The 139,316-nt window shown below is 55.9% G+C and overlaps 3 protein-coding genes, 1 long non-coding RNA gene and 1 other non-coding gene across 6 annotated transcripts; 3 read left to right on the forward strand and 2 right to left on the reverse strand.

The window, feature by feature from the left end:
* Positions 1-4,667: 4,667 nt before the first annotated feature.
* LOC118722464 lies at positions 4,668-11,854 on the reverse strand. Its single transcript, XR_004989009.2, has 4 exons — positions 11,485-11,854; positions 6,919-7,033; positions 5,802-5,916; positions 4,668-4,821 (listed from the first exon to the last, which is right to left on the reverse strand). It is a non-coding gene; the product is annotated as an uncharacterized LOC118722464 (long non-coding RNA).
* A 74-nt stretch (positions 11,855-11,928) lies between these two features.
* Positions 11,929-54,782, forward strand: IFFO2 (intermediate filament family orphan 2). Of its 2 annotated transcripts, XM_036443930.2 has the most exons (9): positions 11,932-12,861; positions 39,957-40,017; positions 41,707-41,802; positions 42,914-43,054; positions 44,185-44,324; positions 48,008-48,128; positions 48,276-48,368; positions 49,269-49,399; positions 50,551-54,782. In XM_036443930.2, the coding sequence occupies exons 1-9, from the start codon at positions 12,215-12,217 to the stop codon at positions 50,654-50,656; spliced, it is 1,536 nt and encodes a 511-aa protein (XP_036299823.1). In that variant the 5' UTR covers positions 11,932-12,214; the 3' UTR covers positions 50,657-54,782. The 2 variants fall into 2 exon arrangements, with proteins under 2 accessions (XP_045441065.1, XP_036299823.1); XM_045585109.1 differs by lacking the exon at positions 42,914-43,054 and having other exon boundaries at positions 11,929-12,861.
* A 2,346-nt stretch (positions 54,783-57,128) lies between these two features.
* Positions 57,129-78,840, forward strand: ALDH4A1 (aldehyde dehydrogenase 4 family member A1). The gene is made up of 15 exons (XM_036443929.2): positions 57,129-57,268; positions 64,994-65,087; positions 65,787-65,879; positions 66,011-66,058; positions 66,889-67,044; positions 68,455-68,604; positions 68,684-68,758; positions 70,178-70,365; positions 71,731-71,804; positions 72,486-72,682; positions 72,829-72,876; positions 73,817-73,969; positions 74,683-74,804; positions 75,768-75,886; positions 76,518-78,840. Exons 1-15 carry the CDS (start codon positions 57,213-57,215, stop codon positions 76,628-76,630), a joined length of 1,686 nt encoding a protein of 561 aa, XP_036299822.1. The 5' UTR covers positions 57,129-57,212; the 3' UTR covers positions 76,631-78,840.
* A 4,139-nt stretch (positions 78,841-82,979) lies between these two features.
* On the forward strand, positions 82,980-94,179 carry TAS1R2 (taste 1 receptor member 2). The gene is made up of 6 exons (XM_036443927.2): positions 82,980-83,383; positions 84,119-84,419; positions 86,015-86,809; positions 89,492-89,701; positions 90,602-90,725; positions 92,812-94,179. The coding sequence occupies exons 1-6, from the start codon at positions 83,202-83,204 to the stop codon at positions 93,738-93,740; spliced, it is 2,541 nt and encodes an 846-aa protein (XP_036299820.1). The 5' UTR covers positions 82,980-83,201; the 3' UTR covers positions 93,741-94,179.
* A 43,381-nt stretch (positions 94,180-137,560) lies between these two features.
* LOC118725208 lies at positions 137,561-137,718 on the reverse strand. The gene has a single exon (XR_004989932.1). It is a non-coding gene; the product is annotated as a U1 spliceosomal RNA (small nuclear RNA).
* Positions 137,719-139,316: the final 1,598 nt, after the last annotated feature.

A 139,316-nucleotide genomic window follows, 5' to 3' on the forward strand; every position in this document is an offset into this window, starting at 1 on the left:
TTAAAAATCCCAGCGGCAAGGAGCAGGCTCTGAGAACTTGAGAAGTCTCTGCAGTACAACGCAAGATTAGTGACAATAATGACCTTTTGTTCAATGCCTATTATGTGCTGGCCTTGCTCTGACTCCTCTAATGTATTCCCTTATTGGCCTTCTACAAAAGGAGAAGGTTGCCGAAGCTGGTTTGGCTCAGTGGTAGAGCTTCGGTATGCGGACTGAAAGGTCCCAGGTTCGATTCCGGTCACGGGCATGTACATTGGTTGCGGGCACATCCCCAGTGGGGGGTGTGCAAGAGGCAGCTGGTCGAAGTTTCTCTCTCATTGACGTTTCTAGCTCTCTATCTCTATCCCTTCCTCTCTGTAAAAAAAATTAATAAAAAAAAAAAACCACACCAAAAAAACAAAAACAAAACAAAAGGAGAAGGTTGGGACTTTTTCTATAACTCCCATTTTACAGGTGAAGAAAGTGAGGCATAGAGAAGTTAAGTAGCTTGCCCAGTGTCACACAGGAAGTGGCAGAGAAGAGACACACACCCAGGCAGCCTGACACCAGAATCCCCAACAGCTTCTGTGTAGCGAAGTGCTCACCATGGGCCAGGAGTGTTTTCAAGGTGCTGTACACACATGAAAATTATCTCTATTGTCTCTGCCGGAAATAGGTTGGATTTCCCTGTCAGTCCTCACACCGACCCTAGAAGGCTGATATTACCTCCAATTCCACGGTGAGGAAACTGAGGCCTGGACAGGGAATTGCCTTTGTGTGCCTCTCCTGCTATTGAAATGTTACCTACGAGGCAGAGGCACGTTGGAACAGAAGGCTGCTCGGTCCTGACCACTAGGCTGGGGCTGGTGGGAGGGCTGGGAGTGGGAGAGAGAGCATTCATTGGCTTTGGAGATGGAAGTCCAAATTCTGTCTTTGCTAGTCCTAGCTTCGTGGCTCTGGGACAATCTGGGGGCCTTGGTGAGCTGGATCCCCTTAGGGTACAATGATGGGAGTCATGTCCACCCCAAGTGCTGCTGTGAGCCCGAATGAGCTAAGGCGCTCAGAGCAGAGGTACGTAGTTGGTCAATACATATTTGTTTTGTGGCTCCTCAGGCCAGTCTGCTGTTCTGTCTTCTCATAACTCTGCGGAGTGCTTCCCTCAGTCCACCTACCAGAGGCAAACTAGATTCTAGTTCTTTTTTAAAAATATATATTTTATTAATTTTTTTACAGAGAGGAAGGGAGAGGTATAGAGAGGAAGGGAGAGGTACACAACCAATGTACATGCCCTTGACCGGAATCGAACCTGGGACCCTTCAGTCCGCAGAACGATGCTCTATCCACTGAGCCAAACCGGTTTCGGCAGATTCTAGTTTTTTAGGGACCTGGGCCTGGGACCTTCTTGAAGTCAAGGACTGCATCCTGGGTGTCTCAGATCTCCCTCTTGGTCCAGTGTCCTGTATGCAGCCAAATGCGATAAATGATGTGGGTGTTTTGTTTTGTTTTTGAAATTTCCAAAGTGAAAAAGCTTTCCTATTTTTCACTTTATAAAAGTAATAAGTGCAATGAGAAAAGAAGTTACTGACTGTGCCTTGATGGGAGGATTAAGTGAGATGTTGCTGGTAAGGGGCTCACCTGATACCTGGCACAGAGCTCTGTAACAATCACAGTTACTCAGAAAACACATGAAGGTATTTAACGAAAGGAAAGACCCCCTGCTGACCTCATGGATGTCCTTCCAGATATCTTTCCAGGCGTGCACACAGACGATCCTACAGACATACGACGGGCACTTTTTAAATGGACATTAATGCACATGCTTCTCGCGTCCATGGTAACAGGTGGGTGGCTCCCCGTGCCATAAACATGGGCGTGTGTCAGCCTCTGGATCACTGAGTGTCACTGCTCGCAGATGCACCGTGACCGATGAGGTCAGTGCCCTGCTGCTGGGCACCGCAGGGACTCCTTTGTCACTTTGGAGTTGGGCTGGAAGGCTCAGGGGGCTGGGGACCCAGGAAACTCCTCGCTGGCCAGGCCCTAGCGTTACGAAACCGCCGTCCGGGAAGTCGCCGGGGCTGACACAGTGGCTTCTGTGACGTGTCGTCTTAAGTTGCATTCAGGACAATTAGGGAGACGGCCCTGTCGTCCGGCCTGGGATGAGCTCAGTGCATTCCTGCCTTTCATGGCGCTGGAAGGAGCGGTCCTTGGACTCACCCTTTTCCGAGCAGTCGCCTCCCAGGCAATGTCCTTGTTGCTGGGACACCTGTTTCAGCAGAAATGGGACCACAGGGAACGGGGAACCTGCCCTCCTCTCCTCCAAGGGCTTTCTCTATCACGTGAGAAAGCCGTTTACAAACCAGACATTGGAGGGAGGGGAGGGGAGGGGAGAGGAGGGGAGTGGGGATTCACCAGGCTCACAAAGCCAGCCCTTGGGGAAGACATGGGGTACCCCACAGGGTCAGGACTCCCCTGCCCTGCCCACCCTGCTAGCCTGTGGTTTCTGGAACTCCCAGGGCCTTCCTGACAACAGTCCACACCTCCTGGTCTCCCCCTGCAGTGGCCAGCCCTCCCCGCCCTAAGGCTGGTGGGGACACAGCAGTGTCCACACAGGACCCGGCTCCAGGTTTCAGACTTAGGATCTCCAGGCCTGGGATGGGGTACAGAGCCTCCCCTCGCCACTCAGCTGCTCCTTCGAACCTCAGTTTCTCCATCTGGAAAAGGGAAATGAGGCCTCCCCTCAAATGGACAAGGTTGGGACGGAATGAGACGATGCAGGGACACGCTTAGGGCAATGCCTGCTGGAGCAGGGGTGGCCAGGCAGGAGCGGGATGCCGCGTGGGGAGCAGCGAGGAGGCTCCCAGTGCTTGCTGGGTGTTGAGGTCAGGAGCCCATCACTTGGGGCGGAGAGGGACGTGTCGCTTCACACGGCCAAAGCTTTCTGATGATGAGAAGGTTGAGGCAGGAGAGGTCTTCTCTTCTGAGACAGGGCTGCAGGCGGTGGAGTGATCTCAGGCACCACGCCCCTCTGCCCAGCACCCTTCCAAGGACTCATGGATTGCATTTCACCTGGCTCTCCACAGCCCTGTGGGGCAGAAGTAGCATTCTTATTCTGTGCATGGGAAACTGAGGCTCATGCGCCCAGGAAGGAGCATGGGGTTTGACAGTGATTAGGGCACTTTAAAGAGAGAGCCCGCCTCCTCGGGGCTGGACTTCAGGCTGCCCTGCAAGAGGCTGGGTGGCCTGGGAGCAGGCGGCAGGGTCTGGCTTCTCCTTGCCAAGGGCGCTGTAGTCAAAGAGAGCATCCTTCCCTCCCTTCGGGAGCCCCGCGCCGCGGCCCCCCCCCCCCCCCCGGCCCCCTGAGAGGAGGGAGACAGTGAACTGGTAGAAATGCCTCAGAGAACCAATCCATAGTGGGCAGGGCCAGGAGGCCCCTACTCTGGTCTGGGGTGCAGAGTGGCTTCTAGGGGGAAGTGCTACTCTTCACACACACACACACACACACACACCCCGAAAGCTTGGAATAGAAAGGACCAGCTGTACCCAGTATTAGCTAGGACATGGACAATCAGAACTCCAGACACTGGTGAAGGGGGTGCAGATGTGATGGCCAGCTAATTCTAAACATGTACATCCCCTAGGATAGGGGTGTCGAACTCAATCAGAGAAGGGGCCAAAATCTAAAATCCAGCCTAAATCGCGGGCCGAATGGTTTACTGAACAGTCATAAACTGTCATTGTGATGGAAACGCAGCGGAGTGCAGTGATGACAGCGTGGTGCGGGCCACATTGCAAGGCCTGGCGGGACAGATTTGGCCCGCGGGCCTTGTGTTTGACACATGTGCCCTAGGACATGGTCGGCAAACTGCGGCTCACGAGCCACATGCAGCTCTTTGGCCCCTTGAGTGTGGCTCTTCCACAAAATACCACAGCCTGGGCAATTCTGTTTTGAAGAAGTGGCGTTAGAAGAAGTTTAAGTTTAAAAAAATGTGGCTCTCCAAAGAAATTTCAATCGTTGTCCTGTTGATATTGGGCTCTGTTGACTAATGAGTTTGTCCACCACTGGTCTAGGACATGGCAGCTGTATCCCTGGATTTGTGCTCAAGGGGAGCAAGCACTTATCGTCACCAGAAGATATACAAGAAAAAGGTTCATAGAATCTTAAGCCCCAAACCAGAGACGGCTCCCGCGTCCATCCGCAGGAGATTGAGTAAATAAACTGTGATAACTTCCTACCGTGTGGTACCACACAGCCAAGCAGAAGAGCAAAATGCTGCTGCACGGCGGCTCCCCTGCAGGTCAGACTGAGCCAATGAAGCCAAAAGCACCCCGTATGAGCCCACCGACAGGAGGCTGGCCAGGAACCCGTGGTGAGAAGCGCCAGAACCTGCTTGCCCGCGGGAGGCACCATGAAGGGAGCAGGGGGAGCCTTCCAGTGTGTGGGCAGTGCCCGGGGGTGAGTACACCGGGGTGTGCGTATGTGGAAAATGGTTGAGCCGTACATGTAACACTGATGCTCTTTACTGAACATAACTCATTACAAAGTCAAAACAAGACAACAGATGAAAAAGGAGAGGGGGACTGAAGCTCAGATCTGAAGGATAAGTACAAACAGGCCAGCGAGGAGGGGAGCAGTGCTTCTGGAGGTGAAACCAGCATGTGCAAAGGCCCTGAGGCAGGTGTGAATGGCGCCGGCCCCTTAGAGATGCTCCTGCCCCTCACCTCTCTATGCCTCTTTCCGCTCATGGAGGGTTTCTGCAGGGGGAGGGGTGGGCAGAAAGGATGCCAACAGCTCACTCCTCAGGTCTGTGTCTGAATGTCCCCCTCTGAGTTATTGAGAAGGAGCTGCAGTCAGTGCGGGAGGGACGGGGCTTGGAGTTCAGAGTTGGGTTCGGAGCTCCAATGGGCTATGGGTAGGTTACCTTACCCCCAGAAATCCCTTTTCCCCACCTGTAGAAGGGCCTTTATCATGTGGAGTTTTAGGGGCAGGGTCCGGGTGAAAGAGATGTTCAACAGACGCTTGTCACACAGGAATTGGGGAATAAGGCCTGAAAGCAAGCCCCGCAAACTCGTGGCTTCCCCTAGGGTAATTCAGCCCTGGTTAGGCCTCTGAAACTCCTGGCCTTGACTCCCTCTCACGTGGAGCTCAAACCACCACCTAGCACGGCGCTGGCACATCCTGGAGGTTCGGGAAATGTTGGCTCATGATAGCCAGCTCCGAATACATGCCAGGCACTGCTCTCAGCTTTTCAGACACGTGGGCTTGTTTAATCCTCCCAGTGAATACTACCTTCCATTTTACAGAGGGGGAAACTGAGGCACGGGGCAGTGAAGGCACCTGCCCACAGTCACACAGGTAATTGAATGGAGCCCGGCCCTGGATGCCCTCCTCATACCCACGTGGCCAGGTGGCCAGATTATACAGTGCTGCCCAATTGGCCTTCCCAAGACAGGTCCACAGAAGCCCGGAGAAGGTTCTGGAAAGGCTCTCCCAAGGCTGTTGTTGACCAAGAGCAACGCTGTCGGGTAGCCAGTGGGACACTTTGGCGCCCTGATGCCGGTGAGACCTACGCCCTTTTCAAGGAAGGCAAACCCGCCCAGCATAATTGTCGAGCCAGCAGGCAGCTTAAGTCGCTCATACGCCCGGAGGTGCCCAGGAGGGATGAGGCCCAGCAACGTGTCACCGCCGCCGAGGCAAGCCAGAGTTGCCCTTTTGGCCAGCTTTGGTGTTGTTCTTGGCCGCCGCCGTCATCGAGATTGTTTTGAGGGAGGACAGATGGGACACCTCAAGAGTCTGCTGTGTTGCTTAAAGGATTAATTTCCACCTGTGGCATCATGTGGGATTTGCAGCCGCTCCCTTTCCTCTGTGCCATCATGTTTTACTGCTCTCTTTCATTTCTCCATGAAGAGACCTGGTGGGAATGTTCTAGAAACTGCAGCCTGCGGGTGAGGATGGGGGACACAGTGGAGAGAGCAGTTTGTTCTCCCCGACTGAACTTAGATGCCAGAGAGGACCACTGGGTGTGAGACCATTGGAGGTGCCTTATTTTCCCCTGCCTCTTTATATATTTATGGACTGCCCATATTTGCATAAGCAAAAAGGTTTTAAAAAATGGTATGAGTAGCTACTATTTATTGAGCATTTACTACATGCTGATTTTACATGTATTAACTCATTTAACCCTTACAACCATGCTATGAAGTGGATATTCTTATTAGTTTTACTTCCAAGTTAGATATATTCTTATAAGTTTTATTTCCAAGTTGGGAACTGGAGTGTAGAAAAGTAAACCAGGTGAGGAAGAGTTCAAACTATCAAAATTTAAAAAGAGATTGTCCATCAAAAGGAAGGACCTGCTGATGCTATGACATGGGTGAACCTCAAAAACATTATGCTCAGTGAAAGAATCAAGACACAAGAGAGCACCTATTGCATGATTCTGTTTATATTAAATGTCCAGAAAAGGAAAATCTATAGAGAATAGATGAGTGGGTGCCTGGGGCGGGGGTGGAAACAGGGAATAACGGTAAAGGGGCATGAGAGATCTTATTGGGAGAGATGAAATATTCTAAAACGGATTTATAGTGATAGTTGCATAACTTGGTAAACTTACTAACAACCATTGAAATGGGTGAATTGTATGATATATAACATATTCCGCAAAAAGTTGTGAGACAAAGAGGTGTAATTAAAATATGAAAGTCTAACATTTATTTAGCACTTTACAGGATTTTTTCCAGCCCTCATTCATTTATTTACCTGAATTCATCTTTGTCGAGAAGCTATTATGTGCCAGAACACAGGAGTGCAGCAATGAACTAGACTTGGTTCTGGTTCAAGGTCCCTGCCTGATGGAGATCATGGTGTAGGGAGCACTGGGGGTTGAGGTTGGAGTGGGGTGGGGTGGAGATGAAAACACCAATGATGACAAGAGAATGTACCTGGTCTGCTATGCTGTGTGTAGGCATAATGCTGGCATAGTCCAAGGGATGCATCCCAATCCAGACCTGGAGGGTGCTGGGAGGGCAGAGAATGTTTTATGCATGATGCTGAGACCTGAAGGAGGAGGGTAGTTACCAGGTGAAATGGTGAGAGAGTAAGGTGGGAAGAATAAAAGTTGATTGACCACTCATTCATTCATCCATCCATCCATCTATCCATCCATCCATCCATCTATTCATCCTTCCTTCCTTCATTCACTCAGTAACTGTTTATTGAGAGCCTGATGCATACCCAGCAATTTGATGAGGCTGGCAAGGTGGCTCTCACAGGGACAGAGGGTATAAAAGGGCCTAGCAGATGAAGTTATGCCCATTTCACTGATGGGGAAATTGAGGCTCAGAGATGAGAAGTAACTTGCCCGGTCACACAGCTGGGACAACTTTGGGCCAACTTTGTCTCAAAAGCCCATCTCTGAAAATAGTCTCTCTTCTTGCTTCCAGGAAGGGTGTCTGATACACCCCGTGGTTTTGAGGGCCAAGAGGAGCTGCCCCCCTAAGGGAGTGGAGGCTGGCATTCCTCCTGTCTGCTGGATACCCCCAGCCCTGGTGAGGACCCACCTATCGTCTCTTTGGACGACGGATGGGGGCCATGAAGGTGTCCAGGGCTGCGGGGAACGGACCACTGACTTTAGTGCCCTGAGCATTGGATGGGGAATGGAACCAGAATTGTAGACCAAGTTTTGCCACTAATTATTTGGGCAACCTGGGGCTAACCCCTAGCCCTCTCTGGGCCTCAATTCTCCTGTCTATAATGAGAACATTGGGTTTGCTGCACTCTGACTCTGTGTGGGCTGACATTAATGACCAGACTTTTGGCCTCAGAGGTCCCCAGAGCTATGTGGTGGGAGTAGGATGACTAGCTGGTCCTGGTTTGTCCGGGATTTTCTGGGTTTGAGCAATAAAGGTCCAAGGTCAAGGAAACCCCTGGGTCTTGGGAAGATGGAGACAGTTGGTCACTGTAGCTGGAGGCATAAAGTTAACCTCCCCACTCATGTTACCAACAAAGTTCAAGAATCACAGCCTCTCACTTTTGCACCTGTGAGGCCACAGAACGATTTTCTAGCCATTTGGTTTGTACATATCCTGTTCCTACAATTCAGGTAGAAGTCCCTTCTAGCCTGGGTTCGACGTCCTGCATTTCCTTCAGACCTCCTGCTTCTGCTCAGCCATCTCTTCCAGGTCGGGTGTCCCTCCCTGAACCCCCTCCCATATCTCAGGTGCTCCAATCTGGCCCCAGAGCTCCTTAAATTCTTGCTTTGCTCACAATTGATTCCCAGCATTGGGGCAGGGCCTGTGCTCAATAAAGGATTATGGAATTTCTGAGTCTCTTCAGTGCCCAGGACAGAGCTGGGTATTCACTGTCCTCCCTCCCCACCCCCCACCCCAGGGTTTCACACCCCAACCCCAGGACCCTTCTGATGGCAGATCAGACTTTTCGTGGAAAAGGCTGCAGGGAACCATCCCCAGGTATGGCTTCCTTTTTTTTTTTTTTTTTTAATATATTTTATTGATTTTGTACAGACAGGAAGGGAGAGAGATAGTTAGAAACATTGATGAGAGAGAGTCATTGATCAGCTGCCTCTTGCACACCCCCTACTGGGGATATGCCCGCAACCAAGGTACATGCCCTTGACCAGAATCGAACTCAGGACCTTTCAGTCCCCAAGCCGACGCTCTATCCATTGAGCCAAACTGGTTTCGGCAGGTATGGCTTCTTAACCCCTCTGCCCTGCAGGCCCCTTGGGCATCCTGTGTAGACTCTGGACACCTTCTCAGGATAACTTTTTTTATTTTTATTTATTTTGTTTTCTGTTTTGATACCAGTTTGGTGGGTTGTCCTATGTGGGGGGAAATGTGATGCATTTTAGGCAAACAAAATAAATATCTCACCCTCGCTTCTTATTTCCAGTGTGATCTTGGGCAATGGACTCAAGCTCTTATTTTTTTTCAAACTTGAACTGGAAACAATGACATCCATCTCACAATGCTATTATGAAATAATATGGGAAAATGTATAAAAAATACTCGTCACATTATGAGACATTCATTGAATGTTAGGTCATATCAGAAAGAAGAGATTCATGAATATTTTTGTACCTCGGCTCATTTTAAAGACTCTTCTAGTTGAAGTTAAATTATAGATTTTTAAAACTTTTATTTTATTACTTAAGGTATTATAAATAGTAGTACATATGTCTCCCTCTTTTCCCCCTTGACCTGCCCCAGGCCTCCCCTATCCCCTGGCACATGCGCTCCTCCCCTCCCCAGTGTCTTGTGTCCATTGGTTATGCTTATATGCATGCAACAAAAGTCCTAGAATAACTTTTAAAAATAAATATTTTTAAAATTGATTTCAGAGAGGAAGGGAGAGGAAGAGATAGAAGCATCAATAATGAGAGAGAATCTCTCATCTTGCTCCCTACTGGGGATTGAGCACACAACCCAGGCATGTGCCCTTGATGGGAATCAAACCTGGGTCCCTTCAGTTTGCAGGCCAAAGTTCTATCCACTGAGCCAAACTGGCTAGAGCCTCCAAATAATTTTTAAAAATTGCATTCAGATCACAATAAAAACAATTTTTACTAAAATACAATTATAAAGTATTTAAAAACTTTTGGGATATAATAACATGTGCTTCTTTATTAATCCATTAAGAAAGATTTAGCCGAAACTGGTTTGGCTCAGTGGTAGAGCGTCGGTCTGCAGACTGAAAGGTCCCAGGTTCGATTCTGGTCAGGGGCATGTACGTTGGTTGCGGGCACATCCCCAATAGGGGATGTGCAGGAGGCAGCTGGTCGATGTTTCTCTCTCATTGACGTTTCTAGCTCTCTATCTCTCTCCCTTCCTCTCTGTAAAAAATCAATAAAATATATTTTTTTTAAAAAGAAAGATTTAGTGGTGAGTCTGATATGACCTTCATTGCCAAGTTGTGGTAGCTTAAACTATCTTTTGAGATGTCTACAGTAACTGAAGTGTGATGTGAAAATATGTGTGATTTTTATTAGTGGCAAAATCACAGGGACTTTTACCTGTTGGCTGCATTCATGACCAAAGCAAATGCTAAGTGTCATTTAGAGATTGGTGAAAAGTGGAGATACAAACTCTTGTCCATCCCAAGATCACGAACCCTTCAGAATTTGATCCTCAGCTCCCTCGGGGATGTCCATGAACTCCTGCTTTCAGGCAAAGGGGTTTTGACTCTCTAGGTTAAGTAAACAAGAAAAGCACCCAGAGCTGAGGGAACAAAGGGTAGAGAGCAGTGCCCACACTGGGCTGGGGTAAACAGAACGGTTTCCCGGCAGGGCAGTTTCAAATCAAGAGGCTAGAGGGGAGGAACGAAACATGTGGAGGGTTTGTTCTTAGGAGTGAATCCAAAACAGCAAACATCACAGCCTCGACCTCACCCTAGAGCAAGCCTTTGTGTCACCTTTGTGTCTCTTTTGTGGCTGGGAACACCAAGCCATTGTCCCTGTAAAACAGGGTACCCGCCCTCAAGCTTATATACAATGAGACAAAACAAACACAACATTTAATAACAAGACAAATATTAAATTTCAATTAAAAAATGTGTCCAGAAGAATCTGGAACATATCTTGCTAAGCGCACGCAGCACAACCACAGGCATTCAAAGGTGGGAGTCACCGCCTCGCCGAGGTTTGTGGTGAGGATCAGATGGGGAAGTGGACACGAGGCCAGTGGAGTGGGAAGGACGGAGTAATCGCTTTGGGACTGCTTGCTGCTGCTTCTCTAGTCTCAATGATCTCCGTAAAATGAAGACAATAGCTAAGTATAGCGCCTGACATATACTAAACAAACAATAATGAGAGCTATTATTACCATTAAAAAATGATAGATATTTGCCAATTGATTCCAGCGAACACCAGATTGGAGAACTTGGTCTTTAGGGTGGTAGGTATGAAAACAGATTGAATGAATGAAGGAATGAATGAACGCGTCCTTAGGTTGGCTCCGCCCTCCAGATGGGTTCCTCCGCTTCCTTGCCCCCTAAGTGGCTCAATGAAATGGACCTCCTGCTCTGGGGTCAGCTACATGTCAGCCTGTGAGTGGGCAGTGGTGTGGAGGTGGTCAATCCGGGCGGAGCAACAGCAGCCTAGGCGGAGCAAGAGTGTCATATTCCCGAATGGTCTTCACTGGGACTGCCTTCCCCCCTCCTCCGTATCCCCTTAATGGGCGTGGCCCTCTAGGGGGACTAGAGGGCTCTGCAGTGCCCAGGAGGAACCTGGGGGCAAGGGGTGGAGGGAGGAGCCCGCCTGGGTCCACCGCGTGGGGAACGTGCAGGCACAAGAGAGACCATATCCTGGGAAGGTCGATCTAGGATGCCCAGGCTGGAGTGGAGGTGGGGTGCAGATGCACCTAAGGACGCTATGGTTCCCCAGCCCTCCCAGGCCGAGGTTTTCCGTTCCCCGTGAGAATTTGGGTCCTGGGAATTGGGGTGCGAGAGAAGCGGAGTCTCCTTGGCAGAGGACGTGGGGGAGAGAGGGCTACCTAAAGCGGGAAACGAGCACTGCCGAAGCTGCTTGTCCCTTTAAGGGGCCGGGCCAGCTCTGCGGCGGCTTCAGCTCACCGCAAGCCTGATGCAGCTCGGCGGGCCGTGTCTCCTCGCAAAGCATCCGAGCCGCGGGTGGCGGCAGGACCCGGCCGGGGAGGCGTGGTCCAGGGGACATGGGCGGAGCCAGAGCTGCAGACAGCCGGTCATTGGCGCTGAGGGAGGGGCGGAGCCCGGGACTGGGCGGGGCCGATATGGTGGGCGTGGCCCAGCGTTGCCGGTCTCCAGGCCCCGCCTCAGACAGGAGCAGCGCCGCAGGAGGCTAGTGGGCGGGGCAATTGAGGGGCGGGGCCTGTGTCTGCAGTGGGCGGGGCCCGCCGCAGAGCGAGGGGCAGTGCCGGCTAAGAGTCCTCTGCGCGCTGCCGCCCGGCGACTCACTTCGTCCGTGACAGCTCCCGCGCCGGTATCCGCAGCCCTCGCTCCATCGCGCAGCCGCCGCGGCCTCCGTCGCAGCCCGAGTCCCGTTCCTCGCCTCCGCGCCCACATCCGGGGGCGGCCCGGCTCTCTGTCGCTGCGGAGGCCGCATCTGGAGCTCATCTGGAACTGCCCGCCCGGCCGGCCGCGCTGGAGCCCGCGCCCAATCTGGCCCGGCCGCGCCGGGAGCCTTGCCCGGAGCTGGAGCCTCCTCTGGACCCGCGGGCCCGGGGCCCCGAGCTGCGCAGCCGGCGCATGGTGAACTCGCTGCTGTTCGGGGAGATGGCTTTGGCCTTCGGCTGTCCGCCGGGCGGCGGCGGCGGGAGCTGCCCCGGCGGGGGCGGCGGCGGGCCCGGGCCGGGGCCATCGCCGGTGACGGCGGCGCTGCGGGACGACCTGGGCTCGAACATCCACCTCTTGAAGGGGCTCAACGTGCGCTTCCGCTGCTTTCTGGCCAAGGTGCACGAGTTGGAGAGGCGCAACCGGCTGCTGGAGAAGCAGCTGGAGCAGCAGCAGAGCGAGCGCGAGCGGCGGCTGCGCTACAAGACGTTCACCCGCGAGCAGGCCGTGCAGACCGGGCCGGACCTGCTGCGGCCCCCCGCGCCCGGCAGCGGCGGCAGCGTGGCGGCCGGCACCAATGCCAACGCCGTGGCCCTGGGCGGCCTGCCCCCCGGCGGCGGCTCGCACCCGCAGCTCTACGGCCGCTTGCCGGGCACCATCTGGAGCTACACGCAGGTGCGGCGCACGGGTGGCGGCGGCGTGGAGACGGTGCAGGGCCCCGGCGTGTCGTGGGTGCACCCCGACGGCGTGGGCGTGCAGATCGACACCATCACGCCCGAGATCCGCGCGCTCTACAACGTGCTGGCCAAGGTGAAGCGCGAGCGCGACGAGTACAAGCGGAGGTGAGTGCGCCCTCCCTCGTCGCTCCCGGGGGCCGCGGAATGTGTGCGGGTTCGGGAGGGGCCGGGCAGCCAGCTGGTCCTGGCAGGTGGGCTGCACACTGTTTGCAGAGGCCCCTACGTGCTCTAGGCAAACTCAGTTATCTCTAGTTCCAGGAATGGGGGGCGGCGCTGACCACAGCAGGGGGCACCTCGGAACCTTTGTTGGACCAGGCGCGTGGTTCTCTGTAGGTGACAAAATAGCCATTGGGTGTTTTAAGTAATCTCATTTAATTCTCATAGCCACACGGAGTGTAGAGCATTATCACCATTGTATAGATGAGGAAATTAAGGCACCGAAATGTAAGTGGCTTGCCTAAGGGGCCTTGTCTAATCAGTGGTGACCCCAGGATTTGAACTAGTGATTTTAAGGACTCCTGTCCAGTCTGTCTATCGGCCTCCGTACTTTCCCAAGCATATGGAGAGGGGCTGCCCACCTTCCCCGGCTGAAAAGAAAAAACTCTGAAGTAACCCATTGACCTTTTGTTCCTTGAATTCAATGAGATCGTGTGTTTGAAAACGCATGCATCTCTTGTCTACTCACTGGGGCTAGGGTCTTCCTTCTTGCTCCAGCTCCGTAGGATCCAGCTGGCCGGGCTGGGTCACCAGACCTACATTAGATAGGCCACACGCTTTTAAAAACACCTCCCTCCACTCCTCTCCCCTGCCATCCTATTGTCATGGTTTATTGGGCCTCAACACACTCAGCCCTGATGGCCCACAGAAGGAGGTAACCTTGGGCTGGAAGACTGGACGTTGAATGGGCCAAGACCACCCTCTCTGAGTAGGGTGTCAGGGAGACTACCTACAGGACTGGCCAGCACACTTCTACCCAAGCCCAGATCCCCCGGGTGGGAAACGAACATTGTTTCCTGCCTACAGCCTGGCTGAGAGAGCTGTGGGCTTCACTTTCAGAGGAGAGGAGGGGAGAGGGGTCTGTCTGTAGATCTCAGGCCTGGGTGGGGGCGTCCCAATCCGGGCAAGTCTGAATTGAGAACTTGGCCCTAAACTCCTGGATTTGGAGGATGTGCTGAGAGGATCTTGCTTTCCACTCCCTGAGTCCTTGAGTCACATGAGCACAGAGGTCTGTCCAGGGAGCTGGGCCTGGGTCTCCTCCTTTTCCTCTACTGGGGAGGCTTCAAATATCAGCGCCATCACCTGAGATTATTGAACCACTTGGAAGCCTGCTTGCTCGTCAGAGAAATGCAACCATGAAATTCACTCACAGTTGCATGAGGGGAGAGTAGGGTGGCGATGCTTTTTGGAAGGTAAAGAATAATCAAGTTGATGTCATTAAAGATGGTGGTCTCTCTGTCAAGCTGGCGGGACACAGGTGCCTGGAGTCTCAGGGCTCTCTCAGGCAGGGCCTGGCTTTCTGGGGTAAGTCTTAACCCCACTGTGCACTAGCTACTCTGCTGGGCTGGTTGTCTCTCGTGAGAGCTTGAGAATGGCCGAGGGGGGGGGGGGCACCTCTCCACTCCCTGTGGGCAGCTTCGTGGGGGAGGGTGGGGCAGTCAAACAGGCACTTGGTCTTGATGGTGAAATGCGGAGGGATGGGCCCTTCTGTCTGCCACTGTGGAGTGTGTCGTCATGCCCCAGGCTTGTGTTACCTGTGTGTGTGTGTGTGTGTGTGCGCGCGCGCGCGCTTCTTGGAGTTGGCTACTAAGGAGATGAGAAAACCATGCTCAATGTTAAGGGGAGGTAGGTTGGCATTGAGCAATGCTCTGTTTAAGTTGTACTCGGGGTGTGGGCTGTGATGTCAGCCTGTGGTGCTGGCCTGGAATGAGATGGGTGCTGTGGAGACAGGTGGAGTGAGGTGTCTCTCCTCCAGCCCTCTGGGATGTGTGTGCACCTTCTCTTCCTCTTCCTCCTCCTCCTCCTCCTCCTCCTTCATTTTTCTTTTTTCTGAAGTTGATTCAGGGCTCACTTTGGATTTTTCCAAAGCAAGTATACGTCCTTGCTTGGGCCTCAGTTTCCCTAACTGTAAGCCCCAGGCTTCCTCAGAGATGCCTTAGGGATTTCCTTGAAAATTAAATAAAAATCAATATCTAAAGAATATTAAGATGTTACAATGGTTGTAACAATGTGCTCACTCCCTTTTAAGTTCTTAATGTTAACTCATTGAAGCTCACTTCCGTGCTAACTTGTTAGTAGTCGGACTCAAGTGAAACTTTCCCTTCTGCCATCTCTGTCCGGAGAGTATTTTGAGATTACAAAGCAAAGGGCTAAAAACTATTTCCATTTGTAGCCACTAATCTGTGTGTCAGGATCTTCTTGACGCTCTGCAGCCAAAACTGGAGATAAAATTAGATGGAATGTGGAACTGTCATCCACGATCCCAATTCTAAATATTAACAGATCAAAACTGCCCCAGCAATCTCGGGGATTGAATTCAGAATCGGGAGCTGTTATATGTTGGGTCCTGCGCTACAAATGTACACAAGTCCCATTCTGCTTTTATCTGTTTCTATAGTCAGGTTGCTCAGAAGAATTTTCTTTTGCGAGGATGTGATCAACTTTTCAAAAACCGCTGGGTTAGAAGATCTCAAAGGGTCTCCCCAGCCTTGACAATATGTAATTCTGAGTTGGCGCTCCCAGCCCGCTCCTGATTTCCTGTCTGTAAGAGGAGTCAGAGTCTGAGTGTGAGACCAAGGTGTTTGCCGGGGCCGCTGGGGTGTCTAGCGTGGAGCCCCACACTGCGCGCAGGGGCAGGAGGCGGTGCCAGGAGAGGTTCCAGGCTCCTCTGATCCCGCTGGAGGGACTCACAGCTTGGGGGCCCCACTTGAGTTCAGGGCTCTCCAATGTGGAAATGTTTCGGGTTCCATCTCCATGACTCGTGGCCAGATCCAGGCGCTATTTTTTATGTAAGATATGTTAAACAGCTTTATGGAGGCATAATGTTCAAGTCATACAGTGCTCCCATATCAAGCATGAAATTCAATGGTTTTTAATAAATCCACGGAGTTGTGCAACCATCACCACAATCCAGTTTCAGAACGCTTGCATCACCCCGATTAGATCCTTCCTGCCCATTTGCAGTTAACCTCCAGCCCCAGCCCGGGCTACCTCCGACCTGCTTTCTGTTTCTCTAGATTTGCCTTCTCTGGACATTTCATGTGAATGGAATCATGCGAGGTGCCGTCCTTTGCGCCTGGTTTCTTTCACTCGGGTAATGTTTTTGAGGTCCGGCCATGTAGCATATATCAGTGATATGTTCCTTTATGTTGCTGAATAATGTTCCCCTGTGTGGATAGATCACATTGGGTTTATCCATTCACCTGGGTAGTCAAGAACATGTGAACATGTAAAAGGAGAAAGTCACCTGTTGACCACCTCACCTCAGTCAGCACAGGTGCCATCAGTGGAAACACCCACCTGAACCAGAGCCCTTGGCCTGGGGCCCCCCGGCCCCGGCTCTGCTCACGATGGCCTTGGCTCTGCCTTGGCCCAGTCAGCTCTGAGCTCCTCACTGGGTGGGTGGGTGGGTGGGTGGGTGGGGAATGTGGTTGCAGAAACTATAGTACCGACAGACCAGGTTGTCAAGCATCGATGTGGAAACCAAAACAAACATCTCTTCTCTGTCACCACCCAGTGCCACCAAGATATCCTGTTCTGAGTCTGCAAGCCGGGGGCTTTTCCCTGGGAGATCCCTCCGGGATCCCTCTTTAAAGGGTGGCGAGTTCTCAGGCCCAGACTCCGGGTCCGGCTCTGCCACCAGGCGCTGTGGGACGGGCTAGTTGCTGCTCTCTCTGAGCCTCAGGTCCTGCACCTTTACACTGGGGGTTCATGGAGGGGACCCCTCCCAGCTCTCTCTACACTTCGGGTCTGTGACTTGAAGGGGCCTGGGTGGGGGCTGCCCTCTCTGCCTGCCAGGATGATAGGTGGGGCCCGGAGGGGGTGGATCCCTGTGGTTTTGTTCCCTCCCTCCCCCTGTGGGTGCCCCTGACTCGAGTCAGCACGAACTGCTCAGTTTGTTTTTCCCGGGTACCTGGGTGGGTTGGAGCTTCGTTTGAGAGCCAGGGAGGACCATTTAGCCTGGTGGTTTTCAAGGAGGCCCTTTGGAGCCTGGGGTCCAGAGCAGGGGTGCCTTGAGGTGATTCTGGGACAGTGGGAGGCTGAGCATCTGGGGTTCAGCCATGGCAGCCACAGCAGCTCCATTTCCATGACTCTCAGATCAATATGCTGAGGATTCAATTGGAAAACAGGGTTTTGCTGTTAAGGAAATAAAAAAAAAAGAAAGGAAGGAAGGAATCACCGATTCAGCTGAGATGGGGAAACTGAGGCACAGAGGGGCTGACCCACCGCTCCGAGGTGATGCCATCATCCACCAGAGGTCGGGGCTTGGCAGAGTTTTCATCTCCTTTTTGCGTGTCTGCCTTTAAGCATTTTTTAAAAAGCCGCTTTCGGGGAGGGGAGGGACTTTTGTCACAGCTATTTCTGATCCTGAGCCGGAAGGGGCTGGGCTGTCGGCCTGAACGGAGGGCTCCCCAAAGGGGTGTGCGTGTGGCGGGGGGAGCCAGCTGGAGCGTCACCTGCCTTTCCCCTCCACACCCTGCGAGGCCCTTGAGCAGGGGGCGCTGGCCCCTGAATGTCCCAAAGCCCGAGACGGCCCCAAGGGCTTTGTGTGCTGTCCTTCCCAGGGACACGTTGGTCACTTCTGCAGCTGCCACGGATAGGGATTCTTTGTTTCTGGTTTTCCTGGGGGGCAGCCTGGGCCGGTGGGAAGAGTGTCTGAGCCTGGGGCCCCGTGTCCCCTGCACCAGCCCACCCCCTTCCCTGCGCAGTGCCTGCCCTCTTCATTTATAGGGGTTTCCCAGTATGTGCTGGACTCCCGGCACATCCATTTCAGGACATGTTGCCTCTCTGTCCTACTGAAGGCGCCGCGATGGTGTTGGGCGGGGGGGGGGGGGGGGGGGGGGGGGGGGGGGGGGGGGGAAGGGGGGCTCCTTCTTTGTCCAGCATCTAAGGAGGGTGTTCTTCCTCCTCTTAGCAGCTGATTTGTGCCTCCGGAAATCTACCCCCCCACCCCCCCCTTTCCCAACCTCCTTTAAAAGAAGTACACAGCCCCCTCCAACTAGCTCCTCAGTATTCCACAGTCCTCTGGCCGAGTTGGCATTCGCTCCGGGGACACATTTGGGAGGGATTTTCAGAGCCTGATGAGAGGGAAGGGAATGAGGTCCCAGAAAAGAAAAGGAAGCAGAAGCTGGGAGACAGCTGGAGCCGAAGATTCCTCCTCCCAGGAATGCGAGGCGGGGCCTTGCCACCGGATGCGATGTGAGGTCCCCCAGCACCCGCACTTGCTCTCTCTCTCTCTCTCTCTCTCTCTCTCTCTCTCTCTCCCTCCCTCCCTCCAGGCCTGTGGTCTGCATCTCCACACGTGTCTGTGTTTGAAGGACACAGAGGGTGGACGCAGAATCTGAACACGCCCTCTGCTGCAAGGCGACGGGTTGGCTGGCAGGGGAATTGATTGACACCACGCCACGTGTCAGTGATGCTGGAGGCTGTGGGCTTTGCATCTGGAGTCCCGGCTTTTGATCCCGTTGCCGAGATGTAGCCAGCCCGGCTGGTGTTCTGCTTATTCCCATGTCACGGCTGGCGGAAGGCCTGGGACAGGAAGGAGGCAGCCAGCCCTTTTGTCCGCTGTGTTGGGATTAGGATGGGTTGCTCTTCCCTGACTTTCTTCTATCGGAAATTTCTGCGCACCCACTGCCTCCCCCAGCACAGCACTCTGCGCCCTGAATGGTAATTGCCCAGGATGTGTCTGCAAGCTCTGAGGGGCCGGGCCGGCTCTGGGTCTGTCTTCACCTTGTGGTCGCAGAGCCCCGCCGGGGCCTGAGTGAGCATTTGTGCGGCGAGGGAGGCTTTGGGCCTGGCTGCTGGGTGCTGGTGGCCTCGTGGGGCGGGGGACGGAAGGCACAGATGCAGGGATGACCAGCGCGGACTCTACATTCAGGGACTTGCAGCTGGTGGAGGGAAGGGTTTGGACTTGGAGTCAGAAGACCCCACGCCTCTGTCCCAACACATCGCTTCAACAAGTTTGAATGAGCATCCGTTGCCTGGTGCCAGACGCGGGGTATTGAGCACAGGAGCTAAAAGCTGAGCTTGCTTGGGCGAGTCCCTTTGCCTCTCTGAGCCTCAGTTCCTTCTCTGGACAAGAGGATGCTGAGCTCTGTGTCCCAAGGCTGAGGGAGAAGTGAACGGGTCCGTATGGCTACAGCCCTTTGTGAATGGTGACGGTGAAGAGAGTTCCATGGCAAGGTTCACAGGTGGAAGGGCGGGTGCCCTAAGGGGCGAGTGGTGCCAACTCTGTGAGATGGGCAGAAGCCGGGAGGAGGGTGGTGCATGCCCATGCTGGCAGCATCCGAGGGCTCTGCAGCCTCTGGGGGTTGTGTGGTCTCTGTGCATTGCTGGCTGTGAGATACTTAGGTGGAAGGCTGGGGAAGATTTCTGATGGCGCTGCTTGCCTGCCAGGGCAGTGCCCTCCCACCCTTAGTGGGCTCTCGGTGCTTGGTTTCCTGGGCAGGATGTGGTTTCTCACTCTAGTTCCTGGTACAAGAGAGGGTACTTGTCACCCATTGGTAACCATGATAATTGACCCAGGTTCCCTTGAGGGGCTGTGGCCTGGCTGAGCCCCCTGGCTGGTGGCATGGGGCACCGAGAGCCCTGTGGAGTCCAGGCCGTGTCCTGTTGCCCCCCTGGGAACGGAGAAGGTGGGAAGGTAGGCATAGCCAGTCTCCTGGGGAGGCTCCTCTCCCTGTAGCTTTATTCTGTACATGCCGTTTAATCTCTTGCATCTCAGTTTGTCGCTCTGTGAAATGGGGATAAGGTTTCTTATGAATTCCACTTCCTGGGGTGGATGAAAAAAATTAATTGAAATAATCGAGTGTGAAAGCATTTAAAAAAAGGTTTAAAAACAAATCATCGTAACTTAATAGCCACCATCAACTGAGCACCTACTATGCGCTAAGCTCTGCGGTGGCTCCTTTAAATAAGTGAGATTTAGTGATCGCAGCAAACGCCAGAGGTGGCAATGGTGCCCATCTCACGGATGATATGTTTGGAGAGGTGAAGAAATCTGGCCCAGATCTTGCATCAAGTTTAGTCTGGGTCTGCAGACCCCACGTTCAGTGCTCTCTGGAGGAGTCCAGGCTGGTCTAGTCACATGCCAACTGAGGCAGGACTCCCCGGTGCCTGCCACAATATTGCCACGGCTGGCAGAACAGGAGGTGGCTGCTCCGCTGGGAGGACTTCCTGCTGTCACTTTACAGTAGCTCTTTCTTGAGAAGCCCAAGAGTCACAGGCAGTGGCGTGCAATGAGCCTCCGGGGCCACCATCCTGGGCCGTCCGGACCCCCTCCCTCTCTGGGTAAGGGAACTCCTGGTCTCAGCCAAAGAGGTTAGCACCCCTGGGCTGGCAGGCCTGGCAGGGGAAGGGATGGGGAGCAGGGAACACGTACATATTATTACCTGTCTGACACTTGCCATGTGATCTGATTTAAACCGGTGGCAATTCTGCGGGATAGAAACCAAGGCTCAGAGCAAAAGTAGCTTGCCCCGAGCCATGTAGCAGAGCCAGGCCTGGATGTGGGTCCTACTGTACATTCAGAGTCCGTGCTCCCTTGATCATGCCCAGCACCCAAGTGCTCCCAGGGCTACACGCTAACTGCTAGCAGGCGGGAGGGAGCCTCGGGCATTCTGGTGGCAGGAGAGACGCTGGCTTCCTCCTGGGCTCAGGACTCCCTAACTTTTGCTTTCGGTTGGTGCCATGAACTCTGCCAGGGTGGAGGGAACTTGTTACAGTCATTCCTTGACTCTTTTGGGGAAGATGAGACTGCGGGGTGTGGCTATCTGAGAAGCCGAGGCCCCGTTGTCTTGACAATGGCTGGCACCCACCATACCAGACACTGCCCCCTCCCTCAGCAGCTCAGAGTCTGGGGACACAGGCCATGGGACAAGAACCTGCTCAAATAGTGCCTGTGCAGACTAGGGACACAATAAATAATTATTAGCCCATTAACTTATTAAACAATTATTTATACGGCCTTAATTCTTTGCCCGGCTCCACTTAAAGCAGTTTACATTTAATTCACGTAACCTCATATTAACCTTATGAGTTGGGCTCTATCATTATTCCATTTCAGAGATGCTGAAACTGAGTCACAGAGACAAGAAGGGAATTGGGCCAAGACACAGCCTGCAGGCAGCAAGCCAAGATTTGAACCCAGGAAATCAGGTTCCAGATCCCACTCAGGAAGAGGCCTCAGTTTTCACATCTGTGAAACGGGAGTAATAAACCGGACCTCATGGGGCTGTTTGGAAGATGAAATGAAGTGATGCCTGAGGGAGCACTTTATAAACTGCTGGTTGCTGTGCCTGGGGGACTAAGTGATTGGAAGCCCGGGGCCCTCCCCACACTGCTGTTCCTTTTCCAACTTCCTGTGCACCCAATTTCCTGCCCCATTCTCCCCTTGCATTGACACTCACCCTTTCCCTGGGACAAGCTGTGATGGGGTGTCGGACAGAAACCTGCAGAACCAGACAGCTGGGAGCAGAGCACCGGAGCGGAGCTGGGAAGCTGGGAAGAGAGGAAGCTGAGGAGCACGTTTCCGCCGCTTATCAGCCCTGTGACCTTGAGACGGTCGGTTGCTTCTCTGAGCCACGTTTTCTGATCTGCCAAATGGGGACACACATACTGCACGGACGGCATGAGAGAGAGAGAACGGGGTGATGAGACTCAGACCTGGCAGCGGCCGTGGCGATTGCTAAGTGAGGCTGGGTGTTCTGGGGAGCGAAGCCAGGCGGGGGGATTGAATGGCATTAGCACCCTGGCCTGGGCAGAAGCCCCTCCAGGGGGCTGCGCTGGGTGGGGGCTGCGCTGGGTGGGGGCTGCCTCCACGCCGTCTCTCGGATGCTTGCTCAGCGCTCCCCGGGCTGCGTGCTCTGACTGGGGATGTGCAGGTTCACACGGCCGCCTGCCCCTCAGCTGCTCCATGGAGAGGCCCCCACAGCGGAGACACTGCCTTCCGCCGTCTTTACTGCCTCGGTTATTTAAGACGGCTCTTGGCTCGCCGCCGCCTGTGTGCCGCCCGGGGGGAGGGGCCGGCCAGCTGGGCTGAGTGGACCTTGTGAGTCCCCGGCAGACCGGCTCCTCTGGGGCAGGATGGGCATGTCTTCCCAGGGCCTCCTTCGGCCCTGGCCGGCTGTGGTCATGGCACACGGCCATCTGGGGGTGCGGTGGGAAGACCGGGACGGGAGCAGCCTTGGGGAGAGCTTGTGGCAAAGTCAGACACAGGACCCGACGGCTTTGGGCTCCGGGTGGGAGCCTGGTGGGACACGGCGGTGCCTGAAACCCAGGGATTCGGGGAGGCACTTAAACCCAACTGGGGTCAGTTAAGGAGGGCTTCCTGGAGGAGGCACCGCCTGCGTTGGGTTCTGAGGGCCCAGTAAGAGTTCGGGGAAAAGGGGAGGGTGCTCCAGGGGGCGAGGACGGCGTGTGCAGAGGCCTGGAGGTGAGATGCCGGCCGGCGCCTTGTTCAGAGCCCCTTCCTCCTGCCCAGGCCTGAGCCAGGACGTGGCCTGCCTGCTCCTCCTCCCTCCCCTTGGTGTTCTCCCGCCCTCCTCGTGGCCTTCTCGGCCCTCTTTGTTCTGTTTGCTATCTCACATCCTCCCTCTCTCTCTTTCTCTCTTGTTTTGGGCTCTGCTCCCCATGGCCGGCTCTCACCCCTGCCCTGTCCTTCATCGGAGGCAGGGGAGGGCTGGGAGGGGGCCCTGTCCCCGCCCCCCCTGCCTGATGCCAGGCCTCGGCCAGGGCCTCTTTGTAGGCCGCTAAGGCTTTGTGAGCCCGTGTGCGTGCGTGCATATGAGCATGTCTGGGGCCTCCGCCTGCACCCCGTGGTCCCGAGGCCAGGCCCTGCCTCTGGCCACCCCAGATCCTTTGTACTGCCCCTGGTACGTCATGGGGGAGGGCAGGGGCTGCCTGTGAGAGCATAGCTGCCGGGTCTGGGAGGTCAGTGCTGCTCAGGGGACCTCAGCCCCCCAGCCCCCGCCAAGGTCTGGGCCCAGGATTTGACACAGGTTGGGGAGTGGGGCGGGAGGCTAGGCTGCTCATCTTAGCTCCCCCTGGCCTGACCACCCTGCCTGTCTCTTCTCCCTCACACCTCTGATTTCCTCTTACACCACCCCCGCACACCCCTCACTCCCCACAGAGGGTCCGAGGCGCTCTCAGAGTCCCCTAACCCATCCACTGCTTCCAGGCAAAGTCATGACCTGTCATCCCAGATGGCTTAATGCGCCCTTTGTGTTTTTAGAAAGACCCGAGTGTTTATGCTTTAATATTTTATATTTCCCTCCCCACCTGCCCTCACATGCCCATGCCCGGTTTATGGATGAGGCCCAGCGAAGGAGAGCAGCTACCCTGAGGCCACACAGCCAAGTAGGGGCCGGAGCCCAGGCCCCCTGTGCTAAAGGATCCTTCCGGGGCTGCCAGTCCTTTAAAGAGAGTTTGTAAAACGCCCAGAGGCCAGGTCGCCTGGAGTGGAGGCTTGCCTGTTGGCGGGAGGGAGGGGTCCTCCGCGTGTAGCTGGCCCTCTCCTCTCCTCTCCAGAAGAGAAGTGAAGTCGCCATGGGTTTGTCTCCTTCTAACGAAAGGCACTTCCTGGCTTTGGCCCAGCTTTGGGGTCTTGGGGTGGTGACTGACTGATCTACTATCCCCATTGCCAGCCACGTGCTTGGCCGCGTCATTGCTCTGTGCCTCGGTTTCCTCCTCTGTAAAATGGGATGGCGAGCCCCATGGGCTGTTGAGAAGCCTGGGCCAGTGAGGGCTGTCCCCACCCCCTCTCCCGGGAGACCCCTGGGGTTGGACGGTCTGAGGACTCTGTCTGAGTGTGGAGTTGGGTGACCTGTGGAGCCTGACCCCCTAACTCCCACAAACACTGTTTCCCTGGGTCCCCCGTCAGGGGCTGGGGCCTGACTTGTGGCTCTCTCGACAGTTCCGTGTGGAAAAGCCTAATGCATACAGCTTGCTTTTACACTTGCCTTCAAAGAACATGCTAGGACTTGTCCACGCTGGGGAAACTGAGGCCCGAGCTCAGCCAGCTGCTGGCAGAGCCGGGATTACCCTGAGGCCAGGCTCACAGAGCCCCAGTCCCCAGGTTGTTCCTCTCTGTGCCTCGAGGCCCGATGCATCCACAGAGAATTAAAGGGACATTGCTTCGTCCGCTCTTCCTCGGTGCACGCCGTTGGCCGAGACCTGGGCCTTCCCGCGGGTGTGAGCTTCCCTCTGGAGTGAGCATGTCTGGGCTCTTAGCACCATCCTACGCCTCAGTCCTCTCATCTGCAAAACGGGGGTGACCGCCTCAGCTCCCGAGGCAGACATGAGGATTCGGTGAAACAGTGGGCGCTTGTCCTCCTGCCCAGGCGGGGCCCCCCCAGCCCCCAGGCCCGGGCAGTGGGAACTGCCTGCTCCCTCCCCCTTCCGGCTGCAGGCTGGCCTTTTGTGTTTGGGCCACTTCCTTTCTCCAGCAGAGCCGGCTGCCTGGCCAGCGTGGAGGAGGTCACATCCCCTCTCCTCCCCAGCAGACTGTCGGCGCAGGGTCACTGGGAGGACAAGGCCTCGCCTGGAGCCTGTGGCGGAGAGTGGACTCTCCTTAAAGTCCCTGTCCCAGCTTCCCTGGGGCATCTGTCCCTGTCCCTGCCTCCTGGCCTCCTTGTGCTGATGCGGAAGCCGCCGAGGAAGTCTCGTCCCATGGGTCTGAGGTCTCACCATGGGGCAGGGGCAGAGCTGGGATTAGAACCTGGGACTGGCAGACCCCTGTAGAGAGAGTACCTCCCGTCCCTCGGACGGGCTCAGTCTCCCAGGCTGAGAAATGGGCCGTGTGCTCCTGGCCCTGGCCTTTGAGCTGAGAGACGGGAGTTGCAAGTTCAAGTCCTGCTTGCCCCTCGGAATTCTGGGACTCCGGGAAGATGGCGTCCATGCCTGTCCAGCCCACAGACCGCCTCTGGGAGGCCTTCTGGGTGAATGCTTGCTCCCAGATCTTGGCAGAGAGGTGACGCGGAAGGCTGCCTTGGCATTGTTTTTCCAGGGTTGACGTCAGGGCGGCTGGTTTAGGGTTTCACCTGAGACAAAGGCTGCTTTGTGGCTTCTGCTCACCCCCAGGTGGGAACAAGGTGGATGGGATTGTGGGGCCCAGGCACAGCAGCCCCGGAGGCCTGGCCCTCCCTCTGCTCCTCCAAGAGGAAAGCCGGGATCTCATCACCCACGGTCCTCATCTCACCTTTCCCAAGCGTTGCTCAGGTGCCCGGCGCAGGCCAGCCCTCGTGGCTGCGTTCTCTGGACATCAGGCCCTCCCTGAGGTTGGCTGTGGTCATGCCGCTGTCCCGAGGAGGACACAGCCCCGGCAGCTGAAGTGACCTAATGGCTTAAGAGAGTCCCACTGGGTTCCACCGCTGTTGAGTCTCCTGACCACCCCTGTGTGGGGGGTGTACTTCAGGGAGCCCAGTGCTCAGGGGAAAGGCGTCGGGGACCCATAGCTTCAGTTTCTGTTCTCAGGGCTCAGAGCTGGGTTACTCTGCTTGGAGTGTGTTGTGTATGCAACCATGCGTCTGTCGGCATATGCATGTGTGTGTACACGTTACGTGAAGGAGGCTGGACACTGAAGGGCAGCCGTGAGGCCTCTGGGCAGGTAAGGAATCATCCCAGGGAGTGCCGGGGACCTCCAGCTCTTCTCCTTCAGGAGTTACCCCAGTTTATCATCCATCCATCCATCCATCCTTCCATCCATCCATCCATCCATCCATCCCTTCATCCATCCTTTCATCCATCCATCCATCCATCCATCCTTTCATCCGTCCATCCATCCATTCTTTCATCCGTCCATCCATCCATCCATCCCTCCTTTCATCCATCCAACCATCCTTTCATCCGTCCATCCATCCATCCATCCATCCTTTTATTCATCCATCCATTATTTTTGGGACCCCTATGCTCAGGCCCTATGCTTGGGCTCTGGAGAGGCAGACTCTTATCAGTGGGGAGCTTGCCAAATGACTCTTCAATCAGAGCTGGGAGAATCCTTAGAGATGGTTTCGTTTCTCCCCCAACACACAGTCTTTTCAGAGAGGGGCAGTGACTTGGCCAAGGTTGCACAGCGCGTTGGTGGCAGAGCCAGGACTCACAGCTGGGACACACCCCATGTTCTTGCCCCTCTGCACCAACAGCTCCTCTCCTGGCTGCCGGCCCTCTCGCCCGGCCCTCCCTCCATGGCTGTGTTGACGTGTTCTTGGCTTTTCTGGATCCTCTGCAGCCTCTGACCTGAGAGGCCTCCAGAGATGCCGGCGGGACCAGAATGCCAGTCCCAGCCTGGAGCCAAGCTTGGCCGTGCTCTGCCCTCGGATGACATACTCATCTGCTGGGAATGTCAGGTTGGCTGGACACATGAGCGCAGAGACCCTGGGGCCCACTTCCCTGATCCTTGTGGACACCGGCTTGCTGTCCCCAGGGCGTCTCCAGAGGTCACGTGTTCCTTCCTCACCTTGAGGCGAGGACCACTGCAGAGCAACTTACACACCTTAGCGTCCTTGTCGCCTCTTCCTTTGGGAATGCTTCCTGGTCTCTAGCCCTGACCCCACAGGCAGCCTGCCCCCCTGTTTACCTCCCTTAGAGGAGCGTGGGCGGATTTCCACTGCCTGGTGATGACCCTTCCCAAGTCCTCAAGGCAGCCCCCTCCCCCCGCATCCCGAGGTTTCCTCTCTTCCTGCCGGAATCCCTCCTGATTCATGCTCACTGGTTGGGGCATGCTCTGTGCAGAAAGGCTCTGGTCGGTCCCTGTAGGATCCCACAGGTTCCTAGCAGGGAGGCACATTCCATCTCGTGGACTCACGGAACCCTCTGAGCCAGAGCGGCGCCACCTTTCCCGATAGAGAAACTGAGGCCCAGAGAGGCTGGGCCACATGCCAGCCTGGGCAGTGCGGTTTCTAGGGTTTGGCCTGGGAGTGGGTTTCCCAGTCCCATAAAGGTGACTGCTGGCCTTCTGTCCTGGCGGGTCCTGCCCCACGGGGGTGTCTTAGAGGCAAAGCAGCTGGTTCCATCTGGCCCCACAGTGTTCCCCGCCCAGAGTCAGTGCCCTCCCCTGCTCGCTCGCCTCTGGGCTGGCAGATTCCTGGCGGTCCAGGCCTGCCCTCACAGCTGGCAGCGGCCTCCTCCACTCCCACCTGTCCCCTGGCTCCCTCTCATCCCCTAGCCTCCCTGCCTCCCTTTTGGCCCCGGGGAGGCCCTTCGCTCGCAAGGTGAAGTGTATGGCAGTGGCTCAGTTGCCAAGCAGACACTACCTCCTGCGGCTGGGGCAGGAAGGGGTTAAGCAGCTCTGCCTGCCGGGGCCGGACCTGCAGCTGGTGTCCTGGCCCTTCAGGCCAACAAGGCCATCTGGCTTGACAGATGCCACACGGTGTTCCATCTGTCCCAAGGCAAAGTCACCAGGAGGAGGCCTTTGTGGGCCTGTGGGGTGGGTGTGGACCGGCTGTCTGTCCCATTGGGGAAGGGCCCATCCTGGGCAGCTGCCCTGAGTCCCCAGGGTCTGGGAGAGCTTCCCTGTGCAGAGGGGTCCAGGAGATGCAGGCACTGGCCCAGGGTCGGTGCAGGTGGAATGGGGTCGGACTGGACTCTGCTCGCTGCTCTTCCCCCGGCTCCAGCTCACAAGCCCATTCATCCAGTAAATTGGCACCAGTTGAGGGCCTACTATGTGCTGGTCCCTTTGCAGGACTGGGTGACCCTCTTCCCACCCTGGGCTGGCACTTGGCAGGGTCCGGGCAGCTTGGGGACTTGCTCAGGAAGGGGGCCTCTGGTGTCTGAAGGATCCCCCGGCCATCTGAGGGCCTGTGTCGGGCCGGACCAGACTGGATGGGCACTTCATTCAGGGGCCACAGTCAGGGCCAAGAGGGGATGGCGTGCTTGCATCCTGCATCCGCCATCCCACAGGGAAGCAGAGGCAGGCGCATCGGGTGGCTCTGAGCTTGGGCCCCGGAGCCGGACTGTCAAGCTCTGAGACCTTGCATACCTTGCTTCACTTCCCTGGGCCTGTTTCCCCGTCTGTAAAATGGGCAAAATAATAGTGCCCACCTCCTAAGGTTGCTGTGAGGATTGGATGAACTAACAGTGCCTGTCAGTGCCAGCACTTCATGACGTTAACTATTGTGATGATGTCACCTGGGCAAGTCGCCTGACCTCTGTGAGCCTCAGTTTCCCCATCAGCAGACTGGGGGTGAGGAAAAGAGGGGCTCCAATACAGTACCCTGCCAGGGGCTGTACGGTCACAGAAAGTCCTCTGGGCGACTGGAGGGAACTGACTTGTCTCCATCAGAGAGGCAAGGTCAGGTGATAGGAATACTGTGTGTGTGTGTGTGTGTGTGTGTGTGTGTGTGTGTGTGTGTCGGGCCGGACCAGACTGGATGGGCACTTACTGGATGGGCGGTTACTCAGGAGTGGCCTCCTTTCCGGTGGCGTGGCAGGAAGTACGCGGGCCTGGGCTCCTGACCCCGCTCGGCCGCTGCCCTACGGTGTGACCTTGGGCAGGTCACTTTCCTCCCTGAGCTTCAGGCGTCTCCCTTACAAATGGCCTGGACTTCTGGGCGTCCCTCCCTGACATCCCGGGACCCCGGGTCCGTGTGCTGTGATGTTTCCTCCCACACAGGGAGCCTCCCTGTGCCTGCCTGTCCTCATTTCACTCCGGCGGGTCCTTCTCCCCACGTCACAGATGAGGAGACCGAGGCCTGCAGAGCTGACTTGCCCAAGGCTGCAGGGTCTTGGCTTAAACGCAGGATGGGGTGTGCCAACTCCTGGCTGCAGATGATTCGAGAAACTTGGCATCGGAGGCATCAGCCCCAAGGCTGCTGGGTGAGCAGTGAGAGCGAGGATCTGACTTTGATAAGGAGATTGCATCCAGCGTCAGACCCACAGTGCCCTGCCTTTACCTGCGGGGCACAGGCACTTGGAATAAACAAGGGAGAGACCCAAACTGCAAATTAGTTTCCAAAATAGCCCTGGGAGTTGCTGTTTTACTCAAAGCTGTAAACATATCCTGGGGTGGGGCCCCCAGCCTCCTGGACACAGATACAGAGCCTCCCGGCTCCTGGCCTGGGTGCTCAGACCCCCTGCCAGCTTCTGGAGTTGAGCAAGAGCAGCAGCGAGGGGGGGGGGGGGCAGAGAGCCTGCGGCCACTGGGAACGCAGTTGGGTGGAGGGTGTCTGGGGGCTTGTCCAGGCCAGGCAGAAAGGGGAAGTGCCAGGATGGAGAGCTGGGAGCACCGTCCTTCCTGTCACCTGCCCCCTGCGAGGTAGGCCCGGGCAGGGCGGCGAGACAGGAGGATCATGGGAGGAAAGTCACAGAGTTGGCAGGGACTGTGGAGGTTGTCTGGGGAAACTGAGGCTCCTGGGGAGGAGCAGGGAGGTCATGTCCAAGGTCATATACTGTGTAGTGGAATCCATGTTTTACTGACTCCAGATTGGATCTCCTCAGAAGGCCCTGGAGGTGACTCTCAATGGGCCTTCTGTCCAGCGAACATTTGTTTGGTGCCTGTGTGCAGGCTTTGTGCTGGGCTCTGGGGTTGCAGCTGGGGAGCTAGATAGACATGGAGTTGCAGGAGCTGAGTTAAGTAGGGGAGAGCCAACAGGGGAACAGATAACCTCGGTAGCCAGTGACTGGAGCCTTTAGAGTCAGAAGAGGAGCATTTGACTTTGAGCAAAGAGTCGAGGAAGGCTTCCTGGAGGAGGGGGTAGATAAGCTGTGTTTGAAGTCGGCATGAGGAGGAAGAGAGGTGACAAAGGAGGCCAACAGAACAGAGCCTTCCAGGCAGATACACAGCACATGCCAAGGCCCCGGAAGTGTGAGGCAGCCTGGCATGCCCAGGGCTGGAGCTGCTCTGGGGGATGGTGTTTTGTGTGGCCCCGTCCTGGTATATGGCACGTGCTCCAGGGCTCATCACACACCAGGTGGGAACCTCTGCCCCTTCCGAGAAGAGGTTTGTCCGCTCCCAGCCCTTCTCCTTGGGGATGTCAGAGTGCCACCCCAGCTAGGGCATGGAAGGGAAGTACTTATGATGAGTCTTCCTGTACCTGAGCCCTTTGATGAATAGGGAAACTGAGGCACAGATCAGTGTTGTGGCAGGAGCTGAGGTGAGGACCAGGGACCCTGCTTTTTCTTGGCAGCTGTAGAGCCCCGAGACTGCAGCCCCATCACACACACACGCTTTAAAAAAAAAAAAAAAAAAAAAAAAATATATATATATATATATATATATATATATATATATATATTTTATTGATTTTTTACAGAGAGGGAGAGGAATAGAGAGCTAGAAACATTGATGAGAGTCATCAATCAGCTGCCTCCTGCACGCCCCCTACTGGGGATGTACCCACAACCAATGTACATGCCCTTGACCAGAATCGAACCCGGAACCCTTTAGTCCGCAGGCTGACGCTCTATCCACTGAGCCAAAACGGATTCGGCGCGCACACACACACACACACACACACACATACACACGCTTTAGAGGGCACGGAAGCCCTTTCTAAGTTTGCTCCCTTGACCCAAGCCACACCCCGTAGACACCCGGACAGATATGCAAATACGAGTGCACTGAGATGCACTTCACGGCTCAGATGGCTGGGATTTGGGGGGTGACAGTGCAGGACCCCTTAGATCAGTGATGCCCCAGCCACCTGCCGGGTCACCTGCGCAGAAGGAGGCTTGCCGAACGCTGTTCAGTGGAAAAGGATCCCAAAGACCAAATGTGGACTGACCCCATTTTCATTTTGTAAAGATCGCACAAGGAAAACAGTCTGATAGAGAGGATGTGCAGCCAATGCAACATCGATCGTATCAGGAGGGGGGATCAGATGGGTTTCGATTTTTTTGTTTTTCTGTTTGGCTTACCTGATTTAAAAAAAAAAATGATTTCTTGTGTAACCATTGTGAAATTCTCATGCTATTTAAAACGGGGGGAAACGAGCAGGTCTTTTTGCCTTTCTAAAATGTAAATGGTTTTGGTTTTTCTTATTAGGCAACACATTACATCACTGAAAAGTTTTAAAAAGATATGGAGGGAGTGGGGATTGTGGAGGATGCTCAGGCTTGGCAGTCAGATGGACCTGGGCTTGACCCAGAGCAATCGTTTCACTGGCGCCTCAGTTTTCTCATCTGTAAGGTGGGAACAATAACACCTGGCTCACAGAGCTGTGGTGGGGGTAAAGTGACGTCATGAACATAATGCAGGTAATGCAAGTCTTCCTCTGCTCCCGGGAGACCAGAGTCTGGTGAGAGAGGCAGAGAAGTAAAAACGCACAGCACCCTGGATGCCATGAGGAAGGCATGTGCCAGGACTGGAGACGCCGGGATGGGCGTACTGATTCGTTCTGGGGAAATCATGGAGAGCGCCCTGGAGGAGGTGGTGAAGATGTAGCAAGCCTGGAAGAAGTTGGAAATAGTGCCCCGAAACCTCACGATGGCCTGCAATTCGGGCCGCAGATTCCTCCTTGCCATGAGATGCCCGCTGAGTCACTTTCCTTCATGGAGTGGCCTGGTTTGTTGGGGGGGGGGGGGCAGTGCCCGCTTGGGGTGTGGTTCCTAGACAGAGGCCTGGAAGGAGGGTGCTGTCCAGCCTACAGCTCTGGGTCGCAGGCATCCTCAGAGCAGCTGGGTCTCCAAAGGAATGTCCAATAAATGGCACCAACGTCGAAATGACGCTGGGAACCAGGGCAAATATGGCCACTGAGTAATTGGACCATTGACTCATAAACAGCCGGAACCTCAGGTTGGCATTGGGGCAGGTGACCAGGGGTTCTTCTGGGCCTGGGAGAGGGCCCTTAACTGCCTTGTGCCTCGCAGACTGGCTCCACGAGACCAGCCGGGCTCCGGCTGGCGGGACCTCTCCTGCCTTGGTCTCACCTGCTGCTATGGTGGCTCTGGGTACAGACCTCAGAGGGCTGGACATGTGCCCCTTCATTCTTGGGGCACATTGGGGGGCATAGAGGGCAGACACTGGTAGGGGGATTGGTGCCAGCTCTGGTTTCTTTCCCTCTGCCATTCCCACCCTTATGTACCCCTGATCATCCATCCAGGTGAGTGTGGGATCTACCTCATTATTATTATTATCATCATCAACATGATTATTATGGCAGCACAGTGGCCTGGGGTCAGCTGGTCCTTGGCCCTGTCACCTGCAGTGTGGCTCGGGACCACTGTCCGGGTCTCTCCCGACTTCTCCGGCCATCTGTCATTGGGAGGTCATGCGGAAGAGGATGACCCGCATGCTCGTGGTATGTCAGGCTCTGTTCCGGGCACCTGCCATACACGAGTCCACTGGACACTGGCAAAAACCCTGTGAGGTGGGTGGTCTCCCCGAGGCTCAGAGAGGGTCAGTAGCTTGCTGCAGGTCACAGAGCTGCCAGATGGATAGCTGGGTTTGATCCCTAGCCCCTCGGGCTCCAGAGCCCTTTGCCCTTCTCCCCGCTGCACACAGAGACTGATGCCAGCTGCCTTCGAGATGTTGTGGTTTGTTAGAGAGCTTTGTGGTCAGCCTGGCGGGCCTCTCCAGGGGCCACGGACGTTGTTTCCTGGCCTGGCTGGGTGGGCCCTTAGAATGGATCTAGTTTGACACCATGGCATTGAGAACGGGAAAGTCATACCAGAGGAGGAGAAAGGGACGTGCTCAAGGTCACAGAGCAAGTCAGGGCAGAGACAGGACCAGATACTGGGCTTCCTGCAGCACAGGGTTCTCGCCGCCCGAGGGTGTGTGGGCCTGGGGGATGGGGTCCCGTCTTTCCTCCCACCTCTCTCCGGGCCTGGTGGCTCCTTACAGAGGGGAGGCCCGCCAGCAGGGTGCAGAGGGCCCCTTTGGTCACTGAGGAACAAGCAGCTCTCCCCACAGACCCCCGGAGGGCTTGCTTTCACCCCTTTGCTGGGAAAAGGCTTTAAAGTGGAATTTCAGAGCCACGCCTCGGTGGGGCAGGATGGAGCGGTGTCCCCGCCGAGGTGTCCCCACCGAGGTGCTCGGAGCCTTACCTGCTCACCCGTCCCTCCCTCCCTCCCCTGAGCAAGTGCAGTCTGGGTAATTCCAGTGGTAAAAGTGACTGTCTACCAGGAGCACCTGTGTACCTTCCTGTGCGCTCTCTAAACCTGTCTGAATCCCACAAGTCGGATTGCTAGCCCATTTTACAGAGGAGGAAACGGAGGTTCCTGCCTCATGGTAAGTGGGGGCCCCCAGGATCGCAGCTTCCTCAGTTTGCCTGTCCTCAATGGGGCGGTCGAGAGTCCTATAACCGCTGATTCTATGAGGCCCGGGTGCACATAGCAAGCCCCCAGGGACAATTATGGAATGGATGAATGAATGAATGAATGAATGGGCAGATGAACGAACCAATGTGTGCTGCACCCGAGCCCCTGCTGTTGGTTGTTGGCACAGAGAGCCAGAGCCAGAGTCCTGGGCCCTGACCAGGAAAACTCTGGATGGAGTTGGCATCCCTGAGGCTGTCGCCTCCTCTGGGCTCCAAGAAGGGCCACCTGCAGGGTCTGCAAACGGTGCTGCAATGTCATATTCAGAGGGACCCTTCGAGATCCTATGACCGAGGGATTGGGAGACTGAGGCCCAGGCGGGGAAAGGACTTGCTGAGATCATGCCGTGAATTAGTGACAGAGCCGGGACTCGAACCGGGACCTCCTGTGTCCCAGCCCAGAGCCCTCTCCTCCACAGGTGCTTCCTGCTCACCTCCGGATAGCCTGGCACAGGCCTCGCCCACTGGGGGCCCGGAGGAGACTGCTGAGAGCAGGTCCATGTACATGTCTGCGTGGCGGTAGCATGCGGGGCGGGGCGGAGGGTGGCTGCTCAAACCCGGCCCGTCACCGGCTCACAGCCTGCCCTCCCGGGCCATTACCACCGCCTGTAATGGAGCCGGCCGCCCCGGCTAAGTGTTCGCATTAAATGAATCCCTCCTCCGCCGAGACAATCAGTTGGCATTTAATTTGTCTTTCCTTCGGAGCAGCGGAGTACAGCGGGGCGGCCAGGCCTCTGGTGGGCACGTCTGCCAGGCATCCCTTCCCTGCGCTCTGGGGCTGGTGTGGATGAGAGCAACGGGGAGGAGGAAGAGGAGGAGGGTGTGTGGGTGCTGGCAGGCACCTGGGAGAGGGGGGTCAGGGACGCGGGGGGGCCTCCCCACTTGCAGGCTGGGGGGGCCAGCACCTCTTTTACTGGAGAGAAAAGAGCCAGTACAAGCAGGTGGGAGAGGACGAGGCCAGGAGATGGAGGCTCCCCGTGTCTCAGTGCTCAGCCGTCAGCGGGGCGGGTTCTCACGGATCCCCCGCCCCACCCACTCCCACTGCCTTTGTGCCCCTTTTGCTCCTCGCTGTGACTTTTCTGCCCCAGATGTGAATTGCTTGTGATAACAGACAAGGGCTGGTGGTGGTGTGGAATGAGGAAGTTGACTCAGTTGGGAGTATTACGCTCTCTAGGTGGGCTCAGCAGAAGCTACAGGAGTCGGGGCTGGATCTTCGGAGCATTGAGCTCCCATCTCGCCATAGTGCCCACTCCGATCTGTTAAGCCATTGGCTTCTGGGAAACTGCACCGAAGACAGGGCCCCTAGTCTGCCTCTGTGCCCGCAGCTGCCTCCTCCGGTCAGGGCACGGGGGCTCCGCCTCAGCGTGGCATCGCGGGGTGCGGAAGGCCCAGAAAATTGGGGATCAGCCCAGAGCCCAGGGGTGCCGGCAGCAGAATGGCTCCAGCACGCCCCCAGCCGCCCCCTGCAGCCCACACCTGGCCGAGCTGCCATGGGGTGGGCTCCCCGGCGCCCAGGTAGAAATTGCTCTCCGCCCACCTGCCCGCCCCCCGGGGGCCAGGCCCACGCTTGGCCCAGAATGAAATTTTCCACTGAAGCCTCACCTGAGCTTGCTTCCCGGCACCCGAGTGACTGGCCTGGGTGTGCCGCCCCCGCCTTTCCTGGAAGGTGTGGACCATTCCTGGGGTGCCCTCCCCGAGAAGTGAGCCGCTGAGCGCTTTGTCTGTCACGTGCCAGGGCTGGGCTGGTGTTTGCACCCGCACGGCCCACCTCATGGGCTTCTCACATCACCCTCAGGAGTGGTGGTGTGCTCCCCTCTCCCAGATGGGGAGACTGAGGCTCAGAGCCGGGGCGGGGGGGAGGTCTTACTGGCCTGAGCTCACACAGCCGGGAGTGGTTAGGAGGGGCAGGAGATGAACCCAGGGCCTTGCTGGCCAGGAGTCCCCAGGACTTTCTCCCCAGAAGCCCCGAGGCCTCCTTTTGCTGGGGCTGCCCCCACTTTCCTTCGCGCTGGAGCCCCGGAGCCTCTTTCTGATCACAGAGGAAGTGAAAAGTCTGTGAGTCAGTCCCTGCAGTGACTTAGCTGGGCTCCCCTCCCCTCAGTAAGCCGGGCTTTGTCAGCCCCTTTCCTGTGGGCTGTGTCATCGGGATGGAGGGGGAGGCGGCACAGCACGCTGGTCCCAGTGTTGGCTGGGGGTGGGGACTGGCTTTGAAGCTGCCCATCCCCTCCCCCCAGGGGCTGGCTGAGACTTCTGGTCCGTCACGTGGGCACAGCGGAGGCTCCGCAGGAATGTCTGGAGACCACATCTGGCTGGGCGGGCACTGCCCCTCCCCCTCCAGGCCACCGGCCTCACACGTGTGCTCCTTCTGCGGAGATGGTGGCCCGGGCCCCGGACTCAGCGCAGTATGGAGTCATTTCCTCTCCCGGCCTCATTGTCCGATGGCCCTGCGCCCCCTCCCCGGCCGGAGGGCCGTGGGAAGTGGGAGAGGGAGGCTTTCTTCCCTCGCCTGCTTCCTGCCCTGGCTCTCTCCCCCGGCTGGCCTGGTCTCTCCCTGGAGAGGCTCCGGAGCCAGCCGAGCGGACAGAGCTGGGGGAAGGGCTGGTGCTGGGAACGCAGCTCCGGGAACCCCCCCCCCCCAGGCTAGCAGGGGGCAGAGAGGAGTCATCCTTCCAGGCAGAAGGGACCCTCACTGGGAAAGGGCGGAGCTGGAGGGTTGCTGTTAGGATTCATTTGTTCATTCATTCATTCATTCATTCACAAACTTATACAGCAATTCCTTGACCCTTACCCAGTGCAGATGAGCTGTAGACGCAGGGACTAGAGCAGCGAGCATAGGAGTAGTAACGACAAGCAGTTCTCTAGGCTGGTGGAGGGGCTGGACCCTCAGCTTTGGACCCAGCTCATCTAGTGACCGGGGACATGTTGCATTTTATGAGTCTATGACTGTCTAACATGGTGAACACAACCCAGGGGCTGCCCAGTAAGTGTCCCTCCTCTCCTTTCTCTAGTCCTGTGGTCGGCAAACTGCGGCTCGAAAGCCACATGCGGCTCTTTGGCCCCTTGAGTGTGGCTCTTCCACAAAATACCACGGCCTGGGCGAGTCTGTGTTGAAGACGTGGCGTTAGAAGACGTTTAAGTTTAAAAAATTTGGCTCTCCAAAGAAATTTCCATCGTTGTCCTGTTGATATTTGGCTCTATTGATTAATGAGTTTGCCCACCACTGCTTTAGTTTAACACTTGAAGAGAGAAGAATTTGGAAATTTTAGGAGCTGGGGGGTGGGGTGGGCAGGGTGGCTCTCAGTGACTCAGGCCATCTTGGCCCTGGCGTGAGTTGTCACCTGGGCTGTGGGCCTTCATTTTCCCATCTGTAAAATGGGTTTTCTTTTTCCTCTGTGTGTGTTTTTTTCCTGTGACCACCTTTGCTGAGCAGAGGGTCAGGCAAGAGAATTGGACAGTGAAGGTTAAAGGACATGTCATCCGCCAGTCGGTGACCCATAGTTCCCCTCTCAGTGGCCACCGGCTACTCCCTGCCTTCCTGCTGCCCCTCTTTGCTGATGCTGGTCCCTCTGCCTGAAACACGGTCCTACCGGAACCTGACTCCTCTGGGCTGATGCAGGATGGGGAGGAGGCCAGACTGTGCCTGGCAAGCAGGTGTTGAAGTTCCATAGCCCACAGCTTGGCAGACCGGTTCTCGGGGAAGCGGGTGCTCCCTCCTCCCGGGCTGCACGCAGTGAGTGAGGGTGGGGTGTCTGGGGCATCTTAAGAAGCACATCACCTGTCGTCATCCTTTCGCCCCGTCAGCCGGAGCAGCTGAAGGGCAAAGCTTTTCTGCACCGTCAACACGGGGGCCGGCCGCACAGCCAGGTTTCCCCGCCGCAGCCGGAGGCCCGTCAGCGTGGGCAGAGGATCCGGGCTGCCAGGCCAGCTGCTATCTACACGCTGGGGTCCGTGCTCGGTCTTCTGGGACCAGGAGTGCCGGCTGCCCACGCAGCCTGGCTTTGGAAACAAAAGGCTCATGCAAGAGCATCTGCTGGGGTGCAGCTCAGAATGGCTGGCGAGGAGTGGGGCCACTCCACGTGCCGTCTGCAGGGGAGCTCACTGGAAACGCAGCGTGTCCGCCCCACCCCGGCCCTGCTGAACCCGGCCTGCACCTGAGCCCGTGTGTGGTGCCCATGCTTGTCACCGTGTGAGCATGGCCTCGGCCTCAGTCCCAGCCCTGCTGAAAGCTGTGTGACCTTAGACAAGGGACCTCACCTCTCTGAACCTCAGCTCTCTCATCTGCAAAATGGGTTTGGCGGGACATCCTTTGCCCTAGAGTAGGGGTGTCGAACTCAATCAGAGAAGGGGCCAAAATCTAAAATCCAGCCTAAATCACGGGCCGAATGGTTTACTGAACAGTCATAAACTGTCATTGTGATGAAAACGCAGCAGAGTGCAGTGATGACAGCGTGGTGCGGGCCACATTGCAAGGCCTGGCGGGACCGATTTGGCCCGTGGGCCTTGTGTTTGACACATGTGCCCTAGAGGGTGAATAGTTCGCATGAAAGGTGATGAGATTATGTGTAGGAGGCACTGAGCCCAGGGCATGCGTGGTACCCAGATGTGCTCACCAATCTGTGGCTGCTAACGTGGCTTGGGTTCTTGGGTCTGGGTGGACTTGGGGCCAGTGGTTCTCCTTCTCTGGGCCTCATTTTTCCCATCTGTACAATGGGTCTGCTGACTCCTGCCCCACCTTCCTCAGGAGAAGGTTGCTGAAAGGAAAGGTGGGAGGGGGCTGGCGCCCTGCCCAGGAGCTTGGGGAATGGGGGTGTGTGTAGGGCGGAAGATGTCTCTGGCGCCTGCATCTCCACCCTTCGCTGCCCCCTTCTCTGCTGCCCCAGCTGTCGCTGTAAGATGCAGCTGTGAGGCCGGGCGCTGGCACCTGCTCTGGGCAGTGGCTTCGGAGTCAGGCTCTCTGCCCCCGCTCAGAGCTGCATGGCCAGGAGGGATGATTCAGCAGGGGACCTGCCCTCTGGGCCTTGGCTTCTCCTGTGGGAAGCCCTGGATGCCCCATGCTGCTGCGCGGGGCGAGGGCGGAGTGTGGGCTTCTCCCCACCGGGGGCTTCTGTCCCCCACATCGGGCCTAGGGGTGAACTCCTGGCCTGGCCCTTGGCACACTGGATGACCTTGCAAATTCCTGGCACATGGTGGGCCTCGGTTTCCCTGCTTGTACAACGAGGGTGTTCAGTGAGAATGTCCCGCCTGGGTCAGACCCTTAGGTTGCCTCTCTGCCCCTTGGCTTCCTCTGGGTCCTCCATCCCTGGGAGAAGCCCCGCCCCAGCCCCGCTGCCCTCCAGGTTCTGGAGCCGGTGGCCCTTGGCAGATCGAGGCCTCGCTGCCAATGTCAGGGGCTGATAAGGATCCAAGAGAACATGGGAGAGGGTGTGTGTGTGCGTATTTGTGTGTGTGTCTGTCCCTCCGGGAGCCCTAGCCAGGCCCGCCTCGTCTCGTGTGGGAGAAAGGAGGAATTTTCCTCTGTGTGTGCAAACAGTATCCGTTTTCTCTTATTTCCAAAAGCTGGTGATGTAACCCTCCGTCCATCCCTCCCCCTGGCCTATTTTTAGCCGCCCCAGCAGCATCCGAAAGGCTTCCAGGTCTGCCTGCTCAGAGGCCATGTAGGGAGGCGGCAGTGGGGCCGGGAAAGAGAGGAGCTGTCTGTCTGTCCCAGGATGGAGAGGGCAGGGAATCCTGGCCCCGGCCTCCTCTGGGGAGGGAGGCGGTCTGGGTGGGGAGCCGGGGCAGGCTTTTGATTGTTTCTGGGTCCTGGAGAAGCCTGGCAGGGTTACAAGCACTCCATCTGGGGCCTCGAGCCCAGGGTTTGAGTCCTGGCTCCACCTGTCTGCACCTTGACCTTGGGCACCTGCCTGGGTGCCTGCCTCTCTGCACCAGTAACGTGGGGATAATGGAGGCTGTTATGACGATTGAATTATGTCATGGAGACGGGAGCCTCATACATAGTAAGCCCTGAGTGAAGGCGAGCTGGTGTTGTCACAGCGATTGTATTGGTATCGTCTCATCCGGCCTCCAGGGATTGCTGGGGTGCGCCGTTAGCCCACTGTGCCTGCTCCTGTCATTTCCTGTCCAGCTTCGACCCGCGTGGTACATGTAAAGCCAGGAACAGGGCCTGGCGTGAAATAAGCGCTAGAGAAGTGAGCAGCGTGTTGGTTATCTTTTGTTTTCTGTAATAAAACAGACTTGGGTTTGAAGTCCAGCCCTAGCTGTGTGTCGTTGGGCAGGACATTTGACTTCCCTGAGCCTCCCGTCCTCCTCTGGCCGGTACAGAGATGTCTTTGTTGGTGAGGGTAGGCTACGGGACCACAGACTATAAGATGGAGATAGTTAGCACAATGAAAGTGCAGAGAGCAGCCTGGCTCCTGCGTGCCAGCCTCGATACTGCGTCTTGCAGCCACAGCAGGAATAACAGTGTTTGCACAGCACTTTACAGTTTGCCTTCCTCTCCTGTGGTGCTGTGCTCATGCCTGAAGCATGACATTCGTCAGCACCACCGGGTAACATGGCCTGTGTCAACCTGGCTGTCTCTGCCCCACCCCCATCCCCTAGCCGGGAGCTCCCGGAGGGCAGGCGGGGGTGGAGTCACTGCTGTGCCAGGGACAGGCCCAGGGCGGCTGCCTGCACGGTGTGAGGCCGGACGGGCATGGGAGGCTCCCTCTGACCGCCTGTCCTTCTTGGCTCTTACAGATGGGAGGAGGAGCTGGCCAAGAGCATGAACCTGCAGACCGTGGTGGACACGCTGAAGGAGGTAAGAGCCCCCAGCGGTCCTGATCAGAAGAGGTGCAGTCCTCAGTCCTCAGGGGGCATTGTCATCAGGGGGGAAAGCCGGGGGCAGTTCCCTGCACAGCCCCTATTCGGTCATTTCCTGCTGCCTCAGTCTCTCCTTGATGGGGCCAAGGGGCCTCTTCTGTCCCCTGCTTTGGAGCGAGGCGGGGATGGCAGTGTGGCAGCGAAGTTCAGGTACAGGCGTGGGGAAGCCTGGGCCCGAGTCCTGGTGCCGCCCCAGCTGGTGGGGTGACCTTGGGCGAGTGACTCCCCTCTCCTGCCTCTTCTCCCCACCCGGATGGTGCTTAAGCCCCTCCACCCCCCAGCTTGCGGGAACTGACTTGGGGCCCAATGCCTTGGGGAGGACAGTGGGCAGGTCACCAGGTGGGCACCCAGCCCAAGTGGGCTCTCCGGGGCGGTGTGAGGGCCTTCCTCGCCATTTTGGCTCAGTAGCTCTGTGTTCTGGGCCCTGCACTCAGCCGCCTGCCGGGTACCCTATGCACCTTCACCTTCCTGCCTCTCTTTTCCCCTCAGCCAAATGGGTACAAGCATAGTGACCCCATGAGAAGGCGTGGAAAGCTCTTTCAGATATTTTTATTTTAAAAAAAAATATATTTCATTGATTTTTTTACAGAGAGGAAGGGAGAGGGATATAGTTAGAAACATCGATGAGAGAGAAACATAGGCCAGCTGCCTCCTACACACACCCCCTGAGGATGTGCCCACAACCAATGCACATGCCCTTGACTGGAATTGAACCGGGACCCCTCAGTCCGCAGACTGACGCTCTATCCACTGAGCCAAACCGGTTTGGGCTCAAATATTTTTAAAAATTGCTTTCTGATACTTAAAAAATGTATCTTCTAAGCAAGTTAGAGACAGGTTAAAATTATATCAGTCCTTCGACGTGAGAGGATGGACGTCCCCCACTTTGATAACAAAAGTGCTTTTTGCTTCCCAAACATAACATGCTCACGCTCAAGTATTTGGAAGGCTGGGAAAAGCTTAGCGAAGAGAATAAAGCCGCCTCCAGCCCTGCCCCTCCCCGTGGCACGTTGGTGTGCCACCTTCTGGTCGTTCCCATGCACTCACGCACTCCAGGTGTGAATGTTCCATTAGGCTGGCACTTGCCATTTTGGAGACCCGAGTGGTCAAATATGGGCGATGCCCCATGAATGGACCTGATAGCTTTACCTGTGGGACCACTTACTGCATTACTTCCTCTGACTGTCTGCCACGGGTCTCCATGCAGTAATATCCCTTTGAGAAGTGTTTTAGTCGAAACTGGTTTGGCTCAGTGGATAGAGTTTTGTTGGCCTTCGGACTCAAGGGTCCCAGGTTTGATTCCGGTCAAGGGCATGTACCTTGGTTGCGGGCACATCCCCAGTGGGGGGAGGGGTAGGGGTGCAGGAGGCAGCTGATGGATGTTTCTATCTCTCTATCCCTCTCCCTTCCTCTCTGTAAAAAATCAAATATATATATGTATATATGTATATGTATATTTTTTAAGAGAAGTGTTTTAAGCTGAGTGCTGGAAGTCAGGCTGGGCCGAGGTCCTTGGTGCCCCCTCCCCAGCCATCAGGCACCCTGGCCTGGCTGGGCCCCAGTGTCCAGTCCCTCCTGCCCTCAGGGTGCCCGGCCCCCCTAAACCTTCCCATCTCTGCCTCCGCAGGCGGCGCAGGAGGCCGAAGCCATCCAGGAGGAGATGAACGAGACGATCGAGCGGCTGAAGGCCGAGCTGGTGGTGTTCAAGGGGCTCATGAGCGACGTAAGTGCCCTGGCCGCCGCCCAGGTGCCGTCACCTCCCCTCCCCCGTCATGCAGAACGCTTCATCCACTCCGAGGCTCCGAGCTCGGCTTCTAGTTAGCGTCCTGGCTGCGCGATGGACTGCGAGGATGACCGATGCATCCGAGACCAGGCGCCCCTCCCGCCCGCCCTCCTCCGCTTCCCTCGGTCTGATAGAGATGCATTAATCTGCCGCTTAACCCATCCCGCCTCTCGGGCTCCTGGGACGGTCTGTGTGTGTTTTGGCTCCGACTCTGCCCCAGCTCGCCAGGACGTGGCGGGCGGAGGCCGTGGGCCTCGGTGTCCGGGCACAGGTCGAGGGAGGCCCTGGCCGTGCCGTCCCGAGAGGCTCCCAGGCCGGCAGCCTTCCGCAGGGCTGCTCTGTACGGTCGGGGAAGGCGAGTGTGTGCTTCCTTTTGCCAGTCAGAGCCCTCTGAGCGGCCGCCTCCCTGCCGGGACCCGGGGCTCCTGCCACCTGCGCCAGCGGGCGGGGTGCAGGGAGAGCCGCCAGCAGAAGGTGCCCGTTTCTGGGTGACTCGTCCAGGGGCGGCCTCTGGTCCCGAGGGGCGTGAAGCCGGGTGTGGCTGGGAGAAGCCTCCCGGAGCTCCAGGTGGGGGCCACGTGGCTCCCCTCTCCGGGGTCCTGGGGGACCCCTGTCCTGGGCAAACCCCGCTGTCAGACTGGGAGAAATCCTGAAGAGAGAGCCGCCTTGGCAGGCACCCCCATGGAGACAGGGGGGGCAGGCTGGGTGGGGAGAAAGGAGTCTTTCAGCGTGGATTGCCTTTGTGTCGTCTTTGCTCACACAGAACACACAGTGACACTGTCTGCAGAGAGGTGTCGTCCAGCCCTCAGGGAGCCGCCAATGCGGCCTCACATTGTCCCCTCGGCGCCAGAGCCGTTAGCTCCCACGGCCCCAGCCCAAGCAGCGCTGACCCAGCCCTTCAGGCCCCTCAAGGCCAGCCTCGGACTCCGGGGCCTCCCACCAACACCTAGGGCCCTCCACCCCTCTCTGTCCAGCAGGGGCCTGGGAGCGGCGCCCCACGCCATGCCTGCTCCATCCCTCGCTCACGTAACCCCTGCTGTCCTCCCTGCAGCCCATGACAGACCTGGACACAAAGATCCAAGAAAAGGCCATGAAGGTGGACATGGACATCTGCCGCCGAATCGATATCACGGCCAAGCTGTGCGATGTCGCACAGCAGCGGAACTCGGAAGACGTGTCCAAGATCTTCCAGGTGACTAGGGCCGCCCCGCTCACCACCGCCATCTCCACCCGCCACCGCCACCCTCCCGAGGAGCCCCAGCCTCAACCCCTGCTCCCCTCACATCCACCCCACCCCCACCCCCGAGGCGTCGTGGCCTCCCCAGGAGAGCGTAGACTCAGGGACTCTAGGCTCAGGCTGGCAGCTTCACCCTGTGGCTGAGGAGACCTCTCCCCCGGGAGTGACAGGATGGGGCTCAAGGACGGAAATGGCAGAGCTGGGACTGGAACTCGGGTCCCCTGACCCTGCAGGGCTTCGTCCACCCACCCACACTGTATGGTTGTCATTCCCACTGAAAAGGCGCTCGTTCTCCCCCCTCCCCATTCCCCCCTCTGTGAGCAAGTGTGTGTCCCGAGAAGAGACGATGGGGTCACGGCCGCTGGCCGGGGCTGGCCGGTCCCGCTGCCTGAAGGGCGCGTCCTTCCCCGAAGGTGCTTCTGGAATCTGGGTCGTGGCTGGGCTTCTGCTAGCCCAGGGCAGGGTCTTGTTGCTTTCAGTGTGTGACTTGGGATGTAGCTGGGTGAGACCTGGGCGTCCCTGGGCCCCCTTTCCCACTCCGGGCCTCCTCGCTGCCCCTCTGCAGGGAAACAGGGGGCACCATGTCGGCCGTGGTGTGGTCAGCTCACGTCTTGTCTGCTGGGAGTGGAGGGAGCTTGGTGGCCTGGGGCCGCCGCCCGCTGCCGCCGCCCGCTGCCTTTGCATGTGAGCAGGAGGGCTCTGGGCAGCCGGGAGCCATCTGGGCCTCCTCCGTCGGGGCTCCTCCGGCCCCCTGGCCGCCTCTGAGACATCCCAGGGGGATTCTGTACCCCAGTCTAGCTCGCTCCCCTCCCCGGATCTGGCGGTGACGTTTCTGGTGAAGGGGTGCGCTGAGCCGGCCGGGGTCCAGGCTCTCTGTGTCCTCCCTCCCGCATGCATGTCTCCCCGCCTCATGCTTCCTGCTAACTCGCCTGCTTCTTAGAGGACCCTGCATCTCTGCTGGCAGCAGCTGGCCCCAGCCACGCTCCATCCATCCCGTGAGATGCTGGCTCCCTCCCCGGCCCTACCCTGGCCCTCCCTCCCTGCCGAGCCTCCCAGTCACCTCCGTCTCTTCCTTCCCGGGTCAGGTGGTCCCCAAAAAGAAAGAGCGTAAGGTGGCTTCGGACGAGGACATCTCGGAGCAGGACGGGGAGGTGAACCGGTTCTCCGATGAGGAGGTCAGCTCCGTGAACATCACAGACGAGATGAAGCGCATGTTTAACCAGCTGTGAGTACCGGGGCTCCTCTCTGCTCCCCCAGGTCACGGGGGCCGGGGTGGCAAACTGGCGGCCTGGGTTGAAGGCAGCCCCCAGGTGTGTTCTGTTGGGCCTGCATCCTGAGCACATTTGCATTCATGTTTAACCTTTGTACTTTGGGAAGATCCCCATCCTCAGAAAGGACCAGTGTTTGCGTGGGAGTCTTGGCCAAGCCTCAGACTCACTCCGACTGGTCTTCCTTATGGTGGGATGGCTGAGCCGAGCCACACGCCGGCCACCACGCTGTAGGATGCTTTACAAACGTGACTTCATCGACTCCACACTGTCCGCCCAGGAAGTGGGGTTACCACTCCCCTTTTGTAGACGAGGAGACTGAGGCTCAGGGAAGTGCCCTGGTGGAGACTACTCCGCCGATACATGGCCGAGCTGGGATGGGACCCAGGCCCGTCTGCCTGTGTCCTCTCCCTCTGAGACGCTGCCTGGGTTAGTGGCAGACTGCAGGTTGGATATGGCCAGTGGTGGGATGGAACCGGCTTGTACCAGCTCATGAAAGCTGATTGTTCACGTCTGCCTGCTCCAGGTTCAGTGATGGCACAATAGTAGCTTAACATTTGCCAGCGTGGAAAATCGGCAAATGCTACCAAGCAAGGCTGACTTCTGCCCTCCACCCTCCAATCCCCCGCCAGCAAAACTGTTTTATCCAAAGCTCACTGTGTAGAGTGATCTGGGGCAGGGATGCTTTGTGGCTGTGGCCTGTCCATATAGCACCCTAAGGTAGGGTAGGGAAGGGAAGGGGAGGGGAGAGGCATCCCTTTGGGCATTGCCTGACTTGTTTAAGGGCCTGGCGTCAAAGGGCAGGGCTGGGGCTGGTCTCTGGGGTCACCTTTCCCCTGTCCCAGTGACCTGCTCCTGCCTCTCTGCCGTCCCCTGCATTTGGGCTCCTGAGCCCTGAGAACTCAACTTTCCCCCAGAACCCCACCCCTCCCCCTCTCCCTCACACCTCCCTGCATCAGTCTCAGCGCTGAGCAAGCTTTCTGACCACTGCCTCTCCCATGAGGTCTCCTGTCTCCAACAGCAGGCCTAGGTTTGCCATCACAAACCCCCCAGAACCCCTCCTGAGAGGGCGCGGGACTCTCCTAATGCTTCCTGTAAAGATCACTCTGCCCAGCCCCTTCCTGTTCAAAGGGGGAAACTGAGGCCCAGAGAGGGATGGGGGAGATGGGGTGGAGCCGGGCCAGCTGTCCTCAGCTGTCCCCAGCCAGCTGTCCTCATGCCTGGAAGAGCTGTCCCTCTGCTCTCCGGGCACCATCCCTGCCCTGGTGCCTTTGCAGCCGAGCCCAGCTACTTGGCAAGGAAGACTGTGGGGACAGCAGGGTGGGTTTGCTTCCCAAGACGGGCTGCGTTTTGGGGATCGCTGTTGGAAGGTGACAAGGAGACTCCCAGGCGCTTGCTTCCTCTTTGACATCCCCGCTCTCAGATCTCCTGTTCTCATCTTTTGCTGACAAGAGGGGATTGGGGGTAACCCTTGGTTGGGTCTAGGTTTTCCAAACATTGCTCTGGGCATTCCTGCGCCTCAGGCAGAATTGTATGGCCCGCACAGACCCAGACTGTGTCCATTTGTTGAATTAAATGGCTTCTCTGAAGAAGTCATTGCCTTCATTTTCATAAAGTCATCAGGGAAGCAGTAAGCTGCTTAGGAATGGGTGAGCTGAGAGGGACAGTCCCAAGAGCTGGTCAGGAGCGCCCTTGGCCCGGCTCCTGTGTGCACAAAATTAGACTGATAGGGTGGTGAAGTCCCTAAGTTTTAAACAAAGCCTCCAACCACCCAAGGCCCTGCTGACTCCACCCTAAGTGGAGCCCTAGCCCCCGCCCCTCCATCTCCGCTTGCTGAGATTCAAGCCAGAGACTGCCCTGGGCCAGTTCCACTCAAGTCTTTGAATAATGCACCCGTGTCCCTGCTGTTTTGTTTTGATCAAAATCTGTTGCTTGGGCTTCAGACCAATGAGAAGGGGAGGAATTGGCTACTTTTTCTGGGTGGTGGCCAGCCCTCCTCCTCAGCCCCGCCTTTCAGGTCTGCAGGGAGGGGGGTCGCCTCTTCCCAGCCCTGTCTCTGGTCCGGTCTTCCGGTCTTTGATGGCTTCCTTATTCCTCGGCTGGGGTTTCCTTCAGCTCCCAGACCCTGGAAGGAAATGAAGTCAGCAGTTGAGTATGTGATGCGCTGATAGTGGACCCCAGAGGCTTGTCTGAAGCTAGTCCAGCCCGTGGCTCCTCCCCCTGCAGCCAGGTCCTCAGCTCTGCTCCCTGGACTCACAGAGCCCCCTATAGGCTCCGACAGGAACTGCATTTTGAAGAGGAGGCTGGCTCCAGGGGGTTCTCTGGGCAGCTTTTTACCAGAAATTCTTTTTTCTTGAGCCCTGCCCAGTGGCTCCAGCCTGGACTATTTTTGGAAGGTTGGGCAAATCCAGGAAGGAGTTGAGGGAGGGAGTGTAGCAGTGGGGAGAGCCCTGGAGACTTGGGACCCACTTCCTTCTTGGCGAATTCACTGGGTCCAGTGGTTTACCCCTGTTGACCTCAGCCTTCTCACCTGATTAGTGGGCATATTGGGTTGAGTGGTTCTTTTTAAAACTTATTTATTTATTTATTTATTTATATTTATTATTTATTTATTTTTTTTATTAAATTATTATCTGTGTACATATTTTAACATTGCCCCCCCCCCAATATATACCTTCCCTGCCCAGAGTTTTGTGTCCATTGGTTGTACTTATATGCATGTATACAAGTCCTTTGGTTGATCTCTTATCTCCCCCAGATCTCCCTACCCTCCCAGCTGTAATTTGACAGTCTGCTTGTTGCTTTACTGTCTTTATATCTGTCTTTTGGTTCATCAGTTTATAATGTTCTTTATTATCCAAAAATGAGTGAGGTCATGTGGTATTTTTCTTTCATTGACTGGCTTATTTCACTCAGCATGATGATCTCTAATTCTATCCAGGTTGCTGCAAATGATGAGAATTTCTTCTTTTTTATGGCAGCATTGTGTAGATGTACCATAGTTTTTTGATCCAATCATCTGCTGACGGGCACCTAGGCTGTTTCCAAATTCTAGCTATTGTAGATTGGGGCTGAGTGGTTCTTAAGGTCTCCTCCAGGTGGGGTAACCATGCATCTCCAGTCCCAGGCAATCCCGTATGGTCCGGCCCCCTTCTTCCAGCCCTAGTGAATAGGGGAGCCCTGGAGTCACCCAGGCTGTGAATTCAAAAGTGACTTTCAGCTCGTATTGTTCCGGAAGCCTACCCGATCCCTCTGAGCCTCAGTTTTCTCACCTGTAAAGTGGGAATAATAATCAAGCTTGTCTCATGGGATGGGTGCGAGGATAGAACAAATGGCGTTTTACTAAGCGCCCAGAAGCCAGTCTGTGAATGAAAAACGTACAAGATTGGACTTGGGAGGAAATTGCCTTTAGTCTCCGTTGATGGTAAAAGTCTGGCCCCTTAAAAACCCACACTTTAAAGGGTAGAAAGAGTGTGTCAGAACATCCTGCATTTTAAAGGAGTTCAACTCCATGGATAAGGCCCGCGTCCCCTTTGCACCACCTCTTTAGGAACACACACCCGGGCAGCACCCTGTCTGTCCCGTCCTGGCCCCCGGAGCCTGGCTCCCGCTCAGTCCCGCCCTCCTTGTCACCCCCCAGGCGGGAGACCTTTGACTTCGATGACGACTGTGACAGCCTGACGTGGGAGGAGAACGAAGACACTCTGCTGCTCTGGGAGGACTTCACCAACTGCAACCCGAGCATCGACCTGCAGGGCGAGGTGCGTGGGGCCGGGCTTCCCGGGGGCCGGGAGGTGGGGGCCGGGGGCACCTCCTTTCAATCATCCCTCCTCCCCATTCTTTCCCTGCAGCCCTCCTTCCCCCGCTCCCACCCCAGCTAAATGCACCCCTTTGATCTGTTTCCCCAGCAAGAGGAAAACTTGGGCAACTTGATCCATGAGACGGAATCCTTCTTCAAGACGAGAGACAAGGAGTACCAGGAGACGATAGGCCAGATCGAGGTGAGGACTCGGCCCGGGCAGCCCCTTCGTTGAGACCCCGGGGGACTACGTTGCTACCCAGGCAGGGGCTGGTAGCCTGGGGTGGCCACAGGCTCTGGAGTCAGGAGGCCTGCCAGTTCCCTGCTTGGTGCTGGCAAAGCCATACCCCTGCATTTTAAAGGAGTTCAACTCCATGGATAAGGCCCGCGTCCCCTTTGCACCACCTCTTTAGGAACACACACCCGGGCAGCTGACATTTGAGTGACATCAAGTGACACTAGGCACCATGTAAGCCCATGACAAGTACATCCTTCCTAGTCTCCGCACACCCTAGTGTGGCTGGACCTGCAGGTGCCCAGGTACCCAGGCAGTAGGTACCAAGCATCCAGTGTTACAGAGGAGGACATGAGGCTAACAGAGACCGATGACGTGGCCAAGGCCCCCAGCCAGCACACAGCCTTGGAGCCCCGCCCTCTGGACCCGAGAGCCTGCACTTGGCCATGTCTGCCCGTGCGGTCCCTGCTGTTGTCATGTTGGAGAAGGAGGGGCCTCTGGCCTGGGGATGTCTCCTGAGGGGGAGGAGAAGGGTCGGAAATGTGAAGACATGAGGACTTTTCCAATCAAGGCCACCGAAAGGAACCCAGAGGTGCTGGGTGGAGGAGAGTTGGTAGAACCAGGTGGGCTCATCAGGGAAGGCTGCCCTGTGGTTGCTAAGCAACCATTCCCCTTTCCCAAGAAGCCCTGCGAGAGGCCATGGGGATGGGTATCCAGAGAACAGAGACCAAAGCAGGGTCCTGCGGGCGTCTGTGGGGTCCAGGGGTGGTCTGGAGGCCGCCGGCACTCAGACGGAGGGAGAGGATTGCTGAGGGTTTGCTGTGAGGATAACTTGGCCTCACCTTACCCCACTCTGGTTCCCCTCAGCTCGAGCTGGCCACCGCCAAGAGCGACATGAACCGGCACCTGCACGAATACATGGAGATGTGCAGCATGAAGCGAGGCCTGGACGTGCAGATGGAGACGTGCCGCCGGCTCATCAAAGGCTCCGCGGACAGGTGCCTGGCCCTGCCCCCCGGGGATTCGGCAGTTGGGTCCTTGCGGGAAGTTTATGAGGCTGCAACTTACAAGTCTGGCCTGTCTCGTCGGCCCGGCGCACCTGTCTGGCCATCCATCCATGAATATTAGTCACCTCCCTCCTGCACGTTAGATGACGTCTCTAATTTCACCTAACTCCCTGCACCCACTTACTCAACAGCTCCTTGTCCGAGGCCTGCTCTGGGCAAGGCCACGGGGATACAGGGATGAGCATAGCAGCCATAGCCCCTGCCCTAGGGAGCTTACACCCCCTTTCTGCTGAATGGGGGAGTGGAGAAGGTGGGCAGGACACTCCCCTCCACCCTGGCTGATGGGACCCCCATTTGCCCATCGGAAGCTATTTCACCTCCTTTCCCATATCCCACACCGGGGCCAGGTGGGCCAGGCCCTTTTATTTGCTGGGGTGGCTGATACCCCAAGACAAAGACAGAGCCTCGCCCAACCGGCCTGGTTCGGCGGTTGAGCATTGCCTTATGATCCAGGAGGTCATAGTTCAATTCCTGGTCAGGGCACAGACCTGGGTTGCGGCTCGATCCTCAGTATGGGATGTGCAGGAGGTAGCCAATCCCTGATTCTCTCTCATCATTGGTGTTTCTCTCTTTCTCTGTCTCCCTTCCTCTCAGAAATCAATTTTATATATTACATATATATTATATAATATATATAATATATATAAAATATAATATATAATACATATAATACAATGTATTACATATATTATATATATTTTATATATATTTTTTGTATTAAAAAAAAATATATATATATATATAAAATAAAGGAACACATAGCCTTATTGGGAAGATAGCCAAGCTAATAATACTCTTGATCCGTGGTCTCTGCTCCCACGGGGCTTTCGGTACCTGGAGCAACTAGAGGCTGGACAGGAGGCCCCCAGAGCTCCTGAGAGCCATGTTCAACGTGTGGGCTTAGGAGAGTCTATGGAAAGCAGAGCAGGGGTGGAGGGGGGGGGGTCTCAGGGAAGGACCCCCCTAAGAGGTCAGGTCTTCCAGGAGTGGTGGCTCAGCCCTTCCTACCCCTTAAATCCCTCCTCAGGGGTCCTCAGGCTGCCTCCCCTCCCACACTGACCCCCGCTCTCTCCTCCTTCCAGGAATTCCCCGTCCCCCAGCTCCGTGGCCAGCAGCGACTCAGGAAGCACAGACGAGATCCAGGACGAGTTTGAGCGGGAGGCGGACGTGGAGCCCATGGTCAGCTGATGGCTGAGGCCCGCTGTGCCTGGTGGTCTTGGAGATGGGGCCTCTGCCAGGAAGGCTCCTCGGAGTGGGACTCCGGTCCTCACCGCACGGACGTCCTCTGCCCTCCTTCTCTGGAGGCCCCAAGGGACCGCTGCTTCCTTCCTCCCTTCCACTCACCATCCACCCGTGCCCCCTCTCCATCCACCCACCCACCCACCCACGGAATGGTGCTCTCAATTTCTATTCTCCACGTTACCAATGCAGACTTCTGTCCAGATGATGCAGCGGGAACCGTGCCTTTTCCCTTAAGCTGAGCCACTTTGAGCTCCAAAGAATTCCTCCTAGCAGGTGTTGTTTTTATACGAAACTCTGAGGCGAGGTGTGGCAGACTGTGGTTTTCGCCCTCCCACCTGCTCCTCTGATTGGCTATGACCTATGCCCTCCCGTCCCCTGCCGGCCAGCACTGATGGAGTGGGGCTCGGGGTGGCCCACTTCCACCCAGGACGGAGCTGTTTGCCTCGGCGAACTTTCCACGCCCAGGTGGGACCTTCCTAGGTTTTATTTTCACGTACCAAAAGGGAGAAAGATGGAAGGAGGGAGGGAAGACAAATTCTTAGTTTCTTTTTGGACCAAGTGGCACAGCGGAGGGACAAGGCACTGTGGGGGAAGGTGGAGCCTCACTGTGTTTAAACTACTATGCAAAAAAACAAAACAAACAAACAAACAACAAAGCAGCTTGCCTTATATACTGTGGAAGGGAGGCCCTCTCCCCGACTCAGGGTTTTCCCTTGGAGCTGGGAGGGAGGCCACCGCTGGGGCCATGTCTCTCGCAGCCTGTGAGGGGGTTCGGTCAAGGTCAGTCAAGAGGCCTGGGTCCTGCCACGCCCTTGGCCACCTGACCGCTTGCTTTCTGGGGACCTCGGTGGATTGAGGGTCTTTTATTGCCCTGATGACTTGATGCTTTCCCCTCTGTTTCCAGCCAAACTGTAAGGGGTGGGGGTCTGTCATTTCTCTGTGAGAAAGCCTGTGGCCACCCCTTCCCCAGTGGAGTCGGGTCAGGCCCGCCTGCTGCCATCTTGGTTCTCCACTGGGCCCAGTCGGGTCAGTGGCAGGCATTGGGAAGGGAGGAGGAGGGAGGCAATGAGGGCTGCTGGCAGGTTGGAGGTGGCAGGCCGCGCTCAGGAGAGAACCATCCTTGTTTCACACTTGCCAGCTTCTTCCCATTCTTCACGGACTGACCCTGGGAGTTCACTGAGCCAGTCTCTCCCAGCACCTGAGTGGGCCTGGCTGTGTGAGGCCACCTGCCAAGTCCCAGCTTGGAGCCAGCTGACCAGGCTTTGCTTTTTTTTTTTTTTTTTTTAAGTCTTTTGTCCCCATGCCTGTGGTGCAAGTTTTGTTTTTGTTGGCCCAGCAGCGTCCCCTGGAGGTCAAAGGAGCACACTGAGCCCGAGGACCAGGACTCCTTACCTCTGGGGCCTATGACTAGCGGCACAAGAGGGGTTCTGGCTCCCAGTAGGTTGTGTCCCCCGGTGTTCCTCCCCCCACCCCCCAGGGTACCAACCACCGTTAAGGGCCTTCTTTCTCTTCTGTTTCCCCTACCTGTTTTGCAGTCTTAAAACCTTTGTATATAATAGTCACATAATATATATATATATATACATGTATATGGAGAGAGAGCAAGCGAGTTATGACAGTGTGTTATTCTTATTTATCAGAACTTGGTGGCCTTTAGGGTGTTTTTTTTTCTTTCTAATTTTCGTTGCTGTTGGGCGAGTCGTTCTGTTCCCTGCGGCGCTGTGGCCGGGAGGCTTCCATGCCCAGCGTCTCCCATTGGCCAACAGGCCCGTGGCAGGTACGAGAGGGCGACGGCTTCGGAGGAGGCCGACCCTTGTTCTCAAGGTTACAGGGTTCACACATACCTGGCCATTATTGCTGTTGTTGTTGTCGTTGTTTTAGTTTAGCTTTATTTTAACCAAAGGTTATCAGAGCCTGTTGGGCTCAGACCTCAGCTGCTAAAAAGACGTTCCGTTTCCTGGAGGGCAGGGAGATGGCCCTGCAGGCCGCTGTCCAGCGGTAAGGGAGGTGGTGCGTGGTGTGGGCAGGCGGGCAGAGCGGGAGCCAGCCCTGGGCGATTCCTTCAGGTGGTGGTGGGGAAAGATTGGGGGGGGGACAGGCCTATCAATGTTAAAAATATAACAATAAGGCAACGGTGTATTTTGGGGGTGACTAAGGTGATTGGTGTCCATGTATTATTTTTTCCTTCCCCCTTTTAGACATTAGTCCCTGGGGACTAGAGGACTCTGAATTTGTCCAAGGACTATAGATATGGCAGGAGCCAGAGAGAGAGAGAGACACTGGCTGAGAAGTTTCCTCCCTGCTGGGGAGCCAGGATTTGCGGCAGGTAGGCGGGGCAGGGACCCCAAGGATGTGGCCCACCTGCTTCCAGTACAGGGTCCCGGGTCCTGGCCTGGCTGCTTCCCTCCCCACTGAGTTCTTCTCTGAGTTAGCTGCCAGTGGGCCTCGCTTGTCCCCTCGCCATGGGCCCACAGCTTGCCAAGAAAGACCCCAAGTGAGGCAGCGCTGGGTCCAGAGGGGATACGCTGGCCTGTTCTTTGTAAAGTTGTAAATACTTAATTTTTTTTTTTTGGTTTCTACTTCTAAGCCCAGTGTCATATTGACATTGGTATTGTAGGTGGTTCTCAGAGGGGCTCTCCTGGGCAGCCCTTTCTCACCCTCCTCTTTTGGGGGGTTTATAAACAGAGAGGATTGGGCAAGGGCAGGATGAGGAATTCCTTTTGGTTCCTTGGTTGTGGAACACACACACACTCACACACACACACACACACACACACACACGCACGCACGCACTCCTCTGAGAGTCCAAACAGGGGGAAAAATTCTTGGCAAGTGAACACATTTTGTCTTCTTGTAGCAATATGTCTTGACGGACGGGTCTCTGAAGGGCCAGTCCATCTCGCACTTCGCTCTGTGGGTGCAAGCTCAGATGTTTTCGGGAGAACCAAGCCTCTTGGGCTGGGGATGAGGAAGAGGGCGTGGGGTAAGGGGATAATATAAGGCGTAACTTAAGCTAAATGTAATCTATTTATAAAGCAAGAGACTCTTGTCTATTTTTATGAAAGGAAGGGTTTGTAATCTAGGCTCGGCGGCTGTGGCTGCCCAGGGTTTTTCTGTGGGCGCTGTGCATGTTGCTGCTGGATTCCATATAACCGGTCCCCTTCACCCCATCTCCCTGTCCTCACCGCCTGCTCCCCGCACCCATGAGCCGGCTTTGGCAGCCCAGAGGCCCCACCTCGCCACGGTCCCCTGTTCTCTGATCCCGCAGCTCCTGGGTCCTTGGATGTCTTGGGGGGAGGGGAGGGCACTGGTGGGAGTGGGTGGGCAGTGGCGAGTTCAGCATGGAGGTGGGTGGGTGGGGGATGAGAGGGGGCACGAGATAGGGGACACACTCTGCTTCCCACTAGTCATTTGAACTAGGTGGGCTCCCACAAGTCATTTGAACTGTGTGAAGATCCACTTCCGAGTCCACTGAATTTGGGAGAGTGTGGGTGGCATGGGGCTGCTGGTTCTGGGACCACATGGCTTCCCTGGGGCCTGGGACCTTCCAGAGCTCTCGTGGGTCCCAGGTTGCTAGGCAGCTGGAGGGGGAGAGGAAAAGCCATGAAATGTCCACGTCCTGGCTGTGCCCACTGCCCAGGCTGCTGCCCCAGGCCCTGGGTGAGGGGTTAGGGCTGACTCTCTCGGGGAGGGAGTCATCCATGGGTGGAAGATTCACAGGCTCGGGGTGGGCCATGTGTTCGTTTGGAGCAAACCCCTCACCATTTCTGCTGCCAAACCCTCAAAGGAATGAGGCAAAGGCACCCCTTACCCCCAATACCCTCTCTGTGGGCATTTTAGCATCCACGTGGTTTTTAATCCCTTCAGGGAGACTTTCTGTCCTGCAGCCCCATCCCACCCCACGTCGCTGTTTGTCTGCCAGCTGGGCCTAGCATCACGGGGAAGGGGGGGTTTATATGAAAGACTACTGATCCTACCGGGAAACCAACCTGTTTACTGTACTGTTGTAAATATTGTACCCTTTATATCCTGTATATTGGCTTCTTTTGAATAAAGTGAAATGTCTTAGAAACGATGGTGTGCTTTTTTCTTTTTTTTTAACTGAGGATAAAATGGCAAGAGGACTGAGGGCCACATAAACACGAATGCAAACTAATTAGTGGTGACATAGGGGACTTTTCACATCTCCTGCCTCTCATAATAAGATCTCTGTAAGCAGGGACAGCAGGATTTATTATACACATTTTACCAAAGTGAAGGTCACAGGCAGAGGAACTGAGGTCCTGCTAATCCCCAAATCCCCGTTTCGTAAACTTCCTCACAGTGCCCAAGAGAGGCCAGATCCCAGACTCTGAATTTGACATTGTCCAGCGTTCCAGCTTTTTCTTGTTAATGACCAACTTCAGAAAAACATTGCTCTGTATGAACTGCCTCTGACCCCCGACTAGGGTTTTCTTCAAGGATTAAGAGAAACAGTCCCATCAATCCCAATCCACTTTCTGAGGTATCCAAGACTCACTTATTGTTTCTTTTTTTCCAACTCCCAACTGTTTCTGTTCCCCGAGTGTGACCTTCTGAAGGAAGAATAGCATAGATACTGAGGTCATTCTAAGGTGGGCGTCATTACCCCCACTTTATAGACAAGGAAACTGAGGCCCAGGGAAGTTAACAAATTTTGTCAATGTCATAGGGAGGAACCACAATGAGAATGGGAACGGACTCCTTAGCAGGTATGAACGTGAGAAACATTCCCATCAGTAAGGAGTTTTTTTTTGTGTGAGTTCATTTGAGCCAAACTGTCAATAATTGGCGGGAAGCAGAATCTCAGTGGGTGAGATAATGGCAGTCTTGCCATTTGTTTTATACATTACGACCCAAAGAGGAGACATAAGTGGGTTAATGAACTCCATCGGTGATAGATTAGGGAGGCTGGAGAAAGCAAAGCCAGGGGTGTGGGGGAACCTCTGGGATTGGGTCAAAAGTAAAATGATAGACACGTATTTAGCTGGGTGCCGGAACAATTAACATGATAATAATGAAGGAACTTGTGGTATCTGGCTGGCACATAGCACATAAGGTGGTGCCCCAAAGGGTCCAGAAGAAGGGAAGTTACAAGTTACCCAGACATTTCAAGTGTATGTTATTATAGATGCAAAAAGACACTTAGGCTCAGTTAAGGTAAAGGTTGACCTTGTCAGTGAAGATACCTAGAATGTAATTACCCACCATCACTGCTTTTAGTTAGTTTAGAGACCATCCTTTGTGTTTACTTTAGGTCTCCGAATTTGCAAGACTGCCATGCAGGCCTCCCCTGAGCTTGTCAGATTAGCATGTGGCCCCTTTCGTCCACATAGGGCTTTAGGAATACAATGGGTCCCTAAAATGCTGACATCAGAAAGGTTTAGAATCCACCTATGAACCAGGAAGTCACGTTTGGATCCCCAGTCAGGGCACATGCCCAGATTGTGTGCTTGATCATTAGTGTGGGGCATGCAGGAGGCAGCCAATCAATGAGTCTCTCTCATCATTCATGTTTCTTTCTCTCCCTCTCCCTTTCTCTCTGAAATCAATAAAATATATTTAAGAAGAAAGAAAGGAAGGAGGAAAGGAAGACTCGTAATCTGAGTTTTAAATAACATTCAAGCCTTCACCCAATTTCTCCAAGAGAAAACTAAATTTTTGATCCAGGGAGGGGAAAAATTAAAACTGCAGGAGCAACTGGTTCCACAGCCAGAGGCTTTGAAAGAAAAGCTGGGTGTAGATCAGCTCCAATGTTATCTTTTATTGACCTTAATCTTCAAAGAATTGAGCTGCTTTCTTTATCTAGGCGCCAGGCCCCGGGGAATCTGGTCCAACTCCAGGCGAGAGGTAGGGGGTTCCTGGGTCCGGGTTAGGAAGCTGGAGGCAGGGGCGACAGGCTCATCCCTGGGCCTGCACCCCGCGGGGAGACAGATGGCCGCTGTGTGGCCTTGCGGGGAAGGACGGTGACCACCTCCGTGTCATGCTGGGACAGCCGCTGCACCTGACCCCGGACCTGCGGTCCTTACCCACGGCCACGCACGTGTTCCATTCCCGCTCTCTCATTGGCTCTTTCAGCCCCCCTCGGTCATAGGAGACTGAGACACAATCGCCCTCTGATTGGCCCAGGAGCTTCCATGTGTCATTCTGATTGGCCGGTGGGGCTCACGCCCTCTTCCTCGGGAGCGTCCAAGGAAACCGGGTCATACCATTAAGAGAGGAGGGGGGAAATGTGAATACCTCTAGACTTCCCTTTTGTATTACCAGGCTCCTTGGCAAGTAATGGCCTCTATCATGCACTAAAAAAGTATTTGATTAACGTGGATAAATATATAGGTATTTCTCTTGACTTTGACTGGGAGGACAGCCGACGGGTCACCCGGAACCCCCCCTCTTTCCGAGGTGGTGCGCTCCGGGCGGGGCAGCGCAGTCAGGTTGCGACCCGGGTAGACTGTCCTGAGAACAGCGACACCGTGAGCCGGAGATGCTGCCGCCCGTGCTTCGGCGCGCCCTGCTGGCCCGCCCCTGGAGTGGGGCCAGGTGAGTGCCAGCCGGGCCCGGGGACCGACACCCCTGTCTCCTCCTACAGCGAGGAGGACCCCCTTCCCGACCTGCGGCCGGATTGGGGGGAGGGGGGTCTCGCTGCTCTTCCGGCTCCCGAGCTCCGAGAGGAGCCCCTCCGCCCTCGTCTCGCTCCTCACATGGATCTTCCCAAGGTGCCCAGTGCCCGAGTGCTGGCTTCCCCCAGGGCACTTCCGTCTTTAGTACAACACCCTCTCCTTCCCTCCCTCCGGCTCACCCTCAGGACCCACCTCCGGGATTCCCTGGGACTTCTATGTCTCTTCCCCTTTTTCAAGTTTAAGAGTTGGGCCGAAAAGGGACTCCTTTCTTGTGACGTGTGGGATAATGTGTGTGGGGTGCTAGGCACTTGGTGTATATGCTTCATTGTAAAGACCTGAAGGAGTTAGTTCATTGACGTGCATCCACCGGTGGCAGGCACCTAGGCAATGCCAAGGTATGATCGCGATCCTCGTTATCCCTTTTATTTTAAACTCCTGTGCGGTAGGTATTGTTATTTCCCAGTACAGGGGAAGACTTGTAATTTCCGAGTGGGAGTGCAAACCCCCGCGGTGTGGAGTTGGGTTCCTGGACCCTTGCTCACTCAGTGACAAATGTCCCCAGAGCCCCCGCCTGCTGGGGACTGGGTGGGGGAGGTAGGACACAGACCCTGCTCCAGAGGGGCCGACAGTCGGGTGAGGCTGCCCCCGTATTGGACCTGTGTTCGGTGGGTCTGCCTTTCGGAGCTGGGCAGCCGCCTCCTCCTCCCCCCTTGAGTTTTGTTTGCCTGATCTCTAGGACTGTGACCAGCTCTGTCTCCTCTGCTGAGCTAGGCTCTTTCTGAGTTAATCAGTGTCCTGAGGGATGGCACAGGGGTGCCCTGGGCAGGGGTGAGTTTCAACATTGCAGTGTGTCCTCTGTGGCTGGGGATGGGGTAAGGAGGGCACGAGAAGAGGACGAGGGAGAGAAGGGTTCCTCTCGAAAGCCAAGGTGGGGTTCGTAGTTGCCACGCCCTGCCCTGCATTCTCAGACCACCCCTCAGACTGCACACGGAAGTACCATAGAGGTACAGCGTGACCTCGTTTCTTGAACTTAATGTGTTCCGGAAGTCTGTTCGAGAAGCGATCTGTTCGAAAACTGAATACTTTTTCCCCAATTAGAAATAATGTAAACTGAATTTATCTATTCCAGAGCCCCAAATGATTTCCTGTTTCAACCTTTCTTTTATACAGCGCATGTCTAATGTACTATTTAATTTATAAATAAACACTACTTTACTTAAATTTATCCAACCACCCACTACTAGCCCTAAAGGAATCCTCCAAAATCCTGTCACCAGCTAACTGCTTTGACTTTATCCAATCAAACAGCCAAGCTTGGTAATTTTGGTAATTGGTTCTGTTGTCAGTGGCAGGACTTTCTACAGCAAGCGTGTCAGACTCACAGTTGGTGGGCCGCTTGCCTAAGTAAATGAGGCATGTGGCACGCTGGCCCTGGCTTTGACATGCTGGTTCTACAGCTTTTGTTTGTTTGTTAATCCTGACCTGAGGATATTTTTCCCCATTTATTTTTACTGGTTTGTTTTTTGTTTTTTTTTTGTTTTTTGTTTTTTGTTTTTTTTTTTTTTTAGAGAAAATGAACGGGAGGGAGTGGGAGAGAGAGAGAGGAACATTGATTGGTTGCCTCCCACATGTGCCCCAGGGCTGAAGAATGAACCTGCAACCCTTCAGTATGGGCCTAAGCTCTACCACTGAGCCACACCGGCCAGGGCTCTGCAGCTTTTTTCACGGGCAGGCCCATACTTCCCATACTTAGAAGTGCACTAAGCCACCACCCCTGCCCCCCAGCCACGTGCATTTGTTTATTCGAGGTGACTGGTGAATGCACAGATTTACTAAGCCTACTCAATCTAACTTTAAAATTATAATTCATATAGAAAACTTTTCTGTGAAAAATTTTAATTTTAATTATACAGATGTGTCTATGTAAGTGAAAATAGGTAAACTGAATAATTTGTCAATTTTTTTAAAGAGATGAATAGTTTTTTTTGTTTTCGTTTTTTGTTTTTAATATATTTTTTATATTGATTTTTTACAGAGAGAAAGGGAGAGAGATAGAGAGCTAGAAACGTCAATGAGAGAGAAATACTGACCAGCTGCCTCTTGCACACCCCCTACCGGGGATGTGCCTGCAACCAATGTACGTGCCCCTGACCGGAATCGAACCTGGGACCTTTCAGTCCGCAGACCCACGCTCTACCACTGAGCCAAACCGGTTTCGGCTATTTGTCAATTTTTTAACGTACACATTCAGAGAACTACTTTATCATGTAATGGACTTTCGGCTGTAACAGATGCCACCTCGCCCAAATTAATCTGTTTTATTGAGGTTTTACTATTCATAATACATTTGTAGGGAGGATTCAATGAGATAATCACTCAGCAGGGTGCCAGGCATGTTGTTAGTGCTTCATAAATGCTCTTTGATGTTTCCGGGGCAATAAAGTATATCATCCCGCTGGAGGTGCCCCTCCCTCCTGGACCTGCTCTGAGCCCCACACAGTCCACTTGCACTGCCGGCCGCTTATCTCTGTGATAAGGAGGATTAACCTAATCAGGGCCCAGATAACAGCAGCGGAAGCCTGGGTGCTGAGTGAAGCTAGCTAATCTCCCTTCTACTCTTCTTCTTGGCCTGGCCACCTGGGCCTCAGCCTCGGGAGCCCCTGGACCTGCGCCAGCCCCCGGTGCCAGCAGTGCGCATGGCCTGGGAGTCCGGTCCTGGGGCCTGGTGTCTGCTCTGACATTGCTTGTGCATTATTTTCTTTTCTTTTTTTTTTTTTTAAATAATCTTTATTGATTTCAGAGAGGAAGGGAGAGGGAAAGAGATGGAAACATCAACAATGAGAGAGAAACACTGATTGGCTGCCTCCTGCACATCCCCCTTGGGTAAGGTGACAAGATCGCCCTGCTTTGGGCGGGACAGTCTCAATTTTTAACAATTTGTCCCGCATCCCGCAGCGTTTTAAAAAAGTCCCGATTTTGGAAAAATCGTCGCTGGATGCGGGACAAATTGTTAAAAATCGAGACTGTCCCGCCAAAAGCGGGACGATCTGGTCACCTTACCCTTGGGGATCAAGCCAGCACCCCAGGCATGTGCCCTTGACCGGAATCGAACCTGGGAGACCCTTCAGTCCGCAGGCTGATGTTCTATCCACTGAGCCAAACCAGCTGGGGTGCGTTAATTGTTTTCAGAGGTATTTCTCAGGTGCTAACCCCCGGCTGAGCCGTGTGTCCACTGGTGAATGGAATGGACACAGGCCGGCCCAGCGGAGCTTACGGCCTGGTGTGAGCGCCGTAATGAGGGTTGTCACGGGTGCTGTGAGGAAAGTGCGGGCTAATGAGGATCCGAGAGGGGTCGTCCAGTGGTTTGAGGCCGGCCCCATGGAGAGTGTCCCACGCAGAGGGGAGCGCAAAATGAGCTGGGGGGTGATGGGTGCGATGGTCTGGAGGCATCAGCAGGGGGTCTGGCTTTTTTTTTTGCGGAAGAAGTGAAGGCCATGAGGAGTTTTGAGCCAAGTGCTTACTCGGCCTGATGATCAGATTTTCATGTTAAAACTGTGACTGACTGCGGTTTGGAGAGTAGCTTGGTGACAGTGGAGCCGGAGTGGCCATTGCAGTCGCCCAGGCAAAAGCTGGCGGTGCCGTGGACCAGGGTGTAGGCCGAGGGAAACCCGGGAGGGAACTGAGCTTCCCGTCCAACCCCACCCTGCCCCGCACCCCCTCAGTTTTAAGGCCGCCTTGGCTGTCCAGCCCGGGTATCCCCCATTGCAGGAGGTGTTTTGATGTGGCTCTGAAAGCTCAGATTCCAGGACCTGCACAGGGTGGGGAGGGGGAGCTAAGGTCTCACACCCAAGCCGGGAGGTCCCCAGGTGAGCAGCAGGGGCACTTCAGGTCGCTGGGGAATCGGAGTCAAATTCGGACTCTGCCCTATGCCTCCTTCCTGAGGCCAGAGGCCCAGAGCTGCCCCGAGAATGGCCGGGTTGGGTTCATGTTCATCCCAGACCCAGGGACCTGCTTGGTGGGTACTCGGGAAATATGTGGTGAAAAATGTGTAAGCCTTTTCCACCACACCCGAGTTATCTATCACCGAGCTCTTGAAATGTGGAATAAATGTGTGCTGGCTGCATGCATGCATGCATGAATGGATGAACAAATGATGCAGGCCTGCCTCGTAGAGGCCCTAAGTTTGTGAGTAATTCCTCCATGCCTTGCCCTGAGCCAATGGAAGGGTGTTTCTTTCCAGCCCCTGGATTTTTGTTCTTGGCTCTATTCCACTCAGGATGATCTTTGAACTGGTCTCTGTCCCCGGGCCTGGACTTTCTAGGTTTAGAGAGAGCCCTTGGGGCGTGTGATCCTGAGGTCACAGTGGACCTCTGTCCTGGGGACAGTGGAGTGGGGTCTGCAGGATTTCTGTTTCGGACCCTGCCTGGCCGGGGACAGGGAAAGGAGAGCTGGTAACGCGACATTTCCAGCTTCTGCCCTGGGTGCACTAGGGTGCTGCTTATTCCAGAAGCATTCGGTGAGCACCTGGGCCAGCCCCTTGGGGTGTCTGGGAACCGATTTGCCTTTGAAAGCCTGGCATGGTGGAGTGAGCATCCTGGAAGATCTTAGTTCCTTTAGAAACTCCTAAGAGCAGGAGGGTGAGGAAAGGCAAGCCATTTCGTTCTCACAGGGACCTAGTGTTACAGAATAGGGAAAGCAAGGAAAATCCCAGGAGGAGTGGGGTAGGGAAACTGAGGCAGAGAGTTGAACAGCTGTTTGTGCCCACCTTCCCTAAACCTATCTTCCCTAAACCAAGGACACTTAAGAGTAAATGATTTCACTTCTCCCCAGCCAGGGGGTAAATAGCTTAAAGCACCCTACTCTGGGAGACATAACAAATCCATTTAAGTGCCATTTGCCAATCACACCCAAATGAAGAGAATAAATCAAGCTGATGGATATTCTCTTGACCCACCACTAAACATCCAGCCTTTAAAACCCCCGAAAATGAAGGTCCCAGTGCTCTCTCCCCCCCAGGGAGCATGCCTGTGCCACAACTGCCCACCCCCCACCCCCCTTCCACCCGCGCCAACCCCACACTTATCCCCTAACTCTAAGGGACCAGCTCTCCCTGGGCTAACCCCCTGAACCTGTTTCCAGGGCCCCCTTCTCCCCCTTTTCTCTCTCCCCCAGAGAGCCAAAGCAGCCCAGCCCCGGCTCCCCTGCTGTTTCTTCTCTGCCCTTCCCGTTTGACTGCCCTCACGTGTGTTGGTGCTGCCTACATTGGTGGATAAATTCTTGCTTGCTTTGCTGCACGCTGTCTCTTGATTGAAATCTTGGCTCAGAAAGACAAGAAGGGAGGTTCCTCGTCTTGCCCAGTAACACTGGGGTGGGACCTAGGATGACCCCTCTTTCAGATGCGGGATGTGTGCTGAGGTCTCCCAGCAGCCTTGGGCTTTGGTCTGGGGTGTGTCTGCTCAGAACTTGTGCTATTCCCACCCACCAGGTCGGGGGTTTGCAGAGAGGTTGGGGTGGCCCCAGGCTCCAGCCCAGCACTTGCGACGGTGGGGGGAGGGGAGGCTTTCTAGGCTTAAAGAGAACTGGCCGCATCTGGTTTACTGATTGGTGGTGGCGTCCTGCTCCTGAGGTCCCCGGCTAGACTCCGCCCCCCTTGCTGGTTTCTGCTGGCCTCCTGCCCCCTCCGTCCCACTATAATAGGAGGAAGGACAGTGCGGGTTTTAATTTATTGAGCACCTCTATAGCTTAGCATTGTTTCCTCAGGTCTCCATAGTCACCCCACAGGATGGGTGTCAGTGATCTGCCCAGTCACGCAGCTACTGGAAGGGGGAGGGCGGGGCCTGAGGAATGTGTCAGGGCCTGGTGGGTGTGGCCTGGGGGTGAGGAAGGGGAGAGAGGGAGAAGGTCCCTGGGATACCTGGCCCTTTGGGATTTTAGGCCTCGGCCCTGCCCCTCAACCACACGGGCCCCTTTCTGCTCTCCCCTGGGCCCAGACCACTTTCCCAGCTCTTCTTAAACCTCCTCCAGGTCCCGCTGAGCTCACCTCTTCCGGGAGGCCCTCCCTGACCACCCTGGCTCCACCCTTCCCCTTGCTGACTCATTTCCAGGGCCCTTCTGTCATCAGAGGGTTTATTTCTGCCCGTGACCCCCACTTGGCAGGAGTCAGCTGCGTGCAGCCAGAGCCTCACTGTGTCTCCGAAGTCCGGAACAGCGTGCGGGATGCAGCCCGGGTTCAGTAACCTTGTAGGGGGAACGCAGGACCTCCCTCACAGCCCCTTTCTGTTCTCCTTCCTCCAGGCCTCCCAGCCCAGCTCTCAGCTCCCACCCACCCTCTTCCCAGAGAAAGGAAGAAGCCCCCAGCCCTCATAGGCGGGCCTTCCCGTCCTCCTGCTGGGCATCAGCCACCTCCCAAAACACCGGCCTCAGGCAAGGTCACTCTGAGGCACAACAATACTGTGGCATAGTTTTGTCTGAGCGCAGACGGAAACAAGGTCACCGTGCCACCCCCAGGGGACCAGACACCCCCGTCTTGCTACACGAGGGGCTGCTTCCCCCAGGGGTGCACGCTCCCTCCTCCATCCAGCAGTAACCCCACTTGTCCACCTGCAGGCGCATTCCCATGGTCTCTGCTGGGGATGGTGACACCAGAGGGAGATGATTCCTGGGTTTTTCTGGATTCCAATCCAGGTCTCCTGCTCTTGATCTTGAACTAGCCATCTTCCTTTTAGGACCAAAGTTACCTTATTTCTATAATGAGGCCCTGGTGAGAGCCGTCGATTGGCCTATCCATGACGGATGGGAGGCCGTCTCCAGTCTAAGGAGCCCTGTGTGGGTTAGGTGCCTTTGTCATTGATGTCCCCATTTACAGATGAGGAAACTGAGGCCTGGAGGAGAAGTCCCACCGCTGAGGCTCCAGCTCTGGAATGACTGACTCCAAGGTCTTACCCACTCGTCCTCCCACCTCATCCCCCCCACCCCCACCTTTAGGGTGATGGCCATAGTGGTCACTGAGCAAGAGGTCACAGGTTCCAGACTCAATAGGGGCTCCAGAACAAGGAGTTCTTGAAACTCAGTGCCCAGGAACCAGACCCTGAACCCCCAAACCTGCCCTCCCTCTCTGTGAGCGGAGCTCAGGGCACTCTCCAAGTTCCCGCCTAGGCAGGTTTCGAACTTTCCTGCTCGCCCTCGGCTGGCTCTGTGTGCTGGGGGCTCAGCTCCGGGATGTCCTGCCTCCTCAGCTTAGAGGAGCGACCGGATCTGTTCTGGGACCCAGTTTGCCTCGTGGGGAAACGCACTCCACGCACGCACACTGAGATATGCTTTTGCACCTCTGGATTTCAACTCCAAACACGTGGGGTTGGCATGATTACTCTCACTTCTCATGTAGAAACAGGCTCAGAGGAGGCAGCTCATGAGCCCAAGGACACACAGCAGGACTGGGACTTGAACTTGGATTTTGCACCCCAAGGCTTGTCTCCGCGCCCCCCCCCCCCCCCCCCCCCCGGTTCTATAGTTGCTCTGGATCTCAGGATTCCAGGCCAGCCCAGGCCCCCCTGTTGGAGACTGGTCTGTGGAGGTCTCTGCTGACAGCCACCTCTCCCTGCCCTTCATCCAGCTGACCTGCCACCTCTCCCTGTCCTTCATCCAGGCTTCGGTGGAAACACGCCTCCTCCCTGAAGGTGGCCAACGAGCCCATCTTGGCGTTCACCAAGGGCAGCCCCGAGCGAGAGGCACTGCAGAAGGTAAGGTGCAGGGCATGGGAGGCAGCCTCAGCAGCCCAGCATGCTCTCTGAGCTGAGCCATGCCCCCTCCCGCCCCTGCTCCCAGCCCCGGGTCTGGGGAGGCGGTGGGTCCAGAGCCTGAGAGAGGCAGGGAGCAGCCGGGTGGCCTCGGTGCCGTCAGGAGTCATATGCTCACACACCTTACATGCTCTCCCATTAATTGCTAGCATTTTAAAACAGAGTCCACATACATGTCAGGTGCAGTTTTTGAATCTTTTTTTTTTTTTTTTTAATATATTTTATTGATTTTTTACAGAGAGGAAGGAAGAGGGATAGAGAGCTAGAAACGTTGATGAGAGAGAAACATCGACCAGCTGCCTCTTGCACTCCCCCTACTGGGGATGTGCCCGCATCCAACGTACATGCCCCCGACCGGAATCAAACCTGGAACCTTTCAGTCCGCAGGCCGACGCTCTATCCACTGAGCCAAACCGGTTTCGGCAGTTTTTGAATCTTTTTAACGGGGAAACCTGTCCATACTGGCCTCGCCTTCCTGCGTGACAGGAAGTGACCGCGGAGGGGCTGCATCCTGTCCCCCCAGGGAGCACATGCTCTCCGGCCACAGCCCCACCGGCCGCCTCCTTGGTTCTGGTTCTGCGTCGGGTTCTAGGTGGGAGAAGGGGAAGGAAGTGCCCGTCTGCCATCTTGTCCCCTCCTCAGGCCTTGAAGGACCTGAAGGGCCAGACGGAAGCCATCCCGTGCGTGGTGGGGGACGAGGAGGTGTGGACCTCGGACGTGCAATACCAGGTGTCGGTGAGTCCGATGGGTGGGCAGGGCCGGGCCCCTCCCCGAGCCTGGGGTCCTCAGGCAGCACTCGGAGAGGGGAAGTCAGCTTACATGGCACCTCCCTCCTGGGCAGTGACCTCACTCTTCTCTCCTTTCAGCCCTTCAACCATGGACACAAGGTGGCCAAGTTTTGCTATGCAGACAAGGTGAGTCCCTGGCAACGTTGGGGTTGGGGTGCTGCCCCTCTCCTGTCCTCCTGGTTTCAGACTTGGAGGTGGACATCAGACCCTGCTTCCCTCTGGCACGGGGGATAGGCTATAGATGGGACAGCTGAGAGTGGGAGTCCTGGATGGGTGCCTTTAAAGGGCCAGGCGCGCCAGGGTTAACTTGAGCCTTGTGGGAGCTGCCTTGATCCGGGCTGGACATGCTCTTGCCATGGAGCAGACCCTGATGTGGGGGGGGTGGGGGCGGTGGATTCTGGAGAGCTGGGGCAGGGAGATTGGAGACATCATGGATGGTAAGTCGGACGCCATTGGTATCAGGGAGAGGGGCTGGGGTTACCTGTGGCTCGGGGTCTAGGAGCGAGCATCACGTGGCAGTGAGGCAGGTGGCATTGGGGGTGCCGGCAGCAGGTGTACGTCTTGGGTTGTGGCTCTGACCTGGCCAGGATACGCCCAGGGCCCTGACCTTGAGGGCTGGTGGCTCTAGGTGGTGGGTTCAGGGGCCCCATCCCCAGGATTAAGGTGAGGCCCTGACGAGGCCACAGGAGGACGTGGTCTAACAGCTGAGGGGCTCAGTGCCAGGTGCTGGCATGCGGACCCCACTGGCAGTCAGACTTCTCCAGACTGGCAGCAGGTCAGGTTCCGCGCCTGGGTGGCCTGTGGCAGTGGGACACAGTAGCCACCGGGGAGGGGACGCTGAGGGCTCAGGGAGCAGGGCCTTCCCGGGGAGGAGTGGACCTCCAGACCTCTCCTCCCTCGCTCACCCCTGGGACCCTTCCGGCCACAGAAGAAGCCCCAGCTTGTCCTCTTCCTAGGCCCTGCTCAACAAGGCCATCGAGGCCGCCCTGGCCGCCAGGAAGGAGTGGGACCTGAAGCCTGTCGCAGACCGGGCCCAGATCTTCCTGAAGGCGGCAGACATGCTGAGCGGGCCGCGCAGGGCAGAGGTCCTTGCCAAGACCATGGTGGGACAGGTGAGGTGCCTGCGGCACAGTGGGGGGTTGGAGTGGGAGGCAGTTGCACCCTGTTCAATTCGGCAGTCATCAGTTCTGGGTGCCTAGACCTGCTCTGCTGGCTGGAGACTCAGAGACATCCTCGAGGGACAAGGCCTAGGAGAAGGGACACACAAAATGGTAGACATGGTGGACTGTGCTGAACCTGCGTGCCCGACCACGGAAATGCCCCTTCCCCTCTGTCCGCACCCTGGCAGGCCTTTGCCATGCTTCGCCTGAGTGACAGTCGCCTTGTGCAGTCCTCTGGGCTTGGTGGGACCCTGCACCCTCAGGTTTTCCCGACACCCCAGCAGGCTGCTCAGGCTTACACCCCACTGAGAGGCACACCCAGATCCTGAGCCCAGCCCCCAGGGCCCCGCATTCCCACCTCTCTCCAGCTCGCCAGCTGCTGCCCTTCCCGCCAGGCCTGCCTGTGGTGATGCTAGTCTGGACCTGGTGACATTCCTGGACACCATGGCGTCCCCTATCCCCGCCTCTGCCTGGTGTCTCCTGTCTGAAGTGCTCGCTCTCTTCTGTGCCCCGTGAACTATTACCTATCAATGGCCGGCCCAGATATCACCTCCACTGTGAGGCTTCCAGAACCTTCTCTGCCCAAACAGCTCAGCCTGCCCCCTAGCATGCTGTTCATTTGTCAATTACAGCCCAGTTCCCAGTGGGGTGGAATGACTTCCTATGTGTCTGTTGCCCCTTTACAAGCTTTTTGGGGACAGTGATCACATGTTCTCGTTAGTTCTCCCTCTTTCTGGGCCTTGCGTCATGTCTTCCCGGATAAAGGTTTTTTGAGTGAGTGCATTTGAGCCAGAGCAGCTGAGGAGGGAGAAAGCGTTAATTTCACCATCCACAGGAAGGAGCCTTGAGGGGTTGGTCAGCCCAGCGCTCTTCCTGCAGTGAGAGCTCCCCCTGCTGCACAGATCGGTATGGCAGCTCCACACCCTGCCAAGTGTCCCGATTTTCTCAGTGGCCCCTGGGGTGGGTATCACGCTTCGAGTGTCCCAGGTGAGCCACACCTGGGCAGGAAGAGACACACAGAAAGTTGTAAGAAGCGCAGTAGCCGAGCAGAGCAGGGGGCAGTGTCTCACTTCCTTGGCTCCATGTCCAGCAGGGCGAGCAGCTGCCAGTGACCCTGTGTGCCAAGGTGGGAAAGGCCCATTTTTGCTGCCCACAGTCCTTTCCCCGCGGCTCACATTCACCATCGGGAAGGACAGACGGTCTAAGGAAACGTTTGCAGTCACAAGGCCTGGTTCTAGCCCAGCTCGCCTAGTGAGGGCACGTATTTACCCTGCGGCAGGAGTCACCGTGGCACAGGGTCCCACGTCAGGGCCAGCGGAGGCAGGTCTGCCACTGCTGACCCCCGGCCTTCCCGCCTCACAGGGTAAGACAGTGATCCAAGCGGAGATCGACGCAGCGGCCGAGCTGATCGACTTCTTCCGATTCAACGCCAAGTTCGCCGTGGAGCTGGAGGGGGAGCAGCCCATCAGCGTGCCGCCCAGCACCAACAGCGTGGTGTACCGGGGGCTGGAGGTACCGCAGGGCCAGGGTGCACGCACCCGGGGGCTGCTGGAAGCCTTGAGCTTGGCCTCACCACCTCCTCTGTCTCCAGGGCTTCGTGGCGGCCATCTCCCCTTTCAACTTCACTGCGATCGGCGGCAACCTGGCGGGGGCGCCGGCCTTGATGGTGAGATACGGGCCGCGGGCAGGGGTGGCGGGAGCTCAGCACCATTCCCGTCTCGAGCCCTTGAGGTCCCAGCCCCAGTCACGGCGAAGCACAGCGGGTGGAGTGCGTGTGGGGCCGTGGGAAGGCTTTGAGGTCAGAGGCTGGTTTGGGTCCCGGCTTGCACTGCTCTAGGTGACCCCATTAAGACTGCACTCTGCTCTAAGGCGGTTTGCTCATCTGCAAAGTGGCAGCAATAGGAAAGCCTGTGTCCAGGGCTGTGAGGAGCGAATGAGACGGCCATGTGACACGCCGAACGCCAGGCAGGTCTGGCCCTGTGCAGGCCAGTCTGTGGTGACAGGTAGTGATGGTGATGATTAGCTCACCATTGAATGCTTGCTGGGTGTTGGTGACTTAGTTGCCATGGTCGTATGGGTAGCTTTTTTTTTAAATCTTCACCCAAGAAAATTTTTTCCATTTTTTTTTTAGAGAGAGTAGAGGGGAGGAAGGAGAGAGAGAGAAACATTGATGTGAGTGAGATACATATATTGTTTGCTTCTTGCATCCGCCCTGACCGGGGCCAGGGATTGAACCTGCAACCCTTTAGTCCACAGGCCAACACTCTACCCACTGAGCCAAACTCCACTTAGTTTTTTAAAAAGTGTTTTTACTGATTTTTAGAGAGAGAGAGGAAGGGAGAGGGATAGAGAAATAGAAACATCAATGAAAGAAACATTATCGATCGGCTGCCTCCTGCATGGCCCCCTCTGGGTATTGAGCCCGCAACCCAGACATGTGCCCTGACTGGGAATCGAGCCGGTGACCTCTTGGTTCCTGGGTCAGTGCTCAACCACTGAGCCACACTGGTCAGGGCTCCACTTAGTTGTAAAGAGTGAAGCTGACCATCGTCCTCATGAGCTTCTGTCCGATGGGCAGACGGGGCCCTGCCTTCGGAGGGCCTGGGTGTCTGGGAGTCGCAGCAAGAGGGCTGACAGTCGTCGGGGGCCTGGGCCCAGGCAGGAAGGCTGGGTGATCCGGAGGATGCTCACGCACACGGCCATCCCCGTGCCTCTGCCCACAGACTGATGCGCACACGCGCACACGCCCACGTGCTCTCACCGGGACACGTGCAGAGAGAGCCTTGTGCGCACTTGCTCAGCCACACCCGTGAGCACCCAGCAACTCAGAAACGCCCAGAACAGAGCTGCCTCAGGATGCAGGCGGGACCAGCCCGTGCAGGCTGCTGGAGGAAGGGCGCCTGGGCTGGGGCGGGGTTGGCGAGGGCTGTTGGAGCACATGCCTGGCACCTGGCGGTGTGGGCGGGCAGGGGACATCCTGGCCTGCACAGGGGCCTGTGGTCCAGGGGAGGGATGACCCGGCTGCAGGGTGGGAGGAGTCAGACTGGTGGCCCCAACCTGTGTCATCCTTGTGCCTCCCGAGCAGGGCAACGTGGTCCTTTGGAAGCCCAGCGACACGGCCATGCTGGCCAGCTATGCCGTCTACCGCATCCTCCGGGAGGCCGGCCTGCCCCCCAACGTCATCCAATTTGTGCCGGCTGACGGGCCCACCTTTGGGGACACTATTACTAGCTCCGAGCACCTGTGCGGCATCAACTTCACAGGCAGCGTGCCGTAAGCGCCTGAGAGGGGTGGGCGTGGGGGGGTGGGGAATAGGATGCTTCAGGGAAGTCCGCCTTTCACCTCTCCAGAGCTGGGCTGTGAGGAGCCGATGAGACGGGCACGTGACACGGTCTGCCGCTGTCCGTACTCACTTGCTGTGCTGCTGCAGGGGAGCCACTTCCCCTCTCTGGGCCTCCGTGTCCTCACTGTCCCAGTGAGGGCGCTGCTGCTCTGCACACAAGTCTCTCCACATGAGACAGGACAGCAGGGCCTGCACCCGGGGGGAGACCGTGGGAATGGAGAAAGCAGCAGGCAGATTCGATCGCCTGTCTGTGGGGTCGGGGTGGCGGGTCAGCGGGAACCTCCAGGCTCGGGGCAGGAGGCATCGCTCACAAAGTGGCACCCAGAAGGCCCAGCAGTGGGGGGTGAGGGCAAAGAGGAGTCACCTGTTGGTTACTTTGAGTTTGGGGTGCCCACGGACCACCCGGCTAGAGATGTCAGGGTCAGCCCTGGGGTCCTCCGGCTCCCCCACCCCCTCCCTCCCGGGTGGCACTGCGGCGTTAGAATTGCTGAGGAGGCCGTTTCCAGAGGCTGCTCTGCCAGCGCAGCCCCGCGGGGCCCTGCCTGCTAGCGGGCGGAGCAGGCTCGGCCCCCATTTGCCATGCTCTGATGAGCAGAGGCTTAAAGGTGGGAAAGTCATAAATTAGTATTAGCTACTGTGTCGCCCGCTCCCTGGTGATTAGCATTTTTATTGTTTTGTGGCGCTGGGGTTGGTCACACTCGGAGCCCGGGGAGGAGGCGCCCGGGGAGGAGGTGCCCAGGGAGGAGGCCGGGCCCACGCTTCCTCTCCCAGGATCCTCCTCAGTTTGGCCTCTGGAGCCTGGGTGCTGGGCAAGAGCGCCCCATGCAGATAGGGACAGTGTCCGGCCCCAACTGGGCACGTGCGGTGCGCTGGCACCGTCTGAGTACTGGACTCATTAGAGTTAGTCACGGAACAGCCCTGCCGTGGGACTGTTGCCTCCAGTTCCCCATTCCCATCCAGAATAGATGAGAATTTGAGGCTCAGAGAGGATAAGTAATGAGTGATAGGTCACACAGCCATGGGTATCTTGAGTTAGAGCTTGAACCCAGTACTTCCGCCCCCCTCCCTGGGCTTCTCTGCACTGTCTTGCCACCAGGGCTCCCCTTGCTGCATCCCTGTAGCCTGTGATGCTCCCCATTTCTAGCTGCCACCACCTACTGGGTCCCCTGCTCGCCTCCCAGGTTGCTGACCCTGGCGTTCGTTCCTCACTGGGCTTTTTAGCCCCACCCATCTCGACAGTCACCCTCAGATACCCGAGCTGGCTCCCTAATCCCCGCTTTGTCTTCTGATTTCAGCACCTTTAAAAACCTGTGGAAGCAGGTAGCCCAGAACCTGGACCGCTATCGCACCTTCCCACGCCTGGCCGGCGGTAAGGGCCCCTTCCCCTGCCCCCTCCCCCATGGCTCAGGGAGCCTTCCTCTCCTGGCCATCATGAAAGAGGAGGAAAGATGCAGCCATGTGGGGTAGTGCTGCAGGATGAGCCCTGGGGGGCCATAGGTGCGGAATCCTGCTCTGGCAGGCACTATGCCAGAATGCATTTTTCTTTCATTCATTCATTCATTCATTCATTCATGCTTCAGTCATTCAGCAGTTTAAGTGCCATGAATAGGGAAGGAGCCCTGGCAGCTGACATGGGTGGGTCCCTCTCCTCTTGCGGGGGGGGGGGGGGGGGGAGGTTAGGGGAAAGCTTAAAGAAAGCTGTGCCTCCTTTGGGAGGGGAGTGGGGCCTAGGATCCTGCTATCATTGTATTGGGCAGCACCCTGGCCCTGGCCTCAGTTACTTCATCTGTATAATGGGGGAGTTGGTCCTGATGACCCCTGATGCCCTTCACCCTTGGGCGTCAGTTTTTTCATCCGTAGAGTGGGAAGGTAGGCCTGGCTCATCGGTGTCTGGGAGGCTGTCCCGCTCTCACTCTGTGCCTCTCCTGCTCTCATCCTGGTGTGAGGGGCTGATCACAGGGCCCCGTGGACAGGTGTAGGCAGGGTGGTGGGCCCTGAGCTGGCCGGAGGAGCCCGCCCCTTCATTCGTTCCCCGCCCTGGCCCCTGCAGAGTGCGGAGGGAAGAACTTCCACTTCGTGCACCGCTCGGCGGACGTGGACAGCGTGGTGAGCGGGACCCTGCGCTCGGCCTTCGAGTACAGCGGCCAGAAGTGCTCGGCCTGCTCCCGCCTCTACGTGCCGCACTCGCTGTGGCCTCAGATCAAAAAGCGGCTGCTGGAGGAGCACAGCAGGATCAAAGTGGGCGACGTGAGTGCTGCCTCCGTCCCTGCCTCGGCCCAGCGGGGGGCTGATGGGATGGGAGGTCCCGCGGGTGGGCTGGGTGGGCGGGAGGGGCCTGCCTTTGTCGGGGCCTGTGGCAGCTGAGTCTCCTGTGGTGTCTCCCCTGCCTGCAGCCTGCAGAAGATTTCGGGACCTTCTTCTCCGCAGTGATCGATGCCAAGGTACGGGCTGGAATCCAGTTGCTCCAGGGGGGCTGAGCCTGGGCTGGGTGGAAGAGGGAGGAAGAGAGATAAGGGCCTAAATGGGGGACAGCCCCACCCCACTGCTTCCGGGAAGGCAGCCAGATTGCCACCCTGCCTCCAGCTTGGTGAAGGGCAGAATCCTCCAACCAGAGAACTCGCCTCCTGCACACCCTGCAGCCAAGCTCAAAGCCCCTTTAAGTGCATGTTCATACACAGAGATGCAATTAGGCCTGCACACCTGTGTGCATAAACCTAAGTGTGCACGCATGAACACGTTCATGTGTAGGCATGCATGTCTGCTTTCCACAGAAATGCATACACATTCATACATGCATATCTCCATACATGAACAAATCCACCCATGTGTGTGCATGCAAAGATATTCATATTCAAAGGCAGCCCGGCTCTTTGTTAAAGTGCAAAGAATATCTTTGTGTTTAGAGGCACATGTGTAGGTCTTCATGGATAAACATGTGCATGTTACAGGCATACATATAAGGGTGGGCAAAAGTAGGTTTATAGTTGTAACGTAAGTAATACAATAATTAATCGATAATACAAGAATAAACTGTGATTCATGTACTCATAATTGTAAACCTACTACTGCCCATTGTGTATATTTATGTGCTTTAACAAAGCAACATGGTCATTCATATGCCTGAATACATGTATGCCATGTGTGCCATGTGTGTTTGGTTATATTTATATGTGAATATATACCTGTAGTTCTAACACACACAAGCATTCATGTCTGCCCTTGTCTCCGCCATGGCTCATCCAGATACTCAGGGCCCTCCCCTCCCCCTTTCAGAATTCAGGTCCTTCTGGAACAGGTGTATGGGGTGAGTGTATTGCAGGGCTGCTGCTGGGAATGGTCCCCTAGCCGGTCTCTGACACCCTTCCTCCCTGCCCCCTGCAGTCCTTTGGTCGCATCAAGAAGTGGCTGGAGCACGCCCGCTCCTCGCCCAGCCTCACCGTCCTGGCGGGCGGCAAGTGTGACGACTCTGTGGGCTACTTCGTGGAGCCCTGCATTGTGGAGAGCAAGGACCCTCAGGAGGCCATCATGAAGGAGGTGACTGGGCCGGGTGGCTGGGAGCACCAGAGGACAGCCTCCCACTCAGCACAGCACACACATCGGCCCTCGTCCATGGTCTTCTCGGGGCGTAACCCAATTACAGGAGGAAAGAAGGCCCTAGACAGCGAATATCACACCCAGTGAGAGCAGAGCCAGGCCTTGAGCTCAGGCCTCCTGACCCAAACCCAGAGCTGGCCTGACAGCCTGGCCATTGTTGTAGCACTCCCATTGCCCACGTCCCACATCAATCTTCCCATCTGACATTGGCTCTTGATTGAAGTGAGGGCTGTATTATCAGTCCCATTTTACAGATGAGAAACTGAGGCCCCGAGAGATCAAGACACCCGGTGGCAGCAGGGACAGTATATTGTTGGGCAGTTCCTGGACCTGCTGTTTCCAGAAGCCTACCGTTTCCATGGCTTGGGCCCGTGCCCCTGTGGGTGTGGGTTTGGCTGGCAGGGGCCCAGAAGTGTCCTTGGACCTTTTGCCACGGTGGGATGGGTGACAGGGCAGGATCTGGGCACGGTTCTGTCTTGGAAGGAATCAAGAGGGATATTGCGAGGCCTGGCCCTTCTTGCAGGGGCTGAGGTGTGGACTGGGGCCTGGGGACCGAGACTGGGAAGAGAGGCAGAGGCCAAAGCAGGCTGGGAAGCCTCAGGGCACTGGTCCAGGCTGACACTGACCTTGGACTTCTCTCCCTTCTCTCCCAGGAGATCTTCGGGCCCGTGCTGACCGTGTATGTCTACCCAGATGACAAGTACAGGGAGACACTGCAGCTGGTGGACAGCACTACCAGCTATGGCCTCACAGGGGCAGTGTTTGCCCAGGATAAGTGAGTGGCCACAGCCCCTCTGCTCTCAGTCTGGTGTCCTGCCCACACCCTGGACACTGCCCTCCTGGACATGGGTCGTAGTAATAATGCCGCCCCTTGCTTCCTGTCCACTCCCCTCACCTCAGCCCTGGCTGGCAGGCAGGCCTCCCAAGCGCAGGGACCCAGAGGCAGCCGGGTCTTTGTTACAGTTCCGGTCCTGGGCCCCATATCGAATTTGGATCTAGGATGGGCCTGGGAATGGGAGCTTTTGCCCAGCTCCCCGACTCTGAGGGGCCCCGCTACTTGAGGTCATCGTCTCAGCTGCAGAGGGACACGCGCTCAGGCCAGGGTGCACTGCTCATCCTTCAGAGGCAGGATTTGAACCGGTGCCATGGTATTCATCCTGAGGCTTTGCTTTTCCCCACCTCCATGGCTCCCCTTGCCTGCCTCTAGAGTAGGGGTGTCGAACTCAATCAGAGAAGGGGCCAAAATCTAAAATCCAGCCTAAATCGCGGGTCGAATGGTTTACTGAACAGTCATAAACTGTCATTGTGATGGAAACGCAGCGGAGTGCAGTGATGACAGCGTGGTGCGGGCCACATTGCAAGGCCTGGCGGGACGGATTTGGCCCGCGGGCCTTGTGTTTGACACATGTGCTCTAGAGGGAGGGGATGGAGGTGGGAGTGGAACCTGAGGGGCAGGCTAGGGGCTTGGGGGTTCCCCAGTTCCCGAGGTCCAGGATGGGCCACTCCCTTGAGTGTGTGCTCAGTCCTTGCAGGAGCCACTCAGGGCCGTGAAACCCCCTTTTCAGAGGGGAAGCTGAGGCTCAGACCCTGAGTCACGTGCCCAAGGGCCCACAGCTGGCGGCTGGCCCAGCACTGCCCCAGGCTGGGCCTAGTGCTCTCCTGGATAACCAGCCTGGGCTGGGGGTGGAGGCTGGACCTGGGCTGGAGCGGTGGGTGAACCGGCTGCCCTGCCTTGTAGGAACATTGTCCGGGAGGCCACTGAGATGCTGAGGAACGCTGCCGGCAACTTCTACATCAACGACAAGTCCACTGGCTCGGTGGTGGGCCAGCAGCCCTTTGGGGGAGCCAGAGCCTCCGGTGAGTGGGTCCCGTTTCCAGAGGGGAGCCATGTTTCTATGGGAGACTTGAGAGCCTTCATTCAAGGCTGTTAAGAGTAATAAGAACAGCACTGTACTCACCCCGAGACCTTTCAGCAACCTCGTGAGCCAGGGTGCTAAATTCTCCCCATTTTACAGAGGAGGAAACTGAGGCACGGGTGGTGAAGTGACTCGCTCAAGGGCACATGGCCAGGAAGTAGTGGAGCTGGCATTGGACCCAGCTCCCGCAGCCTGTACCACCATGGTCCAGGTCACTTTGGTCCAACTCCCTCCTACTTAGAAGTGGGGAAACTGAGGCTCAGATTGGGCTGGTGACTTGCTAAGATCCCAGCTGCCTAGTGGCAGAGCTGGTGCTCTCCACAGTTCCCCCCTGCCCCTCCACTGCCTCCGAGGCACCCCGGGCAGGTGGGGCACATGGACCCCCGGAGTGTCTAACTCACAGTTCTGGCCCCACCCAGCCTCCCGCTAAGGGTGCTCCTCACTGGTGCGCTTAGGGAACTGGCCCTGTGAGCACATTCTGTTTGAGTTTAAGTGCCAGTGCCCATTCATCCCGTCAGCTCCTTCCCACGCCTTGCCCTCCTGCCCAGCGCTGTTGTGTCTCTTTCCCACAGGAACCAATGACAAGCCCGGGGGCCCCCACTATATCCTGCGGTGGACGTCGCCCCAGGTCATCAAGGAGACCCACAAGCCTCTGGGGGACTGGCGCTACTCGTACATGCAGTGAGCCCGCTCGGCGCCTCTGCCGTCGGCCTGTCTGTCCGTCCGGGCAACTGACCTCGGTGCGCTGGCCCACCCAGCCCCCCACTGGCCCGTTTCCTGGCCTGTCCCACATCTCGGGGTCAGGCGCCCAGCCCTGGTTTGATCCTGCTGGGAAGGGACAGGAGAATTGCTGCTTATCCCATCGGCCCTCCTAGGAAGGACCTCTCAGAGGCTGACCTTGGTGCCGGCTGGCTCGCCATCTTTTCTCTTTCTTCTGCTCTGTGGCCCAGTGGTTTAGCTGGGCTGGGGAACGTCTGGCCTGAGGGCCACATAAGGCCCACAAAATCATTTGGTCTGGCCCTGCCAAGGCATTAGAAGGGAGTTAATTAAATATTTGACCAGTGATAGCAGGCTAGTTATTAAGTTGATAATTTTGTGTGGCCCACGAATGATGTTATAAATATCCACATGGCCCTGGGCAGAGAAAAGGTTCCCCACCCCCGGTTTAGGGACTTGGGGAATGACAGCGGGGCAGCTCCCGACCCCTTGTGGGAAAGGAGGCGGCTCTGGGCCTTTTGGCAACCTCATTACCCCCAGGGGCTCCTGGCCTTGGCCCTGGCCTCTCCAGGGCTGCAGGAGTGGGTGTACCAGGGTGGTCTGCAGGGTGCCAGGGCACTAGCTGACCTTGCCCTCTCAGTCTGGGTCATCCTCCTTTCACACTAGCTCTTTGCCCAGCCACACGAGCCAGTGGGTGCCTGTGCCTGACCTTAAGCCTTAGCTGCCCGTGTGCCTTTCTCCAGGGCTCCTGCACGCCCATGTGACTCCTGCTGTCTCCATGTGGTGAGGCTGGGGGCCGCGGGAGGCCGCCTGCCAAGATGTGGGGCAGGCTGGGCCTTCCTGTTGGGGCTGGGATTCGGAAACTGGATGGGCCCCGCCTCCAGGACGGCCGCCCTCAGCTGCATGGGGCTGGTTTCCCTGCAGGAGCTTGTTCCCACAGGCTGTGGACGCACAGGCCCAGGTAGCTGTTGCTCCCACTATCCCATCCCCCCTGCCCTGGGTCCCCGCCCTGCCAGGACCTGGAATTGCCCATAGAATCTTCTTTGCATGCGAGTGGCTTGGCGTAGACCGGCCCTCGGGGGGCCTGTTCTTTGTGTGCTGCAGCCCATTGTGGACTCAGCCAGGTTGGGTTCTGAGCGGCCAGGGATGTGTAAGGGGTGACTTGGGAGAGCAGTTTTAATGGAGCCGAAAAGTGCTGGGCCCTCCTCAGGACAGCTGTCAGGGCTCCCCACAGGGCAGGGCGCCCATTGCCCAAGAGCCATGACCTCACCCAGGGCGAGCGGTCCGGGGCGAGTGCTGATGCCGCCTGCCAGGGTGTGGGTTCTACACTGTTTCCCACAAGGCACCAGGTCAGGAGGCTGGTGGGTGGGGTGGAAATGTTCCTGGTTTTGCTGACTCTACACTGTGAGGGGCCATGGGACTTGACCTGACATCACCCAATAAAACACCTGTTACTTCATCAAATCAGTCTTTCCGGTGGGGGTGGGGGTGGGGGTGGGGGTGGGGGTGGAGGGACAGCTTCTAAGTCTGATGGCATTGCCAGTGTGTCATTAGGTGTCAGGAGCGCAGTTCCCTCTGTGGTGGAAGGAAGGGCAGGCACTGATGTATGGGAAAACCTGCTGCGGTGGTGGAAGCTCTGGAGCCAGATGGGCTGGGTTCAAATCCCAGCTCCAAAAAGCTGTGCCACCTCTCTGACCTTCTGTCTCTTCATCTGTAAAACGGGAAAAATAATAAATGTATACCCACACAGAGGTGGTCATGAGAATTAAATGAGTTACCAATGTAAGTGTTTAGAACAATGCCGGACACAGAATTCATGATTCGCCAATGTTACCCATTTACCCATTGTTGTAACAACCACTGTTATGTGCTGTGATGCGTTTACATGCCTGGATATTTTAGTTAAATGTCATTCTAGATGTTTCTGTGAAGGTGTTCAGTGGACTGAGTAAAGCAGATTACCCTTCATCATGGGGGTGGGCCTCATCCAATCAGTTGAAGGCCTTAACAGAAAAAAGACCGAGCTGCCTTGAACAAGAAGGAATTCTGCCAGGAGACTGCCTGTGGACTCAATCACAACTCCTGGTCTCCGGGCTGCCAGCCTGCTGGCAGGATTTGGATTTCCTGACCCCACAATCTGTGAGCCAGTTCCTTACAATAAACCGGTGCCTCTCTGTGCCTCCGTTCGGTCCTGTTTATCTGGAGAACCCGAGAAGAACGTGCCGGGGTCTTTGTTTCTCCCAAGCGCCTGAGGAAGCAGGTGCTGCCATGCGCGTTCTGCAGACAGGACAGTGCAGGAAGGTGAGGGGATTGCCCTGGGCGGGGCATCACTGGAGCAGGCCGGTCCAGTTCCAGAAGCCAGATGTCCACAATGGTGCCGTTGGCCTTGCAAAGACCCGCTCAGCTGCCAAATGCCATGAGGAGAGTGACTGTGGCCACTTAGCTTGAGCCCAGTTTCTGGGTCCAAGCCCACCTGGGCTAGCTGACTTGGAGGGGGACACATGTGTCCTGGCCTGTCCCCACCCACAGAGAATGCATAGGGGCTGCTCCTGAGCCACACTGACTCCCCTGTCCCAGGTCCAGCAATCTGGGCGGGTGGCATGGAGGATCTCAGAGCTCTGGGAGGCGATGGAGACTACCCTTGGCGGAGCCCCCACCCTGCTCACCCAGGGGCTACCCCTGATTCGTGCAAGAGGGGGCTTGACCCGGACAAAGGGTAGCACCCAGTGCCCAGGCTAGAGCTTATGGAAGTTAAGGATGGCAGCTGAACTTGATAGTCCTTACTAATGTTTTTGCATGAATGGAGTGACTTGCTCACGGTCACACTGAGACAGCAGAGTTGGCTGACCACTGGCTACTAGTAAGTACATTAGCTACCTAGTTTTATGGAGCCTTGACATTGGCCTTACTAGGTAAAGCACATCGGGGTGTGATAGTTACTTCAGTCAATCATCTGTGCCTCAGTCTCCTCAACTGTGAAATGGGAGCCATAGAATGTACCTTTATGGCTACCATGAGTATCTGAGGATGTGACGTCTAAAGCCTTGAGCTCAATGCCCTGGCTGGTTTGCTCAGTGGCTAGAGCATTGGCCTGTGGACTGAAGGGTCACAGGTTCAAATCCAGTCAATGGCATGTACCTTCATTGCAGGCTCAATGCCTGGCCCTGGTTGGGGCACATGTGGGAGGTAACCAATGAATGTGTCTTTTGCACATTGATGTTTCTCTCTGTTTTTCCCTCTCCCACTCCCACTCTTTTTAAAAAAAAATCAATGGAAAAATATCCTTGGGTAAGGATTAATAACAACAAAAGGTGTGCTAATCTCGGTGCACGGAAGCAATGGATAGGGCTTAAGGCAAAAATAAAGCCTTGGGCACTGTCCCGGGCCCCTAGGCTGCGCTCAGGGACTGGTGGATCTATTTCCTACACTGGCCTCCAGACAGACCACACAGGAACCGGATGGACGGGTGGTGGGGAATGAATGGAAATGGCGTGCCTCAGCGAAGAGGGTGGGCCTGCACCCTAGTGCTTCCCATGGACCCCCGGGAGCTCCGAGTCAGCCTGTCGGCCAGGAGCCGGCACAGGTGACCTTCATTTCCTTAGAGTTCATGCCTGACCGGCCGTCTCTGGAACAGCGATGGCGCGAACGTCCGGCCTCAGTCAAATGGTTCACGCTCCACGCCCGGGCCTGCAGCTGGGCCCGGTCACAGAGGGAAATGAAGAGACTCCTGGGCCCGCACGGACACGGGGACTTACTGCAAAGGTGACCATGCAAAGAGGCCTTGGGCACCTGGTCGGGTACCGGGCTCTCAGGAGCCACCAGCCCCCTGGTCTGGGGGAGGACGGAAGGCAGAGGAAATGGAGCGAGCCGTGGCTCGGAGCCACCGCCTGCCCTAGCTAAATGAAGACGAAGGTGCCAGGTGGGGAGGGCAGGCTGACATGGCAGTGGTAGAGGAGCGGCTGGAAGCCGGGGACCTGGTGCAGCAGGTATAAGGAGCATGAGCTGTGAAGTTCACAGACCAGGGTTCACCCCCGGCCCTCCTACTAACTAGCAGGATGACCTTGAGCTGGTCGGTCCACCTCTGTCCTCCATTAGGCCTTCCATAGACGACATTAGGCTCCTGAGCCTTGGTGTCCTCATCTGTACAATGGGGACAAAATCCTTCCCACAGCTGTGCTGAGCAGACGTAATGATGTTTGAAAGCATCGCAGAGGCTCCACGCAGGTGGCTTCCCTTCCCTTTGGCTCTTCTTGAGCTTGTGGTCCCTTTGGAACCTCCAGATCCTTTTCTGGTTGAGACACAGCCTGCTGGAGGTCACCCAGCCAAGCGTGGTGAGGAGGCATAAGTGGGTCTCTGGGTTCAAGTGGAGTTTCTCCTGCAGGCCTCAGCTGACCCTTAGATCCCCAACCTCTATCCTCTCACAGACTGGGCCCCCTGAGAAGTGGCCCTAACTCTCCTCCGAAGTGTCTGAACCAAGTCAGCTGGCCGAGGGGGCCCATCTCCCAGACTTTCTTTGGGGAGGTCTTCCCTACCACACCCTAAACTGGCTGCCTGGCTTTGTCCTGGATGAGGGAGCATGCAGCCCCCAAGGCCCGGGGGTCAGGCCCCTCTTGGGGGTTCCTCAAAAGGCAATGGGCAGCTTCTCCAGGGCCCCCTATTTCCGCAGTGGCCCCCACCCCACGTACTTAGCATACGTTTGTCATGGCTCTGTCACCTTGGCAACCAGTGGCCACACAGGTGTGAGCATGGGGACCCCAGGCCCTGGACCGGGCCACCAGGGCATGTGCTGTGTGTGCGGCCCTGAAGGAGAGTCATGGTGACAGTGTCCCAGGCACCTGCCCTCAGGCCGGCCAGTGACTCAGCCTCATCCAGTTGCCTCTGAGATGATGTCAAGGCCAGAGGACCGTAGAGGCTCTCGCCCACAGCCCAGGGCATCTCAGCACGGGGTCTGCGGACAAGCCCAAGCCTGGCGGTGCCCTGGATTCGGACGCTCAGCTGCATTTCCCAGGTGTTACATTAGCATCCAGAGCTTTCATCAGAATCTCCAAAGGATCCCTGCCCTACATGTGAGTCCATTTTACAGGAGGGAGGGGCCTGCCTGCCCAAGGGCATTGATTGCCACGGAGCTGGACTGGAAGCTGAGACGCCTGCCCTCTGTCTGTTGCTCCTTCAGATTTTGGGCCTCAGAGGGGTCCTCCGTCCATGCTGACACCCACACTAAAAAGCTCTCCCTGTCCGGGACCCCCGTGTGCCTTCATCATCGGAGCTGCTTGGTTGCCACCACTCCCATCAGCCCCTGATTCAGTCTTGAATTCCTTCAGTCCACAAACCTGCTTTGGCTTTGAATAAGTTCCTGTCCCTCTCTGAACCTCAGTCTCCTCATCTGCTCAATGGGGACACAGACGAAGCAGTGGGGATAAAATGGGATGACGGAGCGTGGGGAGTGCTCAGCAGTGAGCCTTCGGGTCATGGTCACAATAGAAATGACCTGTGCTCATGGTCACCGCCCCCCCCCCCCATGCTGTGGCACAGGCCCTCCTCCCCTCCACCCCCCTTCCCCCACTCCTTATCTCCCTCGGGCTGGCACAGCCTGGGGCATCACACAGCTGTCCTGACTGGTTTTACACTTGATGGGGTTGAGGGGAAACGACATGTGATTTGAATCTCAGCTCTGTGGTTTGTCCAACCCAGGGGGGAGTTTCTTAACCTCCCCGTGCCTCAGTTTCCTCATCTGTGAACCAGGGTTAGTAACACTTCCAGTTTTTGTGAGCATTAAGAGAGATGGAGACTGCCTGGCCGGTGTGGCTCAATGGTTTAGCATCGACCTATGAACCGGAAGGTCACGGTTCGATTGATTCCAGGTCAGGGTACATGCCCTGGTTATAGGCTCGATCCCCAGTGTGGGGCGTGCAAGAGGCAGCTGTCCAATGATTCTCTCTCATCACTGATGTTTCTCTCTCCCTCTGTCTCTCCCTTCCTCTCTGAAATCAATTGGAGAAAGAGAGAGAAGAGAGAGATGGAGAATGACAAGCACTCAAGGTCACGGCCCCTGGTTCTTATTGACAATGCCTACAGCTTTGGGGATACCTGCCATAGGCCAGAAGCCATTTAATTATCACAGGCCAGCCCCCCTTGGTCAGGCTCTGAGGTAGGGCTCCAACTGCCAACCTACTGTGTGTGCTGGCTGATCTGCCAACCTACTGTGTGTCCTTCACTGCCAGATGTTTGAACCTCAGGGGATGCCACTGTCCTCAGCCACGAGGCAGAAGGCCAGGGCCCAGCTGGCAGGACATGCTGCCTTTGCCTCCAAAGGGGGTTCTTTTGACCCCCCAGGCCCCGAGGTCCCTAAGAGGGGTCCTCCGCATTCCAGCCTCCTCCCCCTCCCCCGAGCCCTCTGACCTCTCCACCTGTCCCCGGTGCTTCCCCACCCCGGACAGTGGCAGGACCGTCACTATGTAAATGTCTGTGCAAATCCCGTGGAGTCAAGCGGCCAGCTCTCCGGTGAGCAGAGTGACCTCTGGGGACCCCACTTCCCGGCCATGGGGCCTTGGGCCGGTGTGGTGTGCTCCCTGTTCTTTCTGCTCCAGGCACTGGCTGCGCCCGCTGAGAACTCGGATTTCAGCCTGGAGGGGGATTACCTCTTGGGTGGCCTCTTCACCCTCCATGCCAACATGAAGGGCATCGTCCACCTCAACTTCCTGCAGGTGCCCAAGTGCAAGGAGTGAGTCTCTGGTGGGAGGCTGGCCATGGTGGTGAGGGTGGGTGGGAACTGGGGCTGGTCCTTGGGAGGCCAGATGGTGATCGGTGGTAGGGACGATAGTGGTGATAGTGATGATGCCAATGGTGTTGGTGGTAGTAATACTGGTGATGGTGATAATGATGATGTTAATGGTGTTGGTGGTGGTGATGATGGTGGTGGTGAGAATGGTGGTAGAGATGATAGTGGTGATGGTGACAGTGATGATGTTGAAGATGGTGATGATGATGATGATGATGATGATGGTGGCATTTTGATGGTGGTGATGGTGACAATGATGATAGTGGTGGTGATGATAGTATTAGGAATGGTGATCACAAACATGTGGTGGCAGTGGCAATGATATTGGTAACAGGAATAGTATGTGATGATGGTGACAGTGGTGACAGTGATGATGGAGGTGACAGTGGGTAATGGTGGCCACACTGGCAGACATTGAGAGTCCAGAGCGATGGTGGTAGGGGTGGCAATGGCAGTGACAGTGGCTACAGAGACCTAGTGTCAGAGGTGATCACAGGGATGACGATCCTAGAGATGCGGTACCGAGACAATGAGGTGGTAAAAGTGCCGGAACCTTCTGGAGTGTCTCTTTCTTGGGCAAGGCCTGCCTGGCTCTCCTTCAGCATGTAGGACCGGCTGGTGGGCTCCCCTGCCCACCCCTCTCATTCCGGACCCGCCGCCCCCGCCGCGGCCCTGCAGGTACGAAGTGAAGGCGCTGGGCTACAAGCTCATGCAGGCCATGCACTTCGCGGTGGAGCAGATCAACAACCACAGCAGCCTGCTGCCCGGCGTGCGGCTGGGCTACGAGATGGTGGACACCTGCTACGTCTCCAACAACGTCCAGCCCGTGCTCTACTTCCTGGCGCAGGAGGACTACCTCCTGCCGGTCCAGGAGGACTACAGCCGCTACGTGCCCCGCGTCGTGGCCGTCATCGGCCCTGAGAACTCCGAGGCTACCATGACCGTGGCCCACGTCCTCTCCCTCTTCCTCCTCCCTCAGGTGAGGCCTGGGGCCCCGGGAGAGGGGCTGGCAGCGGACGGAGGGGCGGCTGTCCAGGGGGCTCACTGCCCCGCACCAGGCGCAGGGGGAAAGCGGGTGGGCAGAGCAGAAGCAGGACGCCAACCCCAATCCTGGGCAAGAGGCCTGACTTCTAGGTTGAGAGCTCAGGCTTTGGGGGCAGACTCCTGGGTGTGTGTCTCGGCTTTGAGTCATGCCCATGGATCCAGTCTCTTAGGCCTTTTGAGCCTCAGTTTCCCTAGCTGCAAAGTGAGATGGTGTATCAGACCACTGGTGGTATGCGAGGTCCGAGAGGTTGGTGACTGCTGATGTTGAGCATCTTGCACAAGAATGGAAACTCAGAAAATGCTCAATATTGTCCTGCGTAGTTGCCTAGCACAGAGCCTGCTGCAGAGCAGGTCCTCAAGAAAGTGCTATTGGTATTACTGTTATCATCATCACCAGGGTGGACATGCCTAGTCCAGAACTGGCATAAAATATCTATTCATTAAACAGTACTTGGCACACAGTAGGTGGTCACAAATTCTGTAAATTTTGCTGTTTTATATAGAGAGAGGAAGGGCGAGAGAGAAAGAAACATCAATTTGTTCCACTTATTAATGCATTCGTTGGTTGTTTCTTGTATGTGCCCTGACCCTAGATCAAACCCACAACCTTGGTGTATCAAATCAACACTGTAACCGAGCCACCCTGCAAGGGCTTTTTCTGTTTTTTGTTTTTTGTTTTTAATTATTATTATTATTATGTAAAGCATCTAGCGCAGGGTCTGACACATAGTAGGTGCTCAATAAATGTTCATATTCTTTTTTAAAAATATATTTTTATTGATTCCAGAGAGGAAGGGAGAGGGAGAGAGAGATAGAAACATCCACGATGAGAGAGAATCATGGATTGGCTGCCTCCTGCCATGTCCCTCACTGGGGATGGAGCCCCACAACCCAGGCCTGTGCCCTTGACCAGAATCAAACCTGTGACCTTTCAGTTCCCAGGCCGGCTCCATCCATTGAGCCAAACCGGCTAGGGCAAATGTTCATATTCTTATGTGAAACATCTACTCCCGGACTGAACTCATTCTTTCATTCATTTAACAAACACTTACTGAGCAGCTACTATGCCAGGCACTGTTGCAGGCTCCGAGGATACAGAAGGGAACTTAGAGCTTATCTTCTAGAGGGGAGAGACAGGTTAAAAAGTGGTTTAGTTAGGATGTTAGAGACTGAGGAGGGCAGTGGATAAAAGGAAAAGACCAGCCGAAACCGGTTTGGCTCAGTGGATAGAGTGTCAGCCTGCGGACTGAAAGGTCCCAGGTTCAATTCTGGTCAAGGGCATGTACCTTGGTTGTGGGCATGTCCCCAGTGAGGAATGTGCAGGAGGCAGCTGATCGATGTTTCTCTCTCATTGATGTTTCTAACCCTCTATCCCTCTCTTCCTCTCTGTGAAAAATCAATAAAACATATTTTTTTTAAAAAAGGAAAAAGGAAAAGACCAACAGGGTAAGGGAAATGGGACAAGTCCAGGGTGGAGGTGGGTGGAGGCGGACTGCAGAAACGTCCTTCTCCCTCCCTCCCCTCGGGCAGATCACCTACAGCGCCATTGGCGACGACCTGCGAGACAAGCAGCGCTTCCCGGCCGTGCTGCGCACCATGCCCGGCGCCGACCACCACGTGGAGGCCATGGTGCAGCTGATGCTCCGCTTCCGCTGGAACTGGGTGGTGGTGCTGGTGAGCGGCGACGACTACGGCCGCCGCAACGGCCAGCTGCTGGGCGAGCGCCTGGCGCGCCACGGCATCTGCGTGGCGCTGCACGAGGCGCTGCCCACGCCGCAGCCCGGCCTGGCCGTGACGCCGCAGGAGCGCCGGCGCCTGGGCGCCGTGGTGGACAAGCTGCGCCACAGCTCGGCGCGCGTGGTGGTGGTGTTCTCGCCGGACCTGGCGCTGCACAACTTCTTCCTGGAGGCGCTGCGCAGTGGCCTCACCGGCATCGTGTGGCTCGCTTCTGAGTCCTGGGCCATCGACCTGGCCCTGCACAACCTCACCGAGCTGGGCCGCACGGGCACCTTCCTGGGCATCACGACGCAGAGCGTGTCCATCCCGGGCTTCAGCGAGTTCCGCGTGCGCCGGGCTCAGGCCGGGGGGAGGCCGCCGCCGCCGCGATCCAGCGGGACCGGCCGGACCAGGCGGAGGGCCACCTGCAACCAGGAGTGCGACACCTGCCGGGACACCCTGGAGGCCTTCAGCACCGCCCTCACGCTCTCCGGCGAGCGCGTGGCCTACAGCGTGTACTCCGCCGTCTACGCCGTGGCCCACGCGCTGCACGGCCTCCTGGGCTGCAGCCCGACGCGCTGCTCCAAGGAGACCGTCTACCCCTGGCGGGTGAGGAAGGCCGGGGCCACTGCGCAGGCGCAGAGTCTTTGGTTGCCATGGAGAGCGCAGGGAAGCCCCGCCCCCTTTTCTGCGCTGGTCTCCATCCCTAATGGCATCTGGGCCAGTGGGTGGAGAGGCCATGGGACATGGTGCCAAAACAAATGCCCCTCTTCCTTTTTTTTTTTTTTTTTTAATATATATTTTATTGATTTTTTACAGAGAGGAAGGGAGAGAGATAGAGAGTTAGAAACATCGATGAGTGAGAGTCATCGATCAGCTGCCTCTTGCACACCCCCTACTGGGGATGTGCCTGCAACCAAGGTACATGCCCTTGACCAGAATTGAACCTGGGACCCGTCAGTCCCCTGGTTGACGCTCTATCCACTGAGCCAAATCGGTTTCAGCAAATGTCCCTCGTCCTTAATTTACTTCTCACCATCTAAGATGGTCAGTCTTTCTGGAGGTTCAGGTAAAATTCTGGAAAAGCAAAACCTACAAGGAGTGGAGGGCCCCTGTGGTTGCTCCAGGGTCGGGGGGCGGGGGGTCCTGGGGAATGGGCTTGTGGGCTCCCATCAGCTCTCCAGGCCCAGCTTCCGGCTTAGGGATCTCTGCCCGGGTCTGGGGCACCTTGATTCAGGGTTTAAGTCTGTGTTTTCTAAGACTCACACACACCTCCACTACCACGCCCTCCCGCGGGGGAGGCTTTACTGAGGAAACCCGGAGGGTTTGGCTGCGGAGATGTGCACTCTCTCCTTCGCCACCAGACTTCGCTGCGCTGGGCCCATTCCCTGGAGTTTTCACAGTTTCGGGCTCAGCCAATCCCTCAACCCTTGACTCTGGCCCGTCTTTATTTTTCCCTTCATCACTTTATTCTAGATACCCACCCTTCCCCAAATACCCGGCCACTTCATTAACTGAGCAATTTAGTTAGTTCTTTAAAAATCCCCCCTTTAGTCTATTAATTTGCGCCTCTCTACCCCATAACCTCACAGTCTTACCTTGCAGCCCTAAGTGGTGTGTGTTTAATGCAGTTATTCTTTTTTTTAAAAAATATATATTTTATTGATTTTTCACAGAGAGGAGGAGAGAGGGATAGAGAGCTAGAACCGTTGATGAGAGAGAAACATCGACCAGCTGCCTCTTGCACACTCCCTACCGAGGATGTGCCCGCAACATGCCCTTGACCGGAATCAAACCTGGGACCTTTCAGTCCGCAGACCGATGCTCTACCACTGAGCCAAACCGGTTTCGGCTAATGCAGTTATTCTTTAAAAGGAATTCTGGGGCCAGCTGGTAAAACTCTATTTTACTATGTGCGCTGCTGCATTAATAACATACAAATGATCACGGGTGCTTTACTGTGTTCTGAGTGCCCAGCATACACCCACCTTACCTCGCGGACATCCTATGAGGCTGATAACCTACAAGGAGGGACACAGAGGGATGGGGAGGGCACGTGGTTTGCCCGTGATTGCTTGGTGGTAAATGGCAGCCCGTGGCTTTGAACCCAGGTCTGGCCTGTTCCCCTGTGGTTTTCCCACTTTGCCTTCCAGGAGTTCTCCCGGCCACGGCTGGCAGTAGCTGTGATGAAGGACCAGTCGACTTCTTTCCTCCCCTAATAGTGGATTCCAAAGAGCATCGATCATAGCAACCAGGCTGTCCAGTGCCATTTGCTTAGCACCCACTATGCGCCAGGCCCTGGCTGGGCCCTGTGAGAGGATCAGACCTCCATCCTAGGAGGGGACGAGGGCAGCTAGTAAGACCTGTCCCTGCTGAGTGCAGCTGGAAGTCAGGATTGCTGCTATGCGGGGTGGGGTTGGGGTTGGGGGCGGGACTTAAGTAGGGGAAGGGCAGCATCCTGAACCTGAAAGCCTCTTTGGGGAGAAGGCCAGGGACCAGCTCCCTTGTCTACCTGTCTGCCTGCCAGTCCCCAAGGTGAGGTGAGCTCTGGGCCCCCAACTTGTACCCAATAGCCTCTCCTATTTATGGAGGAAAATAATCTAGGAGCCAGATTAAGTTGGAAGCCCTTTCAGCATCAGACCAGAGAGGGTCACTGACTTGCTCAAAGTCACACAGCAAACTGAGGACAGAGCCAGGATGGAATTCAGGCCCAGGAATTCCCAGCCCCAAGTTGTCGCCTTGTCTGCATCCTAAGAGGGATGGGATGAAATTGGGGAGACACGCAGGACCTGGAGGGCAGGGGATTCCAGCAGCTCTTACAGGAGAGAGCGGGCGTGGACTCTGGTCCCCAGGTACTAGGTTCCAGAGGGATGGCCAAGGGGACTTCCAGAGAAAAGAGGTATTATCGGATCCTCAATAGGAGGGAAAATTTACTATTTTCAGGCACTATTCTAAGCCCCCAACATAGATTAACTTATTTATTGCTTCACAGCCCAGAAGATGGGGTTTCTGTTGCTCTCATTTTGTAGGAAAAAACTGGGGTTCTGAGAGGTTAAGTGACAAAGGCTCATAGCAAGTGGCCTAAGCCCAGAGGTATCCGAATCCAGAGCCAGAAATCTCAGCCACTGCCTCCCAAACGCCACATGTACGAAGTCCTGGGGCCCCATTTCACAGATGGGAAGATCAAAGCAAGTGGGATGGGACTGCTCCCAGGTCCGGCCCCACCTCCGCTGCCAGCTCCACTTCCCTGTTTGTCTGCCCCCCCCCCCCACCCCCCCACCCCCGCCCCAGCTGCTCCAGGAGATCAAGAAGGTCAACTTCACCCTCCTGGGCCACCACATCTTCTTTGACGAGTACGGGGACCTGCCGCTGCCCCTGGAGGTCGTTCAGTGGCAGTGGAACCTGAGCCAGAACCCCTTCCAGACCGTCGCCTCCTACTACCCCGTGCAGCGGCAGCTCAGGGACGTCCGCGGAGTCTCCTGGCACACCCCCGACGGCAAGGTCAGCTCGCAGGGGCCTGGCGGGGACTATGCTGGGATGGCCGGACCCTTGTAATCAAGGAGGACACCCGAGATTCACGTCCCGCAGCTCGTGGGATCTCTATTTGTGGCTGTCCTGTCTGGGATCCTGCATGGGGATCCTGTCCTTACACCAATGATGGAGAAGTGAAGTTCAGGGCTTTCTGGCTCCTTGGGAACCTGGGGATCGGGACCTCTGCAAAGTAAATATCCCCATGTGTGCTAAGGATGCCAGTTCTCATGTCAAACCCAGGCAATAGATACAACCACCCTCCTATCTTATTAGGAAACGGAAGGCACAGAGAGGTTGCACGACCTGCCTAAGGCCACACAGCACGTCTGTGGTGGAGGTTCCCTCTATACAGCGTTCAGGCGACATCCCGTCAATTAGCACTCAGGTTTTGGTACAGGTAGCTGTGCCTTTAACTGTGTCCAACAGCTGTCAACCTAAAGCTTCATTTTTAATCCTCCTCAGATAGTATGCTGTCAGAATTCGGCTGGTGTGGGGAGGGGTGGAGACCCAGCCTTGAGGCAGAGGTCTCCAAAACTACACTGGAAAACCCCATTACGCCCCTCCTGCCTCACTCTCTATCCCCAGTTCCAGAGCTGCTGGTTCCAAGCTCCTTGGGGATTTTTATGGAGTAAATTGGTTTGGTGTCTTTGTTTGCTAAGGCTGCCATAACACACTACACAGACTGCGGGCTTAGAGGGCAGACATGGAGCCCTGGCCAGGTGGCTCAGTAGGTTGGAACATCATCCATTCACCAAAAGCTTGGGTGCTCAGGGCACATACTCAGATTGTGGGCTTCCCTCCCCGGAGGGTGGGGAGGTCCTCAGAGCGAGGGGAAAGAGGGTTTAGTGTCTGGTGCCCGCCTCCCTCCAGGTGCCCGTGTCCACGTGCTCCAAGGACTGCCAACCTGGGCAAATGAAGAAGTCCGTGGGCATCCACCCCTGCTGCTTCGAGTGTCTCGACTGCCCCCCTGGCACCTTCCTCAACAAAACTGAAGGTAGGGCTTGCGGGGTGGCACCCCTGCCCTGCCTTGTCCGGCCCCAGGGGTCTCCAGCCCTGCGACCATTGGCTGGTCTCCCGGAGGCAATATAAGTGTCCAAATGCCAGGGGCCATGTTTGACTCCACTTGTATCTCCCCAAAACCAGGTGTAGAGAAAGATCCTCAGCGCAGGTGGCTTAGGGTGAAGGAACAGCTCCAACCAGGTGGGGCCGAAACTGGTCTGGATCCTCACACACGTAGTCCGAGGCCCAGGGTGTCAGGCCAGGGAGAGTCCACCGGGGGATGGACGGATGGATGGACGGATGGACGGATGGATGGATGGATGGCTCTGCCAATAGAAGAGACATTTCTGGAAGACAGGGACAGTACAGTAGGTCCTTGGGTTACGTCGGAGATCTGTTCCTATGGTGCGATGTAACGCGATGTTCACTGTAAGTCAGGACCCACCTACATGCGTAAGCACCCACTCCACTCACATGGAGCACACACAGCAGTAATGAAGTGAAACAGTAAAAAAAAAAAAAATTAAAAGGAAGATAACAATTCCTCACCTTTACTTGTGGCAAATAAATAATTAAAAAAAAATAAAGCAAATATATACATACGTCAAAATGATGGAACTTTTTTTTTTTTTTTAATAAATACTGTAAATGGGAGATGGCGACGTAAACACAAAATGACATACATGGAGTCCGATGTAACCTGAGGACTGTATATGATTTATCTCTGGCCTCCTAAGTGCCTAGTGTGGTTCAGAGCGTACAATGGTTGCTCGGTGAATAGGTCCTGGATGATGATTTTCTTTCTTTCTTTTTTTTTAATATTATATATATATATATATATATATATATATATATATATATATATATTATTGATTTTTGTACAGAGAGGAAGGGAGAGAGATAGAGAGTTAGAAACATCAGTGAGAGAGAGTCATTGATCAGCTGCCTCTTGCACACCCCCTACTGGGGATGTGCCCGCAACCAAGGTACATGCCCTTGACCGGAATCGAACCCGGGGCCCTTCAATCCCCAAGCCAACGCTCTATCCATTGAGCCAAACTGGTCCCGGCAATTTTCTTGATTAGAAGAATGAACTAACATCTCTCCCTAGAGATCATAAACTCCAGGGGGCTGGGAGACAGTGTCATCTTTCTGCTCATGTTAGTGTTTAGCACAATTCAGAGCTGGGGCTCAAATTATTTTTTTCATGACTTCACTGATTAGTAAACGAAATGGGTGCATCTGTCTGCCAATCAGAGCACTTGCTGTGTGGAGTGCAGGGGAGCGTCGCTGCCCAACAGAAGGGTGTCCAGTGACTTCACTGGCCTTTCTCTCCCAACTTGTGGAGAGACTGCCGGCAGGGGGGCGGGGCTTAGCCATCCCTGTGGCCTCAGGGGCCTATCACAGTGGGCGGTGCTCAAAAACATATTCACTGAATGAATTATGAATGAATAGTGGAATACCTCTCCCCCCAGAGAGGGAGGTCTTGGAAGGAAGGAATCATAGTCATGTGGCTCTGAGTCAAGGGACACTGCGGCCCAGATCCTGCCGCCGTCAAGTACTGGCTTTGTGAGCTTCCCTGGCTGAGCCTCAGTTTCCTTTACCTGTGAAATGGGTTTGCTGTGAGCATTAAAAAAAAAAAAAAAAAAAAAAAAAAATATATATATATATATATATATATATATATATATAATTTATTTATTTATTTTTTACAGAGAGGAAGGGAGACGGAGAGAGAGTTAGAAACATCGAAGAGAGAGAAACATCGATCAGTTGTCTCCTGCACACCCCCTACTGGGGATGTGCCCACAACCAAGGTTCATACCCTTGACCAGACCCGAACCTGGGCCCCTTGAGCCCGCAGGCTGACGCTCTATCCACTGAGCCAAAAACAATCAGAACTGCTGTGAGCATTTGATGAGCCGGTGGGTAGAAGGGACTCAGTGAGTCTTGGCTTGGACCTCACGGGTCGCCCCTCCCTCCCTCTCTCCATCCCTGGAGCCTGGCGCCGGGCAGGCCCAGAGGCCGTACGTACTGGGAGGGTGGGCTCGGCTGACGGGCATCGCTGGGGGCTCTTGCAGACGAGTTCGACTGCCAGCCCTGCCCAAGCAACGAGTGGTCCCACCGGCGCGACACCTCCTGCTTCCAGCGGCAGCTGACCTTCCTCCAGTGGGACAGCGCGGCCACCGTCTTCGTGGTCCTGCTGGCGGCCCTGGGCTTCCTCGGCACGCTGGCCACCCTGGCCATCTTCTGGAGGCACCTCCAGACGCCCATGGTCCGCTCGGCGGGCGGCCCCATGTGCTTCCTGGTCCTGGCGGCGCTGCTGCTGGCGTACCTGATGGTGCCCGCGTACCTGGGGCGGCCCACGGAGGCCACGTGCCTCTGCCGCCAGACCTTCTTCACCCTCTGCTTCACCGTCTGCGTCTCCTGCATCGCGGTGCGCTCCTTCCAGATCGTCTGCGTCTTCAAGATGGCCCGCCGCCTCCCGCGCGCCTACGGCTACTGGGTCCGCTACCACGGGCCCTACGCCTTCGTGGCGGCCCTCACGGCGCTCAAGGTGGCCATCGTGACCGCCTATCAGCTAGCCACGCCCACCGGCCCCACCGCCCACGCCGACCCCGGGGACCCCAGGATCATGATCCTCTCCTGCAACCCCAACTACCGCATGGGCCTGCTGGTCAACACCAGCCTGGACCTGCTGCTCTCCGTGGCCGGCTTCAGCTTCGCCTACATGGGCAAGGAGCTGCCCACCAGCTACAACGAGGCCAAGTTCATCACCTTCTGCATGACCTTCTACTTCACCTCCTCCGTCTCCCTCTGCACCTTCATGTCCGTCTACGAGGGGGTGCTGGTCACCTTCCTGGACCTCCTGGTCACGGTGCTCAACCTCCTGGGCATCAGCCTGGGCTACTTCGGCCCCAAGTGCTACCTGATCCTCTTCCACCCCGAGCGCAACACGCCAGCCTACTTCAGCAGCGTCATCCAGGGCTACACCATGGGCAGGGACTAGCGCCGCCCACGGGGCCAGAGGGCCTGGGCGCCGGGAGGTGCAGGTCAGGGGCTTGCTTGCTCATGCGATCCCTCTCCGTGACCACCTCGTCCTGGTCTCTGATTGGCGTCTCCTCCAAGTTCTCTGCCTCCTGGTTTTTACCCACCTAGTCATGGGCGCCAAAAAATATACTCAAACTCCATTCCTTTCCTTCAAGCTGTTTAGCTTGCCGGGCACTGCCACCCCCTGGGAAAATGACCCAAGGTGACCTGAGGCTGGTCTCCTAGGACCAGTCTGATTTGGCGGCCTACAGCGCCATCTGGTGGTCACAGCGGGCATTTGTAAATTCCAGCTCATTGCTTTTGCCAGTGCTCATGGTGGGGATGGGGTTGGTGTGGGAGGGTGTGGGAGGGTGTGGGAGGATGTGAGCTCACGGAATGTTGCCCGGGCATCATGCTCTAGCTCCGCGCCCCCCCTCCCCCGTCCCCCTGTCTGTGTCTCATCGCCCAGGTTCCCCCAGAGCTTGGACCCAGGCTCATGTGTTATGTCTGAATAATGGCTGGCACAGTGGGCACTTCCTAAGTGGAATAAACCTCACGTGGGTGAAACGAGTGCGTTGCCTTCTTATTTCTGGGGTCCCCGAGAAAGAACGTGTGGGATGAGAGGGACCTCCCCATCCCTAAGATGGAGCCATAGCTCTTCACCAGAGACATGTGTGTAAGGTGCACAGAGCAGCTAGCCGGCCAAGGCCAACCATTGCACATCCACATGACCCGGAACCAACAGGGACCAAATACATAGTGTTTCCTTTTTATACCCAGATGACTGTGGCACATGCTCTGGCCCATGGTCCTTACCCACCCCGGCAGATTCTGGGTGTTGTCCTCAGGGTGTTGGGCACCCCCGTGTGGCCCAGAGCCGGCGTGAGCCAGGCCACTGCGGAACGTGGAGATGCTGCATGCTGGCGTGGCCGCGCCTCACTGACCACCGCCAACGGTGGCTCCGGCGGCAGGCGGGGCCCTGACTTACCTCTCACAGCTCATCAGGAAGCCAGGGTTCGAGTGTTGAGGCTGCCACACTGCTGCCCAGGGAGGTGAAGTGTCCAGCTTGGTGCACCCCGCTCTCAGGGGGGAGAGCAGCTGCTGGAAGCTCACCCGACTCAGGCAGAAGCACGGGGCCCTGGGGAATGCAATGCCGTGACACCGTGGCCTCAGCCCTCCCGGAGGTGGGAGGGGGGTATGGGCCGGCCGGCACCAGCCCTGCGGGGCCACTCCCGGAGCTCGGTGCCGCTGGGCGGGCAGGGCTGGCTCCTCCTCGTCCCGGATTGTCCTCTGGTGCACTTCAAGGCGGCGGCCAGCGGGCTCAGGGCTGGAATCATCTGGGATTTGGGGGAACAGCCTGACAATTTTGGGGAGCCACTTCTGCAGGATGGCAAGGACAGCCCTCTTTCTCTTCTCTGAACCTATTTCCAGAGCCTGGAGCATGGCATGTGAACGTGGCTGAAGTGGACCCTGTCACCTTCGCCCTACCACCTGTCCCCTCCGGCCATCACATCATTAACTCCGCTCATCTCCCACGGCCTCTGCTGGACGCTGAGAAATACTCAGAAACACAAACCAAGCATTTGTCCCTCCAACCAAGGAGGACCTGACTAACACTTATCCCTCTCCCTCCAAAGGTTGCTCCTGTATCCGCTTATTCCTCACAAAACTCGATTCCTTGGGCTCTGTTGGGACCCTTATCTCACAGATGGGGAATGCAGGTGTGGGTGGGGGGCCCACAGTCACGGTGGGGACTCAGTCTCCCCGCCAAGGCCCTGGGGTGCTGGGGGCCTCAGATTCCAGGGCGGCGGCCGGTGCAGCCAGTGGCTGAGGAGACTGCGGGGAAGCTGGCATTGGGGAAGAGCCTGGAAGGACAGGGAAGCGTCTGGAAGGCAGGGAGTCAGAGGGCGGGGGAGGGGTGGGGACCGCAGGAGCAAAGGTGGGGTGCAAGGAGGCCAGGGGAGCCCGTGGCTCAGGGTGGCCAGGCTGTCAGAGCTGAGCTTGGGAGCGTAGCTGGGGCTAGACGTGGGGGACACTGTCCAGGTGCCCAGACCTTGCCTCCCCTGGTGGCACTGCCAGCTACTGGGCACCAGCCAGGCTGGCCCTCCCTGGGATCACCCTGACTGCAGGCCACCCCTCACTGCTGTAACCAGCCTCCTTCCCACGGCCCTGGGTGTGGGCCTGGCCTGGTGGGTGGGAGGCTGGGCGGAGAAGACCTCAAGGACGGTCTGGCCAGGGGCCCACCCTTCCCTGCTCTCTCCACCCGCCTCCCTGGAGCCCAGGGGCCCAGCTGAGACCCGCCCGGCCCTGAGCTCTGGGACGCTCTGCTCCTTCTGTTCCTGGGCGAGCCCGTGTCCAGTCGCCGCCCTCGGGACCAGATTGTCAGAGGATCAGCGAGTTTTAAGCTCTTAATTGTCCTTTCTCGCTGGCTTCGGATGGCTCAGTTTAACTTTTCTTAAGCAATAATGACCTCATTTTCCCGATGGGCTCACGGACCACCGTCAGAGCGAGGATCTCGGACCCCACGGCCTCTGAGGCGTCCGCGCACACCTCCCAGCGGCGCCCTGAGCCGGGGTCCCATCCGTCCTGTTCCCTCCAGCGGTGGAGGCTCGCTGAGGAGACGTCGGTGATGAGAACCCTCTTCTTAGATGGGCGTCGAAACCCCGCTGTTGGGTTTCTATTATGGACCCAGTTTTCCCCTTTGGCACCAAAGTTAAATCTCAGTCCTCTTTGTGGTGATGCCTTTTCTATGCAACAACGGAAGAATGACTGCCTCTCAGGAGCAGGGCCTGCACGCCAGGTGCTTCCAGCACGTAGCTCTACCCCCACAGTGACCTGCCCGATGGGCAGTACCGTGGTGGCCACGTGTGGATGCCTCCCAGCATCCCTTCCTTTATCCCAGCACCCCTCCCCTCCTCCCAGCATCCATCCCCTCCTCCCAGCACTCCTCCCCTCCTCCCAGCACCCTTTCCCTCCTCCCAGCATCCCTCCCCTCCTCCCTGCACCCCTCCCCTCCTGCCAGCATCCCTCCCCTCTTCCCAGCACCCCTCCCCTCCTCCCAGCACCCCTCCCCTCCTGCCAACGTCCCTCCCCTCCTCCCAGCACCCTTCCCCTCCTCCCAGCGTCCCTCCCCTCCTCCCAGCATCCCTTTCAGCATCCATTCCCTGGAAGGGATGCTGGGAGGAGGAAAGGGATACTGGGAGGAGGGAGGGATGCTGGGAGGAAGGGATAGGTGCTAGGAGCATAACCATTGAAGGGGTCACTGGGTGGAGTCCCAATGGGCTCACTCCACAGCGAGGCCCATTCGCCCGGGGGGCCGGCATCTCCCCGGGGCCTCGCCTCTCTGGACCCGCTGCCGTGGGCGGGGCGTGTCCAGGGTGGTCCCGGGGAGAAGGGCGGGGCACGTGCAGGGTGGTCCACACAGTAACCTGGAGGCCCATCTGCTTCCCGTTAGCAGCTCCGGGCGCCTAATTGGCAGATCAAGCCCCTCGATGCTGCCCGTTAAGTGAGAGGAGCCCCAGTGGCGTCTGACACTTTGGACGGAGCCCAAGCCCGAGTCTGACCACCGGGGCCCAGGTGCTGATGGGAACCAGCCGCTGGTGCTCGGAAGCGGGAGGATGGATATTCACCAGTGTCAAATCCGGGAGGCGCCTGGGCAGACACGCCCACTCTGGCCCCTCCCTGCGACGGGAGGGCACAGCAGCTCCAACGCTGAGGAGGAGGGAGAGCTCTCGGGGTGTCTCCTGATGCTGGCGTGGCTGGGACATCCCCGGGCAGAGAGATGGACGCAGTGGAAAGCCGTGGGGCTCCAAACGGGGAGACTTGCTGTGGGTCACAGGACACGGAGGGACTGGCTCTCGCTGTGTGACTCTGGGTAAGTGGCTTTTCCTCTCAGAGCCTCAGCTTCCCCATCTGTAAAATGGGGAGACACAATCCGTCTCACTCCAGGAGGGAGGACTTGGATCAGACCCCGGCCTTTCTGGTTCCCGCCTTGGACATGACGCCTGACCTGTCAGAGCTTTCCTAGCCTCCTCTGTGAAACAGGGTGGATGGCAGGAGCCGTCTTAGGAGGGGTGCTGTGAGGGGGAAGTGAGAGGGTACCTGAGAAGTACTCAGAGCTGTGCCTGGCCCACGGCAAATGCTGGGAAAATGCCACATGCTGCCAAAACCGGTTTGGCTCAGTGGATAGAGCATCAGCCTGCGGACTGAAAGGTCCCAGGTTCAATTCTGGTCAAGGGCACATACATTGGTTGCAGGCTCATCCCCAGTGGGAGGTGTGCAGGAGGCAGCTGATCAATGTTTCTAGCCCTCTATCCCTCTCCCTTCCTCTCTATAAAAAAAAAAAAAAATCAATAAAATATATTTTAAAAAAAAGAAAATGCTACATGTATCAGTCAGCAATTGATGGGTTATGCTTTTGTGACAAACATCCCCTGAATCTCAATGTTTCACCAAAACCAGCATTTCTTTCTCACGCTACAAGGCAGCGGTGTCATCCTGGGGTCCAGCTGCAAAAGCAGGTCTTATTGGAAACGTGGAACTCACTCAGCCAAGGGAAAGGAGTGATGCCAAAGCACACAATGACTCTTAAAGCTTCCCCGAGGGCTGGCTCTTGTCCCCGTGCTCACATTCCATTGGCCACAGCCGGTCACATGACCCAGCCTGAGGCTGAGGGGGCGGGAAATAAATCCTCTGGCAGGGAGGGACAGAGAACGTGGGGATGGCGAGGCCACAGGCCACTGTCATGACAGGGATGAACGCAGGGACCACAGGGACGTGGGGGTCATGATCCAAGGTGCTTTGTCATCGGTTTGGTTTGGATGGTGGCGGCAAATGGTGAGTTTTGAAGCTTTGTCATTAATATTTCAGATTCTGACCTTTGTCCTTTGTGAGTCATTTTAGGAGGTCTTTTCCTTACGGCAGGCGGGATCCATCATGCTCAGGGAAAGACCCCTGGAGCTCTGGAAAGCCAGGGATCGGAGGGAGAGGGAAACCCAAAATGGGGGGTGGGGTGGGGCAAGGGAAGGCCTGCCAGACCGTTTCACAGGAAGTGAATACAGGCCCCGCCCTGGAGAGGGTAATTCTGAACCCGAGATAGTGAAGGAGCCACCCTGCTCAGTGAAGAGCTCTGGGCTGGGACAGAGGCCAGTTCTAGCCATTGGTCCCTGTGACCTCAGGGGTGACTCCGCCCCCGGGCCTCAGTCTGCCCAGCTATAAACTGGGGGCCAGGCCATCTCTCCTCGAAGGCTGCTCCCTCCTGCACTCAGCAGGCGTCCGGACGAGGGGGCTGGAGCAGGTGCCAGAGGCAGCCAGGGCCTCCCCATCGGCCTTTCTCACATGCCCCGTCCTGTGTGCCTTCGGGCCTGGCCTGCCCACCTCTGCCGCCCCTTCTGCAGGTGAAGTATGTATGCGTCCGTGTGGGTGAGAACACCATCCGTACGTACAGGCCTTCCTGTCCAGGGCAGGGCCCAGCACGTCTCCACCGCTTCACCCAGGCTGCTGGCTCCTGGCACCACCTCACGGCCCCCAAATGAGTCTCCCACCATCTCACACTTCCCCTCTTCCTGGGGCAAGCTGGATCTCCTCACTCACTGACCCTGGACCTCAGTTTCCCCATCCGTCTAAGGAGAGTGGTCTCCAACTTGGGTGAGAACCTTCCAGGGTTCTGGCCCCGAGCCTCATTCTAGATGGTGCTATCGGGGTGGCCCTGCAGCCCCAGCTTGTTCTCAGGATTGTGCCATGACCTGGTCCTTCCCAAAAGTCAGTCCAGGGCCAGACGTGTGTTCTCTGACGGAAGTTCCAGGAGCCGACAGCAGGTGGCGCTGTTTTCTTGACTGGAGCAGGAGCAGCTGCCACTGGTCTCCCTGGCTGCATCCAGGCTCAGGGCCTGGCAGGTTCTGTGGCGGTCGGGGTCCCTTCTCCTTGGGGCCTGAGGCTGGGCACACCCTTTCGGGCCCATCACTTGCCCTGGGGAAGGGCTCTCAGGTGAGAGACAGCGGAGCAGGGAGCAGACGCGGTTGCACGGGACACACTGAGGCGCACACAGGCTGCTCGCTTCTATGTGTGTGGTGCCAGGTGCCCGGCCTGTGGCCACTGATCACGTGCGAGCCTGCTCGTAACCCTCATGGCACAGGGTTCTTCAGGTTGGGGGTGTGAGTGAGGGCAGCAGGGCTAAACGGAAGGACGTGTTTGCGTGTGTTCCTGTGGGTCAGCGTGAGTGCAAAATGCTGTATGTGGGGTGTGTGTGTGTGTGTTTGTGTAAACACGTGTGACACTTTCCCTGCCAGGACATTTGTGAGTTTTCCTCGCCACCGGGGGTCTGCGGAGTGAGGGTTCCAGGCGTAGACCTGCTGTCTGGGCCCAGACGACAAATCCCAGCCGGTCTCCTATTGGCCGAATTCCTTTTCTGAGGGCCTCGGTTTCCCCGTCTGTAAAATGAAGGTGGCGATGCTCCTCGAGGGTCAGCGGGGAGAGGACTGTGATGGGGAGAGGACTGTGATGGAGGATGTGGAGGGCTCCCGGGGAGAGGACTCAGGGGGAGAGGACTGTGATGGAGAGCTAGGAGTGCTCCCCGGAGCCGGGTGTGTGGTCGTCACAGCTCCCTGGTGTGGGGCACCCAGTCCCCTGAGCAGCTGCTCTGGGCCCGGGTCTCCCTGGGACCCAGTGCCTCCTGCTGTACAGTCACACCCACTCTGAAGGCAAAGCCAGCTTTTCCCGTGTTTGTGGGGAAATGCCCGGCCCAGGGTGGGTTCTCAGGAAACGTGGTTTTGGGTTCTGCCCCGGCTGGCCCAGGGAGGCAGGACAGGCCAGCTCTGCAGAGGTGGCTTCCGGGGCAAGGGCATGGCCGGGAGGCTGTTGGGGTTAGCACAGGCCCTGCAGGCCCTCCCTGTGTGCTCCCTGCCTCTCCCCTTCCTCCAGCCCTGCCCTGGCCCTCATTTCGCTCTGTGCCTGGGGGGAGGGGGTGCAGGGCATTCTCTGGGAGTCCCTTCCCCTCCCCCAATTTGCATGCTTAAACCACATCTGCTGACACTCGGGAGCTTTGGCCCAGCCTCCATGCGCCTGGGAGCTGAGCCCTCTGCATGCACCAGAGCCCACTCCCCGCCAGCACCTCTGGGCGCCCTGTTCCCATCTGGGGGTGTCGGGGTGTCTTTTTATTTCCCCCTCTTTGCCTGCACCGCAGGGCTGTACTTGCTCATCGGCTGCTGGATGATGCTTTCAGATCCCTGGCCTGACATTTCAGTGCTGGTGTCTCTGTGCCGGGCAGGCACCAGCCCGAGCAATCAATTCTCCCTGCATAATCGCTGAGAACCGTCCATGACGCTCCATCAGCCCCATCGGCGCTCAGGCTGCTTCCTCCGGGCCCCACGCTGGGCGGCCCGTGCCCTCTCCTCTGGGGCTGAGGGCCTGCTCTGTGCCATGCACTCCCCCAGCTCCCTACCACTACCCTCCCTCCACTCTCCCCGAGGCTGGGGGGGGGGGCTCGATTCCTGGTCACCTCCACCTTCCCGTGTCATCGGGGACCGGTCACATGGTGTCCCCCTCAGTTTCTCTAAGATAAGCTGCCTTTCCTACCTCAGGGCCTTTGCACATGCTGTGTCCTCCACCTGAACTCTTTCCCAGCAACCCCAGAGTATTCTCCCTTTTTGCCTGGCTCTCTCCCACTTGGTCTCAGATTCACCATTATCTCCTCTAGGAGGTACTCTTGGGTTTCCCAGGGCAGGTTCGGTTTTCCCATTCCCCTTGTTTCCTGTAATGATTCACTTGACACGTGTCCTCCTGGCGCCACCTGAGTCGGCCTTGTTTCTTTATTTACTTGTGCGTCCCTCTGCTCATCCTGATGGAGGTGTCCAGTAAATTCTGGTTGAACAAAGGAATGAAGGAATCCTATCTAATAAAAGGGTAATATGCAAATGGACTGTCACTCCAACACACAAGATGGCTGCTCCCAGGTGGCCAAAGATGGCTGCCACAAGATGGCCAGGAGGGGAGGGCAGTTGGGGGGGGGGGGACCAGGCTGGCAGGGGAGCTGTTAGGCATCAATCAGGCTGGCAGGGGAGTGATTAGGGGTGATCAGGCTGGCAGGCAGAAACAGTTAGGGGCAATCAGGCAGGCAGGCAGATGAGTGGTTGGGAGCCAGCAGTCCTGGTGGTGATGACGGGACCTGTCTGAGGATTAGGTAAGTTTGTGCATAGCCACCGGTGGGGGGTGGGGGGACGGGGAAGGGGTAGAGGGGGGTTTGTTACGGGCCCTGCACTTCCTATATTCAGACGTGCTTCTCCAATGGCCCCCTGAAATAGGAACTATCCCCATTTTCCAGGTGAAGAAACTGAGACTCAGAGGAGGGGAGTGGGAGTTGCTTGGCCAGGATTCACGCCCAGGCCGGCCTAGGCCGGGGACACGCGGGACGGGGTCTGGAGAACGGCACGGGCTGGGGGCTGGGGGCCAGAGTGGGAAGCAGCGAGCCTGACATAAGGCCCTCAAGAATGCGATCACTTCCTTCTGGACCCTGGGAGCCTGTAATCCTGGGGCGGCGGGGACGCGGGGAGACAGCTGTGCTGGGCCTGGCGCGGGTGGGGGCGGCTCGGGGCCCCTCTCTGCTGTTCCTGTGGGCTGAGCGGGGTCGGCCAATTAACCCGGGGGAGCCGGAGCCAGGGGGCGGGCAGGGAGGGCTGCGCAGTGGGGGATTGGCGAGATCTAAAACGGCCTGGGCGGCCCACACGGCAGCCCTTCCCCAGGTGTGGCCAGCTGGCCGCCTGGGAGGTGGCGGGAGACTGGCTCCTGGGCATGACAAGGGAGGGGGCGGGCTTTTCACAGGGCCCAGCTGGAGGGGCCGCTGCGGGTGATCCGGCCCAATCCTCTCGCTTTGCAGAAGGGGGACACTGAGGCCCGGAGACGGGTACCAACCGCTCAAGGTCACACAAAGGTCAGTGCTGAGCTGGACCTCTCTCTGCCCGAGCTGGGCCTCCCCTCCTTCCTGCCGCAGGGCGTGACTCACCGGGGCGGAGGGCGCAGAATCCACTCCTTCATCTCCGCTGCCCCCTCGGGCCTCGGCGCGGCCACGGGCCCCTCCCCGGGCGGGGGGGGGGGAGCTCCCCTGGAGCGGCGGTCCGAGGATACGGTGCAGCTTGGTGATTTTATGGTTTTTAGAGCCTCTGTGTTGTAGTGTCTTACACATTACCACACCCTTCGAAAGCTTCATCTCAGACCACCCTCGCCGCACTCTGCGTGAGTCCACGCTCTCGCTCCCATTCTGCAGACGCGAACACTGAGGCCCAGAGAATCGCAGCGATTCCCTTAGCCTCAGACAGTGACACTAGGAGGGAAACTCCGTGGACACTTGCTGAATGCAGGCTCCAACCTCGGAGCTCTCCCACAGACCGAGCGGCCCCCGCCTTCCATGGCCCCCTTGCCTGCCCTCCACCTCTCGCCCAGGAGGAGCTGGGCGATGCCTCTGGCACACGCACGTCTCAAATCTGGTTGGTCCCCGTCTCCGTGGGTGCCACGTGGAAAGTGGCCGCCATGTCCTTGTGCGCCGGTGGCACCTGCAGCCCCCAAGGGCCTAGGACCCCTCCCCCACCTCACCGCTGCTGTCGGCGAGCACAGGACAGACACTCTGGGCCCCGGCCCGAGCGCAGTGACGCTCAGCGTTTTATTTGTTCAGACCGTGGTCTCCGCGCTGTGTGCCCGCCGGCCCACGAGGCCCAGGGGTAAGAAGGGTGAGGAGGAACAAGGTCCTGCCTTCGGGGTGCTCAAAATGTAGAGCATGAGGGGGTGGGGGGGATCCTAATGCAAGCCAGGCAGCATGTGCAGAGCACCTACTATGTGCGGGACGCTTTGCAAACATTAGTCCATGGAACCCTCCTGGGATTAATAGCTGTTGGGTGGAGCCTGGCCTCAACGCGCCCCCCCCCCCCCCCACCGTGGGCATCTGTGCATCCATGTGACAGGGGAGGGGGTGGGGGTTGAGGGGCCCATGGACATGGCTGCCTGGCACAGCTGGACCAAGCCCAGGTCTGCGTGACTCCGGAGTCCATGCCCAGGAGATGGGGATGGGGGGTGGGGTCAAGTCTGCCTGGGTGGGAAAGCCACATTGAGCTGAGTGTGAGAGCAGGCAGCGGAGGGAGCCAGGGCAGTGGGTGCGGAGTGAGCTGGCATAGGACAGGCAGGTACCCAGTCAGGAAGCGGATTCCTGGTGACACAGGGCCACCCCAGGGGCTGGGGTGGAGGAAAGGAGAGGGAGAGGCTGAAGGAAGACGGTGTAGGTTGGAGAGGGTTGGAGACTGGAGTTTGCAGCTCCAGGAAGCGGCAGCCCACGGCCTTGAGCTGAAAGGGGTGGGCGCTCTGGGTTTTGGGGCTGCCAGGCCCGGTGTCAGTCCCCTCCCGCCGTTGCTGGGCTGGGGTCCTTGTGCGCCAGAGGCTCTCAGCCTGGGGTCCTCAGCCAGAGAGGAACAGGGTCCCGTTACTCCGAGGACGGAAGGGTCTCCATGTGTTATGTGCCGACACGTTCATTGCATTCAAATGCTCAGCAAAGATGAGCTTTGTTAATTTGATTGTTTATTTTTTTGTTCTGTGTCCCACACCTTAGTGAAATCACGTGGGTCTGTCCCTTTCCATCTGACATGATTCCCTTAGCGCCAGGGGTCCTCAAACTTTTTAAAGTGGGGGCCACATCACGGTCCCTCAGAGAGCTGGAGGGCCGGACTATATGAACTACTAATTCCTACTGTAACACCTTGGCTGCGCTCACTGCCCAAAAAACCTGGCGGGCCGGATCAGACTCCTCTGCAGGCCGCATGTGGCCCGTGGGCCGTAGTTTGAAGACGCCTGTTAGCCGAATCCCCTCCTGACTCAGCCACATGGCCCCAACGGCAACACTTCCCCTTTTCCTGGCCGCATAGTATTCCCATCCACACACATCCTCTCTCCATCCATTTTCCTGTCGGTGGGCACTTAGGCTATTTCCAGGCCCTGGCTGGTGTAAACAAGGCTGCAGTGAACAGAGGGTGACAAGTATTCTTGTAAATGAGTGTTTTCTATTTTGGGGGAAATTTCTGGAACATATGGGAGTTCTAGTCTTTTTTTTTTAATGAGAAATATCTTTATCTTTATTTTTAAAAAATATTTTTATTGATTTCAGAGAGAGGAAGGGAGAGGGAGAGAGAGATAGAAACATCAATGATGAGAGATAATCATTGATCAGCTGCCTCCTGCACGCCCCACACGGGATTGAGCCCACAACGCTGGCATATGCCCTTGACGGGAATCAAACCAGGGACCCTTCAGTCCATAGGCCAACACTCTATCCACTGAGCCAACCAGCCAGGGCTGAAGTTCTAGTCATAATTATTAAAGGAGCTTCCGTGTGGTTTCCATAGTAAACTCATAGACACAGACAGCAGGATGGTGGTTGCCGGAGGGGAAGAGGGTGGCGGGGGAGGTGGGGGAGCAAATTGGGCAAAGAGATCAAATACGTGGTCCCAGGAGGAAGCTGGCCTGGGGAGGTGAGCACGCAATGGCGTACACAGATAGGGAATTATGAGGTGGCTCACCTGAAGTTTATATAACGTTATTAACCAAGGGTGGCTCAATACCTTAACCAAAAGGATCCGTGGTCAAGTTTTCCAGCCTCCGTCCCCCGCCCCAGAGGAAAGCCTGGCCTTTGGGGTTCGCCAACCAAATTCCTTATAGGATCCTGTACCGGGGCGAGGACGCTGGGAACCATGTCACCAGAGTGTTCTTTTAAAGAGAGGCTGAAGTTAAGAATTTTATTTTATTTATTTTTTAAAATCTCTCTCTCTCTCTCTCTCTCTCTCTCTCTCTCTCTCTCTCTCTCTCTCCATATATATATATTATTGATTTTTTTTACAGAGAGGAAAAAAGAGAGATAGAGAGCTAGAAACGTCGATGAGAGAGAGTCATCCATCAGCTGCCTCTTGCATGCCCCCTACTGGAGATGTGCCCGCAACCAAGGTACATGACCTTGACCGGAATTGAACCCAGGACCCTTCAGTCCGCAGGCTGACGCTCTATCCACTGAGCCACACCGGTTTTGGCTGAAGTTAAGAATTTGAATGTGAACTCTCCCACAGCTATGGTGTGAGAACCCCCCTGTTCCCCAAATAAAATGCCCCTGGGCCCCGAGCTCAGGTTTGCAAACTCCTGTAGAGCGCCTGCTGAGGAGCCGGAGGAACTCCTGAGGTGGGTGCGGGAGTGCAGGCTGGCTGGGGGTGCAATGGCATGGGTTAGGGGGGTGGATCAGTCCGGGGTGTTTTAACCACTGAGGGTTGTTAGCTGACAAGAATGAGGGAGAGCCGAAGCCGGTTTGGCTCAGTGGTAGAGCGTCAGTCTGCGGACTGAAAGGTCCCAGGTTCGATTCCGGTCAAGGGCATGTACATTGGTTGCGGGCACATCCCCAGTAGGGGGTGTGCAGGAGGCAGCTGGTCGTTGTTTCTCTCTCATCGATGTTTCTAACTCTCTATCTCTCTCCCTTCCTCTCTGTAAAAAAATCAATAAAATATAAATTAAAAAAAAAAAAAAAGAATGAGGGAGAAAAGCTTCCTTGACCTAGTCAAGGTCACGGACAGAGGAAATCACTGGAATGAAACTGGGATTGAAAGACAGGAGGCGGGGCAGGAAGCTCGAGGCTGGGGAGCAGAAGCCGGAGCTGGCCTGGGTTCTGGACAAGAGTGCTGTGTGTCCTCGGGCGAGCCCCTTGCTCTCCCTGTGCCTCTGCGGCATGAGTGACCGGGCTCCATCAACAGGATTTTTCTGTGGGGGAGGCTGGGTCTCTGGCCCGAGCTGGGGGTGGGGGAGAACGTGGGGAGAAGGCCCCACCTCCCCCTTGGACCCTGGGAACAGCAGGAGGGCTAAGCTGCTGTTGACATTCCGCCACCAGCCCAGGAGCTTGGGTTTCTCCTCCCCGTGTGATCCCAGCAGCAGGCAGATGCCGGCCTGCAGCACTTGCTCAGCGTCACTCTGGGGTGGATTAGGGACCCCAGGGCCAGGGGATTGGGGGTGCTGAGAAGAGGGGAGTTTGGGGCTGAGGGCCAGCTGCTGGCTGGGGGGGCTCTTCTTCCTTCATTGTCCATGTGTTTGTGGGGGGGCGGGTATCAGGGGGAGGGTGTGCTCAGATACCAGACTGAACACCTACTATGTGCCAGGGGTAAATAAGAAATCACAGGTCTGCACTACCTCACATTATCATTCCCATTCGGAGGGGAAACTGAGGCTCAGAGAGGGGGGATGATGCTGAGACTTGAATCTGGGCAGCCAGGCTCTCAAGCCTGCACATTTAACTCACGTGTGGTCACGTGGACCAACACTGAAGGCAGAACACTGGGGTGATGGGTGCCACTGACGGGGCGTGGCCTGGGCTTGGGGTGCATGATGAGGCCATCAGTGTGGATGGGAGGCACCCCAGGAGGCTGGCCCTGGAGCCCGGGAGCTTTGGGGTGGGCTGAGGGACTCTGAGGGTCCTCAGTGGGTCTGCATGTGCTTAAGGAGCTCTCCCAGCTGCTCTCCTCGGGAGCAGGCCTGCCCGGAGCTCTGATAGCTGGGCGAGTCCCCAAGGAGGGGCCTTGCTTTGTCAGGTGCTGGCCTTGATGCCCCCAGACTGGGTCTGAGCTCCCCCAGGCTGGGTCCGAGCACCACCAGGCTGGGTCCGAGCACTCCAGGCTGGGTCCGAGCACCCCAGGCTGGGTCCGAGCACCCCAGCTGGGTCCTCAGGCTGAGCACCTATGCACGGCTGCCCGGGGCTGAGAAAGCCACATATCTGCACTAGGGTTCCTCTCCGAGCCGCGCCTGGAGCAGAGGCAGCCGTGGGGCTGGCTGGGACCCTTGCAGATCCTCCTTTTCTCTTCCCTTTTCCTTCATGCTTCTGTGTGCTCGGGGCTGAGTGAGAGGAAGTCCCAGAGACAAGTGGGCACCATCTCTGTCCCCACAAACTCGAGGTTGACTAGGGGAGCAAAGTGGGTAGGTCTCCAGTGGAGGCCGCTGCACAGCTTCGGGCGCTGCTTCCTGAGACTCACTGTCCTCACATCCTCACATCACCTCCTCACCGCGGGAGTTAAATAAGACATCCCGAGAAAGACCACATGGCCCGGACACCAGGTCCCCCCCCCCCCCCCCCGTCCCTTTTTTCCTCTTTCCTTCCTTCCTCCCTTCCCTCCCTCCCCCTCCTTCCCTCCCCTCCTTCCCACCCTTCCTCCCTCCTTCTTTATTCCCTTCCCTTCCTCCCTCCCTCCTTCCCTCCCTCCCTCCCTCCCTCCCTCCCTCCCTTTAACAGGGAGCGCCAGGCACTGCTCCAGGATCTGAGATCACATGAGTGTTAGTTACCCAGTGCCAGGCCGATGTTAGTTCTATATGCATCCCCTCATTCGCTCTGCACCAGAACCCCCAGTGGCAGGGCTGTTATCATGCCCCTTCAAAGATGGGAAGGGTAGTTCCCGGGTGGTTTCTGGGCAGAGGAGGTTCCAGCCCAGGCCAGCCTGGAGGCAGAGCCGAGCCCAGCCAGCACTGCAGGCCTGGCCTGGTCCTCAGCCCGCACACCATGGGGGAGGGGGCGGGGGCGCCATCTCTGAAGGCCTGCTGGATTGAAAGCCCCATGAGGCCAGGGCTGCATCTAGCCTCTGAGGCTCCTTCACTCGGCACGTGGTAGGTGCTTGGAAGCGAATGAATAAATGAACGAATGAGTGGCCGCCCAAGTCAAGGCCGGCAGGAGTCCCGGAAGGGGCCCTGTCGGCCATTCTCAGGGCAGGCGCTGGACTCAGGGGCCCTCTGTCCTGTGTCTTGGCCGTGGAGGGCAATGTGTCTGCCCGCCCCACCACCCAGCCTGGTCCAGCGCTTCCAGGGCCCATGGGGAAGGGCCTGTGGTAGGTTCCAGAAGGCCCGGATAGGATATCAATGGCTGAGCCCCTGAAAACCGAATCTCGCAGCAGCCCACCTCCCCAGGTCCCCCCAGACCATCAATCAGCGGGGAGACACGATCAATCGTGTTTTATAGCCAGGCCGGGCGAGTGCGTGAAACCCAAGCCCGCTCTGCCTGGGGTCCTGCTGCTCGGGAAGATCAAGGCAGACCCCGCCGGCCTTAACTCTTTGTGGCCCAGCTCCTGCCAGCGGTGGGCACCGCTCCTGTCCACAGCCTGCCAGACCAGGTCCCTCAGGCTGCTGGAGGGGCACAGGGGCAGGCGGTAGGCTTTGGGGTCTGACTGCTCTCACGGACCTGCAGGCAGCCTGTGGGTTAGAAGACAGTTCTAGCCGATACTCAGAAAACCTGGGTTCTGGTCCCAGGTCTGTCACTGTAGCTGTGTGACCTTGGCAGGTTGTATCTGTCTCCGGGCTGACTCCTCAGCTCTAGCCCAGGAATCCCCACAGTTCCCTGCTTATGTTCTAACGATGGTCCTGATGGTCCTTTGGCCCCACCCCCTTTATAACAGCTTCCTCCTCAGAATAGATTATGCAGAACTAGAGGCCCATGCATGAAATTCCTGCAAGGGGCTCAGCCCTGGCTGCCTTGGCTGCCTCGAAACCCAGCAGTGGCCCTGCCCACTGGTCATTCCCGAAGGTAGTTCCCCTCTCCAGTCTAATTAGCATATTAGTTTTTTATTATATAGGATAAGAGACTCTTACCTCTCTTAAAAATTTGTTATTTCCATTTTACAGATGAGGAAACTGAGGCCCAGATCTGAGTTTCCCATTTCCCCAGGCCACTCAGCAGATTGCTCTGGAAGGAGGCTGGCTCTCCCACGTTCTGCTGCTGACGCCAGGGCTGGGCCTCTCTCCCGCCCCTTCCTCTCTCCTGTCCTTACAAACAGACCCTCGGCCACCCAGGGCCTGTCAGGGCTCAGGAGGCAGGGATGTCCGGCTTCCCCGAGCAGAGCAGCGGGGTCAGAGACCGGGCTGAGGGCCGGAAGGAGCTGCCTCACCTCCAGCCCTGGGGGCACCCTGGGAAGATGCCACGCGCCTCCGCCTCCGGGGGAGCCAGGCTTGGCAGGAGCCATGGGGTAGGGGCTTCCGACACCAGGCAGGAGGTCTGGCTTTGGCGTGAACCAGCCTCCAGAGGAGCCTTGGCCGGGGTCCCCTGGAGCCAATTCTGTCATCTTTTGAGTGGGAAGGAGGAGAGTAAGCTGCCTAATTGTCTTGAAGTTGAACTGGGTGGAACCTAAGTTACCAGCAGGGCTGCCGCAGGAGGGTGAGCACCCCGTCACGGGGGCTAACCAAGCAGACCCGTGGCTGTGAGGCTGGAAGGAGGGTGAGCCAGAGGGTGAACCCCAAGGCCCCTTTCAGTGCTGATGTGGTGGTGGTGGGGGGGAGACTGGCAGGGAGGTGCGTTCTGGGGTATCCAGTTACCAGCTCCGGAGTCACCCAGGTCAATTTTTTTTGGGGGGGAAAGGGGGCTCCAGGAGCAGTTTCCTCAGGTGGGTGAGGGTCTGGGGACTCATCAGCTGGACCAACAGCTGGACGTGCCGGGTTGATGGACGGCTGTTAGCAAATCAATTCTCTGAAGCCCAGACAGTGGGGTGGCAGGTGGGCCTCGGGGAGCCTCAGGCTGGCGTGATGGGGGGTGCTGTGCCCAGCAGGTGGGATGCAGCCCCCCATTCCCAGCTCCAGGCACTCCTTCTGCCCTTCATGGACTGTGTCTCAGGCTGGAGACCCTCCCGCCCGCTTCGGGGTCCCGAGAAGGACAGGAGTCTGCGTCCTGGGGCTGGGCTTGGACCAAGGGCCAGGGGGATGGAGGACAGGCAAACGGAGTGGGGCCAGCGCAGCAGAAGGTCTTTCCTCCTCTCTCTTTCTTTCCCTTCTTTTCTGCCCTAAAAACAAAACAAAAAACAAAACAATATCCCTGATCTCCCACGACTTGAAGAACTGGCCCGAGTCCTGTGTCTGGCTCCGGAACGGTTACGGGACGTGGAGTCCTCGGTGACATGAGCTCCCTGCTCCTCCGTCCTGGCTGGGAAGCGCCCATCCATCTTCCCAGCTGGCGGCCAGTGTGGGAACCGCTGCGGGGCACCTGCTCCTCTCACTCTCCCTAAGCTGGTTGCTCTGGTCCCTCGTGGGGGCTATGACGGTGGAGTTCATGGTGGGGGGGGGGGCATCTGTCATCACGGCAGACTCTGAGCACCGCATGGCAGTGCATGCGTGATGAGGCCTTGAGGACAGCGAGGGTCTACATACAACTGCTTTCCTCCCAGAAAAGGTGGCAGGTCCTGGAGGGTCCCAGGCGAGGGCGGGAGCCAGCCCCAGCCTGGCAGGGGGGCAGACCAGGCAGCTGGCAGTTGCAGGGCTGTGTAGAGTGCGGGTGCTGAGAGGACACCCCTAGGCTGAAGGCATAGGCTCAGGGCGCAGCAGGCAGGTGTCCGGGGAGCACTGTGTAGGGTGTGAGGTAGGGATGGCGCCGGTTCAGCAGGGGATGTAGGCAGGGCCTCAACCATGGAGAAGGGGCCAGATTCCAAAGGCCTTGGGAGCCACTGGGTGACACGCTCAGAGCTACACTAGCAAAGGACCTCCCCCGTGCAGGGCTGAGGGGGCATTGAAGCCCGGCGGTGAGGCAAAGATGGGGCGTCTGATACAACATGAATGCGGCCAGAGATGCTTTGGACGCTAAGACCCTGACTGAGGTGGGGTGGACCAGAACGCTCTCGAGGGCCAGACACACCTGCTCTCGCCCAGCCCGACAGCCCCGGCCTGCCCCTGGCAAGCCCCCTCCCCTGCCGGGCCTGCAGCTCCACCTTTGTAACCAGGGAGTGGGGCGGGCCGGGTGGGAAGGACCTTAGTCCAACCGAAGCTCCCACCCATCTGTGCTGCTCACCAAGCAGCTCGCCTCTCCGAGCCTCCGTTTCCCTATTTGTAACGCGTCAAACTCACGAGGCAGTTGGGATCGCTGACTGCCCGTGTGTAAGGTGCCTGGCACGGGGCCTGGCACAGGCTAGGTGGCCAAGGACAGAGAATCCCCTCTGCTCTGAGCCCCTCCCAGGTCGGAATGACTCTCTCTCTCTCTGTGGTTGCTCTAACCGGGGGCTTGCTGGGGAAAGAAGGGGTCCTTGAAGGCATTGGTGGCTGAGGTAGCCGTGGGGGGGGGGTGTCGAAGGAGAGAGCTGGGGTTTGGAGGGGCCACTCAGGTTTCAGAGAGCCTGGGCCGGGCAGCCGTGCACAGCTCCGAGGAATTTTCCCAGGCCGGGCGCAGGCAGCTGGAAGCCATCCGTCCGGAGCAGCAGAGAGGATCAGGGGTCCTGCCAAGGCCTTTCTCTGGGAACGGGAACTTGGGAGGGGGGCAGAATCCTGCCGTTCAGCCTGGAAAGACGAAACCCTTCTGCCTGGGCAGCTGCTCTGGGGGATGCCAGAACCCAACCCACCCGGCCTCTGGGCTCCCCTGGGGCTGTGACAGCATTGGGGAGCACTGGAGCCAACATAGCCCTGGAAGCCGGAAGGCAGGCCTGGGATCTGCCCCACTCCGTGCCCGGCCGCCTCTGGCATAGACCTGCGCTGGCTGGGGGCCGGAGGGCATGGCCCCGAGGGGCTGCGGTCTCCCCTGGGTAGCCGGGATGCCACTGCCTAGAAGACAGGGAGGTGGGGGCTCCACTTTGGACCTGGCCAAAGCGAGAAGCTTAAGTTCAAGTTCGTCTCAGAGTCAGTATTATCTGCTCTGCAAAGCTGTCTGGAGATTAGAGATAACAGAGGAGAAGCACCAGCGCGTAGTAGGTGCTCAATGGATGGGGATGATTTCACGGGAGGGGACCTGGACTAGTGAGTAAGGGCACAGGCAGAGACTGCCTGCCTGGGTGAGTTATTACTTACGATCCCTGAGCCCTCGGGACGCTGCCTGGCCACCCAGTGAGGCCTCAGTGAGCACTGGTTGTTACTGTGACTGTGGGGACCGAGGGCATAGGAACACTTGGGGCCCTGATCTCCAGAATGGAAGGTTCTCTTTTCCTTGCCAGCCCTCATCACAGTAACAGCTGCGACCCAGCCTCGCCTTCTGAGTGCTGGTGCCCTTCCCCGGAGACTGACATACACCATCCCGGGGGTCTGCCCACCACGCAGGGATACACATGATGATGACAGCCCCACGATGACAGACGAGGAAGGGAAGACCTGGGATAGGGAAAGGCCGGCCAGTAAGTGCTAGGGAGAGAGTTCAGGCTCACCCCATAGAGCACGGGGAGCAGGCGGAGGGAGGATTTCAAAGCAAAGGAGGCAGACACACAGGCCAAGCCCTGGGCTAAGGTTAGGCCTTCCGAGCCACTCTCTCATAGTTCAGGTAGAGGTGTTGCTAGGAGGTCCTGCATGGAGTGGAGCCTGGCCTGAGAACATGTGTGTAGGGTGCCTGGCACAAAGTGAGGGCTGCTGGCAATGGAGTGTAGCAGGGGTTTGTGTTTATTTTATTTTATTTTTTTTAATTAAAAAATATATTTTATTGATTGTTTACAGAGAAGAACGGAGAGGGAGAGAGAGTTCGTAACATCAATGAGAGAGAAACATCGATTCAGCTGCCTCCTGCACACTCCCTACTGGGGATGTGCCCGCAACCAAGGTGCATGCCTTTGACCAGAATCGAACCTGGACCTTTCAGTCCGCAGGCCGATGCTCTATCCACTGAGCCAAACCGGATAGGGGAGGGGGTTTTGTGTGTTGATGTAGGTGTTCCATTAGGGTAGACGTTAGTGGTGGTGGGCTGATGTAGTATAGTGGACAAGGGTGGGGTTCCAGTTGCTGCTATTGTTGATGGTGGTGCTGTGGTATTGGAGATGGTGTTGGTGGTGTAATTTTTGGTGGTAAGCTGGTAAGGGCAGTGCTCTTGTTGTGGGTGTTGGAGTTGGCCCTGGCAGCGTTGATGGTGTTGGTGTTAATGTTACAAGTGGCAGTGTTGTTAGAGAGAAATAGTATGGTTGGGATTGGCAATGTGGGAGTAATTGGAGTGGAAGTTGAGGTTGTTATTGAAGGTGGTGGTGTTAATATTTTTGCTGGTGATGTTAGGGTTGGGGTAGGAGCTGTTATTCTCGGAGTTATTAGTGGTATTGTTGCTATTGATGATGTTAAAGTCATTGGTGTTGATACTGAGATTGATATTTTATTTTATTTTTTAATTTTTAAAAAATATATTTTATTGAGTTTTTACAGAGAGGAAGAGAGAGAGACAGAGAGCCAAAAACATTGATGAGAGAGAAGCATCAATCAGCTGCCTCCCGCACACCCCCCACCAGGGATGTGCCTGCAACCAAGGCACATGCCCTTGACCAGAATCGAACCTGGGACCCTTCAGTCCGCAGGCCGACACTCTATCCACTGAGCCAAACCAGTCTCGGCTGAGAGAGATTGGTATTTTAATTGCTATTGGGAGTGGTGATGTTAATGTTGGTGATGGTGTTGGTACTAACGTGATTACTGGTGTTGATAGCAGTCGTGGTAATGGTACAAACATGATTACTGGTGGTGTTAGCGTCGTTGGTAGTGCTAACATGATTACTAGTGTTGGTTGTTTGATGATGATGCTAGTGCTGACATGGTTACTAGTGTTGGTGTTGGTGGTGGTATTAACATTATTATTGATTGGTTGTTTTGATGTTGATGATGCTGACATTTATAGTAATGGTGCTGTTGGTGATGGTACTAACATGATGACTGATGTCGCTGGTGGTGCTAACCTGATAACTGCTATTGTTGGTGATGCTAACATTGTTACTGGTCTTGGTATTGATGTTGACACGGTTACTGGTGGTGCTGGTGCTGGTGTTGCTGACACGATTACTGGTATCGTTGGTGGTGGTAGTGGGGGTGGTGGTTAGGGGATGCTGTGGTTTACTGAGCCCAGTGCCCAGCCCAGCTGGGCTGAGCAGTGCCATGGCCAGACTCTCCCGCTGCCCCAGCCAGACATTCCTGAGGAATCTGTGCCCTGCAAACACGCCTGTGTGCTTTGGCATCTGGCTTTCTTTGTTTTCCTTTTGAAAACTCCAGCCTGGGCTGGAAAAGCAACTGCTCACAGTTCAGTTGGGTTAGAGGGGATCAGGGTGTCTGGAGAGGCCAGGATGAGAAAGAGGGAACAACGTGAGATGGGGGGTGGGGGGGAGACGCTGGGGCAGACAGGGCTCACAGCGCCTTTCCCACCAGGGCTTTCCCTCCATCCCCTCTCTGTCCATCCACCTCCCCTCCTTCTCTAATTTGCTTGTTCAGTGGACCCACTGGGGACTCTTGATGTGAGGCTCCAGAAGGGTCCCTGATGTACTGTGATGAATGCAGCGCTATTTTAGACCATGTGTCTCTTGAAAGCAGTATCCCCAGCACCTGATGAATGAATGAATGAGTGAATGAGTGAGTGAGTGAATGCACAGAAAAATTGATGCCATCCCTTTCCTCAGGGAGTTCACAAGATGGTCAGTGGGAGTGGCACTCTGATATGGAAGCACAGGGAGGGAGGGATCAATTCTTCCCAAGGGCCCCCATAGTTGAAGTAGCAGCCTTTACTGGCAGCCACTGACCCTCACTTTTCTACCCTTCCCTCCATTCTCAAGACTGCCGCTGGGGTTTTGGGCCCGAGGGAGGGCGAGCTGCTTCCCTGGGATGGGGTGGGTGGGCCCCCATCAAAGCCTTGCATGGTGGTGTTGGTGTGGGCCAGAGTGCCCTTGAGGAGCTCCTACATTCCTCACGCAGCCCGGAAGGTCAGCACTGGCGGGGCCCTTAGAGGTCACCCAGACCAGTGGTTTCCAAATGGGGTTCCTCAGAGTCTGCAGTGTCTCTGGGAATGAGAGGAGGACCGAGGAGCAGCCGCAGGCACAGCAGTACCTTTTGTGGGCTCTACCCATTTGGGTTCTGGGCAGGAACTTACCCAAATGCAATGGCTGCCCAGTTCTTCTGGATATTGGCAACGTGGAAGGATCTGGTGTTGGGGTTGCGGTTGTTATTGTTGGCGGTGGTGATGCCGGGGCTGGGGCTGTTATCGTTGTAGCTCTCGGTGGTACTGCTGCTATTGGTAATGTAGGCGCCACGCTCTGTCCCTCAGGCTGCTTTCTCCTCTGCGACACCTGCCAGCTCCTACCCACCCAGGTCCCCCAGGGAGGTCCCACCTCCGGTCATTCACCTTCTCCCTGGGGCTGTTCATGGCAATCCTTTGCTTCCCCACAGGATGTCAGCCCTGAAGGGCAGGGAGGGGCCAGGAACCAGCACACAGTAGGTGCGCAGTGAATGCTGTGAAGTAAACCACCGCATGCAGCCCTCTTGGGTTGCAGATGAAGGAGCAAGGCCCCGAGGGGGACGTGGCCTGGGGTCCCACAGCAGGTCAGTGACACGGGCAGCCTGTGTCCTACGTCCCACGCCTCCTGCTGTTCCCAGTGACCTGTCCAGGGCTCCTCTCCCACCTTCCCCTGGCAGACCTCCCTCCTCCCTGCACTTCCCTGACCCTCCCTGTAATATCTGTACACCGGGGTGGCATGGGAAGCTGGTAGCGATCTCCCCCGCCCTTGGGGGCAGGAAGTGGCTCTTCCCGCCAGCTCTGGCCCCTTGGCCTGGACCCCTCTCCTCTAAGCCCCAGCCTGGGAAAGGCTTCCCTGGCCCTAGCATGGCATTCCTGGCCCAGCCTTGCCAAGGCCCTCAGCTGGTGAAGGCCAGGAGATAGGGTGGGCGGGTGGGTGCTGGCATCCAGACCCATGGAGGGTGGGGGTATTTACGGGAATCAGCTTCTGCCCCCCACAACCCCCGCCCCAATCTCAGTTGTGATGGAGGCAGGGAGGGTGGAGAGGGTTTGGCCAGGACGCAGCGGGCGGCCGGGGCGGGATGAATGAATAACAGCACCAGGGAGGCCAGACCGCTTCTGGGAAACACCTTTGCAAATCGATTCCCAGTGTGGAAAACTGATGGGTGAAGCAGGGTCTTGGGGGTTTTTGGAGTCTTGGGGGCTGTGGTATGTTCCCCTTCGTCCTCTGGGGACGGCCATTCCCAGGGCAGCTCCATTCCACCCATGTGAGTCCGGGTCCCAAGGCATGACAGAGACAAGAGGACAGACACAGGGACACGAGGACAACAACAACCACCCGTGACGTGGTCTGCTTAGTTACTTCTCCCCTGGAGCTCCCGGCAGCATTTCAGGGCATCGTTAAATGTGCCATCCACCCTGTGAATGAGCAGCAGGATGCCCTCATACCTAAGGTGATCAGATGTCCCGCTTTTGGCGGGGACAGTCCCGATTTTTAACAATTTGTCCTGTGACTTGGGACAAATTGTTAAAAATCGGGACTGTCTGTCCCGCCAAAAGCGGGACGTCTGATCACCTTACTCATACCGTAGGTGCCCAATACAATAAATGCTGGCGAGATGTACATTCTTATTCCACTTGGTGTTCCTGACTCCCATTTTGCAGATGAGGAAACTGAGGCTCCCAGGTCCCAGTCTTGCCCGAGAGCTCCCAGCTGGTGTGGAGTAGACCTGGGACTCTGACTGCAGACCCCACTGTCCACAGTGAGGGTGGGGTGGGGGCCAGAGCGCCCCAGGGGCAGGCCCCATTACGCAGGCAGCCGGGCCAGAATAGAGTGTCTCTGAAACAGAAATTACAGACTTGCAGTGCTACGGCTCCAGAACAAACAGGCAACCCACCAAGGAACTCTTTGTGGGTTTGCTTATTTTTCCTTCGGATTATTACAGTCAGACATGCTTGTTAGAGAAAATATAGAGATGTATAAAGATAAAAGGGAAATGCCACCGCCCAATGGCACGCTCTACCAGAGTGGAGACCAGCTCTTCTGGCTTCATACCTGCGTTCTGCCCCCGGGACAGGCCCTTGAGTTCCCCGAGACTCGGTTTTCTCCTCTGTACGATGGGGATAATAATCCCTTTGGACATTAGGGGAAGATGATGGGGATAAGATGATGCTTGAAAAACACCCTCCACCTGGCCAGCGTGGCTCAGTAGTTGAGTGTCCACCTATGAACCAGGAGGTCACGGTTTGATTCCTGGTCAGGGCACAGGCCTGGGCTGCAGGCTCCATCCCTAGTGTGGGGCGTGCAGGAGGCAGCCGATCAATGATTCTCTCTCTACATCGATGTTTCTATCTCTCTCCCTCTCTCCCTTCCCCCCTCTGAAATAAATCAATCCTATCATTGGGCGAAGATTTAAAAGAGGTCATGTGGATGGTGAAAGAGTGCTGAGAGAGCCCAGAGGAGGAATGGTCTGGATCTGGGCATAGGAGGGAAACCGAGGGCAGCTGGGAGGCTGACAGACCCGCTGAGGGTGGAGGGTGAAGAGCTGCGCTCCAGAAGGGGGGAAGGAGGGTGCTCCAGGGGGGATGGGAGCCAATGCATGAGGCCTGTGGGCAGGGCAGAGGGGCATGGGTGGGATGATGGGAGGGGCCGGCAGCAGGGGACACAGGACACCACGAACTTGACTCGCTGCAGTGTGGAGGCTGGCAGAGGGAGGGGCAGGGAGAGCTCGGAGACCCTGAGCACCCAGACAAGGTGGGAGTCACAGCCAGGTGCCCCGAAAACATCCAGTCCTCTCGCTTTGCAGTCATGGAAGCGAGGCCCTGAGAAGGCAAGGGATGGGCCCGAGGTCACACAGCATGGTGTGGCCAAGCCAGAAGTGGGGTGAAGAAGGGGGAGGTTGAGTGGGACCCCAGCTAACCCCAGCTCTGTACCCCTTCCCCACACGGCCTCCAGCTTCCCACCAGTGGTCGGACGGTCATGCTGAGACCTCCTGAGCCTCGTCCTCCACCAGTCTCTCTGGGGACCAACTTCTTGGCCATTGGCCAGGCCTCGTGGCTAAAGTCTGAGCGACTAATGGAAGCTGATGGCGGAAAGGCCTCCTGTTAATTGGGGCCTAATTGGAGGCGGCTGCAGCCACAGCTGGGTGGTGGAAAGGGCACAGCCCACGGTGCTGGTTCCCCTTGGTATCCCTCCTGCTACCCCCACGGAAGAGGTCCAAGTCCCACCCTGGGGCTTCATAGACCCTCATTCATTCATTCATTCATTCATCCATTCATTCATCCATTAATTCCTTCATTCCACAAAGATTTATTGGGGCAGCTTCACACCAGGTGCTGACATAGCTATCACCAGGATGGCAGGCAGCAGGCAGCCACGCCCGCCTTCACGGAGCGAATGGTCTAAAAGCAGAGTCCGACGGTGAGCAGGTAGATGAGACAATGCCAGCAATCTCCAAGTGCCCTTAGAGAATAAAGCAGGGAAGGCGATGGAAGCTTCAGGGAGGGGTGGTGTGGGCCTGTGCTGAGATGCTGTGATCAAAGGAGGCAACGTTTGAGCTGAGACCTGAAGGACGAGAAGGAGGGAGCCTAGCAGAGACCTGGGAACAGCCAGTGCAGAAGCAGAGCGGGGAGCCAGGAGCCGGGAATCCTGGGTTTGAGGCTGGAGTCCGCCCCCATTTGCTGCACGGCCATCACTCCCCTGATGAGGCTGGACTTGCTCATTCTCCTCCTTGAGCTTTGGGGTGAGTGGAACCTTTGAGTGGACGTGGAAGCGGAGATTTCTTCAGGAGCAGGGCCGTTCTGGCAGGGCTGTGGGAAGTGCTGGGAGCCTGCGGGACTGAGGCTGCAGGCTGAGAGGACCGGCTTCACACGCCCTGGCTAATTGAATTAACTCTTAGCACTTTAGCAGCCAAGGCCCCAGCTCTAGGTTTCTCACATTGAGCCAACTCCCCGGGTGATTTAGGAAAAGATGTTTCATTTAGCCCAGGTGGCTGGAGAAGGTCACCTGGCAGGTGGGCCTCCGAGGAGGTAGACCAGATGTCTCTAGTGAGGCTGGGCCTCAGACAGGAATTGGGAAGATTAAGGGCAGGCAGGTGCAAAACTCGTGAGAACCAATCAGTGCTCCCCTCCTATCCTCACCCCGAAACTCCCCAAATGATGGGAGAAAACAGCCCCTGTTTTGGGGAGCTCCCAACCTGAGGGGAGAGACATAGTACCTCCCCTGGAGAAACTGTCAGAGGGGAGAGGCAGTCTGATTTTTAAAAACCAAATTAGCCCGACTGACGTGGCTCAGTGGTTAAGCATCAACCTACGAACCAGGAGGTCGTGGTTTGATTCCTGGTCAGAGCACAGGCTCGGGTCATGGGTGATCCCCAGTGTATGGCATGCAGGAGGCAGCTAATCAATGATTCTATCTTATCATTGATGTTTCTCTCTCACCCCCTTTCCCTTCCTCTCTGAAATCAATAAAAATATGTAGTTTTTAAAAACCCGAACTACACACATCCCAAGAAATCCGTGAAAGAAACCAGGCCTGGTTGCTGAGGACTCCAAGAGAGCAATGTGGGTGCTTTTGTTGCACGTGAACTTTGTGGCCGGCCCGGGGGGACCTGCTCTTTGGGGCCACGCTGCTTGTGGACTGGGATCTGCCTGGTGGTGAGAGGCGGTGGAGCAGGAGGGGTGAAGGTGGCCTGGCTGTGAATCTGACTCCAGTATCTAGTACTGCGTGACCTTGAGCACCTAGTACTGTGACCCTGAGCACCTCCTGCTCTATGACCTTGAATACCTGCTGCGGTGTGACCTTGAACATCTACTACTGTGTGACCTTGTGTTATTTGACATCTTGAGTTTCAGCTTTTTTCATCTATAAAATAGGAGGTGATGGGGTTTACATTAATTTATATCTGTAAAGTGCTTGGGACAGTGCTTGGCAAATAGCTCCTATTTTGATTATTTGTTTTTCTCTGTTTTTGCAGCTGAGCTGACAGGTTCAGGGAGGGGCAGTTTAGTTTTTGCCCAAAGTCCCTCGGCTGGCTGGTGGCTGCCTGGAACTTGAGCCCAGACCTCCTGACGCCATGTTGGCCTGCTTTCCACGGCTTCCCCATCGTGGCCACATTAACCACCCCCCAGAGCCTCCCAATTGCCCTAGGAAGCAGTCCAGGGAGGCGGTGGTGTCCCATTCTTGCAGATGAGAAAACTGAGGCCCAGAGACCTTTGGCCACCTGAAGGCAGGACCCATGTCTTCTTCACTGTAGCGTTCCCGGCCGCATGGTGTGGGATGAGACCACACTCGTTGAGACAAAGATGAAAAGAGGAGGGGATTGGCGGGGGCCTGGCTGGGAGTTTAGGATAACTGACTGTCCCCCTGGGATGGAGCCGGGATTCCAACCCAGATGAGTCTCCCAGGCCAGCACCTAGCTCTGTCTCTCTTACCTTGCTGCCCAGCCCAGATGCAGACATTTGGTTTAGGGTCCCGCTCCAGGCCTCTCTTCAGGCCTCGTAGTTGTCACTGGCAGCCCATCTTCCTAAACTGGGAGGTTTGTGTGAAGGAGGGAGGGAGGCGAGCAGGGAGGGGGGCACTGGGCCCGGATGCTGAGGCTCCTGTTCAAGCCTTGGGAAACCTCACACCTGGCGGGGGAAGATGACAAACACGGCCGAACAGTTTCTGTGACATCCTGTGAATTAATCTGAGCGCCCTGGGCTCCTGGCAGTGCTGGCGGTGGCAGCAGGAGGGTTCTGTCTCCAGCCCTGATTAAATCAGAAGGCGCTGCCAGTCTGTGCCCATTGGTATGGCCAGCGAGGGTGGAGAGCTGTGGCTGACAGAGGGGGACCCGGGGGCACCAGGGCAGTCCCCCAGGCCTGTCTGTTTCATGACTCAGGGCCTGTCCTCAGACTAGTCTTTGCCAGCAGCCCGTGCTCTTGTGAAGACAGCACCCAGATCAAGAGAGTGGTTCTCAAGTAGAAGCAGCCACTGGCCCTCTGTGTTGGAGCAGCTCCAGGTGGACCCACAGCGTTGAGTGTCCCTTTCTGGACAAGACATGGCTTTTACTCACTCACCCATTCATTTCTTCATTCATTTCTTCACCCATTTCTCCCTCACGCATCCTCCTCTCCCTCCCTCCTCTCCCTCCACCCCTTCCTTCCTCCCATGGACACCCTAGGAAAAATCCTAATCTCCCGACCCCAATTTCCTTTTTATTGGGTCGGCAGCTAAGTAATTGCGGGTTTCACACATATTTTACCCTTACCATTTAGAGCCATCTGACACTATCTACACTGAGTTGACAGATTATTATGATCTCTGAAAGCATAAAAATTTGGCCCAGTGCATGAATTCGTGCATGGGTGGGGTCCGGCCAGCCTGGCCAGGGGGAGGAGACATGGGCTGTTGGCCGGCCTATCTGCTGGTGGAAATCCTGGTGGAGGGGACAGTTTGCATATTGGTCTTTTATTATAGGATTATATAGGATATACTCTGAGTGGCCAGATTATTATGCGTTCAGAGATCATAATAATCTGGTTACTCAATGTATATTTTCCATTCATATATATTTTCCTTATTTACTGGGGTGTAATTTGTATACAGTAAAATGTACAGCTCCTTCATGTACAGTTTGATAACTTTGACAAAGGTGCACACCCACTTTACCACCTCTTCCATCAAGAGACACAACATGTTCCTCACCCCAGAAAGCCCCTGGGCACCTTCCACCAATCCTCCCTCCGAAGGCAGACACTGCTCTGCTGTCTGTCACCATAGATTTTGCCTGTTCTTAAACTTCATGCAAATAGAATCCTACAGATAACACTGCATACTTTACTTACCTTGTTTGTCTGTCTCTCCAACCAGAATGTAGGCACAGCTTTCGGTTCATCTTGTTCATGGCTGAGTCCCCAGGTTCCAGAACAGTACCTGGCACATACTGTTGGATAGATAAATAAATGTCTGAATAAAGCTATGGAGTCGCCCATTTGCCCTTTGCCCCGCTCCTAATAGGAATCAGGATGAAGTTAAGTGAGCGGCCCCAGAGTCAGACTGCATCCGGGCTCCACCACCTATTAGCTCTCTGAACTAGGACAGGTGCCTCAGTTTCTGCATCTGTGAAATGAGGATAAGAATGGTTCCTCTCTCAGCGGGTAGGAACCCTTCCCTTAAAAGCAGATCAAAGGAGTGATATATGTACCAATTTAGTAAGTTTTCATTAAATGCTAATGATTGCAATTATTGGTTTATCAACAGTTAATATACCTTTAGAGGTCATGTAGGTTATTCATTCATTTATGTATTCAACAGATATATATTAAGGACCTACTGGTGACACCCAGCTATACTAATAAAAGGGTAATATGCTAATTAGGACGGGTCAACCAGCCATCTTCCATACTTTTGACTTCCTTCCAGACAAAGCCATGGTAGTGGGGGCTGAGGCAGAGGCAGTTAGGGGCAATCAGGCTGATAGGGGAGGGCAGTTGGGGGTGAGATCAGGGCAGCAGGGGAGGGCAGTTAGGGGTGATCAGGCAGGCAGGTAAGCGAGTGATTAGGAGCCAGTCGTCCTGGATTGCAAGAGGAATGTCAGACTCCCCAGAGGGGTCCCAGATTGGAGAGGGTACAGGCCGGGCTGAGGAACCACCCCCTTCCATGCACGAATTTCGTGCACTGGGCCTCTAGTTGGTATTATAACAGTGACTAAGACTAAGTCCCTTCTTCATGGGGGCTGGCATTTTGTTGGGCGAGTGCATTCGGTGGGTATAGGCTAAGCTACTAGAACAAATAAACCCAACATCTCAGTGCTAGAAGTTGCTTAAACAGGTTAGACATTCTTATTTTATTTTTATTTTTATTTATTTATTTTTTTAATAACACTCAAAAAAAAGTGTCAGCCCTGCTAGGGCTGCCATTCTCAACATGTGACTTCTACCTCTGAGGTCAGTTATGGCTGCAGCAGCTCCTGCCATCTCATCTGCAGCCCAGGGAACAGGAAGTGGGAAAGGGCAAGAGAAGAATTCTCTCTAAGGCTCCACCTACCAGTAGGTGGGTCTGACAACATACTGACTAGAACTTACTCCTGTGACCACACCTAGCCCTAAGGAGGTCTGGGAAATAGCATTTCTTCCTGAAGTTTCTACAATAAGATCTTGGGAAGTCCTGGTCTGAGGCACTGACTCCATATCCCCTAGGGGAGCCAGGCCCCTTATGGGGTAGCTTGCGGGTATCTCAAACCTAAGATTGCCCAGTTTAGCAAACAGAAATACAGGACACCCAGTCCATTTGAATTTCTGGGAAGCAACAATACTGGGGACGTGCTTATGCTAAGAAGCTTTTCACTGTTATTTGAAATACTGTGTTTTATCAGCCATTCCCAGTCCGAGTTCTCTCATGGGAAGGAACCAAACCAATCTTCCCTGCGTCTCTCCGGCCCTCACAGCTCTGCTCCTGAAGCCACGTGGTCGGGTGGTCAGATGGCCGCACCACAAGGCTTACCTATGCACTTAGTGGGTGTTAAACTCTGCGGGATGAGGGGAACACAGGCGATGGGGTACCTGCACCCCCCACCCCGACCCAGGGCAGAGCAGCCAGGGACAGGCAGTGGCTCCTTTCCTCCGATGGCACTTAATCAGAAGCCCATAGTTTGTTGTGTGGGGCAGTGATGGGGGGGAGAGAGAAGTGGGGGGAGCAGCCTAGAGGCGCCCATCCCAGGGGCTGACCACAGGGGGCTGAGCCTGTCTGAGAAGGCTTCCAGGAGCCGCTGAGCCTTGAACTTGGGGTTTCCATGAGGTGCCAGAGCAAGGCCCAAGCTCAGAATCCCCTCAGCCCTGGTTCAAATCCCAGCTGCGCCCCTTCCTGGCTGTGTGACCTTGGGCTAGTCCCTTGCCTCTCCCAGCGGGGTGCTCTCCTCTGTAAGTGGGATCCAAACGGAGCACACTCCACCGTGTGGCGGTGGAGGGGGGTGGAGATGGGGTTGGTGCCTGCTCCCGGGACACCTTTATCTTGGAAAATGAGACCTGGACCACTGTTTCTTGTGGAGTTGTTGTTGCTATTTTTTTTTAATATATATATTTAATAGATTTTTTACAGAGAGGAAGGGAGAGGGATAGAGAGTTAGAAACATTGATGAGAGAGAAACATCGATTCAGCTCCCTCCTGCACATCCCCTACTGGGGATGTGCCTGCAACCAAGGTACATGCCCTTGACCAGAATCGAACCTGGGATCTTTCAGTCCACAGGCCGATGCTCTATCTACTGAGCCAAACCGGTTTCATCATGTTGTTGCTATTTTTATTGAAGGGGGCAATGGGTTGTCATTGTTATTCAGGAGGCGGCAGGATGGGGGTAGGAGGGAGACAAAGGCAAAAATGTAAAAGGGGGCGCCATCACCCTAGCCACCCAATGGGGCCTGGCACACAGGCCTGGGCTTGGTGCTGCGGGTGACCAGGTTGAGGATGGGTGGGCCCGAGGCCCGGCAGTGCCCTCTCTCCCCTTGTCCTTGTCTCCCCACCTCCAGCCCCCCTCTCACCCAGTCCCGTGTGCTTCCGGTCCCCGCACCCCGCTGCGTCCCAGCCCACCACGGCCACGGCCATGGCCACGGCCACGCTGTGGAATTTCCAATTTTCAGCTAATGTGCAGGTCGTGACAGAGGCTCAGGGGCCCTGGTTGGACATAATGGCAGAAGAATTGTAAATGTCGCCCCGGTGAATGGCAATGAGGCCCGGCGGGGAGGGGCCGGCTCCCGGCGCAGAGCCGGCCGCCTTTTCCCTCGGAGTGTGTCGCATTGGATTTCCAGAGGTGCTCGGGCTCCAGGTACATGTCATTAGTAACAGTTTGGGCGGTAATGAATCCTTTTATTTCTTTTCCTCACAGCTCATGAATACATAACGAGGCCCCGGTCTGGCGCATCTGGCCTGGGTGAGCCTCCCGCCACCTCATCTTGTCCCAGATCCGCTCCCACATCCAGGCGGCCCAGCTGGGGCCTGCCTTAAAGGGGCTGCAGGCCCTTTGCTGCCTATGTCCGCCTGGGTCCGTCTGGGTCTGCCTGGCAGCCGAGGGGCCCAGCTGGGCAACACTGAGACCCAGGATAGAAAAGGGGTGGCAGCCAAAACCGGTTTGGTTCAGTGGATGGAGCGTCGGCCTGTGGACTGAAGGGTCTCGGGTTCGATTCCGGTCAAGGGAATGTACCTTGGTTGCGGGCATATCCCGGGGCGGGGGGGGGGGGTGGGGTGCAGGAGGTGGCTGATCAATATTCCTCTCTCATCCATGTTTCTGACTTTCTATCCCTCTCCCTTCCTCTCTGTAAAAAAATCAATAATATATATATATTTATATATATATATATATATATATATATATATATATATTAAATATATATATTTTAAATATATATATATTTTAAATATATATATATATATATTTTTTAAATATATATATAAAAGGGGTGACAGACAGGGACGGAAGGGGTCCCCGGATCCTGGCTCAGTTGTGAGCACCCGCTGTGCATCCAGCAGGCACTCAAACAGTGCTGCTTTGTGAGCAGTGATGGCCTGGCTGGGTGACGGCTTTCTGTGACTACCTATTATTGAGCCTGGGAAGCTGCTCTACCAGGTGGGGCTGTGAGTTTGAGAGCCCACTTCACAGCTGAGGAAACTGAGGCCTGGAGGGGTGGGGAGGCTTCTTCTTGGGCAGGACAGGCGGAGGCACAGCCCATTTCTCCCCAACTGGCCATTAATGCAAGGTGACCAGACGTCCCGCTTTTGGCGGGACAAATTGTTAAAAATCGGGACTGTCCCGCCAAAAGCGGGACGTCTGGTCACCTTACATTAATGGGTAGGGTTTCAGGGAAGGGGGCGCTATCAAGTGATTCTTGCTGCCTGTTTTGCTACTACGGATGTGGCTGGGGCTCCCCAGGATTTTTGAGGTGCAATCAGGCCTGCTCCTGTCTTGTGCCAAGGGGTAGCCTGAACAGCAGTAAGGCCCCCTAGACATCCCTGGGGTGCGGACCCCCAACCCAAACCCGGCTCGACCTCTCCTGGCCTCGCTGTTGATGTTGGCACGCTGCCCTCACCTGGGCGCCCGTGACTGGCTAGGAATTTCAAGCTGAATTTGGTTTGACCTGCTCTTTGGGGTTGGCCCCTAAGCCAAACCATATTCCCTGGGAGGTGGGGACGGAGCTAGCAGAGCCGCTGCCTGGGGCTCCCCTCCCTGGCCAGCCCCCTGCCCAGCGCTGCCCCTTGAACTAATCCCATAATCCCGCCTCCTGACCAGCCCCAGCGGCTCAGGAAGGGTCCCTGGCCTCTGTGATCCCCATCCTGCTCGGCCCTGCACAGCCCTCGGCCCCTCGGCCCCTCGCCCGCCCGCACTGGGCCCTGCTGAGGTTCTGAAACTCATTTAGATCTGTCCTAGCACCCCCTCCCCGGACCCCCAGCCAGGCCCTGTAACAAGACCCAGATGTTCCTTCCCCTGTCCCCGGGGTCCCTAGCATAATCCGTGACAGTTGGGGTGCTGGAGGGGGCACGCACAGCTGCAGGGACTGCTGGGATAGAGGGCGGAAATGGCGTCTGAGGCCCAGTGTCTGGGGTCAATGGAAGGATACACATACACACCCCAGCCCAGGCACCTTCTGTGCAAGCCGTCCTGCCCTCCCCCGGAACACACCTCCAGCCAGCTGTGTGACCTTGGGTGGATGGTGGACCTCTCTGAGCCTCACCTTCCTAGCCAATGGTACCAGCTCTGAGCTCCCAGCATTGCCCTGAGACCAAATAGGTGAAGGGCTAATTTGGCATAGGAGCCTAGCACACAGTAGGTATTCACCAAACAGTCTTGGGCAAGTCACCTCATCACTTGGAGCCTCCGTTTCCTCATCCATAGCATGAGGACAATGGTACCTACCCTCCAGGGCTTCGGGGAGCACTGGCACATAGTAGGAGCTCAGCAAACGGCAGGTGCTTCCCTCTTGCCTTTCAGCATCACTGGCCAGCACCCACGTGGCAGAAGGGAAGGCGGTCCAGCTCCTGGAATCAGCCTCAATGGCCTGGGCTGCCTTGGGGACCCCTCATCCAATGGGGAATTCAGGACAGAGGCCTGGTTTCTGGTCCCGGGTCTGCCTCTCGGCAAGCCCCTTCTCTTGTCTGGCCTCAGTTTCCCCATCTGAAACACAAGATCTGTTCCAAGAACACAGCAGATGTTCAATAAATATCTGCTGAGCGACACCCAGGATGCTTTCCATCCTTTCCCTCTTTCTCTTTCCACTCCCACAGGCCTCCCCCCACCCTTGTCCCCTCCCCTGTGCCCCTCAAATGGCTGCAGCACCCCTTGACCTGACCACCCTTCCCACACTCTCAGGGCCCCCCGGTGAGTGCCGATGCTCAGCAGAGGAGGAACTGGGGAGCCGGGGATGGGCTGGGAGGAGAGGGCCTTGCGGAGAAGCTGGGACAGAGTGGGAGATGATGAACTTTGGGCTTAGGAAAGCCTGATGGCAGCAGGGGAAATGGGGAGGTGTCTCAGCAAATCACTCTGCCTCTCTGTTCCTAATTCCTCCCTGGAAACAGAATAATAGCTACAGAGTCCGGAGGCTTCATAGGGGCCAGTTGCTTACTGTCTCCTCTTGCACCCGGGCCTCTGCGCTCCGCGCCCCCCTTACCTGTTTCAGATATTCTCAGCGTGGTTCCCAGCAGCAGTTGTGTGTGTGCGTGTGTGTGTGTGTGTGTGTATGTGCGTATCAGCAAACCTTACAGAAATGTCTGCTGAGGACTCAAGCATGAGAGCCACAGTTCTATATCCCTACCTTCTTCTTCTTTATCCTCAGCATCCGCATCCAAGGCCCCTCCTGTCTGTATTCCTCTGAGACTGTCCCTTAACAAGGTCCCCCCCCACCACCACCAAGCTGTCCCTCCTGCTTCCCAGTGTTTGCAATGTTACGGCTGTGCCCTTCCCTAGAATGAAATGGGCAGTTCTTTGTTTCTGAACCTCCCTGCGTCTCAGCTGCTCACCTTCAAAACATAGATCGCAATAGCCTTTTCTAGGATGGCTGCAAAAATGAGAGATGTTGATGCAGGTGAAGGCGCCTGTCACATAGCATGTGGCTGCCACGCTTTAAACATGGTTCCCGGGCCCTGTCCACCCACGTCCAAGCCTTCCTACCCTCCTTCACGCATCCTGAGCACCGGCCTGGGCTCCTGTGGCTCCCAGAACCTTGTCAGCCTCCATCCCTTTGCACATGCTGTGACCTCCGCCTGCCATGCTTTCCCCCATTCCCTGCATCTTGCTCCCCTCTCACAGCCTGATTGGCTCAGCGCCCCCCTCCCCCCCTGCACACCTCCGACAGGACACACACACTCTGACCCCTCCTGCAGGTCCACAGTCCCTGGGTGCTTAACTGCCTAGTTTGATGTCTGGCTTCTCCCCTAGGACGTAAGCTCTTTGAAAGCAGAGTCTGCATCTTATTTATCTCCGTATCCCGGGTCTAGCTTTTAGTGGGTGGTTTATAGATGATCGTGGAGTAAAAAGTAAGAGTAAATTTAAAAAATGCATTAGCGTTACAGGGACCGACAATTACAGATCATCACGATACAGCGAGTGGAACTTCAACGCAGCAGAAAAGTATGCCCATTGTGAGCCCTGGCATTCACCAGCCCCAAGCTGTATTTGTGTGCATGTACCAAACACATAGGCAGGCCTGCAAGAGGAAGCAGCAGCAATAACAGACATGGGCTCGGACAGGAGACTCCTTGCAGGGGTGGCGAAGGGCTCTCTGTCCCCTTGTCTTGTTTGAGTTGTTGCAGAGAGAATGATGGCAAAGCCTTTCTCTGCCACAGGGCCTTTGCACTTACCATTCCATCTCCCCAGCTTCCAGGTAAAGGAGGGTTCCATGTAAATGCAGCCTCCTCAGATGATCTAATTCAGCCCCGTTACCCCCTCTCAGAGCCCTCTGCTTGTTCCCACACGTAGCACAGCCACAACGATCATTTCCAGCCTTTGTTTGTTCAGTTGCTTACTGTCTCCTCTTGCTAGAATGTGAGCTCTCTGAGGGCAGAAGCTGTGGCCATCTTTTCCCTGTTGCACCCGGGGCCTAACACAGCTCCTGGATGTAGTAAGTGCTCATTTAATGTTTGTTGAATGAGTAAAATCCTTTTTAACAATCATAAAAAAAAATGTGTGTCCAGTGTTCTTGTACTTCTTGTTTCTATTTTTTTTAAAGCTTCCCTAGTGCAAATATGAACCACCAACTCCACCCCTGCCTTGGGAGCCGGGGGCTCTCAAGGACTCAGCTCCTTTATGAGAATTGTCTGATGGTGCAAGTAAGCTCTGCAGGCACCGGCAGACAAGACATGCGGGTCCAGTCCTGTGAGACCCACAGGAGAGATGGCTCTGAGCGTGTGGTCATGCGCTTGTGCTTTCAAGACCAATGTGTTCCTTTTCCTCACGTTTCAAAGCCTTTTTAATTTTACGTATTGAATATTAGACAGTCACATGATTCAAAATTCCAGAGGACAAAACACCTTTCCCTGTCCCCTTCCCTAGAGGTGACCAATGCAAATGGCTCCTCTTGTAGCTTCCAGGATTGATCATTCATTCATTCATTCATTCATTTATTTATTAAATATGTTTTTATTGATTTCAGAGAGGAAGGGAGAGGAGAGAGAGAGAGAGAGAGAGAGAGAGACAGACAGACAGACAGACAGACAGACACAAGCATCAATGATGAGAGAGAATCATTGATCAGCTGCCTCCTGCACGCCCCACACTAGGGAATGAGCCACAACCTGGGCACATGCCCTGACAAGTGAATTGAACTGTGACATCCTGGTTCATAGGTTGACACAGCCACTGAGCCGTTTTTTGTTTTTGTTATTTTACATAACTGTCTATCTTGCAGGTCTTTCCTTACTTAAGAACTAAAGAGCATCCATATATTTTCTGAACGGCAGCAGAGAAACGAGCAAAGCATTGCTACGTGCAGTGATACTGATGACCAGGGTCCTGCCCCGTGAGCCCAGCCTGGTGCTGGGGAGGGTGAGAGAGTCCAGGCCTCGAGTCCCAGCTCAGCCACTGGCCCTTGAGCCACTTGACCAGAGCCTCTTTGTGCACCCAAAGGGGGACAATCCCAGCGCCTGCCTGGTGAGAAGTTACCAGGATTAAATAAGGCAATGCATGCTGGAGTCTCAGCTCTTATTCGTGATGTGCTCAAGGAGTGGTGGCTGCTATGAAAAGATCCTTAAGGATAAAATAAGCAGTACTGCCTGGCCCATGTGGCTCCGTGATTGAACGTCGCCCTATAAACCAGGAGGTCACGGTTTGATTCCTATGCCTGGGCTGTGGGCTCGATCCCCAGTGAGGGGTTTGCATGAGGCAGCTGATCAGTGATTCTCGCTCATCTTTGATGCTTCTATCTCTCTCTCCCTTCCTCTCTGGAATCAATAAACATATATTTTAAGAAAAGAAAATAAGCAGTGCCTCGTCTCTATTGCTCATGCAGGGCTGTTCATTCACTCAATATGTATTTCTGGAGACTTCCTATTGACACTGGAATCTTCTGTTTAGAGGAAGCCAGGCTGGTGGGCCTCGGCACGCTTGGGCAGGAAGGGCCTTGGGAGGACAGCCACCCACCACATCTCACGAGAACGGGGAAAGGGTGGGATCTCCAGGTGAGCCGGGGAGTCCTGTGTGCACCGTGCAGACGAGGGGGTGCAAGCTTTCCTTTCAGTCTTTGTTAGTCCTCAGTCCCTGGACACCTTTAGGCTTAAACCATCTCGCCTTTTGTGGAATTTCTTTCCCTCCACTTCCTCTCTTCAGCAGGGAAGGTTGTCATTGACAAGAGGTGAAACCAAGAACAGTGCCTTTTTCTCCTAGTCTCTCTTTGCACACTCACTCTTTGTTTGCCTCTGTTTTGTTTTGTTCTAGGAATTTCTAGTTTTCAAGGCAATAGAACATCATTTAGAGAGTGAAGAGATGCCATTCTCGAGGGCCATCTCCATTCCCTCTGGTCTACCTTCTAGGAACTTTAACGTATTTGAGACGCATCATAAAGTCCGTTTTCTATCCTCAATTACGTGGCTTATCGTTGGATTAGCAACCGCTCCCTGTGTGGTTAAGAATGGCTGCCAAGTAGCGCATTGAGTGGAGAATCCACATTCCTTCAGCTGGCCTCCGAGGACACCCTCGGGGCACCCTCCTGTCGTTCACTGTCCCGGGCACCCCCTGGAGAGGGCTTCGCCCCACCCCAGGATTTTCCCGGAGACTCGGATTCCCGGGTGGAATTCCTTGGCCCATGACTCTAGTGATGCTTAAAGATCTTGATTGCCCCTCCTCCATCACCTCCAATCAGCTTGAATACGTGGCTTAGCAAATCCTGCCTTTATAACAGGCAGGGTTCTGACCCGAGCGACAGGCATTTCACAGTTTGTTTTCCCCGAAGCATCTTCAAGGTCCCCAAATCCAAGACCCCAATAATGTGGTAAAAACGACTTCCCAGGGCACCCACACGGCCCTGCCGAGCCTGGGCACCGCCTCACGGCTGAAGCGACACGGAGGGCCGGGAGCTCTGCACAGGCAGCGGCCCTGTGTGCCCACCATCCTCACCCCCACCCCCTCCCTGTCACTTCGGAGCTGTGTGATCCTTTGAAATATCTCAGCCACTCTGAGCGTCAGTTACGTTTAAAACAGGGCACCCTTTCACCCACCTGCATGTTGGCTGGTGAATTCCTGTTCATTCACTCAGTGTGTATTGAATTGAGCTCTGTCAGGCTGTGGATTCGATCCGCCACTCCCCACAGCTCCCTCTATGCTCATTGGTTCAACAGAGGAGTGAGCTGGGGTGAAAGTCCTGTCCCTCTCCCTAATTCGCTGTGGGACCTGGACAGTCCCATGAATCCCTCTGAGTCTGTGTTCTCTCCTCTATACATTGGGTACAATAATAGTAGCCTGGGAAGTGATTTAGAGGATTAAATGATACAATGAATGAACTTAGTAAGAACCTAGCCAATGTTTGCTGTAATAATAATTATATTGCACAGGAGGGTCTCAAACAACTTCTAGACGGTCATTCTGCCCCCTTTTCAAGATAATCAAAGGTTCTAGTGTGTCTTCGTGGGGCCAGGGGGAGACTGACTTTGCCTGGATGCCTGCAGGAAGGTCTCTGGGGCTACCGGGGCGTCCCCCCTCCCAGGGGCAAGGAGGCCCTCAGGTCTGAGCACCCTCCTGTTCGTGACTTAGAATCAGACCCTGGGAACAGGTCAGTGGAAGATCCGAGGGATTCAGAAGGGGCCAGGCAGATTGAATGTTGGAACGAGCAGTGCTGAGCGTTAGGATAATGTCATAATCAAGGGTGACAATGTTATAATGTTAGGATGTTAAAGCGACTCGATGTTAGAATGTGCGGATGTTATAATAATGAATGGAGCTGTATCCTAAGAACTTCAGCCTTGAAAAGGCTGTTAAAGAAGATCTGATCTCTTGCTGAATTTCTAGACATGCACAGCCAAGAATAAAAACGTAACATAACTTTCCTGGGGATTAGGGATAGTGGTTTTAGACAGAATTTGAGAGCCGACCTGGCATCATTTTTATATTATGACATGCATTTGAGAACAAAATACAAATTTTGAATACATTTTTAAGTTAAACAAGAGTTGGATCATTTAAATGAGTGTTGGGGTGTGGTGGGCTGTTTAGGGCTATTGGCTGTACCCTGGGTCGTGTTCAGAGCAGAGTGTAGGGGTGCTTGGTAACCCTGCTCCCTGTACACAGCATCAGTGAGTGCTGACTTGAAATAAAGCTACTTGTGTTCATGCTCTACTCAGCCTACTGGCTGTTGACATGGGGCCTAGGCCATATCGTATATGTTTATATCTTTCTACTGAAAAAAAAAAAAAGAGTTGGAAAAAGAGTCATTTGGTCTACCTAGAATAGTTGAGTAGAGCAAATTTTCAGCTCCTAGCTCTGCCATTTCCCAGCTGTGTGACCTTGGGCAGAGAACATAGCCTCTTCCCCTAACTGATTTGGCTCAGTGGATAGAGCATCAGCCTGTGGATTGAAGGGTCCCGGGTTTGATTCCGGTCAAGGGCATGTGCCTGGGTTGTGGGCTCGATCCCCAGTCGTGTGTGTGTGTGTGTGTGTGTGTGTGTGTGTGTGTGTATACAGGAAACAGCCAATCAATGATTCTCTCTCATCATTGGTGTTTCTATCCCTTCCTCTCTGACAATCAATAAAAATGTATTAAGAGAAAGAACATAGCCTCTCTATGACTCCGCCTTCTTTTTTTGGTAAATGGAATCAATAGTGACTGCCTAATATTGTTGGGAGAATTCAATGAGATAAAGAACCTTACACAGAGCCTGTAGCAGAGAACAAGTGCTTAATAAATATTCTATTTGTAATAATGTATTGTATAATAATAATCCCTCTCCTGCTTCCCCTCAGCTCATACCACCCCCACCCTGGATGCTCCTTCATTAATCTTTCATTTCCCTGGTCCCTGTTTCAGGCATAGAGACCTGACTCACCCCCATAAGTGTCTAAGGGACAGACGCTTTGGAGGTTGGGCTTTTCTTGAACTAAGAGGATTTAAAAATATATATTTAAAAGACCTTTATTTAGCCGGGAGCCAGAGCATGAGAGGGGAAGGCTCGCACCTGCCGAATGCTCCGGAAGTTACTTCTCACAGCCTCCTTTCCGAAGTATCATCGCTTCCATTTTGCACATGCGAAAACAGAGCTCCAGAAACCAATTCATGTGTCCAACATCAGACAGCAGGAAAGAGAAGGCAATGACCTTCCGACACTTCAGATGCTTGATCCTAAAACCATTCTCTTTCCACTAGGACATCCCGTCCTGCTTTCTGAGCTGGAGTATGGCCCAGGCTTCGCTTGGCCCTGGGGTCCAGAGGCGAATAAGAGGGTGAGGAGTAGGGCGGGATGGGGTCGGAGGTGAGGGTGAGGTCCAAGTTCACTGAGTCCCATGAAGTACTTTCCCAACAGACAGCTGGAAGCCATGGCAATGGGTCTTTGAGTGATGGGTCTTGAATCATTTTAATGATTTCTTGCTTTGGTCTAACATTTGTGGTTACTTCCTCTGTGACATGCTGAGTGGGTCCCTTAGGGAGGGAGGTTCTCCTCTCCGGGCAGTGGGGGATGGGACCGAGTTGAAGCGAGTGCAAGTGCTTGGAAAACAAAAGAGAACACGCGGAGCAAATGCTCTAACCAGGGCATCTTATCCTTAAGTTTCTTCCCAGACTCCTTGTGTATGTGTGTGTGTGTTATTCTTAGACACATTGGGATAATAATGGCTAATGACAATATGTAATTGCCTTTTACTTCTCAAAGAGATCGTGGACAGCCATCCTGCAATGGGCCAGGCTCGGGGAGCCAGGATGCACTGAGGGAGAGCCAGGGGACCCTCCAGGAGGGAAAGGCAACCACTCAACAGACAGGGACCAAGGCCGGGGGGTTGGGAGCGGTGAAGCCCGTCCAGCAAATGATGGGTCAGGACAGGAGGCTCAGAACCAAGACCATGAACAGGAGGCTGAGAGGTTGAAAGTCTGCTTTCAGGTGACTTGGATGCAGGTGTAATGACCCACAGGGCCACCCAAAGCACAGACCGAAGTGATGATGGGAAAAGGCGAATCAGACTGGGAATGACCTTCATCAGAGTCACCCAGCATGGCCAGTGACCAGAGAGCAAGTCCAGGGAACCAAGGCCCTGTCCACTCCCTTCCAACCCCGAAGTTTTTATCCCGCCCCCAGGGCTGGAGCAAGCCACAGGCGGCGGCTGCTCATCCTTTGGTCTCCAGCCATAAAGAGACAACAGAATGGGAAAATAATTAAAAAATAAGAGAGGAGGCGGAGGGGGGAGAGCTGGGGGCGGAGGACTCGATTTCCAGGGAAGAGAGGGAAGGAGGGTTGGAGAGGCTGGCATGGAGATAACCAACAGATGCGATTCTTCAGATAAGCGTAGCAATTTAGATAAATCTCAGGCTTTGGAGCTGGTCGCCTGCGTCCCCTCTCCTCCGTCTGCCTTTTTTCAATTTTTATCTCTGAGCCAAGGGAGGGAGCTGGGGAGGGTCGGGAACTCTGAGGGACGAGGAGACGGGAGGCGGGGAGGGCAGCGAGGGGGGCTGACTCCATCTTCGGGGACTTTGGTTTTTCTTTTTAATGTGTTTTTCCCAGAAGGTGGGAAAATGCCAGCACACACTCGGAGACCTCGAAGGCGGCCTATGTTTTTTAAAAAGCGGCAGACAAAAATCAAAATATTTGAAAATGTATTTCATGGTAATTATGTCATATTTCATGGGCTGGTGCCACTACTGAAAGAGAGGCTGAATGCCTTAATTTGTATAGAAATTGTAATCATTTGTTCATTTCAAGGTGAAAATTGCATTTTTTAATTTAAATTGTATCCTGCATGATAGTCTATTATCTAGTAAAATTGTCTCCATGTCTGAATGCCTTATATGCAGCTGCAATGCTTGTTACAAATCCACTTATATTCATAAAAGCAGGTGGACATCTCAGGAAATGGAAGCCGTGGTGTGTGTGCCCGTGCCGATGTGTATGGGTGCATGTGGGGGGGCGGTGGCTCCCCGGCCCCTCTCCCACTTCTGCCTCCTCGTCCCCCCATCACCCCCTCCCACCTCTGATTCTCATGTCAGCACGCCCAGACCTGCTTAACAAATGATAATTAGTTGGAACAAATGAGGAGTCTGGGCCATGTGAGAGCAGAAGCCCTGGGCCGCATCTCCGCCTTGCTAGGGCCCCTGGGCAGGTTGCAGATCCCCACTCTGAGCCTCAGTTTCCCCCACCTGTAAAGTCATCTTCCAAGTGAGGGTTCGGTGGTCACGTGGCAGCGTGGCCTCCCCGGAGCCTGACTATCTGACCCTGAATCCTGGTTTTGCCACCAGCGAGCTGTGTGATCTTCCATAAATTCCCTAGCTTCTCTGGGACACGGTGGGCCTCCTCTTTAGAGTGACGTAACACCAAAATCTACCGCATTTGGTTGTTGTCAGAAAACTATGGCCACCGAGCCAACTCCCTCCCCCGCCACCTGTCCACACAGCTTGCCAGGGAAGAGTGATTTTTTGACATTTTCTAAGTCTATTTTTTACATTTTTAAAATTTATTTTTTTCTGGTTAAAAAATAAATCAAAAGAAGAACAATATATTGTGGCATGATATTCCAATGTAAGTGTCCATAACTAAAGTTTTGCTGGAACACAGACACGCACACGTGAGTACATGTGGTGCTGGGTTCTACACCAGAGGTGAGTGGCTGGGACGGAGCCCGCATGGCCCACAAAGCCAGAAGTATCCATCATCTGGCCTTTCATGGGAAAAGCTTGCCAACCCCTCACACAGCATAAGTCAAGTGCTTAGCCCATTGTCTGGCGTGTCATAAGCATCAGTTCTTGTTAGCTGGGTGGGAGATTGAAGGAAGTTTGGGAGTCAGGAAAAAAAAATCAACCAGTATTTACTTAACAGCTATCTTTTTAAAATATATATATTTTATTGATTTTTTTTTTTTTTACAGAGAGGAAAGGAGAGGGAAAGAGAGTTAGAAAAACTCTCTCATGGTTATCCATGAAAGAGAAACATCGATCAGCTGCCTCCTGCAGACCCCCCACTGGGGATTTGCCCACAACCAAGTACCCTTGACTGGAATTGAACCGGGACCCTTCAGACTGTAGACCAACACTCTGACCACTGAGCCAAACTGGTTAGGGCCAACAGTTGTCATTTGTCCAGCTTATACATGATACAGAGATTTAGAATTTCTCTTTGGGGCAAAAAAGCAGAATTAGGGACCTTGTTTTCCCCAGAGGAACTTTTATCGAGAGTTTTCTTGAAAATTCGATAACACTGTTTTGACCCAGGGAGGTCAGAAGGGGCCCCGGACCAGAAGTGCGATGCTCTTGTCCACCCACCTGCTCTGTAAATGGGTCTCTCCCAGCAAAAAGTACAACTGGGTGCGCTCCATGCCACGTGGACAGGGCAATTTCTTCTCCTTTCACTGGGGTAGATTCCATGGTCATTACTGCCCATCTTTTAGCCCAGCTCAAAATTCATTCATTCACTCACTAATCATTCATTCATCCCTCCCACCATTTCCAAGCATCCTGGGTTCTCTCTCTCTTTTTTCTAGAGGTGCTTACGCAGTCCTCCACTACCACAGTACACAGTCGAGTTTCCCATGTTTGGGGAAATCGCAGGGGTCAGCACATCCGGAGTGCAATGGATTAGCCTCGCCCTGGCAAAGCCACCCTGGTAATCATGGCCTCTCCCCTGCCAGATTAGTGTCCTCTGAGCTCTCTCTTCATCCCAGCCTTTCTTTGGTGAAGGAGAAGGCGAACCTGTGCTGGAACGAAGCCTGAGTGTCCTCTGGTGAGTGACTTCTCGGAGCCTCCCTTCCCCCACCAGAAGATGGAGCTCACAGTTCCCCTCTCCCTCTCAGGATCGCGCAGGACTCAGAGCTGGTGTGTGGCAAATGCCCCATCAACTGCAGAGAGGCCTGATGGTTATCTAAGGATCTACCTTTCCCAGGAGTCGGGTGAGGGAGGACTTGCCCGGAGGAGGTCACATGGCTAAAACTGACCTAGTTGAGTTCAACACCAATGCTTGGTGTTTGTGTCCAACTCCCCCTAACCCCTGTGTTGAAACCCTAAGCCCCCAATGCGGTGGTATTTGGAGGTGGGGTCTTTGGCAGGTAGTTACAGGCAGATAAGTCCATGACCAAACCAACCAATGAACGGATGGATGGGTGGGAAGGATCTGGGATGGGAATTCAGAGACCTGGCCTCTAGTGATGGTGATCTGGAACTTAGGCCCATCCCCCTTGTCCTCTCTGGGCCTTTGTTCTCAATGTTTGTTGGGATAAATTCTCCCATAAAGCAGGCATGGATACATCCATTTTATAGATGAAGAAAAAGAGTCTTGGAGGGGCCAAGCCCCCTGCCCAGGCCACCCATTAGTAAGGGAGAAGGCAAGGGTTTGAACACGGGTCCAATTCCCACACACTTCCCTACGCTTCCACTCTGAATGGACTTCCCAACCCAGATCGCTGACCTATCCTCAGGTTGGGCCAGTGGCACATTGAGCTGCTGTCAGAATCCCCACTTGGGGCCCCTCATTCTGCAGGACCCTCCATGCCCCAGGACCTGGCCACTCCTAATCACAGTGCACCTGCCTGAAATGGGCATACGGCCACATCCAGCTGCCTTCTGGAAAGTACCAGATCTGCTGCTATCGGGAAAGATGGGAAAGTTCCACTAGTTTAATGAGTCCAGATTCAGTGTATAATGCTCATAAGCATTCCTACAAGGGCCTATGGTCACAGAAGACTGTGAAACATGGAGCCAAAGAAACTTAAATAGATTTCTTTATTCTGTGATCTTTTTAGTCTTCCCAGCTCTCTTGGAGGTTGGTAGCATCATGATGCCAGCTTTACAGGTGATGAGAAAACCGAGTCCTCAGACAAGTGTAGACCATCTGCCCACGGTTAGCCAGTGGTGGCACTGGTTTTGGAACGTAAGCATCTATTCTCTTAAAACACATACAAATCATGTGTCTAAAAAACCTGGCGCAGAGGAAATGCTCAGCCTTTCAGCAGAGGCAGCGACAGGGCTGGCTTCAAGCCTGGCTTCACAAAGGAGGGCTCTGCAGGCTCCGAAGGGTGTGGCCCAGCCCATGGTCTCAGGGAATCCAGCAGCCCCTACCCCAACTCTTGCCTAAGCCCTTCTGCCCGAGAATGCTCCTACTCATGTCAATTTTATCCAAAGTTGCTCCAGATATCCCACACACATCATGCTGATCCCCACCCTGGCTTTCCACTCTCAAGAAGCCTGCTCTCCATAGACACAACTGAGCTGCCCGGCTTCACAGGCATCAGGGAGGTAACT

The sequence above is a fragment of the Pipistrellus kuhlii genome, unplaced genomic scaffold (assembly GCF_014108245.1).
Source record: "Pipistrellus kuhlii isolate mPipKuh1 unplaced genomic scaffold, mPipKuh1.p scaffold_m20_p_2, whole genome shotgun sequence".
Taxonomy (NCBI): domain Eukaryota; kingdom Metazoa; phylum Chordata; class Mammalia; order Chiroptera; family Vespertilionidae; genus Pipistrellus; species Pipistrellus kuhlii.

Bases quoted from the DNA above. Each gene is read 5' to 3' on its own strand.
- IFFO2 (XM_036443930.2), top strand. From the start codon at position 12,215: ATGGTGAACTCGCTGCTGTTCGGGGAGATGGCTTTGGCCTTCGGCTGT. The intron at 48,369-49,268 runs GTGAGGACTCGG...GGTTCCCCTCAG, and splicing joins AGACGATAGGCCAGATCGAG to CTCGAGCTGGCCACCGCCAA. The intron at 49,400-50,550 runs GTGCCTGGCCCT...TCCTCCTTCCAG, and splicing joins ATCAAAGGCTCCGCGGACAG to GAATTCCCCGTCCCCCAGCT.
- ALDH4A1 (XM_036443929.2), top strand. From the start codon at position 57,213: ATGCTGCCGCCCGTGCTTCGGCGCGCCCTGCTGGCCCGCCCCTGGAGT. The intron at 67,045-68,454 runs GTGAGGTGCCTG...CCCGCCTCACAG, and splicing joins CCAAGACCATGGTGGGACAG to GGTAAGACAGTGATCCAAGC. The intron at 70,366-71,730 runs GTAAGCGCCTGA...TTCTGATTTCAG, and splicing joins AACTTCACAGGCAGCGTGCC to CACCTTTAAAAACCTGTGGA.
- TAS1R2 (XM_036443927.2), top strand. From the start codon at position 83,202: ATGGGGCCTTGGGCCGGTGTGGTGTGCTCCCTGTTCTTTCTGCTCCAG. The intron at 84,420-86,014 runs GTGAGGCCTGGG...CCCCTCGGGCAG, and splicing joins CCCTCTTCCTCCTCCCTCAG to ATCACCTACAGCGCCATTGG. The intron at 90,726-92,811 runs GTAGGGCTTGCG...GGGCTCTTGCAG, and splicing joins CTTCCTCAACAAAACTGAAG to ACGAGTTCGACTGCCAGCCC.